The following is a 143,940-nucleotide window of genomic DNA, read 5'->3' on the forward strand; positions in this document are numbered from 1 at the left end:
TTTAACCTCACTCACAGTGTTGCTGTAGGGGCAAGGGAGAGACAGAACCATGTGCATTACCCTGAGCTCCTTCAAGTAAAGGTAGTATAGCATCTGAGAAATAAAGAAGGGCCAGGTCCTGTCTGGTTTTCCAGTGCTGGTGCAGCCGTGCCAATAAGACACCCACTGCACCCTGCAGTGGGGGAGCAGTCATGGAGGCCTCCTCCAGATAGGGGAACATTTGTTTCCTTTCTTCAGGGCTGCATTGCAGCAGCAGTGGTGCTGGAGGATTGGATAGGACTGGGTCCTAAGTGGTCCCTTGGGAAGGCATTGATATCAGGGTGGTTTGTTTGCCACTCCTTTGGCCCAGAATAGTGTCATTGCTATCACTGGCTGCGTATGTCTTTATACAGCACTCTCAAATGTTTTGTAAACTCAGTCAGCACTCCTGGATTATCAGAAGGGCTACAGGTTACTCCTTAATCATCAATGAAGATTTCTACACACATGATTGGGGACATGCCCTTTAATTTACAGTGTTTTTAATAATCATAATCATAATCATAATCATAATCATAATCATAATCATAATCATAATCATAGCAGCAGCTTACTTACTGCACACCATGCTTGCTTGACATTACTAAGACCATTAGATGGAGGCTCAGGTCTCATAGGCTCCTTTGTTTGGTCTTCCTTACTATGGCAAAACGTGTTCCTGAGCAGCAAGATTAGATATGTATAGGGGATTGATCAATCGCATTCTCTGTATTTTGCATCAGAATGCTCCCATTCCTTCACTATTTCCCCATAAGTTTAGGTCAGTCTTAGCTCAGGCCACTCATGACCAAATTGCATTCAGGTGGTTAATTCATCCCCATCTTATATGGGCTATGCCCAGTGGCATAGCTAAGGGGGTGCAGGGTGTAGCAGTTGCACCGGGCATCAAGCTTTAGGGGGGCAACAACCTGAGCTTGATACTAGTGACCAAAATTGTGAAAATCTTGCCATGTATAACTAATACCATCATATTATATATCATTGGAAAGGTAATTCAATGCAGAATGCAGTTAAACAAACCAGATTGGAATATCTGTATTCTATCAAAAGTTATGGCCAATTTACCAGAAAATGAAAGCACAACTGTCTTATAGAACAAAAAGTGGATTTGCTTAACTCCAAACTGACCTGAGTCTGATTGTTCTGAGTGCCAATGAGATATTCTTATGATACAGCATGGAACCAATAACTTTTTATTTATTTAATTAAATTTGTTTTTATCATGTGGGGGCTACAAAATCTTCTTTGACCCCAGCTATCAGATTGATGCCTTAGCTATGCCACTGACTGGGGGGAGGCAGCAGAGCAAGTGGGTGATGAGCTGCTGGGGGGAGGAGGCAGGTTTCCGCCCAATTTTCACTTTTTAAAAAGCCTAGGTGTGATGTCACTTCTGGTTGTGACTTCACTTCCAGGGCAACATTTTGAGCTTGGCACTAGGTTACATGATCATTAGCTACACCACAGGCTATGCCAGCAAGTAGATTAGGCCTTCTTGGGCCCATGGTTGTCTGGCAGTGACCAGCAAGCATTCAGCACCCTATTTTGGACTACATTTGTAAGTTGTTTAGTCCAACCTTTCAATAGCCCCTGGTTGCCTGGCAGTGCCACTCTCTTTTCAGCACTCTGTATGGGGCTACCTTTGTAGGTGAAGCAGGCCTTCAATGGCCCATAATTGCCTGGCAGTAGCTAATGACAGTTCAGCACCCTATCTGAGGCTATATTTGGCCCATCGTTGCCTGGCAATAGCTGGCAAGCATTTGGCACCCTATATAGGAGTTCCTTTGTAGGTTCAATATTACTTTATTGGCCCATGTTTTCATTGCAGTAGCCAGCAAGCATTCAGCACAGTATATGGGACTACGTTAACAAGTGAAATAAGCCTTTACTGGCCCATAGTTGCCTGGCAGCAGCCAGCAAGCGTTCAGAACCCTCTCTGGGGCTATATCTGCAGGTGCATTTATTTGCCCATGTTTGTCCTGCAGTAGCAGCTGGGCATTCAGCACTCTATGTGGGTCTACATTTGTAAATGAAGAAGGCCTTTATTGGTCCTTGGTTGCAAGGCAGTTCTCAGCAAGCTTTCAGCACCCTATTTGGGACTATGTTTGCAAGTGAAGTAGGCTTTACTGGCCCATAGTTGCCTGGCAATAGCCAGCAAGTATTCAGCACCCTATTTGGGACTATGTTTGCAAGTGAAGTAGGCTTTACTGGCCCATAGTTGCCTGGCAATAGCCAGCAAGTATTCAGCACCCTATATGGGACTACATTTGTAAGTGAAGTAGGCATTTACTAGCATATAGTTGCCCGGCAGTAGACGGCAAGCATTCAGCACCCTATATGGGGCTATGTTTGCAAGTGAAAATGGTATTTATTGGCCAATGTTTGGCAGGCAGTGGCTGGTGGGCATTCAGGACCCTAGATGCAGCAGAATTTGCAAGTAAAATAGGTCTTCATTGGTCCGTGTTTGCCTGGCAGTAACCAGAGAGTTTCATTCCCCTATATGGGGCTACACTTACAAGTGATGTTCTTTAGTTGCCAATGGTTTCCAGGAAGTAGCTGGTGGGCATTTAGCACTCTTTGTAGGAATAGGTTTTTATGAGTGAAAGAGGACTTCATTGGCCCCTGGTTACCTGGCAGTGGCTGGCAAGCATTTAGCACACTGTATGGGCTACATTTGCAAGTGAAGTAGGCCTTCATTGCCCAGTGTTTGCCTTGCAGTGGCTGGTTGGTATTCAGCACCCTACATGGGTGGGCTGCATTCATTCAGAATTGGGGCAGCATCTGTTGCAGCAGTATTAGTCTTTCACCAGTGGATATTAATGCATCGGCCAGTGGAGGTTGGTCGCTTCTAAGTTCTACCTAAGTAAGTACTAGGCCAATAGGCTATGTGCTGGCCTGGCCTGCGGATGAACAGAACCTGGTATGATAGGTACCACTGAGTGAGTGTTTGGGTGCCCGGTGTGATGGGCGTCCCATGTGGGGGCCATGGCTGCGCCTGGTCAGGGACTAGTGTGATAGTTCCTAGTTCTTTTGCGCAGTGTGATGGACACTTAAGGCGTACTGTTACAGGTCTTAGGTTACAGATTCAGGTTACTTACACTCCTTTCTGTATTTTCAGGTCACTGCACAGTGTTCCCCACCTGTGTCCGCATCATTCTTATGTAATTATTGGAAACTCCACTGTGGTTTGGGCGAGGAAGAGGGCAGCGGCCTTGGAATTTGGCACCCAGCTCGACTTGGGTGACATGGCGGAGATCTTGTGGGCTTTGAAGAGATGTATGCTCTGGGGCCAGCTACTCCCTTTACACGTTTTGTGCTATTCCCACCAAGGTCCTGTCAGCAAGCGAAAGACTCAGATTTTGGAACATTCTGGATTTTGGAATTCCAGATAAGGGGTAATCAACCTCTCTCTCTCTCTCTGTCTCTCTCTCTCTCTCTCTCTCTCTCTCTCTCTCTCTCTCTCTCTCTCTATCTATCTATCTATCTATCTATCTATCTCTGTGTTTGCTTGTGTGTGTATACACATTCTTTTTCATCAAGTTAAAAGCAGGGCTCTGCTGGAACAATAATTGGGCAAAAAAAATGACATATGAGGAAACTTTTCTAATGTATTAAATGCATGCATGTTCCAAAGTGTTTTACAAACATCAAAGTAGTTGGACTTAACAATTTTTTTAAAAGACAAACCATAAAAGTGAGGGGGGAAATAACGAGACAAATAAGAAGAAAGAGAATTTCAGTCAGGTAGCAAAATCCTTTTTCCTTACTAGCTGTTCCCTGGTATTCAGTTCAGGCTTCAGAACAATAATGTAGATTTTAGGGATGAAGATGCAACCCAGCAATCCAGCACTGGAGGCCAAGATGGAGATGATCTCCACGGCCACCATATATTTCCCCTTGGTGCTCAAGTAGGCCGGGATAAATGATACCCAGACACTGCAAAACACCAGCATGCTGAAGGTGATCAGCTTGGCTTCATTGAAAGTATCTGGCAGTTTTCTGGCAAAGAAAGCCACGGCAAAGCTGATGATGGCCAGAAAGCCCATGTAGCCAAGCACAGTGTAGAACATGGTGGGTGAACCTTCGTTGCATTGCAATATGATCTGAGTGAATTGAGAATGCATGTCTGATTCTGGGAAGGGGGGAGACGTGGTCAGCCACACTGCACAGATGGCACTCTGAGTCAGAGAAGAGAGTATGATGACCAACACTGCCAGCCTCTTCCCTACCCATTTCCTCATCCTGTTTCCAGGCTTGGTGGCCATGAAGGCCACCACCACAGTGAGGGTTTTGGCCAACACACAGGAAACAGCAATGGAGAAGATGATGCCAAACACGGTTTGGCGGAGAAGGCAGGTCACCCTCCCAGGCTGGCCAATGAACAGAAAGGAGCAGAGGAAGCAAAGCAGCAGAGAGCAGAGGAGGGCACAGGTGATGCTCCAGTTGTTGGCCTTGACTATGGGAGTATCGTGGTGTTGAATGAAGACCCACATCACTATTCCAGTGACTGCAGAAAAGAAGAGAGCCAAGGAAATCAATGTAATTCCCAAGGGCTCTTGACATGACAAGTAAGTTATTGTTTTAGGGATGCACTGATCCTGCTTCCTGTTTGGGTGGTGATCTTCTGGGCACTTGTGGCAATCTTCTGCATCTGGAAATAACAAGCAAATTCATGCAAATATAGTACAGGAGAACTTGCACACAGTTTGTGATTTTATTTAGTTATAGTTCCACATACCGTTATTTAAATATTGTCATATTCTGCTCTATGGATTATAGCGGGCCTTTCATCGCCAGGATTGGGCTGTCACATGAAGCCACTTACAATGGTGGAAGGCACATCCACTTTTGGAAAATGGCGGCCAACAGAGCAGGCTGCACTCCATTGGTGGCCATTTTTATGAGTGCTGTGTCATGAGGCAGCAGTGCTGCAGCTCAGCCAAACAGACCCTGCAGAACCTAGTAAGGTAGCAGTGGGGGCAGGGGATGGATAGGAGGGTGGGTGGGGAGAGGTGGTTAGTGGCAAAACTGGGTGAAGAGGGGGAGGAACAGGGGCGTGGAGGCAGCAGGAGTTGATATCACTTTGTACTCTTTTACTTACCTGTCTGGACCGAGATGCTATCTTCAGAGCACTGAGTGCAGTCATAGCAACACACCTGGGCACCCTGAAGAACAATCCTGCTGTGTCCAGGAGGACAACTGTCAACACATGTGGACTGTGGAAGCATCTATCAACAAGTAGAGAAGCATCACATTGAGAACCTGAAACCAGCCATTTCTTCCTGTGTTCTGTCATGTTGAGTTCAACCTATTTACCCACTGAGGTTCTAAGAGGGACTGATGGAGTCTCTGTGACACTCAAAATACCATGGTGCAACAGGGCTGAGACAACAACAGCACCGAGAATGAAGGGTTCTGGGTCAGAGCACAACCTTCCTCTGATCTTTTTCTGCTGTGGATTCTACAATTCAGGAAGATAATAGAAATCCTCACTTGGTTGTACTTGTGATTCCACACTATGGCACTTCTGTTGATGGTGAACTCTTTTCCTGCAGGAGCCCAGGGGTCCATCCGTCCAACACGGATTCTATGAAAGGACTTATTGGGATATGTGACTGTGTTCATGATGTCATATGGAGCTGCCAAATCCATGTTTTCATCAAAGAATATTTCTTCCCCGACACTATTGTTGAAGTGAACATTTTTCAGAAAGGAGTGAAGCTAGTTTGGAAGTGAGAAAAATGTGAATGAGCTGCTTTCAGTGGTCAAAACCTAGTGCAACTTCCCTGAAACTATTGGATTTGTTACATTCACACATAAGGTAATGGCCCTATCCCCAGGGCCACAGCACTAGTCTTAAGTGAGCGGCCCTGGCAGCAGCCATCACAAACGTACTGTAAAGTGATGGAATGCTTATAGTTATTAAATGCCATTTGAGGCACATTTGCCTGGAAGTAACCCCATCTGAACTCAGTCTAACATTCCTGTAAATGTAGACATGCATAAGAATGCCCATAAGAATCAGTGATTGAACTGTGGGGGAAATGCACCACGTCCTGGATGACATTCATAAGCACACTCCCAAACTCCAACCAAATTTGTCCAAATTATGGCCCACCCTGTAGTCTTCTTAGAAATGACTCATTAGAGAAGACTAATTAAGGCTGAAATCCCAACCAACTTTCCAGCACTGACATGGTTGTGCCAGTGGGGCATATGCTGCAGTTGGGGGCAGTCATGGAGGCGTCCTCAAGGTAAGGGAATGCTTGTTCCCTTACCTCGGAGCTGCATCGCCCTGATCTCGGTCCTGGAAAGTTGGTTAGGACTGCGCCCGAAAGGGGAGTGCACAAAACCTAAGATGATTTTGCCAGTCCTAGTTAAATGACTGAGAAAACACTTCCATTTTTGCTATATGTGAAACCAGCAGGAAAGAGAGAGGGTGCTGGTAATATCTGCAGTAGGGCAAGGTACTCTTGCCAATTACAGGTTGAGCCTCATTATTTTTGTGGGTTCTGTTCCAAGCACTCACATAGAAGGTAAAAAATGCACTATAGCAAATCAATGCAAAAAACCAAGTTTCTTTGCTCTGGCGATTTAAAAACAACCTTGCTGACCTTTGTGATGTAAGATAAGAATCATTAAGAAGACAATCCATTAATCAGTCGTCCTGCAAGGGCTTACAAAGGTGCTTCACTCAGTCCCTCCCTTCACCAATGCAAAGTGATTACCTTTCTTTCACATGCTCAGGGGGAAGGGAGGGGTCCCCTGGAGAGAGAAGGATTGGTGGATTGTCGGCCAGCTGCCCTCTCTCTCTCTCTTATTAAGGAGGCTATTGTTAAAGGACTGGTCAGTTATTTAAACTGAATTTAAAGGGATGCGTTTTTCCCCTTCTCCAGGGATCAGCACATTCTTTCTCATCTGCAGTGGCCATTTGTGTTGAGTCAAATCTGTGTATAAAAAGTCCATGAATAACAAGGCTGGACCTGTATGACGTTTCTTATTAAACTGAATTAATAGGAGAATCCACTCTACCTGCCACGGCTGAACATCCCTGAAGTCCCATGAACCTCCATCTCCCATCAATTTCTGTTTTGACCTCGATGAATCTATGGCATGGAGTGCATGTACCAGAGCATAAACAGAATTGTAGATGCCATAACTATGACCAGGCATTCCTGTTTCAAATATGGACTTGGGGAGGCTGCTCAACTTTTCCCTCCCCGTGCAGCGTTGTCCTGCTGGTTTATATTGAGCAAGTAAAGGCAATGAACAGTAAAACATATCGGACCAGAAAAGCTGGAACACAAATTGATGAAGTTCTTTAAAATATAATGTCTCAAGAAAATCTGCATATCCTGCCATTTCATTTGTGTGGAGTGCAAAGGACAAAGTGCCATTGAAAGATTGTGGTGTGAATAGATCCAGATGGAATACAGAAAAGAAATCCCAGTGAGCTGTTACGATCCAAACCCTCTCTATTGGTTTCATTTCATCACATTCACTTTTTGACAGAATCTTGCGTAAACCCTCCATGGAACGAAACGCCCCATGAACGAGAATCACGTTGCTTTTGGCTGAGGAGATGGTAGAACGTGTTCGTTCCAGTTGGTCATGAATCTGCTTTTCCATTTCTCCCCAGAAGGACTTGAGTGTTGGAACAACTTCCCTAAAAGCAATGCAAATGTGGCTCTGGAGGAGCCTGGGCTTGAGGTTCCGCCAGAATGTCTCTCCGCTGTCGTCATCTGAGACAATGAGGCCAACCCAGGTCCATCCAAAATGCCGAAGCAGCTGCACAATCCCATCGTACTGAGCCTTTTCATTTGGGATCATCCGGTATAAGGAGGGGAACTGAGTTTTGTCACTTAATGCGGGATCAAAGGAGCCGTAACTGAGCTAAAAGGAATGCCAGGGATATTTTCAGAGCTAAGAACCATTCTGCAAATGTCAATCGATGCCCCAAATGTGTGACACAATAGAAGTTTGATTTCAATTTGTGTTTCATTGCCCAGCAAATATTGTGGAGACTTCTGATGCTGCAGTCTGGGCAGGATTACTGGAGTACTAATTATACCTTATGCACAATGCCACATGTCAGAGTCCAATTAAAATTTTTAAAGGGTTCAGGATTTGGCATAGAAAATGGGCAGGTTGTACTTTCTTTCCCTGCCCATTGCTTCTTTACTACCAATTTCTCCAATTTTCCCCTTCCCCTCAGTGTACAAAATGAAGGCCTGCACATGTTATGAACACTACCAGTTGACACATTGCTGGTAGCAGAAGGGCTTAGCTTCTGGTTTTCTAACTAGAAAGCAACCTAACTCTAATATCCTGTATGCACATATTCTCATGCAAAGTGTAATTAGAACCTGATTGAAACATGAATGACCAATGCTAAGCAAAAGAGCAAAACAGAGTCCTTTGGCCCATCAATCTGGGTGAGACATATGTAGAAATACAGCGTGTTTGCCTTCCCTAACTTTTCCATTGCTTGAAAATATACACAGAGATGAAGGCACATACCTGTGGTATCCTATAGAGATTGACAATGTGGGGCATCTGCCTGGCGTTATAAGTGGTGAGTCCTCCAATGATAGCCCTTAGCTTGACTTTTGTTCCACAATTGTAATTGAGGGGATTCTGAAATGCTGAGAAAAGAACTTCCATGGTGCCAGCACAGGATCCTTTTGCATTGTAAGCATTTAGGGAGATTGTGTAATTCAGTGAGTTGTTGGGTAAAAGGTTGGAATTTGTGTTGATCTCACTTATGGCAAACCATAAAACAGAGACATGGTGGAAGTTCTGAGGCACTAAGCTATAAAGAAGTATGCTCGTTGAATATTAGACCTTGTACGTGTAGACAAGCATAGTATCTCTGAACTAAGGTATAGCTACTAGGCACTGAGGTTTGTAATACTTAATATCTCATAGTAGGTCTTTTGTATTTTGATCCTTTAGAACAGGGATGGCCAACCCGCAACATACCCCATGCCATATTTTATGTAGAGAATCTTCATTGTGCAACTCCACTTTAATGTCACTTTTAGCGATTACCATGACAGATAAGTAGAGCTATTAGAGCCTCCAAATTTAAGGGCAGTATATCTCCCAGTGCCAGAAGGTACAAAGCAAGAAGGCTGGGAGTGCTGTCTGGTGCTTTCTAAAGTCATCTGATTGAGACCAGAAAGGTGGCCTGCATCAACCCTGAGTCCAGCCCAGCAGGACTTGTTCCAAGGTGCATGTAATGTATGTTCATTGCCCTTCTGCACAGCGAAGCCTCCCTCTGCCTGCCCATCTTCTCATCCTCAAAGATGATCTTAGCCAGGATCTCTTTGCAGATGGTTTTTCTGAAAATGTGATCTTTGCCAAACTGGGCTTTGCTGATCTTGTTGGTCATCTCTGGTTGGCACCACCACCTTCTCATTGGCACCACCCCATTCCGTCCCTGCCGCCTTCTACAGCCACCCTTTGCCTTTTCAGTGCTCTACCAATACCAGCCTTCTCAGGTAAGAAAGTAACCCACCAGTTGGCGGAATGCAACTCACTGGCATCCGCCCTATTGGTTTTCTGTCCTGTCTGTCATTCTTTTCCTCCCCTTCTCCCATTTTCCAACTAGAGCAAACCAAGAGGAGTGGGCGTGGCTGCCCTGAATGGACCCATTACGGTGTTAGAAACTTGGGGGCATGCTGTGTAAGGAGTTGCCAAGGAATCAAGCAAACCATCAACTGCTGCAATGCTTTCTTTGTTATGATTTACATGTTTTTCAGAAATGCATGGCGACTTTGTGAGTGCCACTTGGAAAGTGTCCATGTGCCACTAGCGGCACATGTGGCACAGGTCAGCCACTCCTGCTTTAGAACATTGGTACATCGTTGGAAAGGAAAGAAGGATGAGGTGGAGGCTAAGAGGCAAGAATGGGACAGGCACCATTGGGGAAGCAAAGGAAAAGAAGGAGGGGGATGAGAAGTCGCTACTAAACTGGAGTGATGAGAAGCGCAGAGGAAGAGAAGGTGGGGCAGTGGTAGCAGGAAGGAGAAAGAGATGAACACTACAAGGCAATGGGCGTGGCCTGATGTAGAGAGGAGGGCAGGCACCCGAGAGCAGGGGTGTCAAACTCGTTTCATACAGAGGGCCGAAGTTAGCATTCAGGGCTCTAGCTGAGGGCCGGCAGTGATGTCATTAAGCAGAGAGTGACATCATTAATCAACTAATGGTCAGAAATCAGACCCTGTTCTCATATAAAAACTCATTAACTGCAAATGACGGAAGAGAAAGTACGCAAATCTTGATCATATCTCAAGATTTGGGAGAGCCCAATTTTCATTTGGACCGCCTTTTCAGCAGTAACACCTCAGAAGTTGAGAGACTGAGGTCCGGATAAAAAGCTTCCGGGGCCACATCCGGCCCCTGGGCCTTATGTTTGACACCCCTGCCCTAGAGACTGGGGGAGCTTTGTGAGGGGAAGAGGGCTATTACCAAGGAGTGGCCACCAAGGTCCCGAGTTCTGCAAAGGATGGCACTGGAGAAACGGGAGCCCTAATGCAGAAGACTCTAGACTGGGAAGGAGTGGAGGCCAGGAGGAGGGAAGAGAAGGAGGGAAGAAGCAAAGTCTGAAACTGAGCAGAAACGAGAGCAGAGAACCCCTGGCTTCAGCATTTCCAGAAACTACATATCTAGCCATCACTGCATGATATTGAAAGTCAATGCACATTTTTAAACTTCTGCACCTCAAACGCTCCGCATCTGATTCCTCTGAAATTTGACCAGTGTATGCTGCACAATAAGGCTGCAATCCTATACACACTTTCCTAGGAGTAAGCCCAGTTGAGCACAATGGAATTTACTTCTAAGCAGACATGCATAGGATTGTGCTGTCAGTATATTCTCTGAGCATTGGTTGATACAGTTCAGAAAATATTTTTTCATATTACAATTAATGGAGTGTTTATAATGGGGAATGCAGTTGGATTCATCGGCATTAAATGGCCCCATTATAACGAGATCAAAGATAATGACGACTTTCCCCCTTCTAGTCACAGAAATATTGAGAATGTCCATTTTCACACACTGAGGAACTACTTACAAGTCACTTTGTGAGAAAAGTGGGCGTGTACTAAAGTGGAACTCATCCCAAAAGTTAAGGAAAAGAGAGACAAATTCAGCAATCAGTATTTCATCTGGAGAAACTTCAATAGGAGTTGGAGACCTTGGCCTCCAGCCACATTGGTAGTCCTGGTGGTTGCAAAAAAACATGAGGCAGCAAAAGGAGCAGCAGCAATGCCATCTGCCCGCAGTTCTTGTCCACAGCTAAACCGGTCGAAGTTTGTTGTGCGACACACACCAACTGCGCAATTGCCACAAGAATCAGTCTTGAAAGAGGCTCCTAAAACCAAGACACTGCTGCACCCAATTCCCCACCTGGAGTCTCAAACATTCAGTTGATCCTTTCTTGCCTGCCTCCAATTTACCTTGAAGAAGCTGGTAGCTGACAGGTTGCTTTGGAACCAGCCTTCATAGATGGAGTGCCTCATCAGCTCCTGGGATGGATTCATCTGTTTCTGTTTTGAATTCTGCTTGTGGTCTCTGGTTAGCCATGGGACTTTTGGAGCTAGATAAGTATAATTATCTGAATTACAGGGTTGAGAATTGCCATTTCCAACTTGCTCAGTTCTCTTCAAAACTCAAGAAGTTATGTCTGTTGGCTATACAGCCAGGGGCCAGATGCACTGCATGATGGGTATTGAGTAGAAGTTTCTGAATTGATTTAGACTAGCATGAGAACAGTGGAAATAGGAGGAAGAAGTGACCACAGGTGACCAGTTCGGATTTCCATCTGTGGCATTTAGCCAGCAGTAGTGGACCTACCATTCACTGAAAAGGGCTAATGGCCAGATGCAAAGCTCTGCATGCCTCTAGGACCACGCAGAAGCCTTACTGAGACTCCAGATGTGGTCGAACATGCGGGGAAACCTCAGATGCCCTCCTTGGTTTGTTCTGGAGTTGTGCGAGGCTCTGTAGCGATCCCATGAGTGGGGTGTGTGTGGATTCGAGCACAGGGCGGTGGCAGCATCTTGCGGGGGAGCCATCACAGACCTTGACCCTGAGCGTGGGGCTGGGGAAGTCCACCACTGTTAGCCAGCCAACCAAAAAGTCACCCCAGATAACAGGATAAGTGAAATACAGTATTGAGATCGTACTTATTTCTTTTCATATTTTGCATTTAGCTTTTTGCCTAGCATAGAAAATGCTAACAACCCGATCCTATGTGTGAGACAAGCTGGTATAAAGGAGCCCTGCCAGCACTCTGCTGGCAGAAGACAGTTTCTGCTGACAGACGTAGACCTAGTGCCAGCCAAAATGCTGCACCACCGCGTATCAAACACAGACGAGATGCTAGTGCAATCCCAGCAGCATGAGGGCATTCCATGGGTTTGCCATGGAGTATGGCAGTGCCAAATCCGATCCCTGCCCCGCTTCTTGGGTCTTCCTGGGGCCTTTCTTGGGTAGACGGGTGCCTTCCTCTCATAGGACTCTCTATGGGCCCTAGGAGGGAGGGTTTGTCCCTGGGGTGGTGTAGTCCCTGGCCCACTTTGCACTCACCTTCACTAGCTAATGTACTGGGCTGTGATGGGCTCCTGGATGGCAGTGCCTCAGGAACTGCTGGGCTGGCTTTGCATCGGTGGGTGGGATGTCCATGGCCCTTGTCATGAATATGTGCAGTTTAGGCCTAGTTGCATTGCAAAGCCTGAACCAAAGTAACCCAGTAACATAGAAGTGGCTTGCATCCTCCATGTTGGCAAACTTCAGTCTCGAAAGACTCTGGTATCACGCTCTGAAAGGTGGTTCTGGAACAGCGTCTAGTGTGGCTGAAAAGGCCGATTCGGGAGTGACAGTCCCTTCCACACCGGGAGCAAGTGCAGTCTGTCCCTGGTCTGTCTCCCTGGCTATAGGCTTGTATCCTAGCTGCAAGGAATTTACAACTCAATGAAAGGTGAAAATGTACACCTCAGCAGACCGAGAGGTGCCCATGAATCCCCAGTGGGGAGGGGGAGAACTAAGAGGGCTAGCATCCAGCCCCACTTCGAGAAGATTCTGTCCCCAAGAGTTCTGATTGGTCAGTTCAAAAAAGTACAGAGTCACCTCATCCTGTAGCATGAGAAGTATAAGAACAAAGCCCAAAGGGGTGCCTTGTCTCTTATTCTTTGGTCTTTCTCTCTTGGTGGGAAAGGTGGTGGGTGCTCATCCTGCCCCGCCAGGGCCATGTGGCCTCATAGGTAACTGGGGCTGAAGATCTACAACAGAAGCTGACCCAGGTGAGAGTTAGGGAATAATAGAGATAGCCAGTTAGCTTTATTATTTTAATGCTGAGATATTTCCTAGAAGTTTCATGCCTCTAGTATTTGCTGCCTTTTGGAACTTTATGTAACCTTATGTACTTCATAAAGTAAAAATCCTTTTACTAAGTTGTTCATTGTCTGTTGGGGACAAAAGTTCAGAATCCTGCCTAGCCGTTCAGCAAGCTACCAAATACTCATTGAGGACTAGTAACTTGAGATCTGAGGCTTTAAATTAAAGAAAGTACTCAGTGCCTGCAAGGGATAGAATTAAGCCTAGAGGGTCTCAGTGTCCCTGGAAAGAGACACTGGCACATACAGGGTGGTGGCAGTTCTACCGAACAGGGGTCCTTGAGGCTCTAGGGTTCAAGAACTAAGAACTCTGAGCACCCAAAACCCTGGGAGTGTACGACAAGTATACGACAGCCCTGAGCCCCCTTCCCCATCAGCCAGGGCTGCTGTGTTCTTCTACAGGCCATACTGTGGAACATGGCACAAACACCTTGGCAACCTTTGTCCTCATCAGAAGCCCCCTGGATAGTTGCAGGCACCAGAAGAACATCTTCAGCATCCCAAACACACATCACAGTCATGGATGGTATGCCATGTTGAACCTGGCCATAGGCCTTGGGGGCTCCATCACATAAGGCATCATGGACTAAGGCCATGGGGGTAGCCATGGTTAAGATGGAGGCAGCTGGCTGTGACTGCATGGCCCTCCAACCCCAAGTCCCAACACCTACCTAGGAGCCAGCCATTCCTCTCTGGCCATGATGGCAAGGTGGCCTTGATGGCAGAGGTGTTGAAAACCTGGGCACCATGGATGCTGCCAAGGAACTTGGCAGTGATGGTGGTGAAGAGTCCCCAGGCATCACAGGTTGCCTAGACATTCAGGGTGTGCTGCTGATGTCTGTTGTAGTTCATCCTGGGCACATCAGGTGGAGTGGATATACCCACATGTGTCACATCAACAATGGAGATGAATTTGAGAAACAACATAACACCATAGTATTCTTACGGAGGTGATGCAGCTATGCCGCAGCAGTGAGGAAGGTGTCATAGACGGACAGGTGCAGGAACGTGGCATTGAGGAACACATCAACTGGTAGATAATTAAGTAGTTCCTATGTTGACACGTGATGACCCCTGGAAGCTTTCAGTCCCCAGGTAGTGGAGGGTTATCAGGAATTTCTGGAGGAAGGGGGTGCTCTTCCAGGTTGGGACTGAATCCTGGGGCTGAAGAGCTGGCACAGTCCCCTATCCAGCTGGCACGCCTGGATGCAGGACACATCTGTAAGAAGGGCCTGATGGATGAGAGGCAGGGTCCTCTAGGGGCGGTACTATGTATGCCAGGGGTGCTCAGACTTTCAACTTTAGGGATGCTGGAACTTTAACAAGTGTATAGAAGAGAGAATTGCAGCAGGTGCAACTTGTCATCCCACAGATGACAAGCTACACCTGCTGAAATTCTCTCTTCTATACACTTGTTAGGTCCAGCATCCCTAAAGTTGAAAGTTTGAGCACCCCTGATGTATGCCATTCCTCTTGCTCGACGAGGTAGTGTGCAGGAGTGGCACATGCAGGGGGTCCTGACAATTGCTGGGAGGGAGGAGTGCCACTGCAAAGAGCTTCCCCAATGGAAAAATGAGTGCCGTGGGATATGACCTGTGTTTTTTGTCCTGCTGGTGTGCATCAGGGTGCTGCCATGGCCTGCTGCTCCCAGCCCCCCAGATGTGCTTGCCACATCTGGAAGTTCACAACATCGCCACAGCTTTTGTGACATGGTTAAGAGGACATAACAGCACTAGAGTGTGAGATCTGCTGCCGTGGGCTCTCTATGGAATTGGGCTGCCCGACTGCTTTTTCCCATGAGTCTGTGAGCCCACCAATTTTCTCTCCCGAGGAACTTCCATGGAACAGTGAGGCACTACAAATCTTTTTGTTGCCTGTGAATTATTTATTTTCAACTTTTGTATCCTGCCTTTCCTATGCTGAAACAAAAGCGGAAGGTGGCTTTTGAGTGGCAGAGTGCAACTTTTGAGTGGCAACTTCAACTCAGCCCTCAATTTAACTTCCCATCAAACAGAAGGAAAAGGTTTCATTTGCTTTAGTAAATAGAGTAATGTTTATAGAGAGACGGCTTCATTCAACATCACCATTGATTATCTTTTGACTATGAGGTGCTTCACAAGCATAAAAGTGGACCAGATTTTGCCTATAGCTTTAAACAAGATAATAGACAATACGGAAAGTGCAACAGTGATAAGAGGAAAGGAAGAATTTAGGTAAGGACCAAAATTACTTTTTCCTTACTAGCTGTTCTTTGGTGTTCAACTCAGGCCTCAGTACAATAATGTAGACTTTAGGGATGAAGATGCAACCCAGCAATCCAGCACTGGAGGCCAAGATGGAGATCTCCACAGCCACCATGTATTTCCCCTTGGTGCTCAAGTAGGCCGGGATTAATGATACCCAGACACTGCAAAACACCAGCATGCTGAAGGTGATCAGCTTGGCTTCATTGAAAGTATCTGGCAGTTTTCTGACTAAGAAAGCCACGGCAAAGCTGATGATGGCCAGAAGGCCCATGTAGCCAAGCACAGTGTAGAACATGGTGGGTGAACCTTCGTTGCATTGCACTATGATCTGAGTGGGCTGAGAATTCATGTCTGATTCTGGGAAGGGGGGAGACGTGGTCAGCCACACTGCACAGATGCCACTCTGAGTCAGAGAAGAGAGTATGATGACTGACACTGCCAGCCTTTTCCCTACCCATTTCCTCATCCTGTTTCCTGGCTTGGTGGCCATGAAGGCCACCACCACAGTGAGGGTTTTGGCCAACACACAAGAAACAGCAATGGAGAAGATGATGCCAAACACGGTTTGACGGAGAAGGCAGGTCACCCTCCCAGGCTGGCCAATGAACAGAAAGGAGCAGAGGAAGCAAAGCAGCAGAGAGCAGAGGAGGGCACAGGTGATGCTCCAGTTGTTGGCCTTGACTATGGGAGTATCGTGGTGTTGAATGAAGACCCACATCACTATTCCAGTGACTGCAGAAAAGAAGAGAGGACACTCAGTAGCAAAATCATCCATGGATTCAGGTCATCATGATTTACTGTTTGTCAAAAGCATTCAGTTCACTAACGGCCCAATCCCAGGCTTCCTGGAGCCCGCTGGAGCAGCAGTGCCAAAGTGGCCACACAGGAAAGCACTTGGAGGTCTTGGGACTTTTTGTTCCTTTTCTCCTGGGTAAAGCCCCAAGCCCTGCAATGGGGCTTCTCAAGTCTGTGCTGGCTATTTTACCAGCGCATAGTTGAAAGACTCCATGTCAGGACAGAAGGCCCAAGGCAGAGTTCTGGATCTGGTGGAACACAGCTCTGCCAGTCCCACCCTCCTCCCGCCCCTGTTCCTCCTCCTCCCACGCTCCCCCTGCCCTCCTCCCACCACTGAACACCTTTGTCCTTACCCTGATGAACCTCACTGCCGCTTGGAGCTTTTCCTTTGCTCCAGGTGGCACATGGCTGGAGCAGCACTCATCACAGACTGGCGCTGGGTTGGCGCCAGGACCGACCCCATGCAAATTGTCAGAGGTGTGACTTATGGAACATTTGCAACACTCTGCACTTGCGGTATGCCAGCAGTACAAGCTCAGGATTGGGCTCTCAGTCAGCACCACAGGCTGAGGAGAACAAGAAGTTTACAAACACCATGTTATTCCCCTTTCCTTGGGACAAAGGACCTCTATCACTGAGAAATGCAAGCCTGCTGAAAGTGCAACATGGATTCATTGAAGTAGCAGAAAACTGACTAGCCAAGAAAGCGAAACTGAAGTTGTTTCAGGACCTGTGACTTTGTAGTACTAAGTAATACTTAATCTGTACCTAGAGCAGCAGTTGAGTTGAACCACCTGCCTGTACAATTAGTTGGGATGTGCTATGGGGGTGAGGGAGATGTACATACCTATGTTCCTCCTCCTTGAATTGAGATGCATTGTCCAAACCGACCAACAATGTGACCTACACATCTGCCGCTCTGCTTGAGATTAGTATTTGTATGCATAGAAACCACCAGAAAACGCTGATCAGACTGTTGATCGCTTAAGACGGCCTAGATTATTTTCCAACTATGAAGAAGACACAACTTGTCCGTAGGATTACATAGAGACTGGGGGTGGGAGGTGTGTGATGAACTGGGAACATTAGTTAGTGCTGCAGATGTTTGTGTCTTACCAGCTGCTCTCTGGTATTTAGGTTAGGTCTCAGTACAATAATATAACACTTGGGGAGAAAAATGCATCCTAGTAGCCCAGCACTGGAAGCCAAGATGGAGAAGATCTCCACGGCCACCATATATTTCCCCCTGGTGCTCAGATATGTTGGGACAAAGGACACCCAAACACTGCAAAAGACCAGCATGCTGAAGGTGATCAGCTTGGCCTCATTAAACACATCAGGCAATGTCCTGGCTAAGAAAGCCACAGTGAAGCTGATGATGGCCAGAAGCCCCAGGTAGCTCAGGACTAGATAGAACATGAGGCCTGAGCCTTCATTGCACTGCACTGAGATCTGACAGATCTGGGAGTGCATGTCTAATTCTGGGAATGGTGGGGACATTGCAAGCCACACAGCACAGATGACAGCTTGAATAAGACCACAGGGAACAATGACTGACACGGCCAGCCTCTTCCCTACCCACTTCCTCATCCTGTTTCCTGGCTTGGTGGCCATGAAGGCCGCAATGACAGTGACGGTTTTGGCCAACACACAAGAAATGGCAATGGAGAAAATGATGCCAAACAGTGTTTGACGGAGAAGGCAGGTCACTGTCCCAGGTCTCCCAATGAAGAGAAAGGGGCAGAGAAAGGCAAGCAACAGAGAAGCGAGCAAGGCACAGGCGATGCCCCAGTTGTTGGCCTTGACAATGGGAGTATTTTGGTGCTTTATGAAGCTCCACATCACCAAAACTGTGACCAGAGAAAGGAAAAGAGCAAACAAAGCCAAAGTAATTCCTAAGGGCTCTTCATAGGAAAGGAAGGTTATATATTTGGGGATACACCGATCCTGGTTCTTGTTTGGATGATGACCCTCAGGGCACACGTGGCAATCTTCTGCATCTGGGAAGAAGTGGAGAAGTCTCAGTATTTTAAAAAGTGGATGCCCTGTTGACGCGGATGCATTAAAAAGTGGATGCACTGAATTTAAAATATTCAGTGATAACAGTCTAGTGTAGGTGTGGCATGAAATGTAGCACAGAGTAGAAAATTACAACAGAGTCCTTTCAATTTCTATCAGTGAAAAGTTTTCAAAGGGAAATCACGAAACTACCCTTGAAGCTTTCAGACTTCAATACCATCAGAACTCATCAGTATTTCTACCAAAGGATCATCACAATATTTCACCTGGACATAAGTAATGGCCCAGTTCTATCCCCCTCCATGTTATAGAATGCAACTGTACTTCATTCAGCAAATGTTGCATGCTACTGCATGCTGCAGGAGGTAAGTAATTTTTTTAAATCTTTAATTACTATTTTTTACTTACCTCTGATAGGCTGCCTGCTCACCTATGGGTCTACCTTGTCTATGGCAGCTATATTGTTGGCATAAGTCAATGAACAGCCAAGGGGCAGAGAGAGCAGAAAAATGGGGCATCCAGCATGTCACCGAATCTACCCTACTGCCCGGCACAGTCGCTCCCCAACATTCCCTGTTATTCCTCCTCCTCACCCAAGATGCACCCCCATCGCCAACCGGAAGTGATGTCATGGTTGGAAGTGATATCATCAAGCAAAATAAAATAATTATAAATAATTAAATTAAAGAAAAACAAATAATTAAATAATGGGAAGCCAGCCCTGTTTCACCAGGCGAATTTTCTCTGTAGCCTGCCTGCAATAATACACCCACCCCCACAGAAATATCAGTGAGATTTTCAGCCCTCCCCAGTGCCCAGTTCAGTGTAAGTTCTTCTATTGCAAGCATATCACTATCAGGACCCACCTGGCTTTGCAAGTCTAAAAACAAATAAAAATTGACCTTACCAGCTGAAGCCTCTGTTTTATTCTTGGGAGGGGGGTGCTGCCTTCTGGAGCATTTCTTGAGCTCCACTTTCATCACATTGGGACCATGCTGCTAGCTTTGCATTTCCCTGTGCCTGACTTGACCAGCAGCCAAGGCACGTTTGCTTACTCACAAGTAAACACGACTGTGTGGCTTATTTTCACTTTCCATAGGGCTCAATACGTTGGTCTGCTTGGAGGGAGGGACTTCCTTCTTGGGTGTTTTTTGGGGTTGCTTTCATTGGATAGGAACCATTCTGGTGTTGGTGGATTTCTCTCAACCTGCCCATTCCGATGGACTAAGGCAAGTTTGCCTATTTGCGAGTAAACATGTAATATGACTCAGTTTCACTTTCCATAGGACTCCATGCATTTTTTGTTTTCCATTTTTGGGGGCACAACGTTTGATGAAAAGGAGATATTTTATTCCGGTTTTTTGCATTGCATTCTGCTGGAAATTCCACATCCAATGGTATATAGCATGATGGGGTTATTCGAAACCTCCACAATGTTAGCAATGTTGGTTCATTTGTGGTGTCACCCCACCCCAAGGGAGGTAACTGGGGTGGACCGCCCCCTGCCCCTCGCTAGCTATGCCACTGGTTGGTGGTTTGAGGTTTTTATGAACAAATATGCATAGCAAGAAAATGTAGAAAATAAAACTTCATGGAATTATAAGTTCTCAGAAAGACAGGAAGGGAGTGACCACTGAGAAGGCCCTTCTGCAAATCCCAATCAGTCAACCTTCAGATAGGAGGGGAAGGTGCAAAAGCATCTCCCCAGAAGATTTTTGGACAGATCTAGAGATGGGGGTGAAGGCAATACTTTGGATACCCACTCCCCAAGCTGTTTAGGATTTTAAAGGGCACCCAGAAGCAAACTCATAACGAACGGAGCCCCTCTTATTGCTCTCACAGATGCATTTTGTTTCTCAGTATTTTTCAAGGGGTTCTGTGAGACACAAGTGCATGAAGGAATCAGCCGTAAACCCTCCATGATCTGTGAATTCCCATGAACGAGGATCACTTTGCTGTCGGTCAGTGACAGAACAACACTCATGTTGTGGAGTTTATAAAACGGTGTTTCTTTTGACCAGTAAGTCTTCAGTGCTGGAATCATTTCCCGAAAAGCAAAGCAAATACTGTGTTGGAGCAACCTGGGTGCCAGAATGCGCAAGAAGGTTTCTCCAGTCTCATCATCAGAAACCAGGAGTCCAACCCAGGTCCATCCAAAATGCGCCAGCAGATCAACTATCCCAGAGTATGGAGGGTTTTCATTTGCAACTATCTGGAAGAGAGGAGGGGACTGAATTGCATCACTCATTATAGAGCCAAGTGCTCACTCAGGGTCCAGTCCTATTCAGCTTTCCAGCTCTGATGCAGCATATGCAGCACTGAGGTAAGGGAACAAATTCTCCCTTACTGAGGTGGCCTCCATGACTGTTCCCCCACAGCAGGATGCAGCATGTGCCCCGTTGGCCAGGCTGCATCCAGGCTGAAAGGTTGGATAGGATTGAATCCTGACTAAGCTCAGAGGAAAGGCAACTATATTGTTGCAAATAAGACAAGACAGAGTGAACTCTCTGTGTGTCATCTCCAAGTTATATTTTATAGACAAAGGTGTATTTAAAAAAAAACCAAAAAAACCAAAACCAAAACAGTGCTATACTTGCAAAAGAGTTAATTACATGCCTCCTGCAAATGCAAATCCCATATCCTCAATTTTGTGTTTTCTACCACAAAAGTAGGTTGTGCAGAGATTTTGGAGGAAGAGTGGCAAAATTGGGGTGCAAGTTTGGAAGGGGAAAATTTGAGCAGAAAAGAAATGAGAGAAAATATTTAAACCCTTCAGTGCCCAAGACTTCAATCTAGAATATTTCCCTTCCCCACGGAGTTGAACTCAAGTGTTCAACTAATGTGAATGTGATGGGCAAAGAAGATGGTGGAATTGTGATAGATTCCTAATGGAGAAGATGATGTGCAAAAATGAAAAAAATAAAATTCTTGTAACTGCTTCTCTGCCCCCAAATCCCCCCACCCCCACCCCCAAAAACTGCTTCTCTTGAGGTGGCACAAGTCCAAGGAGAGTGGTGGCTTGAAGCTGCTCTGTTCTCCCTGCGAACGGGGGTTGGGATCCGGGACAACTGCGGAACCCCAGCCCCAACTCCCATTCCTTGCCCCCGCCCGCCCTCCCCCTGCCCAGGAACACCTCCCCCAGCCCCCCCACCTCCTTTCCCTGCCTACCTTTGCTGCTTGTGTCGGCCCAGCTGGCCAATGCAAGCCTCAGAGAGGAAGCAAGTGCAGAGGCTTCCGTCAGCCCCTGCAGGCCAGTGCTTCTTGGAACGCCAGCCTGGCTTCCTCTCAAGGAAGCACAAACATGTCTTATGGTATGTTTCCGACCCTCCTGGGCTGGCGCCCAAGTCATTTCTAGGAATTAGCCCTAAGTAGCTAGATCAGAGTCCTTTGACCACTTTCGGGAGGGGGCAGTAAAAACACAAATGCATCTGTTCCTCTACCTTACCTAATGACTGGGCCTGTACCTATGAAAGAAAGGACATGCCTGTGGAATCTTGTAGACCCTTAAGATGTGGGGCATCTGGTTGGCATTGTGGGACGTCAGCCCTCCAATGATGGCCAATAACTTCTGTACCCTGCCGCACTGGTGATTCAGAATTTTCCCTTGCCTTCCAAAAAGGAGATACATAGTGCCTAAACAGGTCCCCATTGAATTGGTGGCACTCTTTCCGATCTGAAATCCCAGTGTCTTGTTGGGCAAGAGGTCAGCATTCTCGTTGATTTCATTGATTGCAAATACAAAGCTCAGGAGTTGGTGGTATTTTTTGGAACAAAGCTGCAATGACAATTTCCCTTACTTAATATGCACATGATTCCTATTTTCATTGTATAGACCAGTGGCGTAGCTAATGATCATTTAGCCTGGTGCCAAGCTCAAAATATTGACCCAGAAGTGACGTCACAACCAGAAGTGACGTCATGCCTGAGTTTTTTAAAAAGTGAATATTGGGAGAAAACCTGCCTTCTCCCCTCAGCAGCTTGCCACCCACTTGCTCTGCTGCCTCCCCCCAATCAGTGGCATAACTAAGGCATCAGTCTGCTACCTGGGGTCAGAGATTTGTAGCCCCACACCAGACAAAATCAAATTTATTTAAGTAAATAAATAAAAAGTATGCCCCTGATTGGTTCAAGACACTCTGCTGGTGATGGAAATATTTTAGGATTCATTCTCTGACGCAATGCTAAACAGTCATAAAGCCTTTAGATTTCAAAATGTAGACTTTTATTTACAGCTATTTACAGGTTAGAAACAGATTTCAGATTCAGGTTGGATACAGGTTGGATACAGAAGTTTTACCCTTTTGGCTGGTTCCTTTGTTTCTCAGAGAACCACACCCAGACCTTCTTACTTGTACTCTGTAACAAACAACGGACTCATGTGATATTGCATGTGACTTCCACTTCCTTATTGGGCATACTGGTGCATGGTTCCAGCCCTAACTGGGAAGTCTGTTACCCATCTATGGAGAAATTTCTGGCCTGCAACTTTGATTACACAAGAGTCTGGAATTTTACTTCTTGGGATACTATGACGTACATGTTCTTTTGTGAAGGTCAACTTGACATAATGGCTTTCCTATCCTGTTTTTAACAGCAACACTAGTCATTGCTTTGGCTCCTAATTTTGGTTGTTTTTCTCATCTGAGAGAAGTTAGGTTAACCCTTTAAAATCTCCATCACTGGGGTGAAGAGGGATGGTTATTCTCTCCCCGCTGATATATATAAGAGGGGCACCACTTGAAAAAGTGCCTTTTTACCCAGTTAGCAGGGGTAACTATATTATGGTACATTATGGACTCATATTATCACCTTATTGGTTTCATGCTGTATCATGATAACATGTCATTGGCTCTCAGAACAGTTAGTCTCATAGGTCAGTTTTGATTTAATAAAATCCACTTTTTGTACCATAAGGTTTTTCAATTTTTAGTTAATCGGCCATAACTTTTGATAGTATACAGATATTCCAATGCAGTTTGCTTCATTGCATTCAGCATTAAATTACCTTTCCAATGATATATAACATGATGATGTTATTCATACATGCCAAGACTTTCACAATTTGGTCACTAGTGTCAACCTCAACTTGTTGCCCCCCTAAAGCTTGATGCCTGGTGCAACTGCTACCCCCTCAACCTCCTTAGCTATGCCACTAGTATAGACAAAAGGTCAGTTCGATCACACATTTATGGCAGTGGATCTCGCGATCTGCTACTGTTAGTCCATTTACAATGGCATGAGAGGGGTGCTACCATCAGGCACTTGGGAGCTGCTGGTGCAAATGTCCTGAGTCTCCAATCACTGCTAACATGACTGCTTTAACTCCTGGGTTCCTCTCTTCTCCTCTCCCCCTTATCTTTTTTTTTCCCAGCAGCCAAAAAAAGATGTGATTTTGACTTACCAGCACCGTAGAATTTCGCACATTTATATTCATAGTTACTATATGATCAATAGCTTACGCTAAGTGCGTGGCTACAGAAGCCCCTTCCAGACACAAATTCTCCTCCTGTTCAAAATCTCCTTGACAGAAGCAGAGAACTTAAAGGATCCTATTTGCATGCAACATGAAGGGTGCAATCCTAACTGCACCCTGAGCCGGCACAATTTTCCTTGGGGGAAATTAGCAAATACTGTATGTACGATGGACTATTGTTAGTCTCAGGTCAAGTTTTATGATCATCATAGCTTCTTGGAAGCACCTTAAACTTTTCTTTAAAAATATATCACCAGGCTCGACACTGAGGTGGCAGTAGTTCTTCCAGCTTTTAACTCTGGATGGTGCCAATTTTCTCTCTTGCTAAAGCTGGTGGTGGAATGTGTTGTGGTCGATCCCTCCTGTCCACCAGCAGAACATATAAGACATGTTGAGGGACTGTATGCACACTGGGCATTGCACAAGCACCCACCACAAATTGCATGAGACAAGATGGTATAAATTGGGCCACTTCATTGCTGACAGAATTCATTCAACTTAATCATGCTGTGGATCCTGACTGGGGAGCTCCTCCCATCCCCCTTTGGTCTGGACACCTCCCCTGAGGGAGTCAGATGCAGGTGTTCATGTCCCCCTTGGGGTGTTAGCACCCTGGCTCCAACCAGCGAACAGCTCAAGCCAACCTCTGATTCCCCACCAATCCCTGGAAACAGGGTCAAGGCAGCAAAATTGCTCAGCTCATCCCAAGCTGGAAAGCATTTAGGATGCACCTGGCAATTCAGGCTTTAAGGGTCACCAGCCAGCATCCCCAAGACAGCACCTGGAGATGGGTATTTGCTTCCCCTGAGGCCCTTACATACCATAGATGCGCATGAGATCCCTGTTCCTAGCCCCAAACCTGTACTGTTCCTGCCAGAAGTGGCCAACTGGCTAAACCAGGGGTGTTAACCAGGGGTGGGCAGGAGGTCTGGTCTAGAGGGTTGATCCTCCATTTGCCTGAAGATAACATCTGAAGGTCACCAGTTCAAGGCCACTGGCACTGTGCGACCTTGAAGCAGCTGACAAGCTGAGCCGAGCTATTCCATCTGCTCTGAGCGTGGGAGGATGGAGGCCAGAATGTGCAATCAGATCAAGAAAGAAACATCTGATTGTTGTGGTTTCTTGAAACATAGAAACCTTCTTTCAAATTGTAAAAATCCCTATGGGGATTTAAATTGCCTGCCTATGTAAACCGCCTTGAATAAAGTCTAAGAAGAAATCTGAGGACCAAGAAAGGCAGTATAGAAATACCTGTATTTCTATATCAATTGGGTGGACAAAGTGGGAACGGATGACATTTTGGATGTGGGGGTGATGCAAGGCTGTCATCAGACAGCCATTGTCACAAGGAGGCAGCCTGCTCAGCTGTGTCAGTGTTGTTATGGATATTAGCAGAGTACCTGCACCTGCAAAAATAAGGCAACTCTTTAATGACATCTCTGATTCTTCCATATCTAACAGTTGGACCAATTTACAGTCTAAGTGGAATCTATGAATGCTTCACAACAAATTATCTTCACAACTGTTGTTCGGAGAACTAAAGAAAATAATCCCTTTTGCTGCTATTGTGAGAGAAATGTGTCAGTGCTAATAAGCAAGTCGGAAAAGTCAGTTCATCCTTGTTTATTCCTTGTACGGTTGAAACCTCCTAAATGTTTTACAGACATAGCAACAGACACAAGCTTGTCCACAGCTTTAGGTTAACATTTGGATAAAAGAAAAGACACAATATTGAATGGGAGGAGAGAGAGGCTTAAAAAGATTGGAGGTGATCAATCAAGTGCTAAAATTCTTTTTCTGCACTAGCTGTTCCCTGGTGTTCAGCTCAGGCTTCACCACAATAATGTAGAGTTTGGGGAGAAAGATAAAACTCAACAATCCAGCACTAGAGGTCAAGATGGAGAAGATCTCCACGGCCACCATGTATTTCCCCTTGGTGCTTAGGTAGGTTGGGACAAAGGACACCCAGACACTGCAAAAGACCAACATGCTGAAGGTGATCAGCTTGGCCTCATTAAAAGTATCAGGCAATGTCCTGGCTAAGAAAGCCACAGTGAAACTGATGATGGCCAGGAACCCCATGTAGCTCAAGACAATGTAGAACATGATATTAGAGCCTTCATTGCATTGCATGAGGATTTGGCCCATCTGAGAATGCATGTCAGACTCTGGAAAGGGGGGAGAGGTGGCCAGCCATACTGCACAGAGGCCGGTTTGCGTAAGAGAACAGAGAACGACAATGGACACCATTGTCTCTTCCCCACCCATTTCCTTATGTGGTTTCCTGGCTTTGTAGCCACAAAAGCCAGAACCACAGTGACGGTTTTGGCCAACACCGAGGAAACAGCCCCAGTGAAAGCGATGGCAAACCAGGTTGCCGGAGAATGCAGGACACTTTCCCAGGAAAGCCAATGAACACAAAGGAACATAGAAAGCAAAGCAGCAAAGCAAAGAGCAGGGTGCAAGTAATGCTCCCATTGTTGGCTTTGACTATTGGAGTCATCCGGTGCTGAATGAAGCTCCCCATCACCACAAGCGTGACCACAGAAAAGAACAGAACAGAAGAAGACAAGATGTTTCCCAAGGGCTCTTCATAGGACAAAAACGTTATGATTTTGGGGACACATCGGTCCTGGTTGCTGTCTGGATACTGGTCTTCTGGACACTTGTCACAATGATCTGCATCTGAACAACGAGGACACTGTTTTAACATGTCAAAATGTGCATGGGTCATCTTACCTGCTTAGCCTAGTGGCATCAGTGCCTTAGTCTTATGATAGGTTGACCCTGAATGGTATGAAACATGCCATTGGACCAATACAAGTTGAATCACACACATGGCCTGTGGTCAATATCACTAGTAGTCCAAGAGCATGAGGTGTGGTGGCTGAGTGGTTAAAAACACTAGACTTTAGGCTGGAAGGTCGGCAGTCCAGGAGTCCAAGACCCTGGTGTTGAGGTACAGGGTGACCTCCTGTTACTTGCCTCAGCTCCTGCCAACCTAGCGGTTCAAAAGCATCTAAATGCAAGTAGATAAGCAGGTACCACTTCAGTGGGACGATAACAGAGTTCCGTGTGCTTCAGCATTTAGTCACGCTGGCCACATGACCACAGAAGACGTCTTCAGACAACGCTGGCTCCCTCAACGTTGAGATGGAGATGAGCACCACAACTGTGCAGGGGAAACCTTTACCTTAACTTTTTATTCCGATAACAGATTAACGTTCAGGGCTTGATTTTGTTTAGCTGAGTTTGGCATTATAATGATACATCATGGACAGAGAATCATGATCAGACTTCATAAGTTGTAGTATACCATAGAAACAATGAACAAAGCATTAATTAAAAATCATATTCATCATATCCCCCTGCTCTCTCCAAGTGTGAGATCTCTTCTTTTCATTTTGGAGTAAATAAATCAATAAATAATATAGAATTTCCTGATTTACCAGTGGAATAGGAGCTGGCATGTCTCCGTTCAGCTAATTAATTCAGCATCACACATTTCTATGGACATAGCATTCCTCTGGAAATAATGCAACATATACCTATTAAAACGGACCACAAGGAACAGCTTCAGAAAGCTTGAAAACCTGAGAGGCAGTGTAGTGCAGTGGGTAGAATAAGGCACTGGAGGATTGAGATTAAATTCACCATTTGACCATAAGTGATCTTAGCCCAGGAACTCTGAGCCTAACGTAAAGTACTTTTCAGCCCAATCCTATCCTCTTTTTCTGCTGGCACAACACATATTCCACCAGAGGAAAGAGAGGGTAGATTGGCCCATCATTCACCCATTTCTGTGATCACTGTGATTGCAGGCATTTATGCCTATATGAACCAGTCCTTTCTGCAGATCACTTATACAAACGTCGGAATGGCCTCCCCATTTAGCTTTGAATGTGTTTTCTTACCCATCTGGCTTGAAATCCTCCCTTCAGAGCACTGAGCACAGTCATAGCAACAAACTGGCTCCGCCTGACGAACCACTCTGCTCTGGCCAGGACGACAACTCTCAACACATGTGGATTGGGGCAGCACCTCAAAACAACAGAAGAGGTTTTCTGGGGAGAATTGTCATATTGCTTCATGATACTTATACCGTCAGCCACCCCAATGCAGTTACAGATATATGCACTCCTGTAGTGGGAATGCATAGTCCCTCTACTCACTTCCCAATGAATTTAAATTAGACCTCTTAAGCACTCTGGGGAGAGCTGCAAGGTGACAGTAGAATGTTTCCCTGTACTCTTCTGCTTTTAAAAGTAGCATGTTTGAGAGCAGTGTCTGAATATGTCACATTCATAGAGCAGATTTTAAGCACTTCATATGGTATCTGAGGTTCAAACTACACAATGCATTAAATGAGTAGATTGTCCCTTTTCAGATCATTGGTGTCTGTAACCAGGTGGTGTCAGATTGGGGGCAATCTGCATCAGGAGGGTGATGTAAAGAAAAGGGACTTTTTTACTTTTCTCCCAGTGCAGCCCCAATTCAGACCTATCTGCCCCCTTGGCTCCTACGTGAAAAATAACCAACAAGCATACAAGGGCCAAATTATGCATTTAAAGACATGTGCAGTTGACTATAAAAAATAATTACAATAGCTCTTTAAGTATATTACATGCACTTGACCAAAAAAAAAAAAAAAAAAAAATCAGAGAAAACCAACAGTTTAAACACTGCAGACAATTTACCACCTGCAATTCCACTTATTAAATGCTTACCCCAGAGTGAGCCTGAGACTGGAGAATGAAGCTGCTATTCTCTCTATAGGTCTCACTTCCCACATACCAATCATAGTTTTTAATGAGACAGCATGTATTTTATGAATATTGTATTGGCAACCTTCAGTCTCGAAAGACTATGGTATCGCGCTCTGAAAGGTGGTTCTGGCACAGCGTCTAGTGTGGCTGAAAAGGCCAATCCGGGAGTGACAATCCCTTCCACACCGGGAGCAAGTGCAGTCTGTCCCTGGTCTGTCTCCCTGGCTATGGGCCTTCCTTCTTTGCCTCTTAGCCTCAGACTGTTGGCAAAGTGTCTCTTCAAACTGGGAAAGGCCATGCTGCACAGCCTGCCTCCAAGCGGGCCGCTCAGAGGCCAGGGTTTCCCACTTGTTGAGGTCCATCCCTAAGGCCTTCAGATCCCTCTTGCAGATGTCCTTGTATCGCAGCTGTGGTCTACCTGTAGGGCGCTTTCCTTGCACGAGTTCTCCATAGAGGAGATCCTTTGGGATCTGGCCATCATCCATTCTCACGACATGACCAAGCCAACGCAGGCGTCTCTGTTTCAGCAGTGAATACATGCTAGGGATTCCAGCACGTTCCAGGACTGTGTTGTTAGGAACTTTGTCCTGCCAGGTGATGCCGAGGATGCGTCGGAGGCAGCGCATGTGGAAAGCGTTCAGTTTCCTCTCCTGTTGTGAGCGAAGAGTCCATGACTCGCTGCAGTACAGAAGTGTTATGAATAAACACTTATGAATAAACACTGTTACTCTGTTATGAGTAACAGAAGTGTTATGAATAAAAGGATTTGCAAGGTAATTTTGAGTATGTGCAATTTTAACTTTACATGCCGACTCTGGAATGTAACCCTTGAATAAGATGCAGGTTGACTATATATCTTATTGCAAATGCCATCATCAACTAGCTCCACCAGCTTTATAAGAGCAGCCAAGAGTATCTCAACAGTTACCCAACAACCTGGATTACAACTTGCAACTGTAAAACCTACAGTTTGGTTCTTCCTACAGTAATGATTCATTACCTACAGTAATGGTTCTTTCTACCTGGTTAAACCTGTGATTCCACACAATGGCACTTTCATTAATGGCAAACTCTTTTCCTCCAGGAGCCTGGTGGAACATCTCTCCAACTTCGACTTTATGGAAGGATTTATTGGTAAATGCAACCAAATTGATGATATCATATCAGTAGTATAAGGGACCCACCTTCTGTCAAAATACCGGAACCATGTGACCGGATGCGGAAACCCCTCCCCCCTCCCCACCCCCGGAAGCACGTGACCGGATGCAGAAATACGTCAGCGGAAACCACGCCCCGGAAGGGGTGGAGGGTGGGCATGTGACCCCTCTAGGAACTCCTCACGAGACTCCTGACCACGTGGTGGAGGTTTCAGAACGGCAGGACCAGGGGGGTGGGTGGTGCCCAAAGGGCACCATTTTCTGCGCCCCCCCCCGGAAATGGGGTGCCATGTGACCCCTGTAGGAACTCCCCTCGGGACCCCGGACCAATAGGAGGGGGTTTTAGGGACCACGGGACCGCTGCGTGGTGTGGAGGGTGGTCCCGAGGATATGCCAGGGCATGTCTGGACGAGAGGGGAAATTTAAACTGCCGGGGAGAGGGGAGAAACCCTCTTTCTTTTGCAACCAGTAGAGACTTACCACAACAAACAAGCAAAAATAAATAAATAAAAAAAATGGAGAGACCCGTGGAACTTGACTTGCCAGAGTGTTTAGGGATGACAATCAATTTTTATAATCTGGAGCCAGAGCAAGGTGTTGCAACAATAGACTGGGCTGCATATTTGAATCACGGCGAACAACTGAGTGAGAATGCGACAGCCACAGTCTCAGCCACTGTGGAAAATGCACCGGTCTCTTCCCTAGAGACACCCAAGAGGCCTACAGAGCCAAGCAACCATGCAGCAGCCCCACTGCAAAAAAAGCAGAGGAAGCGTTATCACAGTACCAGCTCAGACGATTATGAAAAACCCTCTCTACACCTTATGTACAAGCTTGCCTTAAATGAAGAAAGCTGCTGTTACCCATCTGTCCCATGCAAGTGTGATAAAAACGAGAACAATGTTGGACAGCATGACGCTGTGGAATCTTTGAAAGCCAAGAATGCACAGGTAAGATTCTTTTGGAGTTGTGAACAAAAAAAAAATGTTTTAGGATGTGTGAATAGTTCTGAAAGAGGGGTCTAATCAATTTTAAATTACTTTAAGGAACCACCTGTGGAGAAAGAGGGCCCCAGCTTACCTGAGAACAGACAGTATTTGGTAGGTGACCTTCTGGGGGTGGGGTGTGGGGGGGGGGTTTGGTTATATTTTAAAGAAAATTTAATATTTGGCTAAAAATATTTTGCAGGATCTTTTAGAAAAACAAGAATCTTTCGTTACACTGAGACATCTGTTAGGACTGCAATTGACAGAAGCGGATAATGTCCTACCAAGAAACTTCTCAAGTGCAACACGTGGATTAGCCAGAGCAGTTGTTCACAGCGTGCTGAAATTGTGCTTACAGAACTACTTACATGAGCTGTGTCAAGGCTGCCAGGTGAATGCCCCTGGGCAGCTAGCACATGAGTGTGTCAACTGGAGACAGTCTGATATAGACACAAGTTTGATGCAGAAATACGTTGGAACTTGAATGTACCCGCCATACTGCATCTTATTTTAATGCTTGGTTTTCCAATGCACTGTCTAGATGTGGATTGTGAAACAATCCAATACACACTGTCCCTCATTGAAACAGTGCACAAGGCGCCAGAACCCCAAAAAATGTTATACAAGATTTTAAAATTATCAGATCAGAGGTTTGTACAGCACATGCAGCATATCACGGGGAGAATGAATTATCATAGATTCCTTGTGAAATGATTGACTTTTAAATATTGCTGTGTTTTAGATTTTTGTAGCCATTGTACATTTTTTTTATGTTGTATGTGTAAAAGCAGGAATAAAAAGATTTATTTCAATTTAGCATTCTGTAGTTACTATAGTATTTTTTATATTCTATGTGTAAAAAGCAGGAGTAAAAAAAAAGTTTTGTTTCAAAACAGGCTGGCTGGTCACAGGGTGTGGAAAACCAGCACAGGCCTCCATTTAAACAGTGATTTAATCAATTCAAACCTAAGGAAACAGTTTAGCAGCTGGCTGGTCACAGGGTGTGGAAAACCAGCACAGGCCTCCATTTAAACAGTGATTTAATCAATTCAAACCTAAGGAAACAGTTTAGCAGCACACCTTCCCCAAGCTCACATGCTCATTAACAACCTGAAGCTGCTGGATTTGGGGGGTGGTTGGGTGGGCGGCTCTGATCTTTTCTTTGCAGGAGCTGGGGGGAGGCGGAGACCACTCCCAGAATTCTGAGCAAGCAGCCAAAGGAGCAGCCAATCATAGGAGGCCAGGCAGAGAGCCATATAAGCACCGATCTCAGCCACCATCTTCCTCTCTCCACCTGAACCTGGGTAGACAGACTTATCTCCCACACAGGTGAGTATATACAGACCTCCATCTTGGGTGGCAAGCCCTGTGGTTGTTTTTGCTGCAAGTGGGGAGGGGGTGGATGTTTGGTGGGGCATGGGGTTTGCTAAATGCAGTTTGTTTGTTTTTTCCCCGTTTTGCTGGGGTCAGCCTGGTTGCCAGCTGTGCTCCCTTGAATCTGGGTAGCTATTTTGGGGGAAAGCTGTCTGCATTCTGGATAAATTCCCTGTTTATAGATTTAGTTTTCTGAGTGAGGCTTGCATTTGTGAGCCTGGCCGCCATCTTGGGTGGCAAAGCATGTGCTTGCTTTTGCTGGAAGGGGGCGGGGTGGGGGTGGATGTTTGGTGGGGCATGGGGTTTGCTAAATGCAGTTTGTTTTTTCCCCGTTTTGCTATGGCAAGACTGGTTTAATGTCCTGTTTATAAAATGTTTATATATGTTTATAAATGTTATAAATGTTTATAAAATGTCCTGTTTATAGATTTAGTTTTCTGAATGGGGCTTGCATCTATGTGATGTGCCTGAAATCATTGTCCGTTTGTTAAATCTTGAATGTTTTTTTCAAGTATTTACTACCCAGGTGACTGTGAAAATGGCAGAGCAAGGAGGCTTCACGGAATCACAGATGGCTGGTCGGTATTCTTGATTATTAGTCTGAAATTGCATCTTTTTTAAAATAAATAAAAAATAGAAATAAAAATGGCAATCAATGTCTATTCTCTTCCCTGACTCAGCATGGTTGGATGAACCCATGTTAGGAGAGGCAGCCCCTTCCAGCATTCCCCAGAGAGATAATTCCTACTGTTTAAAGCTAAAAAGAAAAAGAAAAAAAGGGGGGAGGCCCTTTTCTTGTTTCACAAAACACTAAAGCTCTTTCCCCCCCCAGATCCAATGCCACCAAGACAACCAAGACACACAGTGGCCCTAGGTAAGGATCCTTGACCCAGGCCATGATTTTGCTCTGCATGCAGGCCTGTGTTCACACCCGTTTAGGGCTAGTCCGTTTTTAAATTTTTGTTGTTCTTTCTTTCAGATACTGCTGCAACCCCCAGAACAATCTGTGCACCCATGGGACATTATACCTTTCACAGAGGTACGCATACACCCGCCCCTGTTTTAAATACAGTTTTTTTCAGTGCATTGAGACAGTTGTTTAAAATAAAAAAAAAATTAAAAATTTAATGTCCTGATGTTTGTTTCCCAGGAGATGGCTCTAAGGCTGTGAGCCCAAAGTCACACACCAACACCACCCCCCAGAGAGGTAAGTCCTTTTAAAAAGCCCATTTTATAATGTTCTCCTTCCCAGCAGCCTTTACTTAGCATGTGGTTGGTCTGTGGAACTCCCTGCCACTCCAGCGGGGCTGTCCTTATGTTCTTATGGGCGTTAACTCTCTCAAAAACAAAACACACACATACATACAGGCACTGCAGCGCACAGGTCTGTTTTAAATATTGGGGGAGGGGGGGTTTCCACAGCATTCAGACAATTTAAAAAATTTAATGTCCTGATGTTTGTTTTCCAGGGGAAGGCTCTAAGGCTGTGAGACCAAAGTCACACACCAGCACCAGCCCCCAGAGAGGTAAGTCCTTTTAAAAAGCGCATTTTTAAAAATGTTTTTTCCCCAACAGCCTCCCATTGTCCTTTGGAAAGGTTTCTTAATGTGCTCTTTTTCCCTACAGCTGCCAACCCTCAAAAACGTGTTGCAACACAGAGCACATGTGAAGATGAGCCCCCGTGTAAAAAGGCTACTGACACTACCCCACTGCCAAGCATCAGCCATGAGCAAATGGAGACAGGATACATGTTTTCAGACTGCAGGAACGCCATACAGGAAAGAGAACGCTACCTCACCTCTTTGATCACAACACAAGTTTCAGCATTGAATGCCCGTTTGAAAGAACACTGGTCTAGATTCATAGCTGGGACTCTGGAAAAGGCTGAGCTTGTAGCATTCCTAGAAGAAATTAAACATGTCCAAATTTACCCAGGGGTTCTGAGCCAATTTGGGGCAGGGGTCCAACCCACACCAGAAAACCTGGTTGTTGATCAAGGACTCCCTGATTCAGTGGAATCTGATGACACCGGTTCTCCTTCCCCAGAGCTACCAGCCTCTCCAACAACATCTCACAGCTCTGAACCAGACCACGAACCCCCACATGTTCCAGAAACACAGGGTCCTGCTTCAGGAACATCTCACAGTGCTGAATCAGATTCCGATAATGACCCCTCAAAAGTCTATCTGGAGAGGGTGAATCGGTGGGAGTGGCATGCCCCCCATTTACCAGTTTTCCGAATTGGAATGTCTTTTCGGTTTCAAAACCTTGAGCAACTGGGCCACCCCCTTCTGGTGCAAGAGGCAATAAGCAATTGTATTCAACAGCTATTTGATGAATTAAATGGCCTCTTGCAAGATGGCGATCTGGTTCAGATGCGCCTAGAAGGCGGGGGGTTAAATGACCCACTCTTTTCTGTTAGAAGGCATAGAGGGGCTCTGAGTGCTCAAGATTTTTTGAACTAAATCTCACATCTTATGCAGAGCAACACTGAGATTCATCTTGATGGTACACTACGCCTCATAGTGAGTGTAATCAGAAATAAGGGGGGGTGTGGTAGACGCGTGGTCAGCTCTATACTCTATAGCCAAATCATACATAAAAAGCGGCGCCACCTTGTGGACCTCGGTAACATTGGTGATAACCTGTGTTTTGGGGGAAGTCTTCTAGCAGTCCTAGCACCTGGGAAAACTGTAACACAGTTAATGCAGGACACCAGACAAATGTATGACGAGTTGTGTATTACGCCTCAGCAAAAGTTAATGTTAACAGATGTGCCAATCTTTGAAAGCCATTTACACGTGAATATCGGGGTGGTCATACACGGCAATAAAGGGTGGGGTATTTTTAGAACAGGGCCCCCTATATATCCCAAGTCCTGCTTTCTGCTGCTGCACAATGACCATTATTATGGGATCCTAAACATGAAAGCGTTCTTTGGTAGAAAAAATTACTGCACTCTGTGTGGAAATGCTTATACCCATACGCACAACTGTGCATATCGCTGCCGTTTATGTTTGGAACCCCAGTGTGCACCGGGCAAAGCACAACGCTGTGACACTTGTAAATTATTAGCAAAATCTGCACGCTGCCTGGCAAGGCATAAAGAACTGGCAGCTGAGAACAAGATAATTTTAGCACCACAATCTATGTGTGACACCTGTGAGGCATATCTCCCTAGAAAGCACAGATGCACAGTAAAGTGCTGCAAGCAATGCCAAGAACCGCTTGGCCCTATAAAGAGTCACCAGTGCTTCATGCCCCCTCTTAAGGAAGTTGAGGTATCAGAACGGTATATCTTTTATGATTTTGAATGCTCTCAAGACACAGGTACCCATGTAGTCAACTACATTTTTGCAATGGGTATGGAGGAAAAAGATACCTGGGAGTTCAAAGGGGAGGGGTGCATTTCTGCCTTTGTTAAAAAGTTTATTGACAAAAAGTTCTAGAACTATACCTTTTTGGCCCATAACGCCAAAGGTTATGATTCTTATTTTGTAGTTCGGGAACTACTGGCTGAAAAAATGGACATAGATCTCATTGTGCAGGGGGGCAAGCTGATGTGTGTGGCCGTAAAATGACTGGGCATAAGGTTTATAGATAGTTTAAACTTTCTTCCCATGAAGCTGTCAAAACTCCCACAGGCTATGGGGTTTGAGGGGTGTAAAGAATTTTTCCCACATTTTTTTAACACGGCTGAAAACAGCACTTATGTGGGAACTTTTCCTGATAAAAAATATTATGGGCCTGAAAATATGATGCCAGGTGAGAAGAAGGATTTTCTCTCCTGGTATGAGGAGAACAAAAATAACACTTTTGATCTCCAGCGAGAGCTTGCGCACTATTGCCAGCAGGATGTAAAAATATTGAGGAAGGCCTGCCTCTTGTACAGGGAGGAAATCCTAACTATGACTAAAGGAGAGGGTAAGAATGAGGGCATAGATCCTTTCCAGTTGTTGACACTTGCTAGTGTTTGTATGGCCATGTTTAGATACATGTTCCTAAAAAAAGAAACTATTGCTCTTCTCCCCTGGGACAATTACCACAGACAGACAAAGAGATTTTCCACTCCGGCCATACAGTGGCTTCAGTATCTTGAACGTAAAGAAGGAATTGAGATCAGGCATGCTCTAAAAGGAGGTGAACACCAGGTGGGGAGTTATTTTCTGGATGGGTTTGCAGTTGTCCAGGGCAGGCCAACTGCCTTTGAATTTAACGGCTGTTTTTTTCATGGGTGTCCTAATTGTTACAATGAGAATGCTAGAATCCCCATGACTGGTACAAGCTTTCGTGACCTCCATTACAAAATCCAATTTAAAGCACCGATCTCAAAAACAAGGGGTTTGATGTCAGGACCATTTGGGAGCACGAGTGGCACCAGATGTGTCAAACAGATGCTGAGCTTAGGGGGTTTCTAAGTGAAAAAAAATTCCCACAGGCTTTAAAACCCCGGGATGCGCTTTTTGGGGGCAGAACCAATGCCATAACTTTGTATTATAAGCCTACAGATGGTGAAGAGATCTGTTATTATGATTTCACAAGTTTATACCCCTTTGTCAATAAGACTAAACTTTATCCAATTGGGCATCCAGAAATCATATTTAATAATTTTGGACCTCTCTCTGACTACTTTGGTCTTGTGAAAACTAGAGTGCTCCCTCCAAGAGGTCTCTTTTTCCCAGTATTACCAGTGAGGGTGGGGGAGAAACTCATGTTTCCTCTGTGCCGCACATGCGCAGAGGCTAGGCAGCAGGAACCGTGCCACCACACAGATGACGAAAGAGCCCTAGAAGGCACATGGTGCAGTGGAGTTAATGAAGGCTATAGAAAAGGGGTACACAGTTTTGGAAATTTTAGAAATATGGCATTTTGAAAACAAATCTGAGGATCTGTTTTCAGATTACATTAAAATGCACTTGCGCCAGAAACAGGAGGCTTCAGGGTATCCAGGGTGGTGTACAGATGTGGAGAAACAAAACAAATATATTAATGATTACTATGAGAGAGAAGGGATTCAATTACGCCCGGATCATATCGCTGTGAACCCAGCAAAGCGTCAAATAGCAAAACTGTTTCTAAACTCTTTGTGGGGGAAGTTTGCACAGCGTTCAAACCTTCTGAATACCACCATTGTGAGGGACCCTACGGAGCTCATGGGTTATGCCTTTTCTCAAGACTATGAAGTCTCAGGCTTTGAAATTATTGATGATGAAACAGTGAGTGTATCATGGCGCCATGCTAAGGAGCGTTTTACACTGTCTGGGAAAACTAATGTTTTGATAGGGGCTTTTACAACTGCATATGCCCGGCTGGAGCTTTATAACCTGTTAGACAGGTTACAGGAGAGGTGTCTGTACCATGACACAGACTCTGTGATATTTGTACACCGCCCAGGGGCGTGGTGCCCTCCCTTAGGCGACTATTTAGGGGATCTGACAAGCGACATTCCGCCACATGAGCGTATCACAGAGTTTGTTTCATCTGGACTGAAGACATATGCTTATTCTTTATATCCTTCTCAAAAACTGTCTATGAAGGTTAAAGGAATAACACTGACATCGGCTAATTCAGAGCATGTAAATTTTCATAGCCTGAAACAGATGGTTCTGGACTACGGGTCAAATCCTAAAGAAATTGTTGTACAGCAAATGGGTATTTTGAGAAATAAAAAGCAGTGGAATATTGAAACAGGGCCCCTAAAGAAAACACTAAAGGTAGTATATGACAAGAGGGTTCTGGTAAAAGATTTCAAAACCCTGCCTTATGGCTTTTAAGATGGATGTGCGCTGGAGGCACCCGTTTTCAGCCATTCTAGCTGGGCCTAGCCACTGCGGGAAAACATACTTTATAAAAAATATGCTGGATAATGCTGATACTGTGTTTTCTGTTATGGCTGAAAATATTATTTGGTGCTACAGCTGCTGGCAACCTGTGTACAAAGAACTCCTGTGTAAATACCCCCATATTCGCTTCATGGAGGGTCTTCCTGAATCCTTCAGTGATGACCAGTTGCTCCCCCCAAATAAAGTGAACTTTGTCATATTGGATGATCTAATGACCTCTGCTTCTAACAGCGCGGAAATTGGCGACGTCTTTACAAAATATGTACATCTCCGTAATCTAAGTGTTTTTCTCATCACACAGAATATATTCTGCCAGGGGAAAACCAGTCGCACGACCACCCTAAATGCAAAATATATGGTACTGTTCAAAAACCCCAGGGATAAACTACAGGTTGTAACGCTGGCCCGCCAGATGTACCCAGGAAACAGTAAGTTTTTCATGGAGAGTTTCCAGGATGCAACCACCAAGCCTTATGGTTATCTATTGGTGGATTTGTGCGCAACCACCCCGGAAGCTTACAGACTAAGAACGGGGTTGTTTCCCCCTGATTGGCCTGTTGTATATATTATGAAAAAAACCACAACCCATAACAAAAGGAGGTGACTTAAGCACCTGGCTTCTCACTTGTAACTGCCCGCCAGCCCACAACATGTCTAACTGCATTAAGAGAAATCTGCCCCTTTTAAAACTGCTGATCAAGGCTTCCCCGCGCCAGAGACACTTCATTCTGTCTCATGCTTCATGTGACTTAATTTCTGCCATCTCAGAAATAGCGCTCAATACTTTAAAAGGCAACGTACCTCTATCTGCCCGGCAGATATCAGTGTTGAGAAAAAAACGTGCGTTTATCAAAAGACTGAGCAATAAAAGGCTGTCTTTGAAAAGAAAGAAGCAGCTTGTTAAGCAGTCGGGCGGTTTTCTTGGCCCCTTACTAAGTTTTGCTATTCCACTAATAACTGGCCTTTTAACTAGCCAGTAATGGAGTATGCTGAAAAAATGTACCTTGTGCCTAGCCACCAGCTAGAGCAACTCAAGGCACCTACTCCACGAGAGGAAAACATCAGGGCTGCAGCCATGTATTCCTTAGATGGTGAAATGCAAGGTGTTCTTCAGAGGTGGGATTTGTCCCAGGACGAGAAAGCTAAACAATATACTGCACTGCTTCAAAAATACCTGGTCCATGTCAAACAGGCTGACGCTGAAAAGGAAAAACTCAGTTTGTTTTTACCATCAGCCCCTGAGCCCGGTGCTGTTGCTGCAGAATCCCCTGCAACTCACGCAGGTATCTTTCATGAGGTCTTGGACAGCCTGCCTGCCCGATTTAAGAATAAAGTGCGGCTGCTGTTAAACAAAATGAAGCAGAATCAAAGTATTTCATCCTGGGATGAAAAAGGTGCTTTTGTTTACAGAGGGGAACCTGCTCCTGGTTCCAATATGCAGGACTTGGTGAAGGGGATCACCCAGTTTCATGCTCTGCCTGCCCGGCGCATCCCTAAAGGATGGGATTTATTTCTCCAGGCCATGGCTGAACTTAATGTTCCATCCACAGTTGTTGGGAATCCCACCATCAAGGACATTTTGGAACACATGAAAAATCCAGGCCCTGTTACAGAGTTGCCACAGGTGCCCACCCCATCCAGGAGATCTTCTAGAAAGCAAAGACAATCTAACACCCTTAATTGGCTCAGCTTATGAATAAAATAAGCTTTTAACTCCACCCCCACTGCCTTTGCCTTGTTATTAACAAACAAACAAATAAACCAGGCACATAAATTTCATTTTTAAGCCGGGGGGGCACTTTATTGAGAAACACGGCAATGAAAATCATTACAGGAGACACATGTCTGGGCATGTTGAAAAACACAGGGGGCAGATCGGTGCATGTTCCTCTCCTTTTTTACAAATTGCACCACCATCTGGTCATTCCTTGGTAAATCATCAGAATACAGTTCTTGAATCTGTTTAAAACTCCGGCCCCTACAGCGCTGGTCCAGAAAAAACACACAGTGGTACCCACAGGTCACAGCGTCTGGGGCCTGTAGTTGCCTTGTTTGAAATGTCGTTACAGAGGCGTTTTTTCTTAAAAATGTCATGATGGCTCTGGGGAGGCGGGGATGGTCTGGGGGGTGTCCATAGGAGTCAAAAAATTCACCGTGGTTGTCTTCTGTCAGGTATATCGCGAGCCAGTGTTCTCCAGGCAGGTTGTGTGGATGTGTGTTGACCACTAGCCCCAGTGGTCTCTGCAGAAGTTTCTTTTTAGGCAGCTGGTCAGAAGGAAATACACCTTTGAACATCTTCCTGGTATAGGAGTTTGTATCCATCAGGCGTGTTAACTGCAGCGTGTCCATCTTTACATATAATTAAACAAAACACTCCTCCTGTGGTTAATTTCAATAATATTGTCAAAAGATGCAGTATGGCGGGTACATTCAAGTTCCAACACAGTTCTCTCAACATTGTGTCTATATCAGACTGTCTCCAGTTGACACACTCATGTGCTAGCTGCCCAGGGGCATTCACCTGGCAGCCTTGACACAGCTCATGTAAGTAGTTCTGTAAGCACAATTTCAGCACGCTGTGAACAACTGCTCTGGCTAATCCACGTGTTGCACTTGAGAAGTTTCTTGGTAGGACATTATCCGCTTCTGTCAATTGCAGTCCTAACAGATGTCTCAGTGTAACGAAAGATTCTTGTTTTTCTAAAAGATCCTGCAAAATATTTTTAGCCAAATATTAAATTTTCTTTAAAATATAACCAAACCCCCCCACACCCCACCCCCAGAAGGTCACCTACCAAATACTGTCTGTTCTCAGGTAAGCTGGGGCCCTCTTTCTCCACAGGTGGTTCCTTAAAATAATTTAAAATTGATTAGACCCCTCTTTCAGAACTATTCACACATCCTAAAACATTTTTTTTTTTGTTCACAACTCCAGAAGAATCTTACCTGTGCATTCTTGGCTTTCAAAGATTCCACAGCGTCATGCTGTCCAACATTGTTCTTGTTTTTATCACACCTGCATGGGACAGATGGGTAACAGCGGCTTTCTTCATTTAAGGCAAGCTTGTACATAAGGTGTAGAGAGGGTTTTTCATAATCGTCTGAGCTGGTACTGTGATAACGCTTCCTCTGCTTTTTTCGCAGTGGGGCTGCTGCATGGTTGCTTGGCTCTGTAGGCCTCTTGGGTGTCTCTAGGGAAGAGACCGGTGCATTTTCCACAGTGGCTGTGACTGTGGCTGTCGCATTCTCACTCAGTTGTTCGCCGTGATTCAAATATGCAGCCCAGTCTATTGTTGCAACACCTTGCTCTGGCTCCAGATTATAAAAATTGATTGTCGTCCCTAAACACTCTGGCAAGTCAAGTTCCACGGGTCTCTCCATTTTATTTATTTATTTATTTTTGCTTGTTTGTTGTGGTAAGTCTCTACTGGTTGCAAAAGAAAGAGGGTTTTTCCCCTCTCCCTGGCGGTTTAAATTTCCCCCCTTGTCCAGACATGCCCTGGCATATCCTCGGGACCACCCTCCACACCACGCAGCGGTCCTGTGGTCCCTAAAACCCCCTCCTATTGGTCCAGGGTCCCGAGGGGAGTTCCTACAGGGGTCACATGGCACCCCATTTCTGGGGGGCGGCGCAGAAAATGGCGCCCTTCGGGCGCCACCCTCCCCCCTGGTCCTGCCGTTCTGAAACCTCCACCACGTGGTCAGGGGTCTCGTGAGGAGTTCCTAGAGGGGTCACATGCCCACCCTCCACCCCTTCCGGGGCGTGGTTTCCGCTGACGTATTTCTGCATCCGGTCACGTGCTTCCGGGGGTGGGGAGGGGGGAGGGGTTTCTGGATCCGGTCACGTGGTTCCGGTATTTTGACAGAAGGTGGGTCCCTTATACTACTTATGAATGGTAAGCAACCCTTGAAAATCATCCATTTTTCTGTCTTTCACTTTCTTCTCATCAATCCCAGTTACGATTGTGCTCTAAGGGCACAATCCTAACCAACTTTCCAGCACTGACCTAGCCACAATGCAGCCCCCAAATCAGGTAACAAATATGCCTTTACTTTCAGGAGGCCTGCTTGACGTTCTCCCCTCTGAAGGATGTAGTGCATGCCCCATTGGCACAGCTATGTCAGTGCTGGAAAGTCGGTTAGGATTGCACTTTAAATCTCTTGTGCTCTCTCCTCCACAACACTGACTCCTTCAACAATTCACCTCTCAGGAAAGCATGGAGCATGCAACAATAATGCACTGGGCATGTAACAAAAATATTCCGGAAAGCACGTTTGCAACTCCTTGTGAGCAGACTAGGCCAGCGCAAGGACACACATCAGTCTCCTTGTGCTCGATCCCCCACGGGGCAAGGGTAAGTTTGCCCCAGCTAGGCTGGCCAGCATAGGGGGCTGAGGAGGGTGGCAGGAGGTTAGAAAGGGGCATTTTGGGGAAAGGGAAAAGCAGGCTGGTGGGCAGACCTGGACCTGGAGAGGGGTGGAACTAGCCTGGGTGACCTAAGCTGTATTCTAACACACACACCCGGCCAGGGCCTCTCCAACCAGCATGGAAGCACAGTGTCAGCCCATGCGGGCCTCCGTACTGACTATACAACAAGAACGCAATCAAAAATCATTTATTTAAAAAATTTATACTCCACCTTTCTGGAATCTCAAGGCAGCTTACATAATGCGAAACAATAAAACAGCAGTATTCCTTGGAATATTAATCTATTGCAGTGTTTCTCAAACTGTGGGTCGGGACCCACTAGGTGGGTCGTGAGCCAATTTCAGGTGGGTCCCCATTCAATTAAATAGTTTATTTTTAATATATTAGACTTGATGCTCCCATGGTATGTGACTGCATTTGGGGAAATGTTACAGACCTGTACTTTGAACAGGCTACCGTGTATATGCTTTTAACAATGATAGTCAATGAAACTTACTTCAGGGTAAGTGTGGGTAGGATTACAGCCTAGGATTCTTAAAATTTTCCTGCTTGATGATGTCACGCCCAGTCATGATATCACTTCTGGTGGGTCCTGGACAGATTCTCATTCTAAATCGTGGGTCCTGGTGCTAAATATGTGAGAACCACTGCTCTGTTGTGATATTCAAATGGTTGCTCTGCCCGTGGACTCCGTAGCCTATTTCAACAATGAACACCCTTTGTGCAGGCACACTGATATGTGTGTTTAAATTCATTTGGACTAGTTGAGAATTACCTTTTAAGCCTCTTTTTAGCCACCTTGATTGGGTTCTTTATATCATTGAAAGGCAGCACACAAATCCTCAAAGTAAACCCCAGCCTTCGAGCGATTGTAGCAAAATACCAAGAGGGCCCTTCAACTTTTATTCTCTAACTTCTTCCAACTTCTTATCCGCTTTGCTGATTCCTTCTTTTTTCCAGTCTGAGGAGAACAGAGAGCCTTGATAGCCCTATCCTATCCACACTTTCCTGGGAGTTAGCTCCATTGACTCTAATGGGACTTACTTCTGAGTAGACATGCATAGGATTGGGCTGCCAGGCTGCAATCCTAGACGTGCAATCCTAAACTTACCTGGATCCTAAACTTACCTGGAAGTAAACTCCATTGGGAAGAATGGGACTTACTTCCAAGTAAACATGCCTGGAGTTATGTTGCAACTGCCCTCCTAGGCACCCTTTCATTGGGGTATGTTTCACTAAACATAGTGAGCCTTCCAGTATCAACTTGCTCTGTGGAGGAAGAGGGAGGGGGGAGAGAGAGAGAGTGAGATCCAAGGAAGGAGCAAAAGCAGAGGAGGTAGTCAGAGAGGAGCTGTAAGGAAAAGGGACACTGAAGAACGTAAGTGCCCCTGGGTTGCCACTTTTGTTGCTGCTTCCAAGCATTCTGCTAGCACTTCAGCTAAGTACTTCTGGTCACCAGCAGAGATGGGTCTTGCCTAATGGGACAGACTTTCTACGTAGATTTCAGTGCAATGTCACAGATATGTATACACTTTCAGGTATGTACAGGGTATACCCCTACAAGGCACATTTGATTTTTAAAAACATTTATAATGACATTTTTAAAATAGGTAGAACTTTTTATAATGGAATTTTGAAGTCTTCACTGAAACAACTTTTAAAAAAATTAGTATATAAAAACAAGAATAAAATTAATTAACAAATCCTGAGTAATAGTGTGAGTGGGTGGTTTAAAGGTAGCAGAAGAAGTGAACAATCACACTCCTCTACACACTCCATAGAGCACAGAGCTCTATTGAATGTTCTTCTTATTTACACTGTTCTGTCCCCATGTTTTGTAGAAGATGGCAGCAGCAAGATGGAGAATGGAAACCAATCCATTGTGAAAGAGTTTGTGTTGTTGGGTCTCTCTCAGGCAAGAGAGACCCAGCTCTTCCTATTTGTTCTCTACCTTGTCTTCTACTCACTGATCCTGCCAGGAAACATCCTCATCATCGTGACCATCCAAAGCGACCCCCGAATGAGCTCCCCCATGTACTTCTTCTTAGCCAATCTAGCCTTCCTGGACATCTGCTACTGCTCTGTCACCCCACCCAAGATGTTTGCTGATTTCTTCTCCAGTCACAAAACAATCTCCTACAAAGGCTGTATAGTCCAGATCTTCTTCCTTCACTTGCTGGGGGGATCTGAGGTCATCCTTATCATTGCTATGGCCATTGACCGCTATGTAGCCATTTGTCACCCATTGCGCTATGCCAGTCTTATCACCAGAGCAGTCTGTTGGACTCTGGTCTTGGCCTCTTGGGGTGTAGGCTTCGTGCACTCTATTATCCAGATCATCTTTATTGTCCCACTCCCTTTCTGTGGACCCAACGAGTTGGACAATTTCTTCTGTGACATCACCCAGATTGTCAAGTTGGCTTGCAATGACACTTATGCTCTGGAATTCTTCATGTTCTTCAACAGTGGCCTGTCCAACATGATGTGTTTCATCCTCCTGCTCATCTCCTATGGAGCCCTGCTGGTCAAGGTGAAGATGGGCTCCTCTGAAGGGAAGAGAAAAGCTGCTTCCACTTGCATCACCCACATCATCATCATCTTCATCATGTTTGGTCCTGCCATCTATATCTATTGCCACCCCTTCTTGGACTTTCCTTTTGACAAGGTGGTGGCTATTTTCCACACAACAGTCTTCCCTCTGATGAACCCCATGATCTACACACTGAGGAACAAGGAGATCAAACAAGCCACAAGGAGGTTGTTGGGCAAACACAGACCTCTTGCTTGGCCAAGCCTGGTATAAACTCTGCCATTCTGAGCCCATGCCTAAACAACAGAACAGTTCTTTCTGCCTATCAAACCAAATTTGATACCAGTGGTCTAGCTTGAAAACAAATCATTCAAGTTAAGTTTGGGCGTGACAGCTACAGTGTGGACCTGGCAGAATCGCACAAAACTGCCTTACCCAGTCTACACCTTCAACAGGAAGCTTTCTACATCCTGTTAATGTTCTCCTGTGTCCCCCTTGCATGCAGGGTGCCTGCCTGCTTGTTGGCTATAAGGTTCAGTTTTATAATACCCTGTAAAAGCAAGATACATTCATTCTTAGCACTATTGGTAAGAATAAAAGTGAATTGGTGCCGGGGGGGGGGGGATGCAAGGTCATGGAGAACCGTGGATCACTGGATCCACAGATACCGGATCTGGGGATATCATGGATGTCTGTACACACTTAGGGCCCAATTCTATCCAATTTTCCAGTGCCAGTGCAGCCATGCCAATGGGGCATGCCCTGCATCCTGTGTTGAGGAGGCAGGCACAGAGGCCTTGTCAAGATATGGGGACGTTTTTTCCCTTATCCTAAGGCTGCATTGCAGCTGCACTGGTGCTGGAAAGTTGGATAGGATTGGTCCCTTACGTGGCAGTAGGTCCCAATGGACTCAGTGGAACTTCCTTCTGATTAGACATGTCTAAGATTGCACTGTCAGCCCAACGTGACTTATTTTCAGGTGTTGTTGCTCCTTGTTCTTAAGCCCAAAGAATGAAATGACTTAAAAATCAAAATACATGCGGTCAATTAGACTCACCACCTTTAACAGAAAGAAAAAAAACTTGAGATATCACCTTGTCCAGTGTTAACCTGTTCTGTTCGTTCACTTGTACCATCATATTGAATTAATATGTTTATTGAAAGGTGGTCTCTGATATTCTTTGGAACGATACAGTTTCAGATAGGATTTAGTCAGGTAAGATTGCATTGTTTGTCTATCACAGTGATGGCGAACCTATGGCACGCGTGCCACAGAGGACACTCAAAGCCCTTTCCATGGGCACGCGCACTGTCGCCCCAGTACAGAGTTTCAACTCTGAGTTTGAAGCCCCAGAAAGCCATGGGGCAGCAGCTCTGGAGGCCCGGTGGGGTGTTGACTGCGAGAGGCGGGCGGCAGCTCTCCATGGCCTGGCCCCCTCCTGTGACCACGGGCTTCCTCGGCCGGAGTAGGGATGAACTGACAGCGCCGGGGCTTGTTGCGTGCTGGCTGCCGGGCTGAGTGGCCGGCTGCTGGGGGGTGCTGTTGGCTGCCTTGGTTGGTCAGTGGGTCTGCAGGCAGGGTGGTTGTTGGAGCGCCTGCCTCCGCCATGAACAAGCAGCAGCAGCAGCAGCAGTTGGCCATCCAGGCGGAGATCCAGCGCTTAGATCTGGGAGCATGTCATTGCCATCGAAGCTGGGTCGATGCTCCTCAGTCGCTCTCAGGCTCTCTGTCCTGGGCACATTCACTGGCTGCCTGGGGGCTTCATCCCCGCAAATTGGGCATCAGGTGGAAGCTTCAGGCTGCAGTCCTGTCCACACTTGCCTGGGAGTAAGCCCCACTGACTATAATGGGGTTTACATCTAAGTAGACAGGCCCTTAGAGCTCAATCCTACCCAACTTTCCAGCACCTGTGCACCCCAAGGTAATGGACCAAATGTTCCCATACATTGAGGAGGTTTCTGTGACTGCACCCCCCCCCCCGCCCCACAGGAAGCAGTGCATACTTCATTTGCACAGCAGCAGCAGCACTGGAAAATTGGATAGGATTGGGCCCCAACTCTGTAGTTGTCCTCGTTCCACCCCCACCTCTCTTTCACTTGGGCATGAATCTGGTGCAGGCTTTCTCAGAAGTAAGCCTTTTTTCAACTGAATTCTGAGTAAAGTGTCACAGGATCACTCTGCACATTCCCTGTTCAGTTGTGCCTGCTGCCCTATTCCTTTGCTGTTGTATTTATACAGGGGGTGGTAATAAGTATTAATAAGTATTTATGCAGCACTTCAAAAATGCTGACCTGTCTTGTCATTGTCTTGTCCATACCTGCATTGCCTTGTCTTGTCTTGTCCATACCTGCAGTAACTCTCAGGTAGGTCAGTCTTATTATCCTCCTGTTGCAGATAGTTGATGTCTCTTAGCCACTACACTACACTTGCTAAGGTTCATTTCTCCCTAGGTAGTGGAAATGCCCTTCTTATTCAGTGTAACTTTGGTACCTTCCTTATGTTTAACCTTGTCTAATTGGCTCCTAGGCAAAAAGTCATCTTTTAAAGTAGGGGAGAGCAACTGTGTACCCTCTTTACCTGCGTGAAACACTTGAGAGGATAGAAGGGATGACAAAGGACAGCAGTGTGGAATTCTCTGCCAAATAATTTTAAGTCAATGAAAGTACTTGGGATTACTTTGTTTGGATCATCTTATGCTTGTGAGCAGCTGTTTTCAGCTTTGAATGATATCAAATCTGACACCAGAAACAGACTAACAGATGACCTGAGTGCTGCATGTGTTGCTCTCAAACTTACAAAGTATGAACCAAGGTTAGACAAATTATCAGCATGCATACAACAGCAAAAATCACATTAATGGTTCAAAAGCAGGCCAAATGCAGACTTTGACCTTTCAATAAAAGGTTGTATCATTGAAAGCTCTGTTATTGTGTTTTTCTTTAAAGACAAAAGATGTTAATGTACGATTTGTTTTTTCTAAACTAAAACCTCAGTATTCAGGTTTAATTGCCATGTTGGCACTTCGCAATAAATAAGTGGGTTTTGGGTTGAAGTTTGGGCACTCGGTCACTAAAAGGTTTGCCATCACTGGTCTATCATATTAGTTTGTTCTAGATTGCTGATAATGAGTATTCCTTAAACATCAACGTATTTGATTAATAAATCTTGTCTCTACCTGGGGGAGGAGGGTGCTTGGCTTAGCAGGAGTTCCTATGGTCAAAAGAAGGAGCTGCATTACACCATATAATTTTCTTAAACCATCCCCATGGAAGCAGTATCAAATACACAAACATGCCTTCGACTGAATCATGCCCCAACCAAAAGTATTCAAGGTGAGGGAGAATTTTCCAGTTTCTTTTCTTGAATAGGGAGAGTGATCAGCAGATGCTGCTCAGCATTGCATGGTTCAAATTTTCACTCCCTGCCATTAATATCAATAGGATTTCAAAAGACTTGCGTGTGGCTGGATCATGACCACATCCGAACTCCCTTCCCGAGCCTAAAAGCCCTACAGGATACTCTCTCCTGAATACTGGAGTCTAACAGCCCAATCCTATGCATGTCTACTCAGAAGTAATTCCCATTAGAGTCAATAGGGCTTACTCCCAGGAAAGTGTGGATAGGATTGGGTTGTGAGCAAGGTGTTTTCAAACCCACTTTGTGCATGGCTCGGGAGTGGGGGGCAGACAACTCACATCAAGGTGGCTCAAGTACAAGAGCCAAATCATAGGACACTAGGAAAAGAATCATCTGATCAAACGGTGAACTAATTCATGTTCCTAGTCCCCCGAGGGGCTGCTGCAAACTCAGCCACTAACTTTTTTTAACAAGGTCTCTGAGTGCTGGGCTGGGCTTGGTTCCAGGGCTAATCACAGACTGGATCTGTTCTTCCATCATCAGTGCTTCTTAAGGGTCCAGAAGCAACTTGGTTTTGGGATGTGCAGACAACCATGATTTGCTAAGGGCCTCTTTTCCTATCCAGATACTGAGCAGTAAGTCATTTGTTCCTGTCTTTTAATTTCTGGACACTCTCTGCCTGCCTTCCTCTTTCTCTGTTTCTTGTCCTAATTGTGACTCTAAGGTTTTTTTTTCTGATAGCTAGAAATTTTAGAGCTCTTTCTCACACTTTTTCTGGTTGTTAATTTGATACCTTCCCATCCACTAGATTTTTCTTTTGAACCACCACTAAAGGCTATTGTGGTCCTTTCAGCACGAACCAGGAAACAACCTTCTGATAACTTAATAAACAGCCCTACCCTTTCTTGAGAGTACATGATCATGAGGAAATGTATCTTATGCTATAGCTGCCTGTTGCTTAGAATAGACTTTACTAACCTCTTAAGGCACCATGTAGGAGAAAATTATGTAATGGAGCTCCCTGAGGCTGGACAATGGCATGGATACCTCCAAGCTCATACTTCAGTTCCTCCACAGAAGCAGAGCAGATAAGCTGCTTTGTGTGGGAGAGGTCATCTTATGAACTGAGGCAAAGTGTTATGAACTTCAGTTGCTCAAATGCCATCTCTCAAAAAGGCTCCTTTGATTCCATGTCATTCTTCACTTCTTCGCTTCTTTTTTTTTAACTTTTGCTACCCCTCTAGTAAATGTTTGTTGTTAGTTGTGGTTGATGCCCTTCATGCTATTCCTTGGCCCTGATTGGTCCTAACGTGACTACATGCAAAGGAGGACAAGAAGCCCTTTGGCAACTGTGGGTTCACCTCTGCATGCCAAGGCGCAATTGCACCTCTCAAAAATACTACATCTAGTCTGCCACTCTGTGCCCAGTTGTGGTTAGATGGCTGCCCCTTGGAAGCTCCCAAACAGGGCATAATGGTTGTGCACATCTCCTACCATTTGTCCCCAAATCATGCAGTCAAAGGTGTACTCCTTCTTAGACCCCATGTGTAGTTAATAATCTTTGGTAGGTCATGGATTTTTCTGTTCTGTTTTTCTATGCCTTCTGGACACACTGGAGCACCTGATATAGTTCAAAATATAAGTGAGAGTCTAGCCATGTGACAAGAATATGCACATCAAGGCTCCACCATGTAAGACTTTCCTTGCTGGATGGGACCAAAGTCCATCTTTGCCACCATGTGCTCCAGTATTCAGTTTCCAGCAGCGCTCAGTCAGATGTGTCTGAGAAATGCACAGATTGTATATGAAAGCAATAGCTTTTCCCTGCTATTTGTCCCTCGCAAGAAATAGGCAGACCACCCTTTGTCATGGAGGTTCCACTGAGCTAGCAAAGTCAGACTTCCCCATTAATATTTTTAAGTGCTATCCAACCCAGTCCCACTATAGTAATGAGTCAATAGTGGATCATGGTGATCACATCATGCACTTCCTTTGCTCTTCTCTGAACCTAAGTCAGCTTCACTGAACCGATCCGATTCTCCTTCCCAGTTGGAAGGTCATTCCAGATGACTGTCGTACACACTGGGATAAGTCCCTGGTTGATAAATGATCACCTGCAGTGGTGTTGCTAGGAGGGTCTATGGGGTGCAAACCACATTGGGTAACACGCATGGGGAGACACACCACTGGTGGCCAAAATTTTTTAAAATCATTGTATTTTTGAATAATACCATCATGTTATACATCATTCAATGTGTAATTTCATGCAGAATGTGATGAAACAAATCATGTTTAAATATCTCTTTGCTATCAAAGGTTATAGCCAAAAAAACCAGCAGGGGGCTGGGCAATGGTACAACACCCTGTCCGTTGCCTGGGCATTGCCCTGCGCACTGCATGTGAGTTGGTCCATCATAGGGATGCCACGCTGGCCTCCCACACTGGGTGATGTACACCCTAGTGACACCACTGATCACTAGTGTTCTCCTTCCGCCTTTGTAAGAGAGAGCGAATCTGGAGAAAATCTGGCTTTGTGTAAAAAATCTTTTTACAAAACCTTGACACGGAGGACAGATGCGACAAAGGTCAAGATGGAAGGCCTCAGAGACAGTTTAAACAAACAGCCATTATTTGTTGTAAGGATGATATAAAGTTGGTGCCTGGTTTCTGAAAAACTAATTTTGAATTCTAAAAAAAAGTATGGTATAGAATATATTAACAAGGAGTCAAAAATGTATACCAGGATGTTTTGGCTCATGATTACAGAGCTACCTGGTACAATTATTTTTGGTCCCCTTAATTGGCAAATTGATATTTTTTTCCTCCAGAAATAATGCTTATAATAATAAAAGGTGTTTTTAAAATAGGAAATACCCTATGCCTATTGAGGGCCAAATCCCACCCAATTTTCCAGCGCCGCTGCAACCGTGCCAATGAGACATGCACTGCATCCTGTGGTGGGAGGGCAAGCATGGAGGCCTCCTGCAAGTTAGGGAACGTTTGTTTCCTTTCCTCAAGGCTGCATTTCAGCTGCACCAGCTCTCAAAAGTTGGATAGGACTGGGCCCTCCGTCTTTCCTGCAAATCACCTACTGCCCCACTTATAATTTGTAGCCTGTGTTTTACAACCGGACACCCAAAAGAGATTCTTGGGGGCTAGCAAGGGCAGACTGTGATTTTGGAGGGACTGCTGCTATATGAGACAGCAGCATTATCTGTGTGTTCACCTGTTTAGCTCCTGCATTTTATAAACGGGTATTGCCAAAGCCGGCTAAGTCCACCAGTACTCACTCCTGGTAAAGAAATCAAGCCTGCAAAAGTCTGACCCTTTCTACTTCCCCAAGCTACAGGAAGTGTTAAGGTCAGACTTTTGCAGGCTTGATTTCCTTACGAGGAGCGAATACTGGATTTGTGAGTAAGTGCAGATTGGATATGTCACAGACGTCTTTTACTTGCCTTTGCAATTCTGTGTGTTTGCTGCAGAATGATGTTAAAAGATGCTGCAAAGGAATCAGACCGTCATGAAAGAGTTTGTACTGCTGGGTCTTTCCCAGGCAAGAGAAGTTCAGCTCTTTCTCTTTATCCTCTTCCTTGTCTTCTACTCACTGATCCTGCCAGGGAACATCCTCATCATCATGACCATCCGAAGCGACCCCCGAATGAGCTCCCCCATGTACTTCTTCTTGGCCAATCTGGCCTTCCTGGACATCTGCTACTGCTCCGTCACCCCACCCAAGATGCTTGCTGATTTCTTCTCCAGTCACAAAACAATCTCCTACAAAGGCTGTATAGTCCAGATCTTCTTCCTTCACTTGCTGGGGGGATCTGAGGTCATCCTTATCATTGCTATGGCCATTGACCGCTATGTAGCCATTTGTCACCCATTGCGCTATGCCAGTCTTATCACCAGAGCAGTCTGTTGGACTCTGGTCTTGGCCTCTTGGGGTGTAGGCTTTGTGCACTCTATTATCCAGATCATCTTTATTGTCCCACTCCCTTTCTGTGGACCCAACGAGTTGGACAATTTCTTCTGTGACATCACCCAGATTGTCAAGTTGGCTTGCAATGACACTTATGCTCTGGAATTCTTCATGTTCTTCAACAGTGGCCTGTCCAGTGTGATGTGTTTCATCCTCCTGCTCATCTCCTATGGAGCCCTGCTGGTCAAGGTGAAGATGGGCTCCTCTGAAGGGAAGAGAAAAGCTGCTTCCACTTGCATCACCCACATCATCATCATCTTCATCATGTTTGGTCCTGCCATCTACATCTACTGCCGACCTTTCTTAGAATTCTCCCTTGACAAAGTTGTGGCGGTTTTTCACACTGTGGTCTTCCCTCTGATGAACCCCATGATCTACACACTGAGGAACAAAGAGATCATACAAGCCATTAGGAGGTTATTGGGCAAGCACAGATTTTGGGTGCCATAAAGGGAAGCTGGCAGTAAGAGAGTTTGAAGAGGCCTGGTATTCAAAATACATCATTTGGGTTTATATTCTGTCCTATACTGAGTAGGGCCGGCAACTGACTTCAGAGGACAGGTCTAACCAGGCCCACAACCAGTGTTCCCTGAACTTTTTTCAAGGTGTGCAGAGCCCTACAGTGGCAGTTTGGGGTGATCTGGAGTGCTTGCCAATGATGTCATCATGGCCAAGCACCAGAGCACTGAGAGGCAAACTGTGAGGGGCTTCCATTCCCACTGTGTGTCCACAGAGCTACACAGCTTACAGGAAAGGCTGCCTACAACCCCATAGAGACTGGGCCTGGGGCCCAAGAAGGTTTTAGCCCCCTCCCCTGGAAGCTTCCCCATGGGTGCAGGAAGGGCCGATTCCTGGGCTCCATGAAAGACAGCAATACTTTGTGTACCTTGGTGGGGAAATCACACTCAGGTGCAAATTCACCAGTATCCAGTGGTTTATTCAGAATACAGCACAGAAGAGCCATCAGGTAAACTCTTATAGTTCCCCCAGTGGCATTGCTAAGGGGAGACCAAACCAGGTGACCTTCACAAGGGCAGTGACACTACTAGTGGTCAAAATTGTGGAAGACTTGGTGTTTATGAATAATACCATAAACTTATATACCATTTGATCGGTAATTTCCTGCAGAATGTAATGAGACAAACGATGTTGAGATATCTATATTTTATCAAAAGTTATAGCCAAATAACGAGAAAAAGAAACCTTACCCGCTTTACATAACAAGAAGTGGATTTGCTTTACTCAAAACTGACCAATGAAACTGATTGTTCCAAGAACGAATAAGGTGTTTTTATGACACAGCAGGGAACCGATAAGTGTTAGTATAAGTCATCTGTCATTTACATGGATCAGAGCTAATACTAGAACTATTATTCAATGGTGTGAGTGAAGTTGACCACTGGTTTTTTGTTGATTACTGATTTGTTGGGTGACCTGTACTAAAACACTTTTAAATAAATAAAGTTAATTAATGGAGATGACACCAACCCTAGTGATTGCACTGCATTTAGTCTCTGCTTATGATATTGTAATTTATTCTGTATGGACCATTATGGTGATGGTGATGTAAACCCTAGTGATGCTTCTGACCCCCAGTGGTGCCCCCAAACAGGAGCACATCACCACACCACCCTTCAGCAGTCTTCAGGCTGCTTTGGGCCCAGCTGCTGCATGCTGTCACCATGTTTTCATCTCATACTAGTGAGAGCGCTTGGCGCCTGGGCCTGAAGTGGACCAAAGATCAGCAAAGGGAGGCATTCTTTTACATTTGAATCAGTGTGAGAGCCTGGAAGGTCAGGACTGATATGATTACATGTCACGCCCGGGATGCAGAGCTCCTTCAGGTAAGCACCACTGCCTGGGTGGCACCTACCTCAGGGAAACCTTTGTTGCCTTCAGTAATCATCGGGAGATTTTCTGATTTCACAAACTCTAGATGCATCCAGATTTGGCAGTGTTGGTAGTTGGTACCAACTACATGTTGGTAGTTATATTGTCATAAGAACATAAGAACAGCCCCACTGGACCAGGTCATAGGCCCATCTAGTCCAGCTTCCTGTATCTCACAGCAGCCCACCAAATGCCCCAGGGAACACACCAGATAACAAGAGACCTGCATCCTGGTGCCCTCCCTTGCACTGGCATTCTGACATGATCCATTTCTAAAATCAAGAGCTTGCACATACACATCATGGCTTGTAACCCATAATGGATTTTTCCTCCAGAAACTTGTCCAATCCCCTTTTAGAGTGAGGGACCATGTCGAACGCCTTCTGAAAGTCCAGATATATAATGTCCATGGGTTCTCCCGCATCCACATGCCTGTTGACCTTTTCAAAGATTTCTAAAAGGTTTGTGAGGCAAGAGTTACCCTCACAGAAGCCATGCTGATTCTCCCTCAGCAAGGCCTGTTCATTTATGTGTTTTGAGATTCTATCTTTGATGAGGCATTCCACCATCTTACCCAGTATAGATGTTAGGCTGACCAACCTATAGTTTCCCGGGTCCCCCCTCTTTCCCTTTTTAAAGATTGGTGTGGCATTAGCTATCCTCCAATCCTCTGGCACCGTGGCCGTTTTGAGGGACAAGTTGCATATTTTAGCCAAAAGATCAGCAACTTCATTCTTTAATTCCTTAATAACTCTTGGGTGGATGCCATCCGGGCCCGGTGACTTATTGATCTTTAATTTCTCAAGGAGGTCTGAAACATCTTCTCTTTCAACCTCTATCTGACTTAATTCCTTGGTCAGGAGGGGCCGTTCAGGCAGCAGTATCTGCCCGAGGTCTTCTGCAATGAAGACAGATGCAAGGAACTCATTTAATTTCTCTGCCATCTCTAAGTCTCCTTTTATCTCCCCTTTCCCTCCCTCACCATCCAGGGGGCCAACCGCTTCACTGGTGGGTTTCCTGCTTCTAGCATACTTGAAGAAGCTTTTATTATTCCCCTTAATGTTGCTGGCCATGCATTCCTCATAGTCTTGCTTGGCCTCCCGTATCTCCTTCTTACATTTCTTTTGCCACAGTTTATGTTCCTTTTTATTCTCTTCATTAGGGCAAGACTTCCATATACAGAAGGAAGCTTCCTTGCCCTTTACAGCCTCTCTAACTTGGCTGGTTAGCCATGCGGGCACCCTCCTGGATTTAGTGGAGCCCTTCTTCCTTTGCGATATACACTTCTGCTGGGCCTCTATTTTAAGAGGGCCTCCATGTACTCTGGAGAGATTGGACTCTTTTTACCTTCCCTTTCAACCTCCTTCTAACCAGCCTCTTCATTTGAGGGAAGTTCGCTCGTCAGAAGTCAAAAGTTTTTGTGAGAAATTTGCCCGATATTCTTCCCCCAACATGCACGTCGAAACGGATCACAGCATGATCACTGTTCCCCAACGGCTCCATAACATTGACATCTCTAACCAGGTCCTGAGTACTGCACAATATTAAATCCAAAGTCACCTGTCCTCTGGTGGGCTCCATGACTAGCTGGTCTAAGGCACAGTCATTTAACATGTCAAGGAATCCGGTCTCCTTTTTGTGACCAGAACACAAATTGATCCAGTCTATATGAGGATAATTGAAGTCCCCCATGATTACAACCCTGTCCCTCCTTGTCACCTCCCTGATCTGTTTCCTCATTTTAAGTTCCCCTTCCAGTTTCTGGTCTGGAGGACGATAATATGCCCCCGTATTACATCGCTCCTGAGGCCTGGTAATTTTACCCACAGAGATTCTATGGTGGACCCGCCTTCAATCTCTACTTTGCTGGATTCTATCCCTTCCTTAACGTAAACGGCCACCCCACCTCCAACACGCCCCTCCCTGTCCCTCCTGTAGAGTTTATAGCCTGGGATTGCGGTATCCCACTGATTTTCCGCATTCCACCAGGTTTCCGTTATGCCCACTATGTCAATGTTTTCCCTGGTCTCCTTCTGGTCTCCTTCATTATCTCTACAATATTTAGCTTGGTGGTCTACAAAAATATTCATTTGCTTTGTGAGATTGCAAGGCTTATTCATTCATTCATTCATTCATTCATTCATTCATCATCATCATCATCATCATCATCATCATCATCATCATCATCATCATCATCATCATCATCATTCAGTATAGTCAAGTAATATGTATTTATAATAGGATCCAAACTGCATCTATATTGCATCTTCCTCTGAAGGCAAGTCTCCATACTTCAATGGATTGACGCCCAAGAAGGAGACCTTGGGGTACAGCTGAAAGGAGGTTCAGATGGCACGAATGGTCTCCATTTTCTCCTGCCTGTGAAGTTGATTAGACGGAAAAATGATGATGAATTCAAGGTCCTCTAATGAGCTTCGTGACTGATAAGAGAAATGAACCAGTTTTGTGTTTTGTGTTAGGGTTAGATTGGAAGATTACAGATTTCACTCTTCTGCTGAATGATTTCATTTATTACAAATACTCTTCATTATTAGGAGTGGAGGGAACACACACCACATTTATGCATTGTTAGAGATTTTAGAGGTTAACCTAACTTCTCTCAGAGGAAGAACATTAGAAAAAAAACATGACTCGTGTTTTCTGTTTAAAACAAGATAGAAAATGTCAAGATGACCTGCAGAGAAAAACATGTGTGTCATAGCTTTCCCAAAAGGAACATTCCAGGGTGTTGTGAAATCAAAGTTGCAGGCCAGAACTTCCATACATGGCTCCCAGTTAGGGCTGGAACCATGCACCAGTATGCTAAATAAGGAGAGGGAAATAACATGTATATCACATGGGTCACTTGTTGTCCATAGAGTACAAGTACTGGAGTTTTGGGTGTGGTTCGGGGAGAAATCAAAAATCCACCATGGGGTAACTTAGAACCTGTATCCCTCCAAATCTATTCTTAATCTGTAAATAGCATGTAAATAAAATTTTCTATATGCTTATAAAGAAGTCTATGTCTGCTTAGCAATTTGACCCAGAGACCAAGTCCCAGAAATCTCTCTATCAGTTGGCTGACCCAGATGGGACTCTGGCTGTTCTCTGCTAAGCAGTTAGGAAAAAAACAAGCAACTTAAATTGGAAAAGACATGGGATACAGGTTCTCCCTGTACATGATGATTTCTCCCCTGATTGCACATGATGTCTACTGGTGTGAGTGATGCAAGCAGGCAAGTATGTGAAAGTGTTGTCTAAGTGTCTGTCTGTCTGGTCGACCAGTGGAGCTGCAGTGCAGTTGTTGCAGTGGAGCTGCAGTGGAGTTGCTGCAGTGGAGTTGCTGCATGAGGGTGTGGACCTCAAAGTAAGTACAGGGTACAGAAGTACAGTAATGTACAAGGTACCTACCACAAGGAAGAAAGAGTACAATAGGAGCAGGTGTCCTTGTCCTGGGTACCTTGTCCTTGGTATCTTAAGTAAACCTTGTTGGGTAAATAAGGGCCCTTGGGGACAAGTGTGTATATCCCCGGTGACTGTCTGGGTAAGACAGGTTCCAGTTCTGGGTGGCCAGAACTGCGGTGAAACAGGTTTAAAAAAAAAAAAAAAAAACATTGTCTGGACCCTTGTGTGTAGTAGACATACCTGTGGGAAAGTTAGTAAGCAATCTTTAATTAGTGCTCACTGTCCTTTTAGAGACAGAGAAAGAGTTTAAATTTGTAAATATTAGAGTGACTCAAGCAGTTTCTATAGTTAAAAATTTGCTTTAGCAGCGTAGCAACTTGGCAGTTCTCCTAAAAAAATAGTCAGTGAATCTGCTTCCTGTCTAAGGCTGTGTTGTTTAAGCCAGAGTGATTTAACAGAGCTGTGTGCTTTTATGTGCTAGTTTAAAAAGAATATAGGGCAAAGTAAGAATTTAGGAGGAGCGAATACGAGGAAAGTTAAGAAAAAAATTAAAAGGACACTGTGCCATTGTTGATTCAACAATGAGATCTAACAGAAGTTAGTACCTGAAGTAGTAAGGCTGTCGTGGCATGAAGAGAAGAGAGGTAAGATTGTATTGTAAGTGCTTTCAGTGTTGGAAACCTCGGAATGGAGGGAAGTCTGAAGTAAGTATGAAATGTTTAATTCTTTTGCATGTACATTAGAGCTGTAAATTATAAGCATGTGTAATGTGAAATATGCTATTTATAAGTGCAGATGTGTATAGAGTGAGTAATGTGTTTGGATTAGTCCATGGACATGTGTGAAGTGTGAGAATGAGAGTGATAAAATAAAAATAATACATGCTATAGTATTATGAAGTGCTCCTTGTCAAAGTTCTTCCCTCACAGGAATTGCTAATTGTTATGCAAACGTTAGTAAGCGTCACTTCCAAAGTGACTGTGAACTTAAGTAATGAACTCAGTATGATTCTAACTTTATGCTGCCTGTTTATTTCATGTTTCTGTGTTTCATGTTGTCTATCACATGTGTCTTATCTCCTATTGTCTAAATAAGGTATGTAAACTTCTCTAATTCCTCTAGTTGCAATTAGTGCTTCTAGTTGACTAGTGAAGTCAGCTAACGGCAGTGATTTTTTTTACAGTGGAGTGAAGTCACTCCAGTTTCAGCCTGGCCAGGTGAGGGAAATCTAAGTTTCCCTAGTTATACATGTTTTTTTTTGACTTTAGAAAGTCCTGGGTTTTTTCAGTTTAAATGTTGAAAGAAAAAGTTTTCCTGCTTGTGCTCTTAGCAAAAGTTAAGCTGAAATTGCTAAAATTGTCTGTCTGGGAGTTCACCAGTTGTTTGGCAATTTCCCAGCCTGATTGCGTAAGCTCCCTGTTGCAGCTATTTTTAACTGTGATCTGCTCAGTTCAAGTAAGAATTTTTCCTTTCTGCGCAGTCATGTGTAAAAAAAAAAAAATTAAAAGGATTTTACTTGAAAGTAAAATAATGCTTAAAATGATTGTTTTAAAGGCTGCACCTCAAGTTACTAGTCCACAAAGAGGATTGTGGTAGCTTGCTGAACGGCAAAGCAAGAGTCTGAACTTTTGTTCCCAATAGACAATGAACCAACATAGTAAAGGGATTTTTACTTGTTGAGTATCTGAGTTGCAAGAAGTAGTAAGAGCAGCAGATGATAGAGGTGTCTGAAGCCTTTGAGGACAGAGTCTTGAGTGAGAAGTGTCAGTGTTATTTAGCTATGTTGCTAGGTGGGTAATGGTGCTGGTTTCCTTTCTTCCTATGCTAGATATATCTTTGTACCTTTGATAGGATTTAGAGCTGCAGTGCATGCCAGTGAGTCTGTATTCTGAAAGAGCCCGATGTGCAATTGCACACCTCTCTGCAGAAAAGTATCTACATTTTGATGGGAGAAAAATGCTAGTCCCCTAAAGTTGGTTGGCTTGGCTAGCTCAGCTGATGTTTCTCAGTCCCAACCTCTGCCTTGTTATTTCTGTGCCAGAACTGTCCCCTCATACCCCAGTCCTCAGACCCAAATTTTTCTACAGCGTCACTGTTATGAGTGCAGCAGCAGCCAGAGCTGTGGTAGTGGATTGCTAGCAAGTTCTTGTAGTTGGCTTTTGCTGTAAAGCAAGGTGAAGCCAGCCACCAGCAGTGCAACTAATGCAATGTTGTGCAAGTCGGCTGTGCAGTAGTATGCCTAAGTGTGCAGAAACTTAGAATGACGTAAGAATCAAAATCCCAACAGGATCCCTGCAGAAAGCAGGATAGTTCCAAAAGTGACCCCCACCAAAAGGAGGGGGAGGAGTCCCACCAGTAAATTTTAACTGGGACCATCATCGCACATGCCCAGCTGTCCAAAGACCCTTGTAGCTCCAAAGCCCTTTCTTAGCATAAGGAGGAAGTGGCAGCGAGGAGACCTCTGGAACGCCTTTGTGCTCCAGGAACCCTGAATCGATCCTTTCAGAGAGTGTGTCTAATTCCATGGCAGCTTCTTTTTTAGCTGCACTCCGAACCTGAGTTCTGTACCCAGTCCCCAAAGACAGTCCTATTTCCTTTCTTATCCCTTGAAATTTTTATCCCTTAACTTCTAGGCTGTGTCTCTGTTGTGTGTATCCTTGTCAAATCAGCCCCACATCTAGTCTTGCCAGTTGCTCAGGTGCTGATTTTGAGAAAAGGTGAATTAATTTGTGTGCATTTGAATGTGTAAAGCTAATGTTGCAAAAATGCAAGGCTCAAATAGTGTGTATGTTTAGTTACTACTATAGCAACCTTCAGTCTTGAAAGACTATGATATCTCATTCTGAAGAGTGGTTCTAGAACAGTGTCTAGTGTGACCAAGAAGCCAATTCAGGAGTGGCTGTCCCTTTCATACTAGGAGCAAGTGTAGTCTGTCCTTGGTCTGTCTCCCTGACTATAGGTCTTCCTTCTTTGTCTCTTTGCCTCAGTCTGTTGGCAAAGTGTCTCTTCAAACTAAAAGAGGCCATGCTGTGTAGCCTGTCTCCAAGCAAGCCGCTTGGAGGCCAGGGTTTCCTGTGTTAAGGTCTATTCCTAAAGTTTTAAATCCCTTTTGCAATTTCTGTCAAAAGTTACCTTTGTGTTGAAAGTACACAACAGTATAAATATGTGTTAACAGTGTCTGTGTAAGCTAACTACAGGAAATTTTTTGAAGCACATTCAAACTGTGAATTGAAATAATAATTGGAAAAGTAATAATCTCTTGAAGAAAAAATTTCCTTGCTATGCTACTTTATTGTCATCTTAAAGTCCAAATTGTAACCCCTTCCAGTTCTCTTCTAGTACCAGGGTGGCCTATTCTATTAGTGTGCCACTGTGCTGTTATGTTGTTCATGATGCTGCCATCAGAAGGACGCTTCTGCTGGCAGTATAGAGTTGATTAAGTATAGAGTTTATTAAGTATTAAATGAAGTAATTAATTTTGCTGTGTTTTGCTATTTGGCATATGTGTGTTTTCGTTTGTATTTTCTTTTATTTTCTACCATGTATAGTAACCTGCTTATCAAGTATGTACAGGAAAGTTAAAGAAATTTGCAAATGCAGGAGCAAGGTGATTTAAGTGAATAATTTTTAAAATAATGGAAAAATAATAACCTCAACGTGCCAAAGTCAAACAAGCAGCACTATGCATTCACAAAGTACAAAAGGAATAAGTTTGGGTGAGTTTGTTTTGATCTGTATGTTCTATTTCTTATAAGTTCATTTGTATGCTCGCAATAACAGAGGCTTGTATGTAAACCAAAGGTTTTTATGATCTAAGTTCTGTGTTGAAGTTCCAGGAAATAAGCCAAAAGTTTCTAAGAAGCTAGCCAAGATCGCTCAGAGAAAAGAAAAAAAAACGGGTTCCTTTTATTTCAAAGTTTAAACTAAAGCCTGCAAAGCCAGCCATATGGAAAAGAGTAAAATGTTTCAGTTTTTGATATCTTGTTAGAGCTGATTCTTTTTCAGGTAAACCAAGTGCTTATGTTTGAAGAAATAATCATGAAGCTTGAGAGCTATCAATTTAAAATAAACTACTACCTGCAAACAGTAAAAATGACATAAACTTTGTGACTTTGTGACTTTGTTTGAAGGAAAGGATTACTAAGACAGATGTCCTATGGAGCATCACTTTGAACTTTTCTAACGGACTATTTCAAAACATAGGCTTTTCCAAATGATTTCTTAATAGACTCTTTCTTTAATGATTACAACTGTGTTTGTAGTCTGTTGTGATGTGATGTTTTAAAATGTTTTTTTACTGTTCCAATATTTTTCACATTTCATATTTCATGATTGTTCATTATGTTAATTTGTATTATGTTTTACAATGGTGTTGTTTTCTTATTGATAGATGAATGTGTAAGAGTTAAGCTGTATGTAGAATGCCTAAAGTGTAACCAAATTGTTATTGTTTAATTCTAATCGCTCAAAAAAAAGCAATGAGAGAAAAATAAGCAAAGAAGACATAAACATAGTTAACCTATTGCACACCTATCACACCTAGTTGAAAGAGGTGGTAAAATCCAAAGACACTGCAAGCGTGGGTAAATATAAGTAAAAAAAAGGCTCTTAGACGTGTTTCCCTATTTCCCAAAAAAAAGGTGTTATGCAGAACATTCCTTATTAGTTAAGTGTGAGTAAAGTAATTAAGGTCTAGCCGTAGTAAGTCATAACTAGTATAACCTAAGTTTTAAAACGTTAAGCTATACAAAAGTATGAGTTTCTTTTCATAAAGTCCTATAAAGTTTTTTCTAAGGTTAGTAAACACAAAGTATCTCTACATAAGAATGCATTTTCATATAGCTTTAGTTAGGTACACTATTCACAAATAAAGTGGTCTGTCCTTAGTATTATTAAAGTTAAAAGAATGGATTTGCAAAGTCTAAAGTACTTCTTTTACAGAATATTACTCTTTTAAAGAGTTATATAGTGTGCATTTGAGCATTGTGTCGGCCATAAAATGAGCTAGCTTCTAACTAGGGCACTGATCTAAAGACAACTTATAGCTAAAGAGACTTAGGTTGGCTTAGATAACAAGGCCTTTGAAGTAAGCAGCCATGGATGCATAGCATCAGGTGACACGGATGCTCGTTGCATGAGCAAAATCTGCATAGTCTAACAAATGTAGAAGTACTACGAACTCAAATATTAAAATTACATATTGATTCACTGAGGATATTGCACTTTATGCAAGGAAACATGTGTTTAAACATATATCTCAGTTACTGCTATCAATAGCAGCTTTGCATGTTACAAGAGACTTCCTAAAAGTTGCGTTGTATTCTTTAAGCTACACCATTAATATAGCAACTCTCTTTCTTGCTATAGTTTCTGTCATCATGACAAGTTCTCTTTCATAGTTAGTCTCCCAAGTATCAAGAATGTGCCTTTCCAAAGCAATGCAAGACACTAGAGTTAGTAAGGCTTCAATACCAAAAAGTTAAAGTGTGCTTAGAAAAGTGTAGTTAAAACTCATTGTTTTAGTTAAATATACATACAGCTGCATACAAAGGCCTAGCAAAGGAGTTCAACCAAACACGTATGTCCCTAAATCAGTAGTATAAAAGTGTGACCAAGATAAACACCGAGATGTTTATTTTGGTCAAGAAAAAAACGAAGGATTGTTAGAGATTTTAGAGGTTAACCTAACTTCTCTCAGAGGAAGAACATTAGAAAAAAACATGACTCGTGTTTTCTGTTAAAAACAAGGTAGAAAATGTCAAGATGACCTGCAGAGAAAAACATGTGTGTCATAGCTTTCCCAAAAGGAACACTCCAGGGTGTTGTGAAATCAAAGATGCAGGCCAGAACTTCCATACATGGCTCCCAGTTAGGGCTGGAACCATGCACCAGTATGCTAAATAAGGAGAGGGAAATAACATGTATATCACATGGGTCACTTGTTGTCCATAGAGTACAAGTACTGGAGTTTTGGGTGTGGTTCAGGGAGAAATCAAAAATCCACCATGGGGTAACTTAGAACCTGTATCCCTCCAAATCTATTCTTAATCTGTAAATAGCATGTAAATAAAATTTTCTATATGTTTATAAAGAAGTCTATGTCTGCTTAGCAATTTGACCCAGAGACCAAGTCCCAGAAATCTCTCTATCAGCATAAGGAATGTACATGAGCTTCAAGTCTTTCCCAATGCTGAAATTTGGTACCTTTGGCAAGTAATTACAGTTACTGAGTAAATACATAGTTAGTCTAACATAGCACAGAACCGTTTGGAGAACTGGGATGGGATCTGTTTGAATTAATATGTAACAACTGCTTAAGGGCTATGTTTCAATCCTCCACTTAACCCTCCAAAAATTAATCGCGTCAAACATTGCATCAGTGTATCCTGGTTTTCTTTGACATGGAAACCCCAATTTCACTTCTTCATCCGTCTCCACATAGCAGCTTTGATCTCCTTGTTCCTCAGGGTGTAGATCATGGGGTTCATCAAGGGGAAGACCACAGTGTGGAAGAAGGCCACCACCTTGTCAAAGGGAAAGTCCTGGAAAGGATGACAGTAGATATAGATAGCAGGACTGAACATGATGAAGACGATGATGATATGAGTGACACAAGTGGAGGAAGCCTTGCTCTTTCCTTCAATGGAGCCCTTTCTCACTTTGACCAGCAGGACTCCGTACGAGATGAGGAGGAGGATGAAGCAAGTGGTGGTGACCAGACCACTATTGACAAACATGGCAAACTCTAATGCATAAGTGTTGGTGCAAGCAAGCTTGATGAGCTGAGTAACATCACAGAAGAAGTTGTCTAGTTCATTGGGGCCGCAGAAAGGGAGTGGGATTATGAGAATAACCTGGATCATGGAGTGCAAGAAGCCTGCAGCCCATGAACCTAGCACTAAGGACTGGCAAACCACTCTGGTCACAAAAGTAGCATAACGCAGTGGGTGGCAGATGGCCACATATCGATCCACAGCCATGGCAATAAGGAGGCAAATCTCAGCCCCACCCAGAAAATGGATGAAAAAAATCTGAGCTATGCAGGCCTTGTAGGAGATGGTTTTAAGGCCAGAGAAGAGATTGGCCATCATTTTCGGAGGGGTGACGCAGCTGTAGCAAATGTCCAGCAAAGCCAGGCTGGCCAAGAAGAAAAACATGGGGGATCCCAAACGAGGGTCATTCCAAATAGTCACAATGATGAGGATATTTCCAGGAAGGATGATGATGTAGAAGAGTAAGAGAAGGGCAGCAAAGAACACATGAAGTTCCCATCTCTGTGACAGTCCCTGGAGAATGAACTCTGTCACCACTGTATGATTCCCATGTTCCATCCTTATAGAGCATAGACCTGCAGTGAAACAGTTGTGAGGATGTGAAAAGGGAAAAAGTATTTATTTTTTTCAGTACTCTTAATAGACCTTGTGATCAGTGCGCAATCTGATGGCAGGGTGGTCCACAGAACCACAGCTGGGTGATCCAGCTAAGCTGCAGGATAAGAATACATCTGGACTAGGTGGTTTTCATGTAAACCAGGATTCAATTTCACCTGAATCTGAAAACAAGCATGCCATACTGTAGTGTAACAGCAGTATAGTAATGTAGAGGCACTGGGCTCTGGAGCTTTTTGCAAGACATGGCAACATTTGGTGGGCACGCCCACCCCCGTCCGAGGCAAACCTTGGAATGGGCTTTGCTCATGAGAAGCTGAAAGCAAGAGGCCCAGTGCAAGGGAAACAGGGATGAGTTATAGGTCTAGAGATAAGGGTTAGTGTTCAGAAGTTAGAGCTTATTCGTTAGGAATGTGTTTTTGCTTGAGAAAGAGCGTCTTATCTGTGACTGAGAGTAATCCAAGCCTTGTGCCAAAGAATAAAATAAAAGGTTGAGGGGCTGACTCAGAGAAGCAGCTTTTTGCCCCTGACACTCAAACTTGACACCCTGGCACCGTGTCTTTTTTATGTCAACTCATCATTGCTTCACCATACAATATATATCTTTCAGTTTTATTAATAGCAATATGGTCCTTTTTAGTTTAAATTGACCGGGTAGATGGGACTCGTCAGCCTAGGAAGGCAGCTCATCTAAGAGAAGGAAACTCTGATCCCAAACCTCCACTGCCTTGTGGCTACATCCAGTTCTGGAAAAGGCTTCAGGAGTCAACCTCGAGGCAAAATCAGGAGCCGGAGTCCCTTAGGCAGTTCATGGCTGAACACAGTCACGTTCTGGCAACTCCTGCGACGCCGCTGGAACCAACCGTATTGGCTTCTGCCTTTCCATTGGACCATTCCAGCGACGTGGAGAGGGGGGATTTGCTGCATGGGTAACAGCCTATCCTCCATACCTTCTTTACCCAGGCTTCGCGCACTGGAGAGGACACTCCAACTTCGCCATACGGCGTCGGCACAACACGGGAAGCAGCAGTTTACCGGTTATAAGTCTTTGCTCGATTGGCGTAGAGCATGACGCCAGGGGCTGCTTCCGACGGTGGGAGAGATCATTGCATCTCATTGGGCAGCTACCGCCCGCCTTAAGCTGGGCAGTCCCCAGCCAGTAAGGTGTTGCCTCGCCACGGTCCGTTAACCTCATGGGGTGCGTGGGGTTTAGGGTGAAAACCGACAAGCGGATCGACAACTCTGCACCATGCAACAGAAAACAGAAAACTCCTACACTCATTCTCTCGATGCCGAGCTAAACAGGCGCATCGGTAAAGCAGCTACCACGTTTTCCAGACTCACAAAGAGAGTCTGGTCCAACAAGAAGCTGATGTATTCACTGCTGAAACAGAGACGCCTGCGTTGGCTTGGTCATGTCGTGAGAATGGATGATGGCCGGATCCCAAAGGATCTCCTCTATGGAGAACTCATGCAAGGAAAGCGCCCTACAGGTAGACCACAGCTGCGATACAAGGACATCTGCAAGAGGGATCTGAAGGCCTTAGGGATGGACCTCAACAAGTGGGAAACCCTGGCCTCTGAGCGGCCCGCTTGGAGGCAGGCTGTGCAGCATGGCCTTTCCCAGTTTGAAGAGACACTTTGCCAACAGTCTGAGGCTAAGAGGCAAAGAAGGAAGGCCCATAGCCAGGGAGACAGACCAGGGACAGACTGCACTTGCTCCCGGTGTGGAAGGGATTGTCACTCCCGGATTGGCCTTTTCAGCCACACTAGACGCTGTGCCAGAACCACCTTTCAGAGCGCGATGCCATAGTCTTTCGAGACTGAAGGTTGCCAATACATGAGTTTAAATTGACCTGTATTGTTCATTCATTCATTCCACCTTTATTGGCATAAACAATCCATCAAGAAAACAAAATTAAAACATTCAGGGTAGCCACCAATCATTGATCAGGCAAACAAATACAGAGGAATTTATGCCTCGACAATGCCTCAATATTTTGCAACATTTGATGAGCGGCACTCATTTCTCCCATGTAAATGTAAATGAAAACACTCACAAAGGCTACAGAAACCAGTCCTAGTTGGAGCAGCACCCATTTTATGGAAATATCTGTGCATATCCCAGATTCTTGGATAGGACCTGATATTCAACAGTCTAAATCCAGCCACCAACATCTGGTGGGCTATGCATAAGAATTACAGCAATGCCCCTGCCAGAGTGTTGGATTAGCTGCAGTTTCCACTTGAATCAACACTCAGATTCACATCTTTGCCATGTGTGAAATGGCCCTCAGATGTTCAGATTAGCTGACAACTTTGGGAGACTTTTGCCATCCCCTGTAATAAAAGGTCTTGGCTCACTTATGACCCAAAACACAAAGAGAGACAAGAGAGAGCCATAGGGAAGATTTCTTTGAGTTGTGGTCTAATTTTGTAATCATCTTACAAGAGACAACTGTACCTTCATATGACATGATCTTAGGAAGCACTTTTCTTGGTAAGCCAAAAACTTCAGAAATCATTGCTCTTGAGAGAGATTTTTTTAAAGACAACAACTCCCAAGTTGAGGTTTCAACTCTAACTTGGTCTTACTCACCTTTGGGTGCTATGCTTCCACCCCACCCCCACTTCACAGTGTTGCCCATCTACCCAGAACTATGTTATGACTGCCAGCTGACCAGCTCTCTCTGAAATACAGTAATACTTGCCATAACACCTGCACACAGGAACCTGCATGAAATGTGCATTTCAAAAAGAGAAATGCATCTGACACTAAATTCCTTGCTTATACTCTGTGACCAAAGAATCACAGAACAGATACATACAAACTCACATATGTTGTTCGTGAAAAACTAGCAATTAAAAAAAAAATCTATATTACTTGTAAAATTTGCTCTTCCCAAGGGGAAAAAAATACATTTTTTTCTTTGAATTTTTCACTCATAATAATGTACATAATTGTCAAGTCATCATTTGCACTGTTAAAAACAGCAAATATAAATATTTGCTGAAAGAAAGAAAGAAAGAAAGAAAGAAAGAAAGAAAGAAAGAAAGAAAGAAAGAAAGAAAGAAAGAAAGAAAGAAAGAAAGATCTATCTTGAGGGGTAGGAATAGAATGCACATCCCCTTCATTCTTTTTTTTTTTTTTTTTTTTTTTTGACTCTCCTGGATTAACCTAAAGTCCTCAGGAATCAGCATCACTCTCCAGGTAATCCTGGAGCTTTTAACAGGGCCTCCAGGAATTTTCAACTCTACAGTACACCATGTTGGAAAAATAAATATATCCAGACATCACTTCTGAGTTGGAAGCCCTAGTTGTGGCTCACAAGAAAGGAAGAGGAACAAGGAGAAGAAATAAAATTAAAAAGAAGGAGAGAGAGAAAATGAAGCAACCCCTTACCTCTTGCTCCCTCCAAAGAGATGGCAGCCCTTCGGCAGCACAAGGGCTCTTGATCCTCATAGCTATCTTGCTTCTAGCCTTAGGAGAGCCAGAAGCTGGTGGGGAGATGCATGCTGAGCTTCTTCCATCTGTCCCCTGGGGTCTTATTAAAAAGTATAGCAAAAACTATAGCTTTCCCTGTTCTGTTTCAAAGATACTATTGAGCAGCATGTGTGAGAGAATCCAATTTTGTGTTTCTTTCCCTAGCAGGGCTGGCTTTTGGAGCTGTTGGGCACAATTTCAAATATTGTTTGCAGGCTCCCCATTGCACAACCCCTCTGCTCACAGTGATGAGTGGCAGGCCCTGACTGATGGGACCTGGCATGAAGTGCGCCTTCCCAGAAGTAGGCAGGGCGACATGATAACATCAGCGTGTCACCAATAATTGCTTCCAGGGGGGGGGGGATTTCAGGCCAATAGGACACAAGGGTGGGTGTGAGGGTCCTCCAATGGTGGACGCCCTGCTAGCCACACCAACCTTGTGACACCTTGGCATGCAGAGAATGAAGAATGAGTTGCTGGCTGTGGCTGCAGGAGATCCATTTGTCCCCCAGCGCGGGTCCTGTCCAGGCATAGGGTCCCATTGGGCCCCATTGCCCAATCTCTCTACAGCTGGCTCTGTTTCATAATTATTTAAATCACCCTCTGTAAGCCTCCCACCCTGCAGTGGGTCTCCTCCCCACAATGGGTCTCCAGCAACTGGTGTTAAGGAATGGTGTCACTCCAGGTGCCTGCTACAGTTAGACTTGACTCTGATATATGATCAAGCGGCTAAGAGTGCAGTCCCGCAGTTTGAGAAATGCTGCTATACAAGTTATAGAACTGTGCAGCGTGATCCTAACCTGCCCTGAAGTAGGCAGGGCAGCAGGCCTGCGCTGCGTCCAAGGCAGGATTGGGGCTGTTGTACCCTGCCCAGAAAGGCAGCACCTGTTGGTAGACAGGGGTGGGTCTGTCCAGTGCCGCTGAGACCAAATAAGCAAGACACTGAGAGGTGGAAGGCTATGAAGGTTCTTTATTGTTTCAACAAGACACGTCTGTGGCCTCTGGGAGACTCAGCTCAAATGCAGAAAAAGCACTCTTCAAAGGAGTGGGACACTTTTTATACAATTCTAGGAAAATGTAGACTTCTCATTGGCTGAAGTTTGACATCATAGATGGGGCTGACGCTTAATAGGCTATAGATAACTTTAGAGACACTTGATAGACTTGTTTCAGGTTACAGTTTCCATAAAAGGTAAAATTAAACAATTAAACATATTGAATTACAAAGTTTTCAAGAACCAGTAGAGTGTGCTGTAACATTATTTTATCCAGGACTGACCTGGCATTGACCATTTGGCAGAACATCAAACCCATTAGACTCTTCCATAAGAACATAAGAACATAAGAACAGCCCCACTGGATCAGGCCATAGGCCCATCTAGTCCAGCTACTTGTATCTCACAGCGGCCCACCAAATGCCCCAGGGAGCACACCAGATAACAAGAGACCTCATCCTGGTGCCCTCCCCTACATCTGGCATTCTGACTTAACCCATTCCTAAAATCAGGAGGTTGCGCATACACATCATGGCTTGTACCCCATAATGGATTTTTCCTCCAGAAACTCGTCCAATCCCCTTTTAAAGGCGTCTAGGCTAGACGCCAGCACCACATCCTGTGGCAAGGAGTTCCACAGACCGACCACACGCTGAGTAAAGAAATATTTTCTTTTGTCTGTCCTAACCCGCCCAACACTCAATTTTAGTGGATGTCCCCTGGTTCTGGTATTATGTGAGAGTGTAAAGAGCATCTCCCTATCCACTCTGTCCATCCCCTGCATAATTTTGTATGTCTCAATCATGTCCCCCCTCAAGCGTCTCTTTTCTAGGCTGAAGAGGCCCAAACGCCGTAGCCTTTCCTCATAAGGAAGGTGCCCCAGCCCCGTAATCATCTTAGTCGCTCTCTTTTGCACCTTTTCCATTTCCACTATGTCTTTTTTGAGATGCGGCGACCAGAACTGGACACAATACTCCAGGTGTGGCCTTACCATCGATTTGTACAACGGCATTATAATACTAACTGTTTTGTTCTCAATACCCTTCCTAATGATCCCAAGCATAGAATTGGCCTTCTTCACTGCCGCCGCACATTGGGTCGACACTTTCATCGACCTGTCCACCACCACCCCAAGATCTCTCTCCTGATCTGTCACAGACAGCTCAGAACCCATCAGCCTATATCTAAAGTTTTGATTTTTTGCCCCAATGTGCATGACTTTACACTTACTGACATTGAAGCGCATCTGCTATTTTGCTGCCCATTCTGCCAGTCTGGAGAGATCCTTCTGGAGCTCCTCACAATCACTTCTGGTCTTTACCACTCGGAAAATTTTGGTGTCGTCTGCAAACTTAGCCACTTCACTGCTCAACCCTGTCTCCAGGTCATTTATGAAGAGGTTGAAAAGCACCGGTCCCAGGACAGATCCTTGGGGCACACCACTTTTCACCTCTCTCCATTGTGAAAATTGCCCATTGACACCCACTCTCTGCTTCCTGGCCTCCAACCAGTTCTCAATCCACGAGAGGACCTGTCCTCTAATTCCCTGACTGTGGAGTTTTTTCAGTAGCCTTTGGTGAGGGACCGTGTCAAACGCCTTCTGAAAGTCCAGATATATAATGTCCACGGGTTCTACCACATCCACATGCCTGTTGACCTTTTCAAAGAATTCTATAAGGTTTGTGAGGCAAGACTTACCCTTACAGAAGACATGCTGACTCTCCCTCAGCAAGGCCTGTTCATCTATGTGTTTTGAGATCCTATCTTTGATGAGGCATTCCACCATCTTACCTGGTAAGGATGTTAGGCTGACCGGCCTATAGTTTCCCGGGTCCCCCCTCTTTCCCTTTTTAAAAATAGGCGTGACATTTGCTATCCTCCAATCTTCTGGTACCGTGGCCGTTTTGAGGGACAAGTTGCATACCTTAGTCAAGAGATCTGCAACTTCATTCTTCAATTCCTTAATAACCCTTGGGTGGATGCCATCAGGGCCCGGTGACTTATTGATCTTTAATTTATCAATGAGGTCTGAAACATCTCCTCTTTTAACCTCTATCTGACTTAACTCCTCGGTTAGGAGGGGCTGTTCGGGCAGCGGTATCTGCCCGAGGTCTTCTGCCGTGAAGACAGATGCAAAGAACTCATTTAATTTCTCTGCCATCTCTAAGTCTCCTTTTATCTCCCCTTTCCCTCCCTCACCATCCAGAGGGCCAACCGCTTCTCTGGCGGGTTTCCTGCTTCTAACATATTTGAAGAAGCTTTTATTATTCCCCTTAATGTTGCTGGCCATGCGTTCCTCATAGTCTCGCTTGGCCTCCCCTATCACCTTCTTACATTTCTTTTGCCACAGTTTATGTTCCTTTTTATTCTCTTCATTAGGGCAAGACTTCCATTTACGGAAGGAAGCTTCCTTGCCCTTCACAGCCTCTCTAACTTGGCTGGTTAGCCATGTGGGCACTCTCCTGGATTTAGTGGAACCCTTCTTTCTTTGCGGTATACACCTCTGCTGGGCCTCTATTACTGTTGTTTTAAGCAGCCTCCATGCACTCTGGAGAAACTGGACTCTTTTTACCCTCCCTTTCAACCTCCTTCTAACCAGCCTCCTCATTTGAGGGAAGTCCGCCCCTCGGAAGTCAAGGGTTTTTGTGAGAGATTTGCCTGGTATTCTTCCCCCAACGTGCATGTCAAAACGGATCGCAGCATGATCACTGTTCCCCAATGGCTCAGTAACGTTTACATCTCTAACCAGGTCCTGCGTACTGCACAAAATTAAATCCAGAGTCACCTGTCCTCTGGTGGGCTCCGTGACTAGCTGATCTAAGCCACAGTCATTTAGCACGTCAAGAAATCCGGTTTCCTTATCGTGACCAGAACACAAATTGACCCAGTCAATATGAGGATAATTGAAGTCCCCCATGATTACAACCTTGTCCCTCCTTGTCACCTCCCTGATCTGTTTCCTCATTTCAAGGTCCCCATCAGATTTCTGGTCTGGAGGACGATAGCACGCCCCCAGTATTACATCGCTGCACAAGCCTGGGAATTTAACCCACAGAGATTCTACGGTGGAGTCGGACCCACCTTCAATCTCTACTTTGCTGGATTCTATCCCTTCCTTAACATAAAGGGCCACCCCACCTCCAACACGCCCCTGCCTGTCCCTCCTGTAGAGTTTATAGCCCGGGATTGCGGTATCCCACTGATTCTCCGCATTCCACCAGGTTTCCGTTATGCCCACTATGTCAATATTTTCCCTTGTCACCAGACATTCCAGTTCTCCCACCTTTGCTCGTAGACTTCGGGCATTCACATAAAAGCATTTATACACGGAATGCCCCAGGATGGGCTGCTTATTCGCTCCTTTGTCCCCGCATCCTCTCATTGTGCCAAACCGTCTATCACATCCCATCACCCTACCTTTCCCAATTTCTTCTCCTACCCTACCTTTGTCTTGTTGTTCTCTAACCTCTCCATCCTCATCCCATAGGGATGAGGAGTCCCGAACCGGATGCCCCTCGGCTCCTGTCGGCCTTCCCCCAGGGATCAGTTTAAAAGCTGCTCTGCCACCTTTTTAATGTTATGCGCCAGCAGTCTGGTTCCATTCTGGTTCAAATGGAGCCCGTCCCTCTTGTACAGGCCCCGCTTGTCCCAAAACGTTCCCCAGTGCCTAACGAATCTAAACCCCTCCTCCCTACACCACCGTCTCATCCACGCATTGAGATCCCTGATCTCCGCCTGCCTAGCTGGCCCTGCGCGTGGAACAGGTAGCACTTCAGAGAACGCTACCTTTGAGGTCCTGGCTTTCAGCTTCCTGCCTAAAAGCCTAAATTTGGCCTCCAGGACCTCCCAGCTACACTTGCCCACGTCGTTGGTGCCGACATGCACCACAGCCGCTACCTCTCCCCCAGCACTGTCTACTAGCCTGTCTAGACGAGAAGTGATGTCCGCAACCTTCGCACCAGGCAGGCAAGTCACCATGCGGTCCTCACATCCGTCGCAAACCCCCCTCTCTATGTTTCTAATAATCGAATCCCCCACTACAAGAAGCCCCCGACCCCCCTCCCGCCGAGGAGTATCCTGAGTGCGCTCGGATACGGGCCCATCCCCTGGAGAAGGGATCCCCCCTAGGGGATTGTTTCCCTCCTCTCCAGGATGATTAGGATGGCCTTGCTTGAGCTACCTGTCTTATCTCTTCTGTGTTCCTTTATCTTGTTTTATTCCAAACATGTTTCTAAAGCGTTACAATACAGTCTACAGAGATACAGGCTTAGCGAAAGCTTTTGCCAAGACATCTGCCTCTGCCAAAGTTGTCTGCCCAAACTGGTATTTGCTCATCTGAGTTCATTCCAGACTCTGAGACTCAAGCATCTTTAGTCAAGCCTTATTGCTTTTAATAAAATCAAGCAGTTAAAACTTATTTCTAATGACTACTACGTCTCCATATATGTTGGTTACACTTTAGGGCAAAGACTATTTTACTTATTTGTGTCTCTTCCTTATTAACAGTCTTTGAAGCTCAAAGTCCCAGCTTCTGTGAGACTTTTGTGAAAGTTACAAACAGCTTCTAAAATAATTCTGCCAGTGTTTTAATGCAAGGCTTCTAGCTAAGGTAATGACACTGTCTTTTGCTCTAAAAAGCATGAAAGAATAACAATCTTTAAAACTATAGGTGGACACAGGTAGACTGTCTTTGCTAAGATGGGTATTCTGTCAAACGATGCCCATCTGCTCGTTGTTATCTGTTTTAGTTGCAATTCAAACAAAGAGAGTTTTCAAAGGCAGAAGTTTTTCCTGGTACTTTCTACTTCTTCTCGCCTCCTCCTTACTTTAAAAAAAAAAAGGAATAGCCTTGTCTTTATCTAACTAAAATATGTGTTGCCTTCTAAAGTTTATCTCTCGCCAATGTCTGTGGTTAGCTAGCTAGATGCTTTGTTAGTTTGCCAAGAAGAATTGCCAACTGATAGCTGAGCAGTGAATTCTTTTAAGCTTAATGAGCAGAAAAGCTTTCCCCTAATTTCATGCTTTTCCTGTGTTTTTCTTGCCTCCGCCCCCATTTTGGTTCTTTGTTTCACTGTATTGATGGTTGCTACAGGTTTGGCTGGGGGAGGGGGGTCTGAGACAGGTAAGCAGGCATCAGGTCTGAAAGTGGCTCAGCCCGAGGCAAGGTGAATTGCTTCCCCTTACCCCTTACCTGGGTAAAGCCACAGCAGCCCCAATGGGGCTATTCCAATCTGTACCAATTTAAGAGGTAGCACAAATTGGAGCAACTCGGGACTGGGACGCCTGGGAATGGGGTTAGGATCCGGCATAACCACTGGATCATGGCCCGCATCCCGCTCCCCATCTGACTACCCCTGGGAATGCCTGCCCTCCTCCCGCCCCAAAACACCTCTCTCCCACCTCCTCCCTGCCGTCCCCATGCCCTTCCCCAGACCCCTGCATCCCTGAGCTCACCCTCTCCCTGGGGCCCGCATCGGCACAGGGAGGCTAGTGCACATCTGTACACCAGCCTATCTGCCCATTGAGTGGCGCAAAAGTGCTTTATGGCACTTTTGTGACACTCCTGGGCAGGCACAAGGGACTAGCGGGGTCCCAAGGGCGCATTAGGATTGCACCCTTAGTCTCACAATATCCCGGTGAGGTGGGTTTGCCTCATTTCCTACACATTTCCTGGTCACATCTGGTGATGCAAACATCTTATGTGATGCCATCTGGTGTAGCATTTCCTCCCCCCCCCCCATGTTACTTCATGGGCTACTGCATGGTGGTGAATGGAAAAATGCTGAGCACAGTGACATTCCGCCATATGTCTGCTCCAATGAGATGTTACCAAGAGACATGAGTGATGGATGTGGATCAACCTCAGCATCAGTCACAGCTTTCAAGCAAGCTCTGGTTGAACATGAAATACTCTGTAAAAGGAGGTTTCTCCACAGATTATGCCTGCTCAATCCTAACAACAACAACAACAACAACATCAAAACCTTTATTTGGCATAAACACTCAATCCTAACATTGCTTTTCAAAATGACTCATAGAATAGATTGAATATTACACTGAACTCTTGTATGATTTTATTTATTATGAATACTCTTCATTATTATCATCATGAGAGAGCATATCCCACATTTTATGTTTAAGGAATGCAACATATATACACTTCAAGTCTTTTTCAATGCTGAGATTTGGTAATCTTGGCAAGTAATTACAGTTACTGAGTAAATCATATGGCATTATTACTGTAACACAAGGACTGTGTGATGAGTGGGGAGGGAGGAGAGGCTTCAAAAAATGCCGCCACCGCGTGAGGCACGCAAGCACACACAACCCATGCACTTTTGCACGTGTGCTGTGAGCGCTTGCTCACCTCAAATTGCAATGACGCTTTTCGAAGGACTCCAGTGGGGGGCCCTGCCACCCCACCCACTGCATGTCACTGCTGCAAATAGTCCAACACAGCCCAGAACTGTCTGGAGGCCTGCTGGGGGTCTATTGTTTGAATTAATTTGTAACAAGCACTTCATGGTGGAGATGATTCAACCACACATTTCATACCTCTAACAGAGTTTCTGCAGAGTTACCAGACACTCACTAGTGTGTGACTCTCCACTACAAGAATCTTGAACATAAGAACAACATTTTTGAAAAAGCAAAGCCTTCCTTTCCTAGTATGTTCTGGTTTTCTGTGACTCATTCCTTCAAATTCTATATTTTTTTCAGGTATTTCCACATAGCAGCTTTGATCTCTTTGTTCCTCAGTGTGTATATTATGGGGTTCATCAAAGGGAAGACCACAGTGTGGAAGAAGGCCACAGTCTTGTCAAATGGAAAGTTCTGGAATGGGCGGCAGTAGATGTAGATGGCAGGACCAAACATGATAAATACAATGATGATGTGGGAAATGCATGTGGAGGAGGCTTTGCTCTTCCCATGTCTGGAACCTGTCCTCACTTTGACCAGCAGGGCCCCATAGGAGATGAGGAGGAAGATGAAGCCTACGACAATGACCAGGCTGTTGCTGACAAACATAATGAACTCTGTCATGTAGGTATTGGTGCAAGCTAGCTTGATGAACTGGGTGACATCACAGAAGAAATTGTCCAACTCATTGGGGCCACAGAAGGGAAGTGGAAGGATGAAAAAGACCTGGATAATGGAATGCATGAAGCCTCCGGCCCATGAACTTCCCACCATCGTCCAGCAAGCCATCCTGGTCATTACAGTGGCATAACGCAGTGGGTGGCAGATGGCCACATAGCGATCCAGAGCCATGGCAATTAGAAGGAATATCTCAGCCCCACCCAGGAAATGAATAAAAAAGATCTGAGCTATGCAGGCCTGGTAGGAGATGGTTCTGTGGCCAGAGAAGAGATTTGCCATCATCTTGGGAGGGGTGACGCAGCAGTAGCAGATGTCCAGCAAGGCTAGACTGGCCAAGAAGAAAAACATGGGGGATCCCAGGCAGGGGTCATTCCATATTGTCACAATGATCAGGATGTTCCCAGGTAGGATGATGATATAGAAGAGTAGGAGGAGGGCACAAAGGAACAGCTGCAGCTCCCATCTCTGTGATAACCCCTGGAGAATGAACTCCGTCACCACTGTGTGATTTCCTTGCTCCATCCTTACAGTGCATAGTCCTGCAATCGAACATGTGATTCAGCTACAGCATTGTCAGCGTTATACACCTTGAGATACATGGAATCAGTGGGTGGGCTAGCTAGGAGAATTATGTCTGGGCATTCCACTTACGTAATGATCTCTAATCACCAGGAGCCAACTTCAGCTCCATGTGAAAGGCAATGTTATGAATTCAGAGCACTCCTCAGAGAACTGGGATTGGCAGTGTCTTCCTCTTCATAGCCATCTAACTTGTGGGAAATCTTGAAATTCCTCCAAACAATATCCAACAACTTGGGTCTTGGGTGCCCCCCCCCACACATATGAGAGAGGGGGGCGTCACAAGGTGGTACGTTCTGGAAGATTTATTCTGCAGCTGGTGCTTCTGAAGACATAACCTTCTAGCAAACACATTTCAAGAAATCATTTCCTTGTAAGAAAAGGACTTCAGAATTCTCTGCTCCTGAGAAAAATTGTGTGTATAAATTACCAGCTTGAGACTCACCTTTCACTCTGTATTTTTTTGTCTTCTGAGGCTACCTTTTCTTCTTTCACTTAACTTCCTGCCCATCAATGGCCCATCCTATGCTATAAATCACTGCTACTCAATGTACCATCAGTACGTGCTAAAGACAGAAAATGGCCTCTGCATAGCCGGGTGTTCCTGTCTGTCTCTTCATCCGTGTTATGCTTGGCAGGAGGGCCAGACCACAACCCATGCAGAGCATGTGGGCTGAGTGCTTGAGTGCCTCACACGGCAGTGGCGCTTTTCAAAGGACTCCGGTGGGGATGCTCTGCCGCACCTGCCTCCCCACCCACCGCACGTCCCTGCTATATCCACAGTGTAGATTCACAGCCATAATGCCCAGAAATATGCAGTTTATGAAATGTGCATTTTAAAAACAGAACTGCCACAGGTCCTTCAAATAGTGCATCATACCCTAAATTCCATGCTTGTGTTTTGAGATCAAAGAATGGAGAGAGAGAGAGAGAGAGAGAGAGCAGCAACCCCTTACCTCTTGCTCCCTCCAAAGAGAAGGCCTCCCTCAAGCAGCACAAGGGGCCTTGATCCTCACAGCTTTCTTGCTTCTGGCCCTGGGAGAGCCAGAGGTGAGGAGATGCAGGCTGAGCCCTGGTGTGCCACTTGTCCCCAAGGGCCTTATTAAACAGTTGAGCCTATAAACGAATGCTTTTTTCAGTTCTTTTTCAAGGATAGTAGACTAGTGGCTAAAACTCTGGCTCCCTTTTGGAATATTTGTATAGATGAGATCTGATGGCTGTTGTTTTCAGACAAACAGCATAAATTAAAATGTTATTACAGAGATAATTTAATGCTGAATACAATGCAACAAACTGGATTAAATTATCTGTATTCTGTTATTCTGTCAAAGGTTGTAACCAAATAACCAAGAGGGGGAAAAAAACTGTGGTATGTACAGTGGATGTCCTTAACTCAAAGCTGGCCTTCTGCCCTGCAGTGGGTCTCCTTGGACCTGCACCGGCTCTTCAGCTGCTATATTTCGAAGGAGAGAAAGGCGGTGGGGAAGCTGCTCCTGGAGGATCCAGCAGATGCCATCACCACCAGATCCACCACCAGATCCACGTATACACTTCCGCTGGGCCTCTTATTATTGTTCTTTTAAGCAGTCTCCATTTCTCCCATCCAACAAGTACCGGACCAAGTATGTATCTGAACCATGAAAGCTTTCCAGGAATGGATATAGAAATCGATGGCATGAATCAATATAGTTGATACAAAGCAAAAGTACATGGGTCAAGGACTCTTTTGAGGTCAGGTTGCAAGAACATGACTGGGGACTCTCCAATGGTCTATTAAATCTTGCTCTTAGTACATTTATAGGTAAGATATTAAACCTACCCTGCGTAAAGGCTCTACGAATCTGAGGTGAACACATGTAGATAGCTTGAACCCAAATCAGAGGGCCATGAACGACCTACGTATGGAGGTGAACAAGACTTATGGACTGCATCTTGCAAATCCTGTTTCTCTATGTCAGGGGTGCCCAAACCCCAGCCCGGGGGCCGCTTGCGGCACTCGCGGCCTCTCAATGCGGCCCTCAGGGAGCCCCCAGTCTCCAATGAGCCTCTGGCCCTCCGGAGATTTGTTGAAGCCAGCACTGGCCCAACGCAACTGCTCTCAGCGTGAGGGCGACTGTTTGACCTCTCGTGTGAGCTGTGGGGTGAGAGCTCCCTCCACTGCTTGCTCTTTCACATCTGTGATGCAGCAGCGGCAGCAAAGGAAAGGCCAGCCTTGCTTTGTGCAAGGCCTTTTATAGGCCTTGAGCTATTGCAAGACCTTCATTCATTCATATAATTTCATCTTTAATATATTCATTTATGAAAACTTATGTAAATTTATTCAAATTTTCAATGTAAATTAATTCTTTTTTCCCCCCGGCCCCCGACTCGGTGTCAGAGAGCTAATGTGGCCCTCCTGCCAAAAACTTTGGACACCCCTGCTCTATATCGAATAGCCATACAATATTTTTTGTTTTAAAGTGGTTTATAGATATGTTAACTATTAATAGTAGATATGGCAATACCTGGAGATGCAAGATTGAAGAGAAAGAACAGAACAGAGTCATGAAATATAAAGATTTGCAAACTGAAGTCGAGGCTAAAATTGTACCAAGTGTTGTCGGCCCTCTAGGCACAAACTAAAAGACTCAGAAAAACACCTGAGGATCATAGGTGTAAATGAAATCACTCACACCTGCTACAGAAAGCAGTTGTAGTTGGAATAGCACCCATTTTATGGAAATATCTGTGCATATCCCAGATTCTTGGATAGGACCTGATATTCAATAGTCTAAATCCAGCCACCAACATCTAGTGGGCTATGTATAAGAATTACAGCAATGCCCTTGCCAGAGTGTTGGATTAGCTGCAGTTTCCACTTGAATCAACACACAGATTTACATCTTTGCCATGTGTGAAATGGCCCTCAGATGTTCAGATCAGCTTACAACTTTGGGAGACTTTTGCCATCCACTGTAATAAAAGGACTTGGCTCACTTATGACCCAAAGCACAAAGTGTGACAAGAGGGAGCCATAAGGAAGATTTCTTTGAGTTGTGGTCTAATTTTGTAATCATCTTACAAGAGACAACTGTACCTTCATATGACATGATCTTAGGAAGCACTTTTCTTGGTAAGCCAAAAACTTCAGAAATCATTGCTCTTGAGAGAGATTTTTTTAAAGACAACAACCCCCAAGTTGAGGTTTCAACTCTAACTTGGTCCTATTCAACTTTGGGTGCTATGCTTCCACCCCCCTCCCACTTCACAGTGTTGCCCATCTACCCAGAACTATGTTATGACTGCCAGTAATACTTGCCATAATACTAGACACCTGCAGGAGAAATGCAGGGAACGACAGCCACTCTTTATAGGCTTCATAGATCTCACGAAGGCCTTCGACCTGGTCAGCAGGGATGGCCTCTTCAAGATTCTCCCCAAGATTGGATGTCCACCCAGGCTCCTCAGCATCATCAGATCCTTCCACAAGGACATGAAGGGCACTGTTGTCTTCGATGGCTCCACATCAGACCCCTTTGACATCCGAAGCGGTGTGAAGCAGGGCTGTGTTCTTGCACCAACCTTGTTTGGGATTTTCTTCGCTGTTCTGCTGAAGCATGCCTTTGGAACTGCAACAGAAGGCATCTATCTCCGGAACAGATCAGACGGAAAGCTCTTCAACCTCTCCAGACTGAGAGCAAAGTCCAAAGTCCAGCTGAAATGTCTGCGTGACTTCCTCTTTGCCGACGATGCAGCTGTCACTACCCACTCTGCCAAAGATCTCCAGCAGCTCATGGATCATTTTAGCAAGGCCTGCCAAGATTTTGGACTGACGATCAGCCTGAAGAAAACACAGGTCATGGTTCAGGATGTGGACTCACCTCCCTGCATTACAATCTCTGCACATGAACTGGAGGTTGTCCATGACTTTGTGTACCTTGGCTCAGCGATCTCCGACACTCTTTCTCTCGATACCGAGCTAAACAAACGCATCGGTAAAGCAGCTACCACGTTTTCCAGACTCACAAAGAGAGTCTGGTCCAACAAGAAGCTGACGGAACATACCAAGATCCAGGTCTACAGAGTTTGCGTCCTGAGTACACTTCTGTACTGCAGCGAGTCATGGACTCTTTGCTCACAATAGGAGAGGAAACTGAACGCTTTCCACATGCGCTGCCTCTGATGCATTCTCGGCATCACCTGGCAGGACAAAGTTCCAAACAACACAGTCCTGGAATGTGCTGGAATCCCTAGCATGTATGCACTGCTGAAACAGAGACGCCTGTGTTGGCTTGGTCGTGTTGTGAGAATGGATGATGTCCGGATCCCAAACGATCTCCTCTATGGAGAACTCATGCAAGGAAAGCGCCCTACAGGTAGACCCCGACATTTGGTTTGGTGGGAAAAGTAGCCCCCCAAAAAGTGTTGGAAAGGGGTTCATGTGACCCCTCAAACAACTTCTCCCATTACCACCGACCACTCGGGAAGGGTTTTCTAGCACCCCGACATTTGGTTTGGTGGGAAAAGGAGCCCCCCAATAAAGTGTTGGAAAGGGGTTCATGTGACCCCTCAAACAACCTCTCCCATTACCACCGACCACTAGAGAGGGGTTTTGTAGCACCCCGACATTTGGTTTGGTGGGAAAAGGAGCCCCCCAATCAAGTGTGGGAAAGGGGTTCATGTGACCCCTCAATCAGCTCGTTCCATCACTGTTGACCAATAGGAATGGAATTTGTAGTTCTCGGACCACCGCAGGGACCAATAGGGAATGGGAACAGGCCTGGGCATGCCCTCTGTATTTTAAGGCCCTGGCCTTCGGGGGGAGGGAGAAAGCTGATCAGCCTGATGCAGCCATGGCCTCCCCTCTGAAAAGCTCACCCGCTTTGCCTTCTGGGACCGAGACTCCCCAGTTGGAGTGCGAATCCCCTGCTAGGGAATTGACCAAGATGGAGAGCCCTGAAGAAGAGAAGGAGAACGTGCTGCCTTCTGAGGGGGGGGGAGACCCCGGTCAGACCCGCGGATTCTCAAAACTACGTTCGCAAGCTGTTCAAGTTGGAGATCTGCGATGAGCCGGAGACCCCAGACAGACCCACTGATTCTCAAAGCCTACCACAGGCACCTATGAAGAAGAAGCAAAAATGTAGGCATTATGAGGAGGAGGAGGAGGAGGAGGAGGAGGAGGATGACGTGTTACCGTTTCCATCTTTGAACCTGGTTTACCAATTTGCAATGGAAGAACCACCTGTACCTAGAGAACCTGAAGGAGAGGTAAATTATTGTGCTTGAGTGCATACGTGAGTGTGTTGCCTGAAAAGTAAAAATCAAAAAAATACTTATTTGTGTTTTTTTTTTCTGTAGGCTATTCCAAAGAAGGACGCTTTCAAAACATTACAAAACCTATGTCTGAAAGTAAACCACAGAATGTGGAACACCTTCTAAATGTCATCAATTGCCATGACCCAACTGAAATCTAACCATAAAGGTGCTCTCATGATTACATCATCTTATTCACTGACAGGTGAAGACAGCTCTGAAGTTCAAAGCAGCATTAAGTATAACTGGAAAATGGGTGTATAATATTCTGTTAAAATACTAAATGGCAAGGTGTTGTAAAGTAATAGCAGCAGCTAATAAATAATGTGTCCCCATCCAACATATTAAACTGTCTTATACTCAGTCAGACCATTAGTCCAGTATTGTCCACTGTGGCTTGCTTTGGCTTTCTAGGGTTTCAGTCCTCAGGGTTCTCAGTCCTGACTGGTATGGACAGGGATGAACCTTGTACTGTACTGCTGAGCTGTGGCCCCTCCTCCCATCATCACAACACTTCAGATTTATCCAGGCAAATGAAATAATTGCAATGTATGTTGATCAGGTTTACCTGAATATTTTATTATTACTTGTAGGGGGCAGATATTGTGGTAGTCTCAACCTTATAAATATTATTTTAGTATGCATGATGTTTCTCTCTGATCTCTGATGGTTTGGTCTTAAGCGTGGTCTAATTTGTGGGTGAGCAAATGTGTTCAGTGCTAAGGGCTATATTAGGCATATTAACATGAACTGAAGAATTGCAAATAGTGTCCGTATCTGAGACACAAAATTCATTGAAAGGATTTGAGAAAAGAGGTAGCTTCATATTACACTGAACTTTGGTTTTTACTGTAATGTTGGCATGACAGGCTGTTGTTTCCTTCTACAGGGATACTGACTGGCCGCTGTGTTAATTACAGTGCCACTTCCCAGACCTGTGAGATCCAGGGTTGGTGCCCTGCAGAGATGGACTCTGTACCTGTGTAAGTGGTTGGAGAGCCCAATCCCTGATTCGTTCAAAGTAAGATACTATTGCTCACACTGTATACCTTCAAACAGAGTTGGAAAAGTGGTCAGTGGAATCATACTGTCCCATTCACCCAGAGTTTTTTTGTTTGTGGGCAAATATTCCTTGAAGCTGAGAATTCTCTTGTGTGGGTGGCCTACATTATTATATTATGCTATTATATTAAGATGCAAACTGATAACAAAGGGAGGAATGATTACTTTCTTTGGCAACAGTTGACTCTTGGTCAAGAGCTCAGATCAAATGCACTTGATCAAGAGAGACATTTAGTGGTACCTTCTACAATGTATGCATACTTTATCCAGATCAAAATGGGCTTCCCAAGGCTAAGGAACAGAGGGTAATTCCTCTGAGGGTGTGGGGGATACTTTATCCAGATACTTTATCCAGATCAGAGCATATTTGATGGAGATCTGATCCTTCAGCGGTTGACTCTGGTTCAACATATATGCTGAACATATATAACATACATTTTATCTTGATAAGACACAACTGCTGCTGCAGCACAGCTATTGTTGGTCTGTGCCACAGTTTCCTTCTCTTGACACACAGGGCCTCCAACAATCCCCAGGGAATAAGTCACATCAGCCATGGGGCATTTCTGTGGCAGATGACTTTTTGGCAGGTTGTTTTTAACCAAAGTTCACCAAAAATCTACTAAATGCAATGTGAGCTTGAGTTTCTTACTCTAGAGTCACTCTAGTGACTCACTTCTCAAAATTGAAGAGTGGAAAGCGGATGCTGTTCTTAATGAAGAGGGTGAAGTTTTCTGCCTCCAGCATGACGGGTCTGTTGGGAGAAAAATGGTTGGAATCAACCTGTTGGAGCAGTGGATTTGGGGAGTTCTGGTGATGGGGGGAACATACGAAACAAACTAGTACTGAATCACATCCCCCACACCCTCAGAGGAACTGCCCTCTGTTCCTTAGCCTTGGGAAGACCAAAATTCAAATCATACAGGTGAAAAGGAACATTCCAAAAAAAAACTGTGCAGCCTGACCATCTCCCCCTCATGAAAAAAGGCAGCATTTTTTTATTTCTAACAGATTCACACAGGAACACAGAACACATGAAAAAGCATATTTCCTGAATAAGCCAGCATATGGAAGTTTTACTCAGACCATGAATGCTCCAGAGCACATGCAGAGTGAACAAAACAGACCCTGAATTAAAGACAGCCTATTAGGCCTCTGACACACACACACACACACACACACACACACACACACACACACACACACAGAGAGAGAGAGAGGCAAGTTTCACACAGACATGCTGGTTGGCATAGTACAATCATACAAAATTATGCAGCCAGCGATACAGGTGTAAGATTTTCTCAGACCAAGAATGCCCCAGAGCACTTGCAGAGTGAAAAATACAAACCTTGAATAAAAGCAGTCTGACATACAGATTCTGATAGAGAGAAGCAATATTTAATTCTATCAGATTCACATACACGCCCCAACACATACAAATTCCAAAGGCAAAGGAGAGAGAGCAATATGCTTACCAAAAAGAACTGCAACCTTTTTTGAGAGATGTTCTGACACACACAATAAGGTGTCCCCTTTTATAGGAAAAATCTCTGTACCCCTCACTTCTGGACATTCCAATTAGTTTTTTCTTCCCAGGCCCATACAATAAACAAAAATGTTGGTAAGTTAGTATGTTTTTATTTTCACACCATAAATCTTAAAAGAAGTCACGTAAAAAACAGACCCCAAATTCTGTTTCACATGTCAAAAAGTTTGAAAAATTTCCAAGTTATTGGAATGCAATCCTTCAGGATTAACCCCCAGTTGTTGACCTGTGTCTGGCTGAGAGAAGACTGCATTTCCAGAAACGTGAAGAAATTCAGATAAGCAATCCATTCAAACTCTGGTGTTGAAGATTCTGTTATTTGCTTTGGGGGAAAAACATAAATAGTACTGAATATGTTAGCACAGTAGCTGTACTTTATAATCCTAGTATTGTATAACACTAAATAAAAAGCAAGGGAATAAGAAAACATCCGTTTTGTTGCCATTAACATTTCTTTTTCATTTTCTTACAGTGATTAGAGCAAAAAATTTCAAGTGAAAAGGTGGTTCCAGCAAGTGATGATCCACTTGACACTCACAAAATGATCCGGTATGAAATCAAACAAATAAAGGTACATGGACTCCGTTGCCTATTTTATGAATTAAATGTCAACAAATAATATACTGGAACAAATATTTCCACAATATTATTTATTATTATATAGTAAATATATTACTTTTAGTATATTAATATTAGAGCAGCCATTTTCAACCACTGTGCCATGGCACATTGGTGTGCTGCGAGTGGTCCACAGGTGTGCCACAGAAATTTGTGGGAAGGTCATTTATTAGTAGGGCCAATGGGGGATGTGAGCCCCCCTCTGGTAACATGGTGTACCTTCTAAATGGTCAAAAATCTGATGGGTGTGGCTTGACAATTTTAATGCCATGAGATGAAAAAGGATGAAAATCACTGTATTAGAGGAACAAAACAAGTTCCCAGCCATTCTAGTGTCAGCTTTATATACATCAGTATTTGTTTATACAAATATTGATATGAACATAAACTAGAAGATAACCACAAATATTTAATCATGTAGATGAATAAATAATCATGTCTGATCATGTTTCTATATCAAATCAGAAGCTTTAAACCTCCCTGCTAGCCAAGCAGAAGGGAAGAGGGAGCCTCTGAGTCCAAGGTTTGCATCTAATCAAGCATATAACCATGTTTTAGCATTGTGCGTTCTATTTATGGGCTTCTGTGTTGCATCCAAATCTGTGTCACATTTTGTAATATGAAGCCCTGCTATTAATTTGTCAGAAGGCACAGTCAAATCACATGTAATCAACATGTGTGTCATGGCATGGGAGACAAGTTCAGGCGAGGGGAAGTTATTGCTTTGTTTCATATTTATGCTCTCATTAGATACGGAGAGATACAAAGAGAATAGTGAGCCACAGGTGAACTTCAGCAAATACTTAGTTCAAGTCAGTTTGGGATTGCTTTCCAAAAAAAGATACAAATAATTAAAAATACAATGACAGATATGTATTTAAAAGATTTATATACCACTGTTCTCATACTCAACATCAAAGTAAAACATGTAGAAGATAAAACATCTGAATAAAAATATTTAACAATTAAACACTTAAAATTAAAAATATAAGAGTAGATTCAAATATAAAACAGCTATTTCATAATATAAAAGCAGCAACGGAAATTTAAAAAGAGGAACTCTAGATACAAGGAAACTAGTAGGCAGAGATTTAATCAGTAGGTGGAAATTAACATTTTGTGAGGAAACAAAGAACCCACACTGTAATCTTAAGTACAGGGTGGCCAACCCGCAGCACAAGATGTGCCACTTTTTATGTAGAAAATCTTGAACATGTCACTCCACTTTAATGTCTTTTTTTAGTGATTATCAAGCTAGCTAAATAGAGCCTCCAAGTTCAAGAGCAGTATGTCTCCAAGTACCAGATGGTACGGAGCAAAAAACATGAGAATGCTGTTGCTTATTTGGGGCTTGCCAAAGACACCTGGCTGACTGCTGATGAGGCCAGAAAGACAGCTTGCATGGACCTTTAGTCTGGCCTTGTGGAACCCATTTCAAAGTCTATATAACATGTATTCACTCCCCTTCTGCACAGCCCAGCCCCCCTCTGCTTGCTCACTTTCTTGTTATCAAAGATGATAACTTAGCCAGGACCTATTTGTGACTGATTTTCTCAAAGATAGTATCTCCACACAGCTGGGCCATCTGGCCTTTGCTGATCTCATTGGTCATCTCTGCGCTGTCCCGCTTGTCCCCTGCTGCCTTCCACAGCCCACCCCAAGACTTCTTGGGTAAGCAAGTGACATGCCTGTTAGTGAAATGCAGCTCTCTAGCATTTGCCCTATTGACTTTCTCTCCTATTCAAAATTCTTTTCTTACCTTACTGCCTGTTTTTCAGTCAAAGCAAGTCAAGCACAGTAGGTGTGGCCACTCTTAGTGTGCACACTGCAGCATTAGAAACTTGAAGGTTTGTTGTGTAAGAAGTAGCAAAGAAAGCAAGCAAACTGTAAACTGCAGTTTTCTTTCTTTGCTATTTTTTGTAATAATTCTTTGTTATCATTTAAAAGTTTTTCAAAAATATATGGCAACTTCATGCATGCCAATCAGAAAGAGTCAGTGTGCCACTAGTAGCATTTGTGCTGCAGGTTGGCCACCCTTGCTTTAGAACATTATTTTGTCCCACCTGGGGGTCAAATTCTAACCTGTAACTACTGCCACAATGTCCATTAGTTTCAAAGCTGAAGAAAACATCATGCATACTAAAACAATATTTATAAGGTTGAGACTACCACAATATCTGCCCCTTACAAGTAATAATAAAATATTCAGGTAAACCTGATCAGCATACATTGCAATTATTTCATTTGCCTGGATAAATCTGAAGTGTTGTGATGATGGGAGGAGGGGCCACAGCTCAGCAGTACAGTACAAGGTTCATCCCTGTCCATACCAGTCAGGACTGAGAACCCTGAGGACTGAAACCCTAGAAAGCCAAAGCAAGCCACAGTGGACAATACTGGACTAATGGTCTGACTGAGTATAAGACAGTTTAATATGTTGGATGGGGACACATTATTTATTAGCTGCTGCTATTACTTTACAACACCTTGCCATTTAGTATTTTAACAGAATATTATACACCCATTTTCCAGTTATACTTAATGCTGCTTTGAACTTCAGAGCTGTCTTCACCTGTCAGTGAATAAGATGATGTAATCATGAGAGCACCTTTATGGTTAGATTTCAGTTGGGTCATGGCAATTGATGACATTTAGAAGGTGTTCCACATTCTGTGGTTTACTTTCAGACATAGGTTTTGTAATGTTTTGAAAGCGTCCTTCTTTGGAATAGCCTACAGAAAAAAAAAACACAAATAAGTATTTTTTTGATTTTTACTTTTCAGGCAACACACTCACGTATGCACTCAAGCACAATAATTTACCTCTCCTTCAGGTTCTCTAGGTACAGGTGGTTCTTCCATTGCAAATTGGTAAACCAGGTTCAAAGATGGAAACGGTAACACGTCATCCTCCTCCTCCTCCTCCTCCTCCTCCTCCTCATAATGCCTACATTTTTGCTTCTCTTCATAGGTGCCTGTGGTAGGCTTTGAGAATCAGTGGGTCTGTCTGGGGTCTCCGGCTCATCGCAGATCTCCAACTTGAATAGCTTGCGAACGTAGTTTTGAGAATCCGCGGGTCTGACCGGGGTCTCCCCCCCCTCAGAAGGCAGCACGTTCTCCTTCTCTTCTTCGGGGCTCTCCATCTTGGTCAATTCCCTAGCAGGGGATTCGCACTCCAACTGGGGAGTCTCGGTCCCAGAAGGCAAAGCGGGTGAGCTTTTCAGAGGGGAGGCCATGGCTGCATCAGGCTGATCAGCTTTCTCCCTCCCCCCGAAGGCCAGGGCCTTAAAATACAGAGGGCATGCCCAGGCCTGTTCCCATTCCCTATTGGTCCCTGCGGTGGTCCGAGAACTACAAATTCCATTCCTATTGGTCAACAGTGATGGAACGAGCTGATTGAGGGGTCACATGAACCCCTTTCCAACACTTGATTGGGGGGCTCCTTTTCCCACCAAACCAAATGTCGGGGTGCTACAAAACCCCTCTCTAGTGGTCGGTGGTAATGGGAGAGGTTGTTGGAGGGGTCACATGAACCCCTTTCCAACACTTTATTGGGGGGCTCCTTTTCCCACCAAACCAAATGTCGGGATGCTAGAAAACCCTTCCCTAGTGGTCGGTGGTAATGGGAAAAGTTGTTTGAGGGGTCACATGAAACCCTTTCCAATACTTTTTGTGGGGCTCCTTTTCCCACCAAACCAAATGTCGGGGTGCTACAAAACCCCTCCCTAGTGGTCGACGGTCTTGGGGAGAGTTGTTTGAGGGGACACATGAACCCCTTAGGGGGTGGGATTTCTGGTAAAAAGGGGCAGGACTTTCAGCTGTCAAAATAGTTTGACATAAGGTATGTACTTCCAACTACTCGCGATCTACTCATTTTGCCTCATTTTGGTCTACTGGTAGATCGCGATCCACCTATTGAGCACCCCTGCCATAGTCTTTCGAGACTGAAGGTTGCCAACAATACCTGCACACAGGAACCTGCATGAAATGTGCATTTCAAAGAGAGAAATGCCACAGGTTCTGAAAATACTGCGTCTTACAGTAAATTCCATGCTTTGTGACCAAAGAATCACAGAACAGATTCGGGTACATACAAACTCACATACGTTGTTCATTAAAAACTAGCAATTAAAAAAAAATCTATATTGTAAAATTTGGTCCTCCCAAGGGGAAAAAATACATTTTATTCTTTGAATTTTTCACTCATAAAAATGTACATAATTGTCAAGTCATCATTTGCACTGTTAAAAACAGCAAATATAAAGATTTTTGTAAGTTGAGTGGAGAAAGAAGGAAGGAAGGAAGGAAGGAAGATCTATCTATCTTGAGGTGTAGGAATAGAATGCTCATCCCCTTCATTCTTTTTCTTGGCCCTCCTGGATTGACCTAAAGTCCTCAGGAATCAGCATCACTCTCCAGGTAATCCTGGAGCTTTTAATAGGGCCTCCAGGAATTTTCAACTTTACAGTACACTATGATGGAAAAATAAATATATCCAGGCATTGCTTCTGAGTTGGAACCCCTAGTTGTGGCTCACAAGAAAGGAAGAGGAACAAGGAGAAGAAATAAAATTAAAAAGGAGAGAGAGAAAATGAAGCAACCCCTTACCTCTTGCTCCCTCCAAAGAGCTGACTTCTCTTCTTTATCTGTCTTCATTTCACTTTCACTTCTTTATCCATCTCCACATAGCAGCTTTGATCTCCTTGTTCCTCAGGGTGTAGATCATGGGGTTCATCAAGGGGAAGACCACAGTGTGGAACAAGGCCACCACCTTGTCGAAGGGGAAGTCCTGGAAAGGATGACAGTAGATATAGATAGCAGGACTGAACATGATGAAGACGATGATGATATGAGTGACACAAGTGGAGGAAGCCTTGCTCTTTCCTTTAATGGAGCCCTTCCTCACTTTGACCATCAGGACTCCATATGAGATAAGGAGAAGGATGAAGCATGCTGCGTTGGTCAGACCACTATTCACAAACATGACGAACTCCAGGGAGTACGTATCGGTGCAAGCTAGCCTGATGAGCTGGGTGACATCACAGAATAAATTGTCCAGCTCATTGAGGCCACAGAAAGGAAGTGGGATTATGAGAATAACCTGGATCATGGAGTGCAAGAAGCCTGCAGACCAGGAGCCTATCACTAAAGTCCAGCAAACCGGTCTGGTCATTATGGTGGCATAGTGCAATGGGAGACAGATGGCTACATACCGATCAACACCCATAGTAAAAAGGAGGCAGGTCTCAGCTGCACCCAGAAAGTGGATGAAAAAAATCTGAAGCATGCAGGCCTGGTAGGAGATAGTTTTACAGCCAGAGAAGAGATTGGCCATCATCTTTGGAGGGGTGACGCAGCTGTAGCAGATGTCCATCAAGGCCAGGTTAGCCAAGAAGAAAAACATGGGGGATCCCAGACGGGGCTTTTTCCAAATAGTCACAATGATCAGGATATTCCCAGGAAGGATGATGGCATAGAAGAGGAGGAGAGTAGAGAGGAACAGCTGCAGCTCCCATCTCTGTGACAGTCCCTGGAGAACGAACACTGTCACTACTGTATGATTTCCATGGTCCATCCTTACAGTGCACAGACCTGCAGTGGAATAGTGGCGGAGATGCAGAAATAGAAAATGCTACATCTTTTTTTCCCTAACTCTTGACAGAATTTGTTATAATGCAAAGAATCATTAAGCTCAGGAGGAGACGTATGGCTGGGAGGTCCAGCTAGATTGCAGTTCACTTCTTAGTGGATGCTCAGTGAGAAAATCCAGATGTTTAGCTGTGCCATGTGTTCAATATCCAGCGTGAGCAGTAATTTTATAAAATCCAAATGTTAACTGAAGTCAAAAGTTAGTGGAAGGAATAGGGCAATAAATGAAAGAAGAGAAATACCCCCCCACACACACACACACACACAGACACAAACATACAGCCTCTGTTCAAAGAGTTACTGGTGTGTGTAACTTCAGAAAATAAGCACATTACCAATCAAAACTGCAGGAATAAATGAGGCCCAGAGATTGAGCACAGAGATAAAAACTCTAGAACACACTTGTCCATTTTACAGACAGCAAATGCTAAGATAAATTCCACAAAGAGTCTGTGAATCCATGGCAGGAAACTCAAATGCAAACACAAGCTCCCCTCTATCACAATTACAACATGAGCCTATGTATGTTTACTCAGAAGTAAGTTCCACTGAGTTCAATGGGGCTTACTTCTGACATGGGGTTAGAACTTCTGAGTTCAATGGGGCTTACTTAGTTCTCAGAAGTAAGTTCCACTTAGTTCAATGGGGCTTACTTCTGCACTGTGGGTTCCCTTCTACAGCAAACAGCAGACAGAAATCATACAGTCATGCATCGAGAGTCATGCCCCCAGGCACACCCATGGCAGTGAAGTGGGACAGAACCAACCAGCCACTCCCAGGAGCTGGAGAGGGATCTATGAATTCCACCCAGTGCCCTTAGACTACACACCAAAGTTTGAGTCTGTCTAGCTGAAAAGGGTATCAGAAAACCCTGTTACACACTTTACCTTTCCTGCACTGGCTAGCAAGAAGGAGATGGGTGGGTAGGGGAGCACTGGAGATGCAAAGAGTGACAAAGCCTGGAGATAAGCACGCCCCTTACCTCCTGCTCCCTGCAAAGGGCTGGCAGGCTGTCCTTCTGGCAGCTCAAGGTTTCCTTCTCCCTGTCACTATATAGCTTCTGGCCCTCTGCGAGCTGGGGGCGGGGGAGGAGGGAGGGAGGGGTGCTCGAGGACACTCTGTGCCCTGCCATGCAGCTCTTGCCATTTGTCCCAAGGGTCTAATTAAAAAGTTAGCACCAAATGAAGTTCTGTTGTCAGGATATTGATTACGGTATGTTCTGCTGTCAGCATTATTGTCCTGATTATGACCAGATCTATGACAGGCAACCCCACTTTGCATTTAAGACTTCCTTCCAGGCTTGTCCCAGCTGATTCAACAAGCAAGAAGAGTGGCTATCTCGATCAAGCCCTTTCGGAGAGCTCTAGTGCAGGCAACTGGTTGGCCATTGTTGACAACAGGCAGAACTATCTCCAGATACGTCTTCCTGTTAATCCTTTCACTGACAGATAATAAATGTGGTTTTGATTGTGGCTTTATTGTATTTTTATTTATTGTATTTTTGTATTTGTATTTTGTATTTGTATTATTTATTGTATTTTTATTATAGTAACTGTTACCCTGCACATGCCTGATCTTGTCTGATCTTGGAAGCTAAGCAGGGTCAGGCCTGGTTAGTACTTGGATGGGAGACCACCTGTTGGAATACCAGGTGCTGTAGGCTTATACCATAGTCTTTTGAGACTGAAGGTTGCCATCCATGTATTTTTATTAACTTGGGAACCAGCTGGTTGGAAAAAAAATTAGATAAAAAACCACAGGGATGGAAAAACAGGTTTCTTGATCACACAGTGAAGGCTGCCAGCATGTACAACTGTATGCGCAGGGCTCTTTTTCAGACTTGCAGCTGAATGCATGGACGATGAGCAGGCATTTTCCCATTCCTCCTTATGGGGTTCACTGAATGTGTGAAAGGGCTACCAAAAACCTCACGGATTCCCTCTTGTTGCTGTCAATAGCGAAACTGGCCATTGTGGGAAATAGCAGATACTTTCACCTCTGCATAGAATTTGGGATAGTTCCCAGGAACAGCCCATCCATGAGGCCACCTGAAATGGTCGTCTTGGGCAGGAGATTGGTGGGGGGGTGGTGTCCATCTCTGTCTGAATACTTGTCTGCTCTGCTTCTCCTTTCTTTTCACTCGCTGGGTTGAGAAAGAAAGAGGGGGAGAGAGAGAGAAGAGGAAATGTGGTGGGGGGTGAGAATGCTGAGCAAGAACATTGAAAGGGGCAGAGGCTGGTACATCACCTGGTAAGGGGAAGCAACATTTGGTATGTAGCCTCAGGTATCAGGAGTCCTTGGGTTGACCCTGGCAGTCATACATAGATCAAGGTGTATCATGCCTAATGCAGCCATATGTGGGGACATCCATGTGGCATATGTAATTCCTCACCCTTCCCATTATCCTCACAAAAACCCTGTGAGGTGGGTTAGACAAAGATAGTGAGTGGCCCCAGATTGTGGTGTAGACTTCCTGGCTAAACTGAATTTTGTGTCTGAATCTTCATGGTCCTAGCCTGACATTCTGACTTCAAAGGACTTCCTGTTTTAACCCTGTTATTTCCATTATAATCTCAGAACCAGACTGCGCTACCCAATTCTGTATATGTTTAACCAAAATCAAAACCAACACTCTTCCCAGAGTATTGTACTCATTTGTGGGTGTGGATCTTGGCAGCAGTGGGACGCAACAGATCTGCCCCCTTTCTCAGCCCAGGTCTGCCCCTTTCCTCTCCTTGGACTTACGCTAACTGCACTAGATGCTGTTCAGAACCACTTTTCAGAGCGCAACACCATAGTCTTCCAAGACTGAAAGATGCCAATGATGAATGACAGATGGTATGGATCTAAGAAGACCCATAGGTAGCGGTGGGTGAAAATGGTGATAACAAAATTAAAACACATAACACTTAACACCACTTTTTGTACTTCTCATTTTTGTAAAAAAAAACAAAAAACCTTTAAAATCTGCAAAGAGGGTGTTTTATTTGGTGTTTATTTTATTTATTTATTTATTTATTTATTTATTTATTTAATTCTTTAAAACTGTAGTAGCCTAGTACACTTTTAAAGAGATCATGATTTATATTTTTAATGTAAAATTTGAATAAAAACACACAACATGCTTTTTGCCTTCTACCTTTGGAAAACACCAAAATCTGCAAAAAAATAAAACTGCTTTCACCCACCTCTACCCATAGGTGACTAGAAGGCCTACCAAGGAGAAAGTAAAAAAGGCATTTATTTACCTCTCATTGGCCTTCTGGTCACCCCATCCCACTGCTCCTTTGGATTGGGCTGTTAGAATCTTTACCCAACATCTAGATTTCTGGGAGCAAGGAGATATTTCTGAGCATTCCTTGTTTTGGCACCCTATGTCACCCGCAACCTTACTGTAAGTGCTGGCATCTAGAATACATGTAAATCAAAAAGGCAAATTTCTCTCTAACCACTGATGAGCTGATGTTGCAGGTCATAATTTTTATATCATTGATTGAAACTATTGTAATGGCATGTTTCTTGTCCATTGCCTTTTTAGTATGATGACTGGCTGCTCAATTGATTGATTGATTGAAAAAAAACACAAATAATTTGTTCCAATAAGCCTTTGTATTGGTCAGATTAAAATATTTTCAGATTTTTGTTTCTCACTTATTTTTGTATTTTTATTTGGTGGCAATGCCCATGCCCAAGATCAGTTTTCCACCTTCCTCTTCTGTTTGTATGACCCAGGAAGAATTAGAATTTACATAATAAATATAGAAGAGAACATTCTAGAACATTCAAATCTAGGAGAGAACATACTAGATCACATTTACTGAATGAAACTGATTCTACCCTATATGGCAACCACTTCCTAGTCAGTATCTCCTCATGGAAGGTAAATTTTTTAGAGATGAGGCTCTTCCCTTTTCATGCATGTCACACTGTCATATTCCCCTCTGAAGTTACTTCCTTGATTCTCAGCCTTCTCATGGCTGACTTAACCTCCTTATTCCTCAAGGTGTAGATCATAGGATTCAACATGGGTGTGACGCTGTTGTACAGGACAGAGACGAGCTTGTCTACTGAGAAGGTGGAGAAAGGTCGGGCATAGATGAAGATGCAGGGCCCAAAGAACAAGGTCACCACGGTGAGGTGGGAAGCGCAGACACTGAGGACTTTGTGCCGTCCTTCAGGGGAACGGATCTTCACCAGGATGGTGAAGTCACCAAGATGATGAAGCAAGTGGTGGAGATAAGGCCACTGTTGAAGACCATGAGGAGCTCTATGACATAGGTGTCAGTGCAGGCCAACTTAATGACTGGTGGGACATCACAGAAGACGTTGTCCACCTGGTTTGGCCCACAGAATGGCAGTCTTAAGGTGAGGACAGTCTGGACTGTGGCGTGGATGAATCCTCCAGTCCAAGAAGCTGCCACCAGCCAGCTGCAGATGCTCCTGTTCATGATACTGGGATAGTGCAGAGGCTTGCAAATGGCCACATACCTGTCATAGGCCATGATACTGAGGAGGAACATCTCAGCAGCCAGAACCACATGGATGAAAAACAGCTGAGCCATGCAGGCATCAAAGGAGATGTTCCTCTTCACAGCCAAGAGGTCCATCAGCATCTTGGGGGCGGTGACACTGGAGGTGCAGATATCTAGGAAGGAGAGGTTTCCCAGCAGAAAGTACATGGGCGTACGTAGCCGAGAGTCAGACATTACTGTCACTATGATGAGGGTGTTTCCTACCAGTGTGGTTGAATAGACCAGCAGGAAGATGACAAAAAGGGTGATTTGGGACTGCCACGTTGGGGAAATAGCTGCCAACAGGAACTCACTGACCCTTGTTTGGTTTCCTTTCAGGCTCCCCATTTTTCCTGTAAAGGTGAAATACACATCCCAGATAACTTCCAGATAACAGCCTCCTTGGCCTCCATGTACAGTAAATGTAGGCATCATAAATCATTGGGCCCATAGCAACAGGATGGAATTCAACAGAGACAAATATGAGGTTCTGTCCGTGAGTACAAAAGAAGAGGCACAAGCAGAGAAACAGGAGCACCCAATATAAAAAGAGACCTGCATCCTGGTGCCCTCTCTTGCATCTGGCATTCTCACACAGCCTACTTCTAAAACCAGGAAGTTAGGTACACCCATCATCATAACCTGTGATGGACTTTTCCTCCACAGATCTGTCCAATTCCCTTTTCAAGGTATGCATCTAGGCCAGGTGCCCTCACCACATCCTGTGGCAAGGAGGATGAGGGATGAAATGGACACGGGGACCAGAGGGCTGGTCCAGAGGGCTCAAGTATTATGGCAATGACAGTTTTTAGTAGATGATTTACTGCAGTGTTTTCAACCTTTTATGCACCACAAAAAAAAAATGAATGAATGAATGAATGGACTGGGGACCCACTGCTGTTATAATGTATTTAAGCAGCTTCAAACCTTCCAAAAACAATTTAAACATTCTTTTCCTTGCAGCTTCTTTTTGATAATTCTCCTCCCCTTTTTGAGAAATGGAATCTTCTGGAATTAAACGCACAATGCGTTAACACATTATGGAGAGGGAGGTAGAACATGCCACATGGGAGATGCTGTTTTGGGTGGAACACAGTATTTTTCTCATAATGGTTTGTTCCTTCTGGAGGTGAATGTGTGGCTGGGTCAGAGTGCAAGTGTGCAAATTCATTATCAAAATAATAATGGTCTCAGTAATGAAGGATGAGCAGTAGGATGAATTATGCCTGGTTAGAAGGATAGTGTGAGGCTTCTCTTAAGGACCATCAAACAACAGCATGAACTTCTTTTTAAAAAGGTGCAATTTTTGAGGACCAAACTGGAGATAGCAGAACAGGAAGGAAAAATGGGACATACTGGGAAGTTTGGGTTCTTATGGATTGCACACACACCAAAAAGAGATGTGATCTGGTTGCAGTCTTAAGAATGGAGCAGTCTAGAAATACAAACAAATATAATGAGCAAAACTGTAGCATATGTCTTTAAGTTAAGGAAGTACAACAAGCAATTTAACACCAACATCAGGATCAATGTGCCCAGACACAGGATGACTTAAAAATGAAATGGCATTGAATTAGAAGTGGATACAACATTTGGAGGTGTAGGATATTCAACCAGCATGTGCTTTGTTAGGAAATGGATTTGTTCTTAAATTTTACAGTGGATTATTTTTCTTTAAATGGCTCCCATTTCTGTTCATCCAAAGTCACATCAACAGGACTACGTAAACTTCCACCACAGAATAATTTTTCGCAACAGGCACAATGGAAATGGAAGCCCCCCCCCCCCCACACAATATTAATGCTCAGTGTGTATCTTATTAAAAATGCTCGCGCCCTGGCTGGTTCGAGCCTCAGCCTCGCGGGCACAGCAGAAGGGCCACTCCGCGGGGCGGGGCGCGCCCCCGACTCTGAGCCCACCTCTGCGCCCGCGCCCCGGACGCGTACCGGGGGCGGCCTGGCCGGTCCTCGACGCCCCGGACAGGTGACAGGACGACCCCTCCCTGCCACGGGCGCGGGAAAAGACCCCCGGGACTGCACTGTCTGCCTGGGCCAGCCTTTTCTTCTTCTTCATCATCATCATCATCATCATCATCATCATCATCATCATCTATTTATTACCATCATCATCATCATCACCCCCCACCACCATCATCTTCATTATCTATTTATTTATCATCATCATCTTCATCATCATCATCATCACCACCACCACCATCATCTATTTATTTATTTAATAGTTGAATAGTTATTAATTAATAGATAATAAATAAATGATTAATCCCCCCACCACCACCACTCTCTCTCTCTCTCTCTCTCTCTCTCTCTCTCTCTCTCTCTCTCTCTCTCTCTCAGCGTATTTGTTTCATATCAGCCCTGCCAGGCTTTCCTTTTCTCTACTTACTTCGGTGTTCCAGAGGATCCGTGTCCCCAGTCAATCACTTCTTGAAATGAGGAGCGGTGTGGCTTGATGACTTTGTATCCTCTTTCCCTAGTATAATGAAGCCAGCAAGAGCAATGAAAAAACTCTGCTGGGTTTATGTCTTTGGATCTTGACAAGGCAAACTGGCACTACGGACATCTTGGTTGCAGAGGGAGTTTCTTTGCAAAGTTACTGCTCTGAGATCCCCCCTGGAATTCAGAGCTCTAAACTTGGAGAACTTACTACCAGAAGCAAAGCCAGCTCCACCTCTGCATCATCCGTAGTTAGTTTGCAGTAACAAAAACCAAAAGAGTGGACTACAGGACTGAGCAAAGTTTTCATGTATCAGGTGTGCACCGCTTAACAACCTTTCCTTTAACAATGGACCGCAAATATGGCGGTCGTCAAAGCACAGTAAAGATGCTTTTAATGTGGCAATTCTGTCTCCCATAGCCTCCAGCAGAGTGCCTGTTTACATAACAGAGAAGCTCTTAATGCAAAGGTGAAGCAATCTGTCTCCAGTAGCCTGTGCAGCCAGCTAGTGTCTGGCAGGCAGTGTTTGTTAACACAACAAAGGCACTAGATTGGCCTGAATGTTCACTTAGTGACCTAATCACATAACAAGAGGGATAGGAGAACGTATCCCCTGTTAACATATTAAGTGGTGCACAACTGTAATTTTTTTGCTGAAAAGCGAGAGCTTCATGGGGGGAGCTTTCATGACACGGGTCCCCTCACCTTTTTTGTCACTGTCACCTCTTTCTGTGATCTGGTCAGGGACATGCAGTGGGTAGGGAGTCAGGTGAGGCAGAGCCTCCCCAACAGAGTCCTTCGAAAAGCCCCGCTGCATGTGAGGTGTGCAAGCACACACAACCCACATGGCGCTTTTCGAAGGACTCTGGTGGAGAGGCCCTGTCTCACCTGCCTTCCAACCCACCGCACGTCCCTGGATCTGGGTAGTTGTTGCCTGACAACCCTTTTATTTCTTTTATTTGCGTGACACGTTTGAGTACATGTGTAGGTGGCATTGGGTGCCTGAGAGGAAAGCAGAACCCGAACCAGTAACGGGTCTTTAGGATTGGACTGATGGCAAGAGGTTTCAGGTCCTATAAGATGAAAGGAGGTGCCTGGGTTTGCCCAGCCTTACCCCGCTCTGGCCTCACTCAGTGGTGTCCTTGATGGGTGTTTGGAGCCTGCAGGGGTCTGGGCTTGGGCTGCACCACCACCAGAGAGCAATGGATGAGTTAACTTGCTGGCCCAGGTGGCACAAAGCGTTTTGAGGCATGCCTCTTCTAGCAGCACCTGTGACGTCACCTGCCCCATTCACTTCCGGCTGCAGCAGGGGAGCCGTGAGGGGGCTGCACTTGCTCGGCAGCCACGCTACAGGCCAAGCTGTGGTGATGCAGCATGAGGGATATCCCCTGGGGCATATCCCAGAGGGGGATATGAGGGAGAGGATATGAGAGGGGGGGAGGGAGCCAGGGGTCAAGAGGGAGCACTATTTGGGCAGGGCGGAGGGAGGAAGACTGTTCAGGGGGCTGTCTTTATTTCAATTCTTACCTGGCCTAGGAGGAAAGCTCAGTCTGGGTAGGCCTTGGCCCGAGTAGCAGCAGCAAGTGATGCTCCAGGAGAACGCCCACTGTTGAGGTGGAAGCAGGGTGATGAAATCTTCATCCTGACCGTGTCTGAGGCCCATATAAGACAGCCCTCCTACAGCCCAAGTCTCAGAGAGAACTCGTCCAGGCAGCATTGCTTGTAACCTGAACCCTGGGCCCCCTCTACTTGGATTTCAGGTTGCCCACTGGGGCCCAAAGCACCAACTGTGACAGGAGGGCAACACCTATAATTTGCTTGTGCAGTCAAACCCCCCCCCCCCACTCTGGGTGACTTTGACCCTGTGAACAAAAGTCACACCTTGAGCATTTCCTGATCTGAAGTAAACACAGTGAGACAACAGAAAGGTTTCCAACCCTAACGGCTCCATGGCTAAACTGAACCAGGGAGACCATCTGAATTAAGCAACAGACCTCCAGAGATAGCGGCTGTACCTTTGGTAGGGTGCAAAACACTAGCAGCGCCCACATAGGGCTGGGGGGGAGCAAGCAGGGGTCATTAAGTCACAGAAGAGGGTTCCTTGAAGAGTCCACCCCACAAATATAAACCTATAGGTTTCTGTGGGATAAAAGGGAATAAATGGTGGGGTTGCAGGACCCCTGAGGGTTCTTCATTCCCCCTTTTGGTATCACTCTGCTAGTTTTATTGTCCATTGATCTGCTGGTGTTGTGTAAAACATCCCACTCCGGTCAGTACTCAATAACCATTGTGCCAAGCTGGCACTCAGGACTGGTAACCAAATACTCCCTTCTCTTTACCAAGCTTTACCCTCTCTTCCCCACTTCCCTTCCCAGTGAAAGCCACTGTGCCAGCATGAGCTGGACCACTATACTTTGTGGGCTGCCTTGCAACATAGGGCCTGCTTGATACAGTCATACATCCCCTTGAAGTTGCGCAGGTGAGCTGCTATCTGTATCTGGGAGCAGAGCTGGAGCCAGTAGTCGTTAGCACATCTCCTGGCAGTCTGCTGGACTTTGCTGCGAGCAGCTCGGAGGACCTGCAGGTTGCGCTCACTGGGACAGGCCTTGTATGCTGCTTGAGCTCTCCTCTTTTCCTCAATGACTGGTGTCAACTCCTCAGAGTGGGCTTCAAACCAATCTGCCGTCTTGTTGGTCTTCTTGCCAAATATGGGCATGGCGTTGTTGTAAACGGCATTCTTGAAATGTTCCCATATGTTGGATGCGTTTGCGTCGGCCAGGCCTGGAAGAGATTCCTCAAGCGCCTGTGCAAATTCCTCCACTTTTCTCTGATCCCGGGTATCAATGCGAATGGTATCAATGCGAGGTCTTCCTTCTTTTTGGTGTGGTACAGTCGTTTTGTTTGCAGTTTCACTCTGCTGCACACCAAGGAGTGGTCAGTGTCGCAGGCAGCACCCTGATAGCTGCGTGTGATCTTGATGCTGGGAAGGCTGGAGCATCTGGTGAGAATCAGGTCGAGCTGGTGCCAGTGCTTTGATCTTGGGTGTCTCCAAGAGACTCTATGTTGGGGCTTTGTGTTGAAGAACGTGTTGCTGACACAGAGACTGTGATGACAGCAAAACTCTAGCAGGCGTTGGCCATTTTCGTTCATCTTCCCAGTGCCGAACTGACCTATGCAAGTGGGCCACGAACTATGATCAGCACCAACTCTACCATTGAAATTGCCGAGGATGAACAATGGCTCTTTTACGGGGATCTTGTTTGGGATTTTCTTCACTGTCCTGCTGAAGCATGCCTTTGGAACCACAACAGAAGGCATCTATCTCTGGACCAGATCAGATGGAAAGCTCTTCAACCTCTCCAGACTGAGAGCAAAGTCCAAAGTCCAGCTGAAATGTCTGCGTGACTTCCTCTTTGCCGACGATGCAGCTGTCACTACCCACTCTGCCAAAGATCTCCAGCAGCTCATGGATCGGTTTAGCAAGGCCTGCCAAGATTTTGGACTGACGATCAGCCTGAAGAAAACACATGTCATGGTCCATGACTTTGTGTACCTTGGCTCAGCGATCTCCGACACTCTTTCTCTCGATACCGAGCTAAACAAACGCATCGGTAAAGCAGCTACCACGTTTTCCAGACTCACAAAGAGAGTCTGGTCCAACAAGAAGCTGACGGAACATACCAAGATCCAGGTCTACAGAGCTTGCGTCCTGAGTACACTTCTGTACTGCAGCGAGTCATGGACTCTTCGCTCACAACAGGAGAGGAAACTGAATGTTTCCACATGCGCTGCCTCCAAGGCATTCTCGGCATCACCTGGCAGGACAAAGTTCCAAACAACACAGTCCTGGAACGTGCTGGAATCCTTAGCATGTATGCACTGCTGAAACAGAGACGCCTGCGTTGGCTCGGTCATGTCGTGAGAATGGATGATGGCCGGATCCCAAAGGATCTCCTCTATGGAGAACTCATGAAAGGAAAGCGCCCTACAGGTAGACCACAGCTGCAATACAAGGACATCTGCAAGAGGGATCTGAAGGCCTTAGGAGTGGACCTCAACAAGTGGGAAACCCTGGCCTCTGAGCAACCTGCTTGGAGGCAGGCTGTGCAGCATGGCCTTTCCCAGTTTGAAGAGACACTTGGCCAACAGTCTGAGGCAAAGAGGCAAAGAAGGAAGGCCCATAGCCAGGGAGACAGACCAGGGACAGACTGCACCTGCTCCCAGTGTGGAAGGGATTGTCACTCCCAAATTGGCCTTTTCAGCCACACTAGACGCTGTTCCAGAACCACCATTCAGAGCGCGATACCATAGTCTTTCAGGACTGAAGGTTACCAACGGCAACGGTTGCAACATACCCCTTGTCCCAGGTAAGCAACTCTGGCTCCATTGGTGGCCATTTTGGGAGTGCTGCTGCATGAGGAGAACAATAAAGTTGCAATTAGTCTGTGGAACTCCCTGCCACAGGATGTAGTGATGGCAGCTGACCTGGATGCCTTTAGAAGGGGATTGGACAAATTTCTGGAGGAAACGTCCATCACAAGTTACAAGCTGTGATGGGTATGTGCAACCTCCTGATTCTAGAAGTAGGCTGCATCAGAATGCCAGATGCAAGGGAGGGCACCAGGATGCAGGTCTCTTGTTGACTTGTGTGCTCCCTGAGGCATCTGGTGGGCCATTGTGAGATACAGGAAGCTGGACTTGCTCCCTGGAGCATTTGGTGGGCCACTGTAAGACACAGGAATGGACTAGATGGGCCTTTGGCCTGATCCAGCAGGGCTCTTCTTATGTAACTTTTGTGTGAGCTTTTTCTCCTCCCCTCTTGTCAGACACATTCAACAAACTCCATATCTTTCTGGTGAATTATTTTAACAAGGGATTCCGAAATATTTTTGTGGGGCCTGTGAATAGATGAGGAATGATAGTTCTAAGTAGGGTATGGAACCATTTTCCTACTTTGTGGTTATAAGTGAAAGAAGAGAACAAACAATGTATGAAATAAGGCACTACCAATCATATCAATGGGCTGTTGGATTTCTTTATTATACTGTTATCCCACCATTCCCCCAAAGAGCATTGGGTGGCATCTGAGATTCTCCCCTGCCTGTTTTCTCTTCACAACCACCTGTGAGACAGGCCACACTAGTAATTGTCCCAAGATCACCCACTGAGCATTTCACAACCAAGCAAGGATTCATACCGGAACCAACATGGTTTTAATGTAGTGGAAGAACTTAATGACCTTTTTCTCAGAGGCAAAATAAATAACATTTGAATAACTGACATACTCAGGTTTAGAGATGTATGAACATGTCTTTCACTGCAACCAAAACCCAGTGCCCTTTATGTCTCCAAGAAGGGGGGGGGGGTAGTTCACCTGGACTACACATGCTGAATTGACTCTTCTCCCTTTCAAGGTAAATAGTAGGGAGGTTTTGGGCAAGCAAGTTGCTTACGGACAAAAAATGTTTCCTGTGGTCCTTCAGGAATTTGATGCCACTCAAAGGGATCTTGGAATTTTCATTTGACATATATCTGTGTTATGGTTGTCACCTGTTGTATTGTGATGAACTCTTAGATGTTGGTATTGGAAAGACCTTGGAGTTCTCAACAGGACAGTTCTCAAGCTTGGAGTTCTCAACAGGACAGAAGGAGGTTTCCATCATAAAATCCCTGTTCAGCCATTAATATCCACAGGGAGCGAACTTCCTCAGATGTGCTGACAGTGTGGGTGCTTGGCTTCACCCCTGCCCAAGCCATGAGCAACATGACCATGTATGAGGAGAGCTTCCAGAACTTTCCAGAGTGGTAATCACGAGGAGATAACATTCCCTGTGATCACGGTAGATGAGTGCTGATCCCAGGAGGATAGGAGTGAAGTGCCTGTGTCACTGGCATGTTCTAGAGAAGTCTTCACACATTTGTCTCCCATGGAGATGTACAACTGAACATGGCTAAAGAAGCAGAGATTTCCTTGGATTGTGGGCTGTGAAAGAAACACGGCCTCTAGTATCAAAGGACCACATTTCTTTGAATGTGTGTGTTGGCCATGTTTTTATTTTCTTTAGAAAATAATAGAGCATGGGGGGAGCATGTAAAATGTAATGTAACTGTGGCAGGGTTAGGAGGCATTAAAATTTCCCACTCACTACCAACGCAGGCCACTATTCACAGTAAGAGAAGAATGTCAGTTGAAAGCCAATTGAAACTTTTCCCTACTGAAAACAGTGCTGGAATGTGACTGCAATGGGAGCTACATAACAAAGTCCCCCTATCCTCACCATAGTGCCATATTTCACAACCCCCCCCCATTCTTTTTTAAAAAGGAAAACACACTTTCAAAGTGCATTTTGACCCTGAATATGTACACTTTAATATTTACTTACTAAAATATACTCTATAAATACAAATATTTGTTAATAAGAAACCTCTAGGTCAGGGAACATTTTATGTGGGATGCCACTAAACTTTCTTGGACAAAACATAGTTGATTTTCCTTGAAATTAACCAGGTTATATCAGTTTTAAGGTGAAAACATCATTGCTAGTTGTTTTTTTTCTCTAATTCTTAGACATGGGTACCCAGCAGAGGATGCCAGGATATAATCATTGATAATTTAAGAACTGAAAATGGGACATATTTTTCTGTGCTTGTATCTCAATTATATAATACGTGCATGTGTGTAAGAGAGCAGCTGTGTTTGTAGGGGAGAGGAAGATCAATATTAAGTACAAGTAATCACTGGAATTCCTGGTGACATTTCCCTATTAAAATAGATTGCGTTTGCACACCCTTGGTTATGAGGATGAACCCAAAATGGCTGTTAGGGATTCCCTTACTCAGCCATAAGGGAAAACCTGGGACATCTGCTTTCTGCTGTCTTCACTTCCTGCAGAGAAGGTATCTGAGGACCACCTTCTTCATTGCAGTTGTGATCTCCTTGTTTCTGAGGGTATAAATGATGGGGTTCAGGAGTGGGAAGATGATGGTATGGAAGACAGAGACCACCTTGTCAGGGGCATACTCGTCAAAGGGTCGGGCATAGATGTAAATCGCAGGGCCAAACATGAAAATGACGATAACGATGTGGGAATAGCAGGTGGAAAGGGCCTTGCTGGCCGACTCACCGGTGTTCGTCTTCAACACGGTGAGCAGGAAGGCATAGGAAACCAAGAGGGCCACGAAGCAGACAACAGAGATGAGTCCACTGCTGAAAATCATCACCATCTCCTCAGCAAAAGTATTCGCGCAGGTGATCCTCAGCACCTGGGTGATGTCGCAGAAGTAGTTGTCCAGTTCATTGGGGCCGCAGAAAGGGAGACGGACAATCAGCACGACTTGGATGAAGGAATGGACAAAGCCACCAGCCCAGGAGATGAGCACCAGTATGATACACAGTCGCCGGCTCATCATAGTGGTGTAGTGTAAGGGACGGCAGATGGCAACATAGCGGTCGTAGGCCATGACGGTGAGCAGGAACATCTCGGAGGCGCCCACAAAATGGAGGAAGAAGAGCTGAGCGATGCAGCCTCCAAAGGATATGATCTTGCGCTCAGACAAGAAGTCGATTAGCATCTTGGGGGCAGTGATGGAGGAGTACCAGATGTCCAAGAATGCCAGGTTGGCCAACAGGAAATACATGGGTGAGTTGAGGTGGGGGTCACTCCTGATGGTGATAATGATCAGCACGTTGCTTGGAAGAACGATCAAGTAGAAGAGCAGGAAAAGGGCAAAGAGGAAAAGCTGAACTCCCCATTCATGAGACAGCCCCATCAGGATGAACTCTGTCACTTCGGAACTGTTTCTCTCACCCTCCGACTTTGGGGGTGGTGAATCTACCAGTATGGCTCTGCCTGTGCCACTGTCCATCCCTGGAGTAAGGTTTAAGTGGGTGGACCTAGATGGGAAAAGGGGTTTGGATGGAAAGAAGGACGAAATGGTCGAAGAGGAGATAAATATCAGATTAATAGTGGGAAAATGGGCATGAAAGAATGGTGCACTTTCATCTACTTTGGGCACAATCCTAACCCCTTATGTCATTGCTTTCCAGCACTGGCATAGCGGTGCCAATGGCACAGGTGCTGCATCCTGCAGTTGAGTGTCACTCATGGAGGCCTCCTCAGAGTAAGGGAAGGTTTGTTTCCTTTCCTCAGAGCTGCACTGCCCTTATGTCAATGCTGGAAAGCACTGACATAAGGGGTTAGGATTGCGCCCTTATCCACTTAGGGTGCAATCCTGTCCAACTTTCCAGTGCTGATGCAGCCAGAATGCAGCCCCATGGTAAGCGAGCAAACATTCCCTTACCTTGAAGAGGCCTAAGCACCTGTCCTTCCTCAGCAGAATGAAGCTCATGCCCTGTTGGCACAGCTACATCTGTGCTGGAAAGTTGGGGAGGATTGGGCCCATACTCATCCATCTAGTGACAGGCTCAAAAGAGAGAGGACCAGTAGAAGAAGTAGGAAGGTGGACAGGAGAGGGAGAGGGAGAGAGAGAGAGAGAGCCTCAAATGTATGCTCTTCTAATATGAATGTCCTTCAGTGTTCCCATTTCTAGATACACCTGAGTCTCTCCATGCTGAGAAGAGCTGCACCTGTTAGGTTTCTCCTTGTCGTGAGGCTGTTAAAAGCACAGAACCCCCATACATTAAAAGACAGCAAGCTTTCAGGAGGCTTAGATGAGACTAGATGAGACTTTGGGGCTGGCTTAAGATGAAAATGACCAGGGGGAGAAAGGCAGCACATCCAAACCAAATTTACAGTTGATCCGTGAAATAAATTGCACAGGAACTGCTTGGAAATTCCTGCTGAAGCTGTTATTTAATCACACTTTACTCTCAGAATATTCACGCTATAGTCACGCTTTTCTTTGTTTTTAAAGCCCAACTTCCACTGTCGGAGTAAAGATGCAAAACTCAAAGTTAAAAATAAAAACAGACACCATCTCAGTGTATTTTCCACAGAGTAGTAGAGGGAGGGAGTTCTGAAATGGTTTGCAGAAAGCATACTCCCTGGAGCCAGTTGCGTTATCTTAAAATAGCAAAGCCTGAGTTAGCACCTACCAGCTACAATGGATTGTGAAGGGAAAGCAGCCTCTTTCTGCCACCTAAATGCTTGCTCTGCTTAGCAGAACACCTTCCCCAGGACATATAATTTACTCTAAAAAATGCAAGGATCTTAAAACCCATTTCTGCCTGGCCCGCAGGTGTACACATTTGGTCCCTGTTGCCTATATGCAACGTTGGGCTTAAGAAATGGCTTAATGGGTTTGGAAGTTCTGGATCTGCCAGGACCCAAGAGAGCATGAGAAGCCACCAGGCAAGAGGTAGGTTGCAAGGGGAATTATTAAAATGACAGTTTGGGTTTCCCAGTGGGGCACCGAAGGAGAAGATCCCCAGGCAACTGGAAGTCACAGCAAGATATGACAACGGCAATGGGTCTGCAGCCAGAATCATTACAACAGCATGCCTTTTGGCCTGCTCTTCTCAGAATTTCCTGCCTGATCTTTCCCCATGTTTTTGACTTTATGAAGGGTGAAGAGAGCACATAGCAACCTTTGACCACAAGAGGGAGCCTTAGCATTAGAAACTTGAGGATTGAAATGTGTTCCTTTGCTTTGCCCTTCAACAAGCAGAGGGTGGTGGGATTCTTAAAGGGCAGGAAATTAAGTCATTAGGTTATTATTATCATATTTCAGGGGGGCATCCTTGTGACTTTCTCCTTCAGGCACCAGAATGTAGTCAACTGATTCTTCTAGCCTACGAAGTTATCAGTTTTCATGAAAAGCATTAGGAAGGTGCTTGAAGTCAGGTTATTATTTAGTTATTTTTCACATTTTTAGACAGTCCCTCACACAGTTCCTTCCCTCCTTTTGCCCTCACAACAACCCTGTGAGGTAGGGCAAGGATGAGTGAGAGTGACTGGCCCAAGGTCACCCACTCATTGTTCCCAGGCAGGTTTTCACCAGAGCACAGAAATAAGCATTATCCTGCCAATTACAAATACCGTGTCCTCCAGCCTTCCAATTATACTTCCAGCATTTCCGAAGCCAGCAGCGGAGTGGGTGATGTCATGCAAATATATTTGTATTTGTTAGTTAATAACTTAACTAACAAATTCCAGTAAGGAGCCCTGTAACTCATTTTTCTGGCCAAAATGGGGGCCTCCAAAGAAGCAAAGTTTTCCTAAAACCACCACCCCCCGACTGATCCATTGGGTCCTTCAAGGTGGATCTTCTTTGGAGGCCTCTGTGACATGGGTTAAAAGAGTTTGGCCTCTGTGGCACTGGCTAATAGTGATTAACTCCCCCTCTGTGAGTGGGTGAAGTGTTCTATGACCTGTTCCTGGGCTCACTCTTGTCTATAGCCCTCAATTCAGGCAACCATTGCCAGCTGAAGCCTGATCTGCTGCACCCTGCCCCTTTCTTCCCCACAAATTCTTCCTTCTTCCTTCCTTCCCTGTACCCCAAAGTGTTCCCTTTCTGTCTTTGGGTTCCCCAGACAAACCCAATGATGGCAACAAATCTGGCTATGTCCGACCTGCTCTCATGTTTTTCCCCCTCTTGGCTTCTCCTTAGAAGTCATTCTTCTCTCCTGTCCTCTGTAATGGAACTGTGCAAGATCCCTCAAGGAGATAGGGTGTGGTGTCGACAGGGACCCCTTGCTCTGGCAGGCAAGCATGGGGTTCACAGCAGGGCCTGAGATTGCAGTGAGTGTGCTGCACAACTGCAGCTACTCAAAGGCAATAGGGCCCTCAGGGATAAGAACAGCACCTGCAGGAAGGGGAGGGATGTGGGGAGTAGAAGGAAGAAAGCTTGAGAAAGGGAGACAGGATTAATAGACTGAGGAACTAATGGCTGATGGACTATTAGAACTGCTGATGGACTAGCTGACTAAAGGACAGATGGACTTTGGAGATAGGTGTGTGGCTGCCACACCCAAGACCTGCTGAGGACCAAGATGCTGCTGTAGTGGCAGGAGAGAGGAAGAAGGAGGACCTCTGCAGGTTGCACTGGTGTAGCTGGGGGGGGGTGGCACACTAAGTTTTGCAGGGAGCTTCCCTGCAATGTGCAAGTGGCTCCTCCCCTTGGGAGCCATGTGGGTAGGGGGGAAACTGAGGCCAACGGCTCCCAAGGGGAGGGGGAGGAGCCACTTGCATGCTGCAGGAAGGCTCCCTGCAAAACTTAGTGCGCCACCCCCCCTCTAGCTATGCCAGTGGCAGGTTGAACAGGCGAGCTACCCTGGTGGTGGGGGCCAGCAGTGCAGAACTAGGGTCATTGTTGGGGAAAGAAGGGGAGCTAATTAGCTTAGAGTGGGCATAAATTCTCTAAGTGAAACTTGGACCGGGAATCTGGCAAAACACCCTCTCTTCTGCTCCTAATGGCTTTCTTTAGGGTTTCACCATGTGTGCATAATAGTGATAGGGTTCTCCCCACTATAGTTTAAAAAGCAGGTGTGCAAATGTCGCGAGTTGCAGTTCAACACCCCTCTTTTGGTTGTTGAGCCGTTTCAAGTAAAAATTTATTTTCCCCATTTTTCTACCGTCCTTTCTCCAAGAAGCTCAGTGTGCTGGACAGGCTTCCTTCCCTCCTTTTGTCCTCACAACAACCCTGTGAGGTACCTGAGACTGCAGCTGGCCCAAGGTCACTAACTTTCATGCCTGAAATATATGGCTGTGCCATTAGTTTCAATACAGAATCCCAGCACATGATTTCTTCCCCCTTATATGTGCATGTTACATGCATTTTTTTAAAAATCACTGTCAGTAAAACCTTGCTCTGTGGACTGCTGGTGGAAAATGCTAGTGGCTGCCACTCACCAGGGTTCCTAGGACCACAATGGGACACTAGTGGCAAATTTGCCACAGTCATTCCCAACCCTGAAAAATAGCCAAAAATATCTGGTGCAAAACAGGAGGTTTGTGTCAGGTGACTTGGCTCTGCCACCTCCTCTGCCCCCTTACAGACCCGATCTTTCCTCCACTCCTCCCCACATTCTGTGTGGCCCCTCCCCACATTCTCCCCACCCTGAGAATCCTCCTTGCCACCTGATGGAGATACCTACTGCCGGGTTCTTGTTTGCAGCACCCTACTGGGGAAGAGGCCCTGGGTTGCCTGGTGCTGGCCTTTTCACTGGCTCAGTGTGATCCCTGCTGGCAGCAAAATGCCTTATGGCACTCACACGGTGGCAATTGCCAGGGCAGCACTTGGGCTACCAGCGCTGACCTGGCTTAGGTGCAGGATGCCCAAGCCTTTAAGAAAGCTCCTTCTCCCGCCTCCCCCATTTTTAAGGCAGTGAAGATAGACTTCAAATTGGATCACCAATATCTGGTAAAACCCCAGATGCTCACAGGATTTCCAGTGGCATTGGGGTTAGGTTTCATTGGTTTGTACAGCTTTTGACCCCTGTCCTTGGGAAGCAGAAGCAGCAATATAGGATGTTGTAAACCATGTTACTTATAGGCAGAGTGCTGTATTTGCACAATTTCTTCAGGTTACAGAATTCTGTTTTTCTAGGTGCAGAATTTGGGTGGGATTATCTGGTTAGAGACCAAGGCAGGGCATGGGTGCCCTTTCCCTATCACCTACAGATGTTCTGCAGAGCCCTCTCCCTGGCTTCAGCAATTTCACTAGTTTTCACCTGCAATTTAGTTGCACCCGCAGCCTTTGAAAACAATGGTTGCAGGCTTAGTGAGTAAGGCTGCAATCTTTTGCATATTCTCCTGCGAGTAAGCTCCACTGAATACTTATTTACTTCTGAGAAGACATGCATAGGACTGTGCTGTATGAACTTCCAAAAAAATCACCCTAAACAAAATTGTTTTTGCAGGGTTCAGTGCTCCGGGGTTTTAAAAAACTGATATTTTTGGTGTGCTCAGTGGTACACCCTGTCCCAATTTCTATGTTCATATAATGATGAAATCACAGAATACACACAACCCCTAGCAGGAATAATACACTATAGGCATATACAGGTGCAACCTATTTATCCACAGATTTTTTTATTGGCGAATTTGTCTCAAAGCGAATGGGGTGGGGGGAACTGAAAGTACACACACTTTTGCCTCCTTTGCCTTGTGCTGGTTTCTCAATCAGTTTCCAGGCAGCCCAAAACACTGCAAAAAGGCTCCGCCTTGCACAGGCAGGGAAATAGCCCTGGAGCCATGGAAAAGGCTCCTCTTTCAAAGGAAGAGTAACACTCTTGGAGCCCCTGAGCCAGCAAAGAGGCTAAAGAGGGGAAGGGGGGCAGAAAACCTCTGTAGCCAGAGCACAAGCAGCAAGGTGGAGCTCTCTCTCTCTCTCTCTCTCTCTCTCTCTCTCACACACACACACACACACACACACACACACACACACACACACACAGGGGCAGGGGCAGTAGCAGTAGCAACAGAGGGGATTGCTTTAAAAAACCCAAGGAGTGTTTGCTGAATTCCCCCCCCCCCACTGAGATGGTGCAGGCTCTCCTGCTCCAGCCTACACAAAACAAAACAGCCCAGCAAGCAAGTCTTCCCAGCAAACAAAGCATGAGATTTAGGCTACAATCCAATCCACACTTTCCTGGGAGTAAGCCCCATTGACTGGAATGGGACTTACTTCTGAGTAGAAACACATAGGACTGGACTCTTAAAAGCTCAGCTTCCTTAGTTTCCTTCCAGCCCCAAGTGTCAGGCTGCAGTGTATTTGCTTAACTCTATGGAATTTAGCACAACATGTTTTTTGTTAATTGCGACAAGTCATGGAATGGAACTAATGTGGATAAAAAGGCTCCACTTGTTGTGTCTTCCAATAACCCATTGATAACCCAGGATAGATTATACAGAACAGTGGCATAGCCAGAGGGAGTGAAAAGCACTAAGTTTTGCAGGGAGCCCCACCGCAGTATGCAAGTGGCCCCTCCCACTCCCCTTTGGAGCCATTCCAGGCCCTTCCAAACTTAGTGCTTTGTACCCACTCTACATCACTGGTACAAAACAGGTGCTACCAACATATGGTCAAATGTCCTCCTTTGAATCCAATCACAGCGTTATAATAATTATTAAATAAGGAGTTAGAAAAACTTTTTCCAATGTTATTGTGTTCCAATAATGGCAACTGTGGGGGGGGGGAGTGGTTCAGATTTCCCCCCCCCCTTTTGTAAAAATTTGGCCTCCAAGAGCCAAGGGAAATTTTCCTATATGGCAAGACTGCATAAAGTGATGTGGTATTGATGATGGCAATGAAGTTACTGCAAAATGAACAGAAGCTTATCCACCAATCACACAGATTCTGGGTGAGATCTGAAGGCAAGCTGTTTTGGATCTGATTAGTGACTAGATGGGAAATCTCCAAGAAAGCCCATGTATACTGCAATGCCTTGAACTTCCTAGAAGAAAGGCAGACACTAATGAAACTGAACTGATTCCTCTAAAAGCAGCACATCTTAATTTAAACAGTAATGGACCTGCCCTACTATGGGGCAAAGGTCCATGATACCAGCCCCTGCACCATGTGGCCCCCCTGCTTACCCAGCACCACGGAGCCTCGTGCAACGTTGAGACCAACTGGGAAAACAGTCTGAGACTTCCGCACGGTCTTAAACAATACTTTCAGAAAACTGGAAGGCTTTACAAAGCTTCTCACAAGGTCTGGAGCACCGTGTGGAAGCAGCACTGGGGGCATTTGCTCCCTGCCACTGGATTTGCACATCATCTATGTGGAACTGTGAACAACCCATATACATAATGAACAATGAATATTGCATTGACTGGTGTCAAGGAGTTAATTTCACCTTTCTTCTCTTGAATTTTTCCAGGGCAGTGTGGAAATCTTTGTTCCTCAGAGTATAAATAAAAGGGTTCAGAATGGGAGTGATGACAGTGTAGAGGACAGAGACAGCTTTGTCTGTGGGGAAGCTGTGGAAGGGGTGCATGTAGATGTAGATGCAAGGTCCAAAAATCAGGGTCACCACTGTGATGTGGGAGATGCAAGTGCAGAGAGCCTTGCTCTGGCCTACTCCAGACCCTGCTCTAAGTTTGGCCAGGAGGATGGAGTATGACACAAACAATACAACAAAGCACAACAAGGTCACCAGGCCACTGTTGGACACCATGAGCAATTCCACCACAAAGGTATTGGTGCATGCCAGTTTGACCACCTGGGGCACATCACAGTAGAAATTATCTAGTTTATTGGGACCACAGAAGGGCAGCCTCATGATGATGCTCACTTGCACAATGGAGTGGATGAAGCCCCCAATCCAGGAGGCTGACAACAGCCCACCACACACGGCCCTGCTCATGATGACTACATAGCGCAATGGGTGGAAGATGGCGACATAGCGGTCATAGGCCATGATGGTGAGAAGGAAGATCTTGATGCCCCCAATCAAGTGGAAGAAGAAGATCTGAGAAAGGCACCCACCATAAGTGATGGTGTTGACCCTGGCCAGGAAACCAATCAGCATCTTTGGAGCTGTGATGGTAGAGTAGCAGAAATCCAGAAAGGAGAGATTCCCCAATAGAAAGTACATAGGAGTATGGAGGACAGGCTCACGTGTCACCAGGGCCACTATGAAAAGGTTGCCAAGTACAGTTGCACTATACACAGCCAAGAACACAGCAAACAAGAGCAACTTCACCTCTGGCTCCTTGGCCAGTCCCAGGAAAATGAATTCCGCCACCGTAGTGTGGTTCTCTCTGTCCATTGTTCGCTTAGGCCTCACTGATGGATGCTGGAAGAAGATTTACCCATGGAATGGGAGCAGACACTGGAAAGAAAACACATTTTCTTTTTCTACATCTCCAAATGATCCTGTGGGAATTAAAACAAACACACACAACACACACAAACCCCCTCTAGCCACAACACTGAAATCAGCCTCCCTACTGCCTTATTTAGCAATTTAACTGTTATATAGAAGTAAGCATGCACACTGCTCCCCCCTCCCCCCAATTTAGTTATATAAAACTGACATTCACAGTAACTGTTCTCGATGATCTGTCTCCCCAAATCACCTGGAGTTCAAGAAAATGACATCCAGAAACCTAACCTATCAGCTGCCTCAAGCGTAATGTCACAGAGAAATTCAGAAATAACTATAATAGGCAGAGGCATTAGTGACACAAAGTAGGTCAGTCATTCAACTGACTTCAAGATGAGGTCCTAAATAGTTAACTCTGTTTTGTTAAAATGGAGAAAAACAAGTAAAATAGGAACCAAAATGGACTTAGGAAATCATAATTTCCAATTGAATTCCAATCTATTGCCATTTAATCAATTCATTCATTCACAGGCAGGGAGTTAATTGACTACCTGCAATTGACTGATGATGCAGTCCTATGCATGTCTACTCAGATGTAAGTGCCATTGCGCTCAGTGGGTCTTACTCTCTGGAAAGTGTAGATAGGATTGCAGCCCAAAAAGTATTTTAACAGTTGACTGGACAGTTAGATTAGATGGATAGCTTAAATGGAAATTCAGAGGTCTCTCTGCTTCTGGTCACATCTGTCTGTCAAGCTTTTGAAATCACAGGCAACATTAAAAAAAAAAAATCACTGCTATTTTTCTTTGGCTGATCACTTCACCTTGCTGTGTTTATTTTTCGATGATCAGTGTCCATTTAAGTATACCCATTACCTTACAGATTAACTTCAGTCATGTGTGATCTTCTGCCCTTGATGATGTCCATCAATGTCTTAATTTAAATTTGCAAAGCAAAGTGCACATCCATGCTCTCTTAACATTAATTCTTCTGCAGTAGGGCTTAAGGAGTACACAGTCTTACTTACGAAAATAAGAACTTGAAAAATACCTTGCTAGATTAGATGCAAGTTCCCCTAGTCAAATTTTCTTTGCAAGATTTCAGCCTCCAGCATGTTTCATCAAAAGATCTTCCTCTTGCATTACAGCCATTTGCCTTCATAGAAGTAGTGGTGGACTTCTGTCTAACTTCCACCATCCCAAACAAAAGCATAGAACAGTATAGTCATACCTCCCAAGGTTGCATCCAGTCTTGGCACACAGAGACTGCACTGCTGCCAGGGCTTGTCAGCAGGATGATATATCAGATCTGAGGCTGGAAGAGGAGGGGGCAAAAAACAGTGAATGAATCAATGGTTCTTGAGAAGCCGGTGATATGATGCTCTTAGGCTGTGCTGCAAAGGGAGTTATTAAAAGCCATTTCTGCCCAATGCATATATGCAACAGGGATCAAATGTGTACGCCTGTGGGGTGGGCATAAATGGGTTAAAATGTGATGACTCACTGCTCATCTGTAGTGGAAAGTGGACTAAACCTCCAGAGCACAGGGAGTGAGTGTTGACATTCCAACATTGCTTGTGGAGAGGATACATAAATTAGGATATGGGGAAGTTGATGTGTCTACGATGAATATATAAATCAATTTCATAGCTGTTAAACCACCTTATCTCCTAAGCAGAGAACTTTAGGTGCTATAAAGCCCCATGAAGGGATAATTCCAATGTGTCATGAATAAAGAATTCTTACTAGCTTCTCAGTGGATCAGTATCCACTGAGAATCCACTGAGTATCCAGTCCCAGAATTTGACAAGCCAGGAATAATTCAAGTGTCTTTCAAGGTTTTTTCTTCCAGCATACCAGATGAGAACAAAAAATATATTACGTATTTTACAGGAAAGATTGCACAGTGCAAGCCCACGTATGCGCGCAAATACTTTGCTCATGCGCATCATTGGATCCCACCAGTCTGCACTGATGGGTGATTTAAGAGGCTCCTTGTGGAAGCCAAGTTACCCTGAAGCAGGGGTAACTTATTTCTGTTAAATATAAAATTTATATAAATAAGATGGAACTTAGATGAGTGAATAAATGAATGAACAGGCTCATTCATTCAAACTCTCTGGCCCTTAGAACACCCTGCAGATGCAACCAGAGCACAGTTCCAGTCATGTTCGGCCAAGTGGGCCAGAGACTTTCAGGCTGGCCACAGGCCGGATAGAAGCTCATCGTGGGCCAGATATGGCCCCCGGGCCGGGGTTTGGAGATCCCTGCCCTAAAGGGTAAATGTGTACATAGGTACCCAATCACTAAGAGACTGCTACATAAACTGCTTATACACCTGAGTGCAAAAAGAAACAGCCGCCCCATCTGAATTCCAGCACCATGGACAGAGCTTTCTCTCTCACTTTGAACACCTTGGCTATCAATGGAGGTAGTTCCCATTTAGGCAGGGTGACTAGATGTCATAACTGCAAAAGAGGACAAGGTACCCCCAAAATGTAGGACATCCAAAAATGTAGGACATGACAAAATAAAAGCTAAAAACACTCATTGACCTCATGTGGTTAATTTAAACACTGTATTACTTATTATTAAATTTAAAACTATATTACATATAATTTATTCCATATATGGCACAAGCCTAAACAGGTCTACTCAGAAGTATGTCCTATTGTGTTCAATGGGGCTTACTCTCAGGAAAGTGTGGTTAGGATTGCAGCCATAATTTATTAATTCCAAGAAGGCTCTGTGTTACCTGCTCACAGGGAAAAGAAGGGCATTAAAGATTTTCCAGGACATGAAGCTAAAAAGGAGGACATGTCCTGGAAAAAGAGGACATCTGGTCTGTAGTGACATCATGGAAGATATTACCGAGGAGATAGGGTGTGGTGTCCACAGTGCCCCTTGCTCTAAGTAAATGCAGGGTTAAAGCCCAGGTGGTGGCTGGAGGTGTGCTGCACAGCTGCAGCCACTAGAGGCTAAAGTGAACCTGCCAGCATATAAACAACACCTGGAGGAACTAGTGGTGTGGGTTGTAGGAGGAGTGAATGTTTGGAGGACAGGGTCAGACTGTGACCTGGCATATCATTTCTGGACTCTGATTTGGTACCTTGCATTGACTAACTGGCTTACCTGGAGTCTGACCTTGGACTGTGACCCAGCATATTGACTTTGGACTCTGATTTGGCAACTTTTGTTGATTGGACTGGGAACTGACTCTGGCTTTTGCTTGCTGTACTGGTGAGTCAACCAAGGGAAACTAATCAGCCTTCAGCAGGTATGAGGCCCAGTGGGGAGGAGCTGTGACAAGACATGGTCACCTTGCATTTAGGTGCCTCTATTATGGAATGCTAGCCTCAGGAAGCCTCACAACATTGCTGACTGATGTAAAGACCTTAACATTTGTTGCAACCTTCTAGATGTTTAGACTGACCAGTTGCTGGCTTTCAACTTGCTTTCTATGCAGAGGCTCTGCTTGCTGCTTTTTGAAATGGCCATTGTTTTGCTGTCCTTGAAATCTTTTGGTTTTTGTTTTTTAAAATCCTTGTCAAACATTTGAAAGCCTTTGGACTAACCACACAAAATAAACAAAATAATTAGAACTCATGCAAGGAAAGCGCCCTACAGGTAGACCACAGCTGTGATACAAGGACATCTGCAAGAGGGATCTGAAGGCCTTAGGGATGGACCTCAACAAGTGGGAAACCCTGGCCTCTGAGCGGCCCGCTTGGAGGCAGGCTGTGCAGCATGGCCTTTCCCAGTTTGAAGAGACACTTTGCCAACAGTCTGAGGCTAAGAGGCAAAGAAGGAAGGCCCATAGCCAGGGAGACAGACCAGGGACAGACTGCACTTGCTCCCGGTGTGGAAGGGATTGTCACTCCCGGATTGGCCTTTTCAGCCACACTAGACGCTGTTCCAGAACCACCTTTCAGAGCGCGATACCATAGTCTTTCGAGACTGAAGGTTGCCAATACAATAGAAGGCTATGGGCCTTCTTTCTTTGCCTCTTAGCCTCAGACTGTTGGCAAAGTGTCTCTTCAAACTGGGAAAGGCCATGCTGCACAGCCTGCCTCCAAGCGGGCCGCTCAGAGGCCAGGGTTTCCCACTTGCTGAGGTCCATTCCTAAGGCCTTCAGATCCCTCTTGCAGATGTCCTTGTATTGCAGCTGTGGTCTACCTGTAGGGTGCTTTCCTTGCACGAGTTCTCCATAGAGGAGATCCTTTGGGATCCAGCCATCATCCATTCTCACGACATGACCGAGCCAACGCAGGCGTCTCTGTTTCAGCAGTGCATACATGCTAGGGATTCCAGCACGTTCCAAGACTGTGTTGTTAGGAACTTTGTCCTGCCAGGTGATGCTGAGGATGTGACGGAGGCAGCGCATGTGGAAAGCGTTCAGTTTCCTCTTCTGTTGTGAGCAGAGAGTCCATGACTCGCTGCAGTACAGAAGTGTACTCAGGACGCAAGCTCTGTAGACCTGGATCTTGGTATGTTCCGTCAGCTTCTTGTTGGACCAGACTCTCTTTGTGCAAAATAATTATGATGGTGATAATAGTAGAATTAATAAAGATATCAACTTGAATTACTGCCAATTATCAGTAGGGCCTGCTTAGCATAGCTAGAGCTCAAAAGGAGTGAGATGGCTGCTAAAACCCTCTCTGTTACTTTGGACAGTTGTAGGGCAATTCCACTTAAGCAACTCTTGGCTTCATGGTTGCCATACAAAAAAAATGTGGGGAAGATATTGCGGCTATCAAATGCTGAATGTTCCTGCCTGAATTAATAAGTATCAGAGTTGTACTTGGCTGAAAAATGGTTAATGCAATTGTTCAAACCAACAGCAGATGGCACTGAGACAGTGCAGACTCTCATATGTTCTTTAGCTCTGTGGCTAGACTGGAATTTTTAAAGCAGCAGGTGGTATCATTTGCCGTCCCACCAGGTTCCAGAAGATCTAGGACATGTCTTTGCATTCATGTGTTCATTGCAAAAAGCACATTTGTCCAGGGAAAACTATGAGGGAGAATCTGTGCATGTTAAATTAGTCAACGGGCAGCCCAATCCTTAGTTGCCCGGCATGTGGAGCTGCCCTGGCACCTAAATGGCTACCACAGCATCCTGAGTGTGCTGAACAGTCGGTGGCAGCTCTTTGGGAGAAGGGGACATTTGTCCACTTCCCCTGAGATAGGGAAGTCATCCCTCAGTGGAGCTACTCAATTCTGCGGTGGCTGTTTAGCTGGCCCCCGTGTCAGGCTGTGAGGGCTCTGGATCTGGTGGAGTGTTCACCGTTGATGAGCCAGCGCACAAAGATCTGAATCGGACCCTGAGGCCCTATTTTATTAGGGCCTTGTGCCAGAACTAGTGTTTCTGCAGCGCAACATCCTTTATGGTGATGAAAAAGCCAGGCTACTGTGGGATGCTGCCAGGCCACTGCCACAAATGATAAGAGGTTTGATGTATATGGAAATGGCTCCAGGAGGCTCCAAAAAGGCTGGTAAGTTGGCAGCAGGGACAATAATAATAATAATAATAATAATAAACAGTATTTATATACCGCTTTTCAACTAAAAGTTCACAAAGCGGTTTACAGAGAAAAATCAAATAACTAAATGGCTCCCTGTCCCAAAAGGGCTCACAATCTAAAAAGATGCAAATGAATACCAGCAGACAGCCACTAGAACAGACAGTGCTGGGGGGAGGTGGGCCAGTTACTCTCCCCCTGCTAAAAAAAAGGAGCACCCACTTGAAAAAGTGCCTCTTACCCAATCCACGGGCAGGGAGAGAGGTAGGGCATGTAGGGGAGGAACCAGGGTTGTGTTGGGGGAGGGAGGGGGTGGATTCAGCAGCAGTTGTGCACATCAGAATTTATATTCCACTTTTCTGCCTACCCCACCCTTCTGGCTCTCCTCAGACTTGGGCCAGCAAGGTCCTAGGCTGGCCTAGGTTTGAGGAGACCCATAGGTGATCAGACAGGCTAATTTCTTACCCCTTGCAGGCTGTCCAATGGCCACCCCCCACCCACCAAAGCATGCAATATGTGTTTTATCAGCACGAATACTATGATGTGGTCGGGGATAGGGTTGGGCAGTTAGCCTAGAGAGAGTTACTGGTTTCTTGCTCAGTTGAGTGATGGTGGGCCAACTGCTTTCTCTTAGCCTAGTCAACATTTGAGGGTTGTTATGAAGATAAAAGGGGAAAGGAACCATGTTCACCATCCTGAGGAAAAGTGGGGTAGAAATTAAATAAATGACATGCAGCGACTTTTGCTGACAGAAGCTCTTCATCCCCGGGGGAATAAATACTTGGAAAAAGCACACAAGCCCTCAAAAGTTCTGCTGTTTACAAGAACTTCAAAACCAGTCTCATAATTATCCCTTTGGGGATTGAGCAGCAGTCAGCAGTGTCCAGGATGCAGATGTCTTTGCCAGCCTTAGGAAGAGGCTTTGAATACAGAGGGTAAAATCCAAGGACCTCAGATTGCTAGAAGATTATATCAAGGGAAACATGAGAGGCTCTCTTAATTTTCAGATCTTTTCAAACTTTTCAGTAATTTTCAAAATACAAGATCTTGGGAAGCGGGGAATGAGTATTGGTACGAGTGTTTTCATTCAAACTTATTTACATTTGCAACCACAGTTCCCTCATTTTCATAAGAGCATCATTCTGGACCCCACCACATCCCTCCCTCTGTTTCCTTTTGCACACCTGGATTTCTTGCATCTCTCTCTCCCATCATTTTGACCATTCTTGAAAGATCAGAGAATGAAGTGTTACTGTGTAGTGAAGCTTTGACCACTGAGATGGAAGGTGCTAGCCCAAAATCTCCTTCGAGTGTGAATTGCAACAACTGTGAGTATTGCAGTTCTTTCTATTTCTGTGTAGACTTCTAAAACTGCTCCTTTTCTTTCCTTGGTTAAGTCTCTATTTGCAGCTACAGGTTGTTTCAAAATCTAAATTCATATATATGTTTGACTGTGAATCATTAAGGCTGCTACTGACGTTGCTACTGGTGTAAATGGAATAATTATCACATTTTGGGGTTCCCAATTTTGCAACACTCAGGAAGCCCAATTCTACCTCTGCCCTCAGCCAGCACAAGTCCCTTGTGCCAGCTCCTGACTGTCATGAACATGCCATAAAGTATGTTTGCCACTACTCGGGAGCAGGCTGGGCTAGTGCACCAAAGTGCTCTGACCCAGCAGAGCCAGAGCTGTGCTGGGACAGGGTGAGTTTGTGCCGGCCTGGGTAGGCCAGCATAGGGGGTGGGGGAGGACCGAGGAACAGAGGCAGAGGGGCATTCCAGTGCAGGGGGAGAGTGGTCTGTGGGGAGGCTCAGGCCCTGGAGGGGGTTGGGGCTGGCTGTGGCAGCGCAGGCTAGATCCCAACCCCTGGCTGTGGCCTGAGCGGTGTAATTCAGGCTGCTTGGATTTGCGCCCATGAAATGTGCTCAGTTCCAAGTAACTCCATAGGGCAGCCTGTGGCGTGGCTTGGAGAAAGGGGACTAAGGGCACAATCATACCCAACGTTCCAGCACTGAGGTAAGGGCAATATGGCTCTAAGGTAAGAGAAGAAATGTTCCCTTACCTTGAGGAGGCCTCCGTGATGCAGCAAATGCCCCAATTGCGCAGCTGTGTCAGTGCTGAAAAATTGGTTAGGATTTGTGCCTAAAATCCCTTTGCTCTGAGTTACACCCGGGCCACACCAAACCTGCACTGAATACAGCATAGGCTAGTAGGCCTGCTTGTTTCAGTAGGCTAGGATTGTACCCAAGTGGTTTTCATTAAAAAAAAAAAAGGGAGATTAAAGTGATATGATGAATTGTAACGGCTAAAAAAAGAACAGAACATTACCAGACAATTAATCAAAGTATGGAAAGCGCTTTATAAAAATTAAAAATTTTTGCGCTATAGATATTGGGTGCAATCCTAACCAGGTCTACTCTGAAGTAAGTCCTATTTTGTTCAATGGGGCTTACTCTCAGGAAAATGTGGTTAGGATTGCAGCTGAAAAGATTTATTTAAAATTTTACTGTTAATACCAGCGCATATTTACAATACTTTAAAATCAGGCCGTATCTCTCCAAAAATTCTGATATACAAATTGCTCAATGCAACATCGATTCCACATAGTAACACTGAAAAAGGAATGTAACAGAGTGCCAAATATACAGTATGGACACCATTTAAAGTTAGTCATTTCATTTTGTCTCTCTGCTTTTACATGTACAAAAGCTGTTAGTTTTGCCATTGTCTAATATTTCCACCTTCTTCCCACCCACTCATTGATAGTAATAAGTCTCCAGTATTTTGCATGGAATATTCAGGCAGCTGAAAAAATGTATGCAAAATATTCCCCCCTTTCAAATATATAGTAAAAGAGAATCTAAATTGTTTGTTCAGATGAGATTTTAATTTCGACAGAGAAGCCTATATGATACATAGGTATAAAATTAAAAAACACAGTGTAAATTCTGTATAAATATAATTATGAGCCTTTATATAAGGAATTTAATTTGTTAATAAAGCAATGTGAAAATTCAAAGCTTTCATTTCCTGATGCAATATCAATAATAGATACATTATCTCTATTTTTTTTGTTTCTGTATTTACCGCTCACAACTGAGTATCCCCAAATTAAACATTCAAAGAATGTTAATGAAATGTGTCTTGACCAAAGCAAACAAAAACACTAGCAGCCTAAGCCTAACCCTTGATGGAACAGGCAGACCAGCTGGCTTGCCCCATATCCAGAGCAGGGTTGGGGTTGCCTATGGGGTTGCCTATGGCTCCCCCTGCCCTGGAATGCCCCCTCCTGGGCCCAGCCGTCCCCAAGCCTCTGCGTTAGTCTGACATGGTTGCGTGAACCTACCCTTGCGCCAGCTCTGCAAGGCCCTTGTTGGCCTCCAAAGGGCAGTGGATGGATGTGTGCCAGCCTTCCTCTTCTCTTGGTGGCACCAAGGTGCTTTGCAGCACTTTGGCGACTCCTCCGGGTTGGCACAAGGAATTTGCACCGGCCCAAGGGCTGATTGGGATTGGGCCCTACACATTTTTAGACTCTGTTTAGACTCAGTTCTCCAGTACTTTATGATGAGAGAAAGCAACAGATCTACTTGTTCTGAGTATAAAATTATTATTGTATGGAAAGCAAGCAATTGCTACAGATATTGAAGAGAATCTTTTTGCACAGTTGAACTCTCTTATGCTGAAATTAAAAATCGGTTACATGGGATGACTCTCCCTGGAATGAAGTTTCAAGGTAGGACACAACCTAAATCCATATTTTTTCTGCCTTCAGAACTCCAGTAATGAAAAAGAGCAAATCCTTGTGGAATATGCAAATGTCCTGATCAGACCAGAGGTATGTGTCATATTTCATTTATGTCTCATTCTTCCTCCAAGGGGCTCAGGCAGCATGCATGTTCCTCCTTTTTTCCTCACAACAATCCTGTGAGATAAGCTGAATTCAGCCTGTTTGACTGGACATGGTCACCCAGTGATCTTCATGGCTGAGTAATGGTTTGAACCCAAGTCTCCCCAATCTCTGTACAACACTCTGGCTACTGCATCACGATGTCTTCATAGCCCTGAACTGTCCAGCCCTGCAACTTGCAGTATTTTTAAGTGCAATAGTAGAGCGGAACTTGGGAACTTCATGCAAAACCAGCACTCTACTACTGAATTACAGCCTGTCCTCAGTTGTCACTGCTATGCTAGTTACTGTGGGAGGTATTAGCTAAGAACCCAGTCCTATCCAACTATTGGCTGCTGATGCAACTGGGTCACTATGGTGTGCACAGCATCCTGTGGTGGTGGTGGGGCAGCAGTCATGGAGGTCTACTCAGTGTAAGGGAATGTTTGTTGCTTCACCTTGTGGCTGCATTGTGGCTGCACCATCACTGGATTGTTGGATAGGATTGGGCTCTTAGTGTATGCCAGAAATCCACACTTATTCCACTTATGTCCAGCAGAAGCCAATTGCAAGGCCTGCAGATTAACAGTGTTCCATTTGTTTCTGTGCCTTGAACCAGCCATCAAGATGAATGGGTCTACTATTACAGAGTTTTTCTTCCTGGACTTCTCCTGCTCTAACTGTGCTCAGTTCATCCTTTTAACTCTGGTCTTGACCTGCTACATCACCATCCTTGTAGGAAACTTACTAATCATGGTAACTGTGTGGTCTGAGCCCAGGCTCTTTCAGTGCCCCATGTATTTGTTTCTTGTCAATCTGTCCCTCCTCGATATGTCATTGGGCTCTGTAGCAACCCCCAAACTAGCAACTGACCTATTGAACAGTGGCGGAACTATTTCCTTTAGCGGTTGCATGGCCCAGATATTTGGTCTCCACTTCTTTGGAGGTGCAGAAATGTTCCTCCTCACTGTCATGGGCTATGATCGCTATGTGGCCATCTGCCACCCACTGAGATACACAACCATCATGAACCGACAATGTTGCTTCAGTCTCGTCGTATTTTGTTGGATGGGAGCACTTATTCACAGCGTTTTTCAGACAGTGGTGATGTCTCAGCTACCATATTGTGGAGTGAATGTGTTGGATAATTTCTTCTGTGACATCCCACAGGTAATCAAGCTGTCCTGTTCAGAAACCTATGTTGCTAAGATACTCATGGTAGTCAGTGATGGCCTAGTAACTCTTCCTTGCTTTCTGACCTTGCTGCTTTCATATGTCATCATCCTGGCCACCATCTGTGGCCATTTTGGGAAGGGTGGTAGGAAGGCTCTGTCCACTTGTGGCTCCCACCTCACAGTGGTTGGCCTCTTCTATGGGCCCATTGTTTTTGTGTATCTGAAGACCTCCTCCAGCTCCCAAGTGGACAAAATGGCCTCCATGTTCTACATGGTAGTCACGCCTGCTTTCAATCCCCTGATCTACACTCTGAGAAACCAAGAGGTGAAGGAATCCATGAGGAAATTGAAAAACAAGTGTAGACACCTCCTGTTTCCTCAGTGCAAGATTTCCTTTCCCTATCAATTACATTGTTGTATACGTGAGCCCTAAACTTCAATGGATTATTTGCACTTTCTGCAGCAACTCAAGCACAAGCTGATCTCACAGATAAGTTGAGAGCAGATTTTGAGCAAAACTAATGGCATTTCCTATGACCATTGTATAAGTTGGGGGGGGGGGGTTAAACTTAGAGTGGGTGTCTGACTATAATTTTGTCTTATTTTATCCAAAGCCAGACCCTGAAAAATAACCTATCAGTAATTGTTACCTAAGAATTGTATAGTCTCTAATTTAATAAAAATATAGTAAAAGATCATATGATACATTTTTATTCATTAACTTTTTTAATTCTCGTCTTCACAACCTTTTTCTGAACACTATCAGAATAAGTGCACTATAAACATACCAGTAGGACCATTAATCTAATCCTTTAAGGTGCCTAGTGTGTCAAGCCAGAGGCTCAACTTATACAACGTATAACACATAACTGGGAGTGTGCAATTCAGTTCACAGTGGAGAGACAAGCAACAAGCAGTGAGCACAAGCAAGCTCAGCTACACATAGTTGCAACCTGATTTACTCAGAAGTAGACCCATTGCTTTCCATCAGTGTTCTTCTCAAGTAATGGTTCATTGCATTGTAGCTTTGGACTTTGTTTCAGATGGAAATGACAATTACATTCTGGTAAAGTTTAAAAACCAAACTTCTGCCAAACATTTTCAAAATAGAATGAGGGTGGAGAAGGGTCAGGTGTGATCCTGCAAAAGAGAAGGAGGCTTGCTTGATTAAAATGGTGGTGTCAAGCCCTTGCTTGCTTTTTTCTCAGGAGGAGTGAAAAGGTTAACTTTGGTTGCAGCTTGCAGCCTCGTTGCCCGGGAGACTAATTGCCTTTAATTATCTCTGCATTGGCCTCTTGCTCTCCTCTGGGCTTCTCCTGGCTGCCACAATGTGACTCTCAGATAAGATGAGGCTTTACACTTGATTTATTGACAGAAATTTCTTGCCTTATAGGCGAGTACCTACTATATTTTAAATATTTTTTTAGTTTTATTTCATTTTTTAATTAATTGCTTGCTGATATGCTTATGGATATTATCTTGCAAATTTTTTTCTATATGTAACTGCCTGTTACTGAATGTGCTTGTCATGCTAAATGATTTCAAATGGTTGATATTCCTTATTATATAATTTTGAACTTAATCAAAGAGTATCATTAATAGTTGAAATGTTCAGGTCCTGTATTTTGCTTGCTGATTCAGCAGCATCAGAGTGGACTGCATCTATGAATAGCATGCTTTGGATTGTATCTCATTGTATGGATATAGACAATCTCAGCAGAATTATGATAGAGGTAATACACTAGCTGTAGAATGCAGACTGCTATGAACATGAGTATTTTCGAGGAGGTCAAGAGTGTGTTCCTACTGATGAATGAATGAATCCTCTCCCATGGACTCCATGGTCCACCACACCAGTTACAATTTAAACATGTATGCTTTCATTTGTGTGCTCAGAACATATGACAACTGAGCAGTGGCGTCGCTGGGGGGTGGGGTTCAGGAGATGCAGGCTGCACCAGGTGATGAGCACGAGGGGGTGTGTGTGTGACACCACTACTGTCCAAAATTTCTAAAATCTTAGTATTTTCAAATAGTACCATCATGTTATATATCATTCAATGTGTGATTTCATGCAGAATGCAATGAAATGAACTGCGTTGAAATATCTCTATTCCATCAAAAGCCAGGGCTTTTTTCTAATGGAACGTGGCGGGACGGAGTTCCGGCACCTTTTTGCAGGGGCCCCTTCCCTTTGGAGGCATTCCAGGAAGGGGGGGGAGCAAAACAGAGGCATTAGCTGGGTGGGTGCTGGGGGGTGCAGGGTGGGCGGGCACCTGGCCCCTGCCTGTCTGCACAATGACCCCCTCCTGCCCCATCTCCAAGCTCTCACCTGAGCCCAGCCTGCCTCCCCTCCCCCTGCGCTCTGCCCCCAGCGCAGCTTCTAAGCCAGTGTAGGGTGCGGGCGACATGCGCCGATGCCGAGGAGGATGGACAGCCAGCCAGGGAGACAGGCTGTGGCACTCAAGGAACACCCAGGTACTGGCTTGGCAGAGGAGGGGAAGGAAGCTCTAACAAAAACCCTTGACTTCCGACGGGCGGACTTCCCTCAAATGAGGAGGCTGGTTAGAAGGAGGTTGAAAGAGAGGGTAAAAAGAGTCCAGTCTCTCCAGAGTGCATGGAGGCTGCTTAAAACAACAGTAATAGAGGCCCAGCAGAGGTGTATACCGCAAAGAAAGAAGGGTTCCACTAAATCCAGGAGAGTGCCCGCATGGCTAACCAGCCAAGTTAGAGAGGCTGTGAAGGGCAAGGAAGCTTCCTTCCGTAAATGGAAGTCTTGCCCTAATGAAGAGAATAAAAAGGAACATAAACTGTGGCAAAAGAAATGTAAGAAGGTGATAGGGGAGGCCAAGCGAGACTATGAGGAACGCATGGCCAGCAACATTAAGGGGAATAATAAAAGCTTCTTCAAATATGTTAGAAGCAGGAAACCCGCCAGAGAAGCGGTTGGCCCTCTGGATGGTGAGGGAGGGAAAGGGGAGATAAAAGGAGACTTAGAGATGGCAGAGAAATTAAATGAGTTCTTTGCATCTGTCTTCACGGCAGAAGACCTCGGGCAGATACCGCTGCCCGAACGGCCCCTCCTGACCGAGGAGTTAAGTCAGATAGAGGTTAAAAGAGAAGATGTTTCAGACCTCATTGATAAATTAAAGATCAATAAGTCACCGGGCCCTGATGGCATACACCCAAGGGTTATTAAGGAATTGAAGAATGAAGTTGCAGATCTCTTGACTAAGGTATGCAACTTGTCCCTCAAAACGGCCACGGTGCCAGAAGATTGGAGGATAGCAAATGTCACGCCTATTTTTAAAAAGGGAAAGAGGGGGGACCCGGGAAACTATAGGCCGGTCAGCCTAACATCTATACCGGGTAAGATGGTGGAATGCCTCATCAAAGATAGGATCTCAAAACACATAGACGAACAGGCCTTGCTGAGGGAGAGTCAGCATGGCTTCTGTAAGGGTAAGTCTTGCCTCACCAACCTTATAGAATTCTTTGAAAAGGTCAACAGGCATGTGGATGCGGGAGAACCCGTGGACATTATATATCTGGACTTTCAGAAGGCGTTTGACACGGTCCCTCACCAAAGGCTACTGAAAAAACTCCACAGTCAGGGAATTAGAGGACAGGTCCTCTCGTGGATTGAGAACTGGTTGGAGGCCAGGAAGCAGAGAGTGGGTGTCAATGGGCAATTTTCACAATGGAGAGAGGTGAAAAGCGGTGTGCCCCAAGGATCTGTCCTGGGACCGGTGCTTTTCAACCTCTTCATAAATGACCTGGAGACAGGGTTGAGCAGTGAAGTGGCTAAGTTTGCAGACGACACCAAACTTTTCCGAGTGGTAAAGACCAGAAGTGATTGTGAGGAGCTCCAGAAGGATCTCTCCAGACTGGCAGAATGGGCAGCAAAATGGCAGATGCGCTTCAATGTCAGTAAGTGTAAAGTCATGCACATTGGGGCAAAAAATCAAAACTTTAGATATAGGCTGATGGGTTCTGAACTGTCTGTGACAGATCAGGAGAGAGATCTTGGGGTGGTGGTGGACAGGTCGATGAAAGTGTCGACCCAATGTGCGGTGGCAGTGAAGAAGGCCAATTCTATGCTTGGGATCATTAGGAAGGGTATTGAGAACAAAACGGTTAGTATTATAATGCCGTTGTACAAATCTATGGTAAGGCCACACCTGGAGTATTGTGTCCAGTTCTGGTCGCCGCATCTCAAAAAAGACATAGTGGAAATGGAAAAGGTGCAAAAGAGAGCGACTAAGATGATTACGGGGCTGGGGCACCTTCCTTATGAGGAAAGGCTACGGCGTTTGGGCCTCTTCAGCCTAGAAAAGCGATGCTTGAGGGGGGACATGATTGAGACATACAAAATTATGCAGGGGATGGACAGAGTGGATAGGGAGATGCTCTTTACACTCTCACATAATACCAGAACCAGGGGACATCCACTAAAATTGAGTGTTGGGCGGGTTAGGACAGACAAAAGAAAATATTTCTTTACTCAGCGCGTGGTCGGTCTGTGGAATTCCTTGCCACAGGATGTGGTGCTGGCGTCTAGCCTAGACGCCTTTAAAAGGGGATTGGATGAGTTTCTGGAGGAAAAATCCATTATGGGGTACAAGCCATGATGTGTATGCGCAACCTCCTGATTTTAGGAATGGGTTAAGTCAGAATGCCAGATGTAGGGGAGAGCACCAGGATGAGGTCTCTTGTTATCTGGTGTGCTCCCTGGGGCATTTGGTGGGCCGCTGTGAGATACAGGAAGCTGGACTAGATGGGCCTATGGCCTGATCCAGTGGGGCTGTTCTTATGTTCTTATGTTCTTATGAAGCTGGCTGGTGCAGACCCATGACAATCTGCAGCACGAGCCTAGGCATGTCTACTCAGAAGTAAGTCTAATTGTGCTCAATGGGGCTTGCTCCTGGGAAAGGGTGCATAGCCTTGCAGCCTGAGAGCCCAAGCCTATGCATGTCTACTCAGAAGTAAGTTCCATTGTGTTCAATGGGGTTTACTCCTGGGAAAGTGTCATAGCCTTGCAGCCTGAGAGCCCTAAGCTATGCATGTCTACTCAGAAGCAAGTTCCATTGTGTTCAATGGGGCTTACTCCTGGCAAAGTGTCTTATCCTTGCAGCCTGAGTAGACAGGCAGAGGAGGGGTTCTGAGGCTGCAGTCCTCTCCACACCTTCCTGGGAGGAAGCCCCACTGCCTCTAGTGGGACTGACTTCTGAGTAGACAAGCAGAGGAAGGGGTCTGAGGCTGCACTCCTCTCCACACTTTCCTGGGAGGAAGCCCCATTCACTATATTGGAACTTACTTCTGAGTAGACAGGCACAGGATTGGGCCCTGAGGCTGCCATCCTATCCACAGTAAGCCCCATTCACTAAAGTGGACTTCTGAGTAGACAAGATTGGGCTCTTAGGCTGCAATCCTAGGCACTTTCGTGGGAGTAACCTCCATTGACTAGAACAAGACTTACTTCAGAGTAGACATACCTAGGATTGGGCTCTTAATCCTGGCAGAGATATATACCTGCACCCATTTTCACATGCTAAGGGCTGGTGAAAAGGGATTCTACATGTGTACAATGTGCTGTCCAGCCTTCCCAGAGATCCTCCTCATCCTTCCCCCACAAGCATGCCCTCTGCCAGCCAGCATTTGCAGCTCCTGTCCAGCAATGCACAGCAGCTGCTCAAGGCAGCAGAGAACATACAATTGCATGCCAAGCACCTTCCCAAAGACACAGAGTATTCTGATACCTGAATTAAACCATATTTTATCGCTTGTTTGCAAACATAGCTGTTTCTATGTGCACCTAAGGACCCCACTCATGTAAAAATTCCTTTTTTGTTCTTACTCCCACAGTTGCTTAGAGTAATTTTACTACATGGAACTCATGGAAGCCATTTTTCAGAATCCATTCACTGCTTCCTCTCCTCAAAGTAGTGCCACACTACATACTACACAATATAAGTTCACCTGTACAGTATTTTCCCCCTGTGTAGAAAAAGTAGCTGGGAGAAGAGGATGTGGCGATTGACAGCCCAATCCTATGCATGTCTACTCAGAAGTAAGTTCATCTTTAGGGGGGAAGCACATAAAATATTTTATTTCTCCAATAAAAAAGGTTTATAAATAAACAAATAAATAAATGATTAACAAGTTGTGAATTCCTGCACCTTTTTTTTTAAACAAAAAAAGTACTGTCAAAAGCTATAGCCCAACACCAACAACAAAAAAACAAAACACCATTGTATGGGAAGAGGTCCATGTGCGGGCTGATGCACTGGCCTTCCACACTGGGTGGTGCAAATCCTAGTGACACCACTGCAGCTGAGCATATCCCCTGCCACATTATAACATGCAGCTTTGCGAATGGAGGCTGCACTGTGTTCTCTGCTGGTGGTGGTGGGGAATCAGACAGCCTGCAAAGGCATTTTGGACTTACCCCTTGATAGCTGCCTAATCAGCTCTGGTTATCCTTGGACCTATGCCAGCCATTTTGCTGGTGTAAGTTCAAGGAAAGAAAAGGGGCATTGGAGGGTTCAAAAAGGGAATAGGATCCTGGCACAAGTCACTGCTTGTGGGACCATTTTTAGAAAGCACAGCAGATGTTTCACAAATCTGGTTCCTGCCATGAACAATGAGCAGGTAGGTTACAGGGATAAGGCCTCTGCTTCACAATTTCTGGCAAGCAAGAGTAGACTATGCTGGGCTAGATGGATGGATAACCTGTCTTGATATAGGGATGCTTAATAGGTTGAAGCTGAGACTCCACCATCTACTTGATTGCCTTGCCCAGAAAGTGGAGACTCCATACTGTAAGTCTTTAAAATGTTCTGCATCCAGAAAAGTAGCTTTCAGACTGAATGTCAGGGCCCTACTGTCATTTTGACACAAGAACTTTGTGCAGTGCAAATGATACCTGAACACATTGTAGGTGCATACACACCTCAAGTGGGCCACTGAGCAGGGATATTGTCACTGTCAATGAATGGAAACTGAGAGCACAACCTAGAACACAACCATTGGTTTACTACCTCTGCACATTAGAGGGGAAGCATAGAACGGAGGGTAGATGGTGCCCATATACCATTCTATGGACCTAACATGCTGAACAATTTCTACTACCAAGCTGACCTGTATAGCAAGAGTGGGAGCACCAGCAAGAAGGGTGGCAATGCAGCCAGGCTGGCTGATGGACTGAAATAGTCCCTGGCACTTACCTGAAAATGCTAACATTTAGCCCAGGACCTCAGCAGACCCACAAGAATGGCTGCCCTAACAGTAACACAGTCCCTGTAAAGTTGCTTCTCGTGAATCCCATCCCCAGAGTCCTACCCCAAAGAAGCACTCAAATCATCCTCAATCTCCCCTCAGGAGTGAGAAACTTGACTTTTAACCAGCCTTGTTCCAAGTCGCTCATGATACTCTTACATGATATTCATGCTATAGCCCAGGGGTGTCCAAAGTTTTTGGCAGGAGGGCCACATCAGTTCTCTGACACTGTGTCGGGGGCCGGGGCAAAAAAAGAATCACTTTACATTTAAATGAATAAATTTACATAAGTTTACATAAATGAATATATTAAAGATGAACTTATATGAATGAATGAAGGTCTTGCAATAGCTCAAGGCCTATAAAAGGCCTGGCACAAAGCAAGACTAGCCTTTCCTTCATTGCTACTGCTGCATCACAGATGCGAAACAGCAAGCAGTGGAGGGAGCCCTCATCCCACAGCTCACACGAGAGGGCAAACAGTCTCCCTCACGCTGAGAGAAGTTGCATTGGGCCAGTGTGGGCTTCAACAAATCTTAGGAGGGCCAGAGGCTCATTGGAGACTGGAGGCTCCCTGAGGGCCACATTGAGAGGCCTTGAGGGCCGCAAGTGGCCCCCGGGCCGGGGTTTGGGCACCCCTGCTATAGCCTGATAATTCTTCCTGGAGAGCTCTGGAGTTTCCCCTAGGGAACTTTCTGTGCCAACACAAGATACCTCATTTGCAAGTCCTGAGCATTCATGTGTGACACTGCAAAAGAGACAAAACTGGCCATGTGACAATCTTAACAGAGAGCCAGGGTAGTGTAGAGGCTAATGTCTTGCAGTTTGACGAAGTAATATTGATGTTGAGATCTTTGCTCAGTCATGGAGTCCATAGGTTACCTTAGGCAACTTGGTATCCATTACACCTCTGTATCTTACGGGGTATTTGCATCCTTGAATCCTCAACCCACCTTACAGGGAGGTTGTATGCGACACTGAATTTCTTGAAGGAATGGTGGGGTTAAAATTATACACACAAACTACTGATTTTGCTGGCTTCAGCTCAACACCCCCCGGTGGGAAAAAACCCTTGACAGCACCCAGGCCGCATAATATCTATTGCATACAACAAGTTCCAGATCTTCTTAGATTTTAATCACCCCATGTGGGACCAAACAGCAGGCAGCTCTCTCCAGGGTGCTGACAACTGTGTCAGTGCCAAGACGGGACCTCAGGCATTGTTCACAGTGGGTGGAATCAAAAGGCTGTGGATCAAAGGAGGATACTATAAAGGGGATTTCAACAGGAGTCTTCCTCTTACTTTCAAGGGAGGTTGAAGTCAGTTTGGGAGAAACAATATTTGTCTGTGAAAATATCAATTTGCATATTTGCATGGAGGGACATTTTTCATTTTTGTGCCTCAGTGACATTTATTTTCATTAGGATCTTCTGGGTCACAACACCTTCTGTTCCTGTTTCCTTCCTTTTGCTTACCTGATATTTTTTACTTCCTTTCTCATGCTGGTGAGTACAGTAGTTTGAGAAGCTGGAGGGTGGCTTAGGAATGGTTGATTGACACTGAAGGCTTCTGCAGGGGATCTGCTTTGCATGATTGGAACAGAGTGTCCAGTGCCTTCATTGGACACTATAACCACCACCTAAGTGGTGTTATTGATGCTTGCTCTGTTTCTTTTGCTATGCAATTGCAGTTCTGAATTGTTGCAACCACAATTCAAGTTCTGAATTGTCAGCAATCACAGTCATGTCTTGAAAGTCATTTGAGGGTGATTTGATAATTGTTATGAATACAATTCAATGGCTTCTTAAGCACTGCCTGCTAAGGGGTGTGCGGATTCTGCCTGTCCTATCCTAATTTTTGAATCCTGCCGACTACGCCAATTTGTCCCATCCAAATATCCCAACTCCCTTCTAATGCCTGCTTTTTGGCTAATTAACACCCTCCTTTTCCAAGAAACAACAGCTGTGGTGTGCAAAGAAATGAACACAGAACTCCTTATCTATAGCAATTAACAAGAATTTATTGCTACAGACACTCCCTGCAAGTCCTCTTGTCCAGAGGCTTTCCCTCCCCAAAACTCCACTTAACTCAGTGGGTGAAGGTTTGACACCTCCAGTCCAAGTCCACAGTTCAATCTCCAAAGCAGTCCAATCTTCCCAGTAGCAGTCCAATGCAGCAGAGTGTGTGTCCAGCAGAGTCTCAGTAGTCCCTTCCTCTATCTTCTCCAGAAGAGTGTCTCCTCCAGCAGGGTCCTGGCAATCCTCTCCTCTGTGTGTCCTCCAGCAGAGTTCTGGCAGTCCCCTTCTCCCAGTGTGAGTCCGTCCGGGTGTCCCTCTGGGTCAGGGTTCTCTCTCTGGTCAGCGTCCCGCTCTGGTCAGCCCTATGCTCCTTCTGAAGCTGCCTTTTATCCTGCAGCCCCTTGTTAAGTCCAAATGCAGCTCAGCTGTGAGCTACCTTGTTAGCTCGAGTCCCATCAAGGTCAAATGAAGCTCAGGTGTCCAACCAGGTCTCCATTGGCCTTGATTGATTACAGCTGTGGAGCCAGCCCTGCCCTTCCCAGAGCTGTCAACCAGCTGTCAAAACAGGGAATCGCTGTCAGCACCACATCATCCACCTGATGATCTTCTGATCTTCCATTACACTGTCTTCCCTGTACTTACACTGCAACTACTTTGTTTTCTGTGCAGTTCTGGGGGGGGGGGGGAATCACCGCTCAATCCTATCAAGAGGTTTGTCTGCTGGAATCAGCTTTTCTGCTGTGGAACTTGCTTTATGGTCCCAAGGTAAGGGAACAAATGCTCCTTTGCCTTGAGGAGGTCTTTGTGACTGCCCTTCCACAGTGGTGTAGCTAGAGGGGATGCAAAGCACAAGGTTTTGCAGGGAGCCTCATCGCAAAGTGCACGTGGCCCCTCCCCTTCCGAGCCATTCTGGGTGCTGGGAGCAAAATGGAGGCGGAATGCTCCCACTACCCAAAATGGCTCCCAAGGGGACGGGGAGGGGCCACCTGCACACCACGGTGAGGCCCCCTGCCCAACTTAGTGCTTTGCACCCCCTCTAGCTACACCATTGCCCTCCCTCATCACAGGATGCAGCACATGCCCCATTGGCACAGCTGCATCAGTGCTGGAAAGTTGCATAGGACTGGCCCCTAACTAGGGAGGACAGAGAGAATGGAGTGGGGAGCTGAGCAGATTGGGATGAATTGGAAGGGGGAAGGGGATATGTTGGAGACGGAAGAGGATGTCTCCCAGCCTGACAAGCACCAGATGTTATGCCCTCTGGAGCCTCCTGACAAACCCCACTGTCTTCTTGGAATAAAGCCAAGCTCTTCTTGGAATAGAGCTATATAGCTTGTGCAGGTCCAAGGAGACCCATTGGCTCAAGGGGCTTAGAGAGGGGTAAGAGAATTTTCCTTACCTTTCCCAAGCCTCCTGATCACCCCCTCCTCCCGTCCAGCATGCAGTTTTGGTGCGTCTGCATGCTATAGTAGGGAAAAGGATAGAACTGGGTTGTTTAAGTAGTACCAGTCATCATCACGATTAGCACCATGAATGTATAGGGATTGCTCCATATTATGAATAATATTTTCACCTCCCTTCCTCCAAAGAGTTCAGGATGTCACATGCAGCATTGTAGCGACTGGCCCGATAGAACCCCCTGAGCTGCCACAGATTGAACTGTGACCTTCTGCATGGAAAGCCTGCACACTTCCCTGAGATCAAATCCCATCTCTAAGCCACTGCAGGAAGAGTTACCTGTCTGTATGCCAGTTCTGAATTCTTCCTGCACAGAGACAGGAGTTAGGACTCTTTATAGAATTCAGCATCATGAAAATCTCAACGGTCATTAAGAATCACAGGGCTAAGAAATTCCTAAGAAACTGAATCTCAGAAGTTACAGTAGAAGCATTTCCATCAATCAGGGACTTCAGTGAATTACATAGCCTACAAAATCCTTCTGTACTCCTTCTGTTTAGCAGATGCAAATAAAAACAAATCCCAGAAACCTTTTTTAAAAAACTTGTTATCTATTGCTCAGTTTATTTTATTCTTGCTTATTGTTTTAAGTTTTCAGTATTTTTATTGTACTGCTTTTATTCAAAGTTTAGGCCAACTTGACCTCTTGTATGGGTTGGAGATTGGGGTCAATGTGTTCTAAAATTAAAACAAACAGAAAAACTGAAATAAGTCCTCATAAGGAACTAGATGCAGATATAATTAATTGGTCTATTCACATGATTATTTCAAAAGATTCATGCTCTTTCCAGTGACTGATTTATTGTATTTCTACCTTGACATGCTCACACACAACAATGAATATTGCCTGAAAACCATTGTGTGTGTATAGTCATAAGGAAAGAGCCTGGAAAAGGTCTAGAAGTTGAGAACTAAAGAAAGAGGAGTGGAATCACCTTGATTTTATTCATAATTCCAGGAGGGTAAAAGAGTCTGTTATATAGAAAGTCAGGTTATAAATTACAGGAATAAAATGATTAAAAAAATTTGTGTCTGGGTTGAAATATCGCTCACATACTTCATTTTTTAAAAATTGCACTAGAACCAACCATCAACATGAATGGCTCCACCATCTCAAAGTTCATTTTGCTGGGCTTCTCCTGTTCCCACATTGCACAGCTCTTTCTTTTTGTCCTGGTCTTGGCCTGCTACACCACCGCCCTTCTGGGAAACTTCGTAATTATGGTGACCGTGTGGTCTGAGTCCAAGCTCCTTCAAAGTCCCATGTATTTCTTCCTTGCCAATCTGTCCTTTATCGACATGTCTTTGGGTTCATTGGCTGCCCCAAAATTAGTGACCGACCTATTGAACAGTTTCTCTATCATATCTTATGGTGGCTGTATGGTCCAGCTGTTTGGTCTGCACCTCTTTGGGGGTGCAGAGATGTTTGTCCTCACTCTCATGGCCTACGACCATTGTGTGGCCATATGCCACCCACTGAGATATACATCCATCATGGACCGGCAACGCTGCTTCAGTCTACTGATATTTTGCTGGACAGGAGCCTTCATTCATTCCACTATCCAGATAGTGGTCTTAGCCCAGCTACCATTCTGTGGACCGAATGTGTTGGACAATTTCTTCTGTGACATCCCACAGGTAATCAAGCTGGCATGTGCAGAAATCTATGTGGTTGAGATACTGATGCTGATCAGTGGTGGCTTAATAACTCTACCCAACTGTCTGGCTGTACTGGTTTCATATGTCATCATCTTGGCCTCCTTCTGTGGCCGTTTTGGGAAGGGTGGTAGGAAGGCTCTGTCTACCTGCAGCTCCCACCTGACAGTGGTTGGCCTCTTCTTTGGACCCATGGTTTTTGTCTACCTTAAACCCTTCTCCCACTCTCAGGTGGACAAAATGGCTTCTGTGTTCTACATGGTAGTCACCCCTGCCCTAAATCCTCTGATCTACACTCTGAGGAACCAAGAGATGAAGGGAGCCATGGGGAAATTGAATCACAAGTGTAAACTCCTGCTGCTGCATCAAAGGGAGTAGATGTATGAAGTTTCATTTCATAGGCTCCTAGAACTTTGTCCACTGTTGTCCATGTGAGACCTAAGTTTCACCAATTCTGTATTACTATTTTGTAATATTATTATAATAGATGAGATTGATGAGGATTAAATATTTTTTATTATAATAATTGATATACATTGTTTGTATTATGACATTTTCATTGAATTGTGTTCTTATCTTTCTCCTGTGTTTTTGGGATGTTGCAATTTCTATGGGGTTGCACTATACCTTAGGGAATGTGATGGGAGGATGAGGGCTACTGTTTCAGAGATGGTTATAGAGAAAGATTCATGCAGGCATGGCCATCATGGCTACCACCAGATTCAGAGGGAAGATTTCTCAGGCTACCAGGACTGGAGCAAACAATGGAGGATGGCTCAGGCCAGTCTATTCGTTGTGGTGATTCTTCTGAATTCCATTCTTTTATTTCATTGGTACACAGTACTTGCACATAGTACCATAAATGCCTTGAGGCAGCAACACCACTCAAGCCAAAATTGCCTACCCAAGTCAATTTTTGTCCAATCCTGCATGGCCAGCATGGATTATCATGGTACGAATCCATATAATCTAGATGAAAAATATGAACTGTGGATGCTGCTTTTCCTGAAACTCAGATCAAGCCTCAAAAACTCCATTTTGAATTCTGGGTGCCACTTTGTGTCACCCACCCTGGGAAAAGTATGTACTCCCATTATGCAAACTTTTTATTCACTGCCTAGTCTCCATTAAATATGTGCCGTTATTTAACCTCCTTCTTGTGTCTGTATTTTTCAAGCCATCCCTGAATGCTCCCTTTCAGTGTAGCTGTTTATTGAATGCAGCCTTTGCAATATGCGTGTGATGCATCTTTCACCTTCCATCAGTGTCTTTCTGGTATCCTCTTGTCACCTCTTTGTTTTGAAGCTGTGCCTGCATTTCAAAGGTGCCCATTGTGTAATGTGCCCTGCGCACCTGCATTTTGAGTCGAAGTGTTCCCATTGATTGTGTGCCAGAAAGAGGCACATCAGCACCTGCTCTGAATCCATCCAAACACCAGTTTGCACATAAACACACTAGCGCAGAAACATCCAGAACCCCTTTTACACCCCAATAACCAGGTGAACATGCTTATTTTGAGAGCTGTACATAAGCAGCAATTTTCTTCTGTGTTGGACCTAGGGCCTGCTTGATACCATCATACATCCCCTTGATGTTGCCCGTGTCAGCTGCTATCTGTATCTCGGAACAGAGCTGGAGCCAGTAGTCGTTAGCACATCTCCTGGCAGTCTGTTGGACTTTGCTGCGAGCAGTTCGGAGGACCTGCAGGTTGCGCTCACTGGGACAGACCTTGTATGCTGCTTGAGCTCTCCTCTTTTCCTCAATGACTGGTGTCAACTCCTCAGAGTGGGCTTCAAACCAGTCTGCCGCCTTGTTGGTCTTCTTGCCGAATATGGACAAGGCGGTGTTGTAAATGGTATTCTTGAAATGTTCCCATCTGTTGGATGCGTTTGCGTCGGCCGGGCCTGGAAGAGATTCCTCAAGCGCTTGTGCAAATTCCTCCACTTTTCTCTGATCCCGGGTCTTGCTGGTATCAATGCGAGGTCTTCCTTCCTTTTTCATGTGAAAAATTGAACAGAAGAAAATTGCCCCTCTGAAGTCTGCCACAGGCGAGGTCATCCAGGATCGGGCGCAGCAGATGGAACGCTGGGTGCAGCACTACTCTGAGCTATATTCCAGAGAAAATGTAGTCACCGAAGAAGCACTGAACAACATTGAGTGCCTGCCTGTGCTGGAAGAGCTTGACAGTGAACCAACCCTAGAAGAACTTCACGTGGCCCTGGACTCCCTTGCCTTTGGCAAGGCACCTGGAAAAGACAGCATCCCTGCTGAAGTCCTAAAATGCTGCAAAGAGATCATCGTCACTGAGCTGCATGAAATCCTCTGTCTCTGCTGGAGAGAAGGTGGAGTACCTCAAGACATGAGGGATGCAAACATCATCACGCTGTACAAGAACAAAGGTGACAGGGGTGACTGCAACAACTACCGCGGCATCTCTCTCCTTAGCGTTGTAGGAAAGCTGTTTGCCCGAGTTGTACTAAAGAGGCTCCAGGTACTTGCAGAGAGCGTCTATCCAGAATCGCAGTGTGGATTCCGAGCCAACAGGTCCACCACTGATATGGTATTCTCCCTTAGACAACTGCAGGAGAAATGCAGGGAACAACGACAGCCACTCTTTATAGCCTTCATAGATCTCACAAAGGCTTTCGACCTGGTCAGCAGAGACGGCCTCTTCAAGATTCTCCCCAAGATTGGATGTCCACCCAGGCTCCTCAGCATCATCAGATCCTTCCACAAGGACATGAAGGGCACTGTTGTCTTCGATGGCTCCACATCAGACCCTTTTGACATCCGAAGCGGAGTGAAGCAGGGCTGTGTTCTTGCACCAACCTTGTTTGGGATTTTCTTCGCTGTCCTGCTGAAGCAGGCCTTTGGAACTGCAACAGAAGGCATCTATCTCCGGACCAGATCAGACGGAAAGCTCTTCAACCTCTCCAGACTGAGAGCAAAATCCAAAGTCCAGCTGAAATGTCTGCGTGACTTCCTCTTTGCCGACGATGCAGCTGTCACTACCCACTCTGCCAAAGATCTCCAGCAGCTCATGGATCGTTTTAGCAAGGCCTGCCAAGATTTTGGACTGACAATCAGCCTGAAGAAAACACAGGTCATGGTTCAGGATGTGGACTCACCTCCCTGCATTACAATCTCTGAGCATGAACTGGAGGTTGTCCATGACTTTGTGTACCTTGGCTCAACGATCTCCGACACTCATTCTCTCGATGCCGAGCTAAACAGGTGCATCGGTAAAGCAGCTACCACGTTTTCCAGACTCACAAAGAGAGTCTGGTCCAACAAGAAGCTGACGGAACATACCAAGATCCAGGTCTACAGAGCTTGCGTCCTGAGTACACTTCTGTACTGCAGCGAGTCATGGACTCTTCGCCCACAACAGGAGAGGAAACTGAGCGCTTTCCACATGCGCTGCCTCCGACGCATCCTCGGCATCACCTGGCAGGACAAAGTTCCAAACAACACAGTCCTGGAACGTGCTGGAATCCCTAGCATGTATTCACTGCTGAAACAGAGACGCCTGCGTTGGCTTGGTCATGTCGTGAGAATGGATGATGGCCGGATCCCAAAGGATCTCCTCTATGGAGAACTCGTGCAAGGAAAGCGCCCTACAGGTAGACCACAGCTGCGATACAAGGACATCTGCAAGAGGGATCTGAAGGCCTTAGGGATGGACCTCAACAAGTGGGAAACCCTGGCCTCTGAGCGGCCCGCTTGGAGGCAGGCTGTGCAGCATGGCCTTTCCCAGTTTGAAGAGACACTTTGCCAACAGTCTGAGGCTAAGAGGCAAAGAAGGAAGGCCCATAGCCAGGGAGACAGACCAGGGACAGACTGCACTTGCTCCTGGTGTGGAAGGGATTGTCACTCCCGGATTGGCCTTTTCAGCCACACTAGACGCTGTGCCAGAACCACCTTTCAGAGCGCGATACCATAGTCTTTCGAGACTGAAGGTTGCCAATACAATACAATACATAAGCAGCAACTCCAAAACCCCATAAATAGTGACGGGTTCTGACCAGCCGATGGTCACCCCATGTTGCATGAAATCAGAATTTCCAAATCTGTTCAGGTCCCTGCAAGGCTTCCCCCAACCATATCATCTGTGGGTACTTATTAATATGCTTTCTTTTCCTTTCCACTCACCCTTCTTTCTCTCATCTCAGTTTAAGGACTGGGCTAAAAATTTAGAGTTTCTCAAAAGCTTCTTCCCCAAAAAATCAATTGCTTTTCTACTTCTCTGTTAGGTACATTTCACAAAATATGGTTAATAATAATAATAATAATAATAATAATAATAATAATAATAATAATAATAATAATAATAATAATAAAAAATACAGGTATTTCTATACCGCCTTTCTTGGTCCTCAGATTTCCCTTAGACTTTATGCAAGGCAGTTTACATAGGCAGGCAAATTAAATCCCCGTAGGGATTTTTACAATTTGAAAGAAGGTTTCTATCTGTCAAGAAACCGCAACATTCAGATGTTTCTTTCTTGATCTGGTCGCACATTCTGGCCTCCATCCTCCCACACTCAGAGCAGATGGAATAGCTCAGTTCAGCTTGTCAGCTGCTTCAAGGTCGCACGGTGCCGGTGGCCTCGAACCAGTGACCTTGTGGATGTTATCTTCAGGCAAATGGAGGCTCAACCCTCTAGACCAGAACTCCTGCCTAATCTATCGCTTTATTTGTATCCTTTCCTGTAGCAACTCTTTTCTCCAATAAATCACTTGTATCTTTGGGCACACTCTCTTGTCAATCTGTTGAATTGATTCTTAATGATGCCGGTCTTCACCTCTATCCCCGAAGATCCCTTGTTCCATGGGCTGCTCCAACAGGGAAGGTCAAAGCTGGAGAGAATGAGTTACTCTGATTCTCAGGAAACCAACCCTGCATTCTTTGTTAATTCCCTGAGGGTGCAATCCTAACCCCTTATGTCAGTGCTTTCCAGCACTGACAAAAGGGCAATGCAGCTCTGAGGGAAGGGAACAAACATTCCCTTCCTTTGAGGAGGCCTCTGTGAGTGACACCCAACTGCAGGATGCAGCACATGTCCCATTGGCACCGCTAAGCCAGTGAAGGAAAGCACTGACATAAGGGATTAGGATTGCACCCTAAATAAATAATTTGAGCACTGTGGCAACATTAACCCAGTTTACCTTCAATGCCATGTAAGCAGTAATCACAGTCGAGGACCTCACATGTTGTGTTCACTTGTGATTTAGCCCCCCCCACACACACACAGAGATCGGGGGGGGGGGGCTTGTGAAAAATTGTAAAAGAGGCCAGCCAGATTCAAAACACCTGCCATCATCGCAGGAAAATCCCCCATATGTCTAACACCAGCCAGGTGAATCTGGTGTTAGACATAACACAACAGCATAACACAACAGGAAAGAAGCACTCGAGGCTAATATGTGAAAGGAGCTGACAGCAAGTAGGATGGTAAGTGTGAGAAAGACGGAGGAATGGCAGCAGGAAGTGCTGAAGATCCAGGAAGTCATTCAATTTTTGCTTGGTCTGCTCTAAGAAATTATCGCCATTGCTTACTGAGATGCCACAAACTATCTGATGGGCCTTGCTGCTCAAGAGGTAACAGCAGCTACCACTGATTTACAACTGATTCTATGTGTCTGGTGACCTGTGCTTTGCTATGGGTGCTTTTCAGCAGTTGGCACTGGTGGCATGTGTGTTCTCCCAGTGCGGCAGTGTGATAGGCTAGGGCTGTTGGAGTTGAATGGCTTAATCCTAATATCTGATTTATGGCAGTGGGGCAGTGTCATGTAAGTGATTTGTGAGCCTAGTTTGTGCAACAAGGCTGCCAGCGCGCATCAATGTGCAGGATGGTGGAGAGGCGTCCTGGGAGAGTGCCAATAAGTTGGCGGTGGAGGTGGGCGGTGGGAGAAATGGGGCAGGGAAGGGAGGAAGGGGGCAGTGTCTGGGTGGGGGAGAGACCTGAAGTTGTCATTCTTGCTGCACTAGGTGATTTGGGGCCAGTTGTTCTCTGTTAGTAGTGTGCCTTAGAGGGGGAGGGAACCATGTTTGCCACACTGAAGATGGGCACAATGCAAATGCCATCAATGACCTGCTCAGTTTTTGCTGAGGTAGGCTCTTCTTCCAAGGGAGAAAAAATATTGAGGGGAAAAAGTACACATGCCTTCGGAAGTTCTGCTGTTTACAACAACTGCAAAACCTTTTTTTCATTTGTAATTGTCCCATTTGGGACTGAGCAGTAGCCAGCACTCCCCGGGATGCTGACATCTTCATCAGCTCAAAAAAAGAGCACAGGATTTGAACACAGGGGGTGGAATCCAAGGACCTCAGATTGCAGCAGGATTTTATCTCAAGGAACTGGAAGGACTCCATCCTCTTCATTTTCAGATGATATTGTTGAGGGGGGAAATGGGTGATTTCATTCAAATCCCCCCTTTGTATAATTGTATGGAGAAGGTTATTTAGATTCTTGTTCTCAGCTCTCTCATTTTCATTCAAGTGTTATCCTGGACGACACCATCTTTGCCCTCCATCGGTCTCTTTTTGCTCACCTGGGTTTCTTGCATGTCTTTTTTCCATCATATCTGAGCCTTCTTGAAAGACCACAATGTGTGGAGGATGACAGATTGCCTTGCAATGAAGTCTCGATCACTGAGATGGACGGTGCCAGCCCCAGATACCTTCTGACTGAACTGAAATCAGTGTGAGTTTTGCTGTTTTTGCTACAATTTCGCAGACTCTGGAGTTTGATCCTTTTGTTTCCTTGTTGAAGCTTCTTCTTCTTTTTTAATTTTGGAAGAAGTCCCTAAGGATGTTGCTACTGTTGTCATTGGGGTAATG

The 143,940-nt window shown here is 45.2% G+C and overlaps 9 protein-coding genes and 2 pseudogenes across 9 annotated transcripts in view; 4 read left to right on the forward strand and 7 right to left on the reverse strand.

The window, feature by feature from the left end:
* LOC136653846 (vomeronasal type-2 receptor 26-like) overlaps positions 1–5,688 on the reverse strand; it is an 18,085-nt gene extending 12,397 nt beyond the window's left edge. Inside the window, exons 1-3 of the mRNA XM_066630726.1 lie at positions 5,530–5,688; positions 5,138–5,264; positions 3,804–4,687 (exon numbers count right to left, since the gene is read on the reverse strand). Of these exons, the coding sequence (XP_066486823.1) occupies positions 3,804–4,687; positions 5,138–5,264; positions 5,530–5,688 (1,170 nt within the window). The remainder of the gene's footprint in view (positions 1–3,803; positions 4,688–5,137; positions 5,265–5,529) is intronic.
* Positions 5,689–44,385: 38,697 nt separating this feature from the next.
* Positions 44,386–45,330, forward strand: LOC136653847 (olfactory receptor 4N2-like). Its single transcript, XM_066630727.1, has one exon. The coding sequence runs from the start codon at positions 44,386–44,388 to the stop codon at positions 45,328–45,330; it is 945 nt and encodes a 314-aa protein (XP_066486824.1).
* A 6,581-nt stretch (positions 45,331–51,911) lies between these two features.
* On the forward strand, positions 51,912–52,844 carry LOC136653848 (olfactory receptor 4N2-like). Its single transcript, XM_066630728.1, has one exon. It carries the CDS (start codon positions 51,912–51,914, stop codon positions 52,842–52,844), a length of 933 nt encoding a protein of 310 aa, XP_066486825.1.
* Positions 52,845–64,006: 11,162 nt separating this feature from the next.
* On the reverse strand, positions 64,007–65,023 carry LOC136653849 (olfactory receptor 4N5-like; annotated as a pseudogene).
* Positions 65,024–76,264: 11,241 nt separating this feature from the next.
* Positions 76,265–77,182, reverse strand: LOC136653850 (olfactory receptor 4N5-like). The gene has a single exon (XM_066630729.1). It carries the CDS (start codon positions 77,180–77,182, stop codon positions 76,265–76,267), a length of 918 nt encoding a protein of 305 aa, XP_066486826.1.
* Positions 77,183–90,419: 13,237 nt separating this feature from the next.
* On the reverse strand, positions 90,420–91,331 carry LOC136653851 (olfactory receptor 4N5-like). Its single transcript, XM_066630731.1, has one exon. It carries the CDS (start codon positions 91,329–91,331, stop codon positions 90,420–90,422), a length of 912 nt encoding a protein of 303 aa, XP_066486828.1.
* A 3,995-nt stretch (positions 91,332–95,326) lies between these two features.
* Positions 95,327–96,264, reverse strand: LOC136653852 (olfactory receptor 4Q2-like; annotated as a pseudogene).
* Positions 96,265–105,249: 8,985 nt separating this feature from the next.
* On the reverse strand, positions 105,250–106,236 carry LOC136653853 (olfactory receptor 4M1-like). Its single transcript, XM_066630732.1, has one exon. The coding sequence runs from the start codon at positions 106,234–106,236 to the stop codon at positions 105,250–105,252; it is 987 nt and encodes a 328-aa protein (XP_066486829.1).
* Positions 106,237–113,113: 6,877 nt separating this feature from the next.
* LOC136651797 (olfactory receptor 4D5-like) lies at positions 113,114–114,046 on the reverse strand. Its single transcript, XM_066628481.1, has one exon. It carries the CDS (start codon positions 114,044–114,046, stop codon positions 113,114–113,116), a length of 933 nt encoding a protein of 310 aa, XP_066484578.1.
* A 10,295-nt stretch (positions 114,047–124,341) lies between these two features.
* Positions 124,342–125,118, forward strand: LOC136653854 (olfactory receptor 4Q3-like). The gene has a single exon (XM_066630733.1). The coding sequence runs from the start codon at positions 124,342–124,344 to the stop codon at positions 125,116–125,118; it is 777 nt and encodes a 258-aa protein (XP_066486830.1).
* Positions 125,119–136,535: 11,417 nt separating this feature from the next.
* LOC136653855 (olfactory receptor 4Q3-like) lies at positions 136,536–137,474 on the forward strand. The gene has a single exon (XM_066630734.1). The coding sequence runs from the start codon at positions 136,536–136,538 to the stop codon at positions 137,472–137,474; it is 939 nt and encodes a 312-aa protein (XP_066486831.1).
* Positions 137,475–143,940: the final 6,466 nt, after the last annotated feature.

The sequence above is a fragment of the Tiliqua scincoides genome, chromosome 5 (genome assembly GCF_035046505.1).
Source record: "Tiliqua scincoides isolate rTilSci1 chromosome 5, rTilSci1.hap2, whole genome shotgun sequence".
In the NCBI taxonomy this organism is placed as follows: Eukaryota; Metazoa; Chordata; class Lepidosauria; order Squamata; family Scincidae; genus Tiliqua; species Tiliqua scincoides.

Coding starts and splice junctions, on each gene's coding strand:
- LOC136653853 (XM_066630732.1), bottom strand. CDS start 106,236: ATGGACAGTGGCACAGGCAGAGCCATACTGGTAGATTCACCACCCCCA.
- LOC136653851 (XM_066630731.1), bottom strand. CDS start 91,331: ATGGACCATGGAAATCATACAGTAGTGACAGTGTTCGTTCTCCAGGGA.
- LOC136653850 (XM_066630729.1), bottom strand. CDS start 77,182: ATGGAGCAAGGAAATCACACAGTGGTGACGGAGTTCATTCTCCAGGGG.
- LOC136653848 (XM_066630728.1), top strand. CDS start 51,912: ATGCTGCAAAGGAATCAGACCGTCATGAAAGAGTTTGTACTGCTGGGT.
- LOC136653847 (XM_066630727.1), top strand. CDS start 44,386: ATGGAGAATGGAAACCAATCCATTGTGAAAGAGTTTGTGTTGTTGGGT.
- LOC136653855 (XM_066630734.1), top strand. CDS start 136,536: ATGAATGGCTCCACCATCTCAAAGTTCATTTTGCTGGGCTTCTCCTGT.
- LOC136651797 (XM_066628481.1), bottom strand. CDS start 114,046: ATGGACAGAGAGAACCACACTACGGTGGCGGAATTCATTTTCCTGGGA.
- LOC136653854 (XM_066630733.1), top strand. CDS start 124,342: ATGTCATTGGGCTCTGTAGCAACCCCCAAACTAGCAACTGACCTATTG.